At 44.9% G+C, this 144,179-nt stretch overlaps 4 protein-coding genes across 4 annotated transcripts; all 4 read left to right on the top strand.

Moving 5' to 3' along the window:
- Positions 1 to 33,344: 33,344 nt before the first annotated feature.
- On the top strand, positions 33,345 to 33,700 carry LOC123404720 (histone H4). The gene has a single exon (XM_045098667.1). It carries the CDS (start codon positions 33,389 to 33,391, stop codon positions 33,698 to 33,700), a length of 312 nt encoding a protein of 103 aa, XP_044954602.1. The 5' UTR covers positions 33,345 to 33,388.
- A 21,628-nt stretch (positions 33,701 to 55,328) lies between these two features.
- LOC123404394 (wall-associated receptor kinase 1-like) lies at positions 55,329 to 59,894 on the top strand. The gene is made up of 3 exons (XM_045098314.1): positions 55,329 to 56,396; positions 56,495 to 56,659; positions 58,833 to 59,894. Exons 1-3 carry the CDS (start codon positions 55,361 to 55,363, stop codon positions 59,813 to 59,815), a joined length of 2,184 nt encoding a protein of 727 aa, XP_044954249.1. The 5' UTR covers positions 55,329 to 55,360; the 3' UTR covers positions 59,816 to 59,894.
- Positions 59,895 to 72,757: 12,863 nt separating this feature from the next.
- Positions 72,758 to 93,190, top strand: LOC123403516 (wall-associated receptor kinase 4-like). Its single transcript, XM_045097448.1, has 3 exons — positions 72,758 to 73,827; positions 73,920 to 74,084; positions 92,034 to 93,190. The coding sequence occupies exons 1-3, from the start codon at positions 72,792 to 72,794 to the stop codon at positions 93,014 to 93,016; spliced, it is 2,184 nt and encodes a 727-aa protein (XP_044953383.1). The 5' UTR covers positions 72,758 to 72,791; the 3' UTR covers positions 93,017 to 93,190.
- A 36,814-nt stretch (positions 93,191 to 130,004) lies between these two features.
- Positions 130,005 to 134,480, top strand: LOC123402620 (ubiquitin thioesterase OTUB2-like). Its single transcript, XM_045096558.1, has 10 exons — positions 130,005 to 130,308; positions 130,409 to 130,453; positions 131,026 to 131,127; positions 131,913 to 131,963; positions 132,383 to 132,520; positions 132,603 to 132,722; positions 133,268 to 133,326; positions 133,417 to 133,484; positions 133,603 to 133,709; positions 133,817 to 134,480. Exons 1-10 carry the CDS (start codon positions 130,195 to 130,197, stop codon positions 134,129 to 134,131), a joined length of 1,119 nt encoding a protein of 372 aa, XP_044952493.1. The 5' UTR covers positions 130,005 to 130,194; the 3' UTR covers positions 134,132 to 134,480.
- Positions 134,481 to 144,179: the final 9,699 nt, after the last annotated feature.

Below are 144,179 nucleotides of genomic sequence, written 5' to 3'. Positions count from 1 at the left end.
CAATTCCTGGTAGATCCCGTGGATCTTAGGCTAGATGTGTTTGGTATGATGTCGTAGATTATTACCTTGTGATGAACTCGATGAGCTCCCTTCGGCGACCGTCGTGAGGTGGTGACCATGGTGGGGAAGGAGAGAGAGATGTGGTAGCGGCGGTGATGGACTTCCCATCGCTTCAGTGCATCCCTCTAGATCGGATTAGGGTTTGAGAGTGGGGAACCAGTGGCGGCAGCGAACCTCGTAACCCGTGCCATGGTCCTCACCTCCTCTATATATAGCACTGTGCGACAGGGGCCCACCATCCTTGCTTGGGCTGGACGCCCCCGATCAGGGCGTGAGTCAAGGTCCAATGGGCCATTGGGCCCATTGGGAAAGAGATCAATCTAACATTCTCCCCCTTGATCTCATCATATACTTTTAACTTTACCCGTTTCGTAACAGATCAATACATAGGGCATGTTTCATCGTCACGGCTCAATTGCCGATGGAATCAGACAGCCACAATGTACCTTTCTATTTTGAGACAGATTCTTTAACCTTGGGCCCTTTATTGTCCGGAAATATTAGACTATACCATAAAACCCATGTCGACTGTGTGTTCTCCGAACACACTGGGCGGTAAGCCTTTTATAAGCAGATCTGCAAACACTTGTTTGTTGCTTTTATATTTCAAGCATTTTTCCATAACTCCGGACTTTCTCCTCCACAACATGTAACTCTTTGTCAGTGTGTTTGGCATCAACACTTGACTCGTTGTGACAGGAGCGAAAGAACTTAAATGGTTATCGTTGTTGTCAACCATCATCAACTCCGGGTATAGGTAGCCTTAACCATTTTGCCTATCCCTCAGCATCACATCAAGCTATAACATATCATTGCAACACATTGATGACAATAGTTTCACTCATTTGGAGATTTTCCACACAAAAGTCCGAGTATGAAAGTTAGCGACAATTGTGGATTTCGCTATACATTTCACAAGTCCTCCTTTGTACTCACAATGTTTTGAGAGCACTTATTTCTTTCAGCATGAGGCCTATATCTTTGAATCCATTCCATTGAATTATCTATGGACTGGACATTGCCAATACAACTCGGATATATACATGAACTTTGTCCGGGTAATATCTTGAGCTTCCAACAACTGAAGCATATGGTACCATATTCGTTTACGATCTTTTCTTATTAACTTTTGAAACACCATAGTTTCCAATTCCATTACCCTTGACTATAAGAACAGGCGTAGGTTTTCTCGTATGCATACTTTAGAGATCTTTCTTAGCATGTCCATGCGACATTCCTAATACCCCCTTTTATTCTTTTGAACTCTGAGGACAAGAAATTCTTCTCTCCTCCTGCACTAGAATTGACATCACCACTAGCAAGTAGGACGTCAACCACATGCACAAGAATAGGGAAACGAATTTCCCATTCTATAACTTTGCATGAATGCAATTGTCCTCTTATTTTCTTTGCACAAAATCTTTCGATTTATTTCATGTTTTACACCTTTACATATGTCCTTTGGAGTCATATTTTCCTTGTAGACCCTTCATAAAGTCTATGTTAGTGAAATTCAAATGGTGGAATTTCACTAACATAGACTTTATAGTAATCACAAGTATCTGATTTTCACATTCCTAGAGACCGTCAAAATCTCTGGTACTTTCACTCCTTTCATATGGGGTTGTCGTTGCTCTATCATTGCCAAGAGGCAAATTAATTCTTTAGTCATCCATTTCCGAAAAGGCAATAGGTTTTACAGAGACCTGTATCACAAGATCCCTTGTAGAGCTAACAACAAGTGTTTTATAGGTCATACAACATGCTCCCCTAGATTACTCCATCTTCACTAAAGAAATGGCGTATCTTTAAACCTTCTTCTTTATGACACTTTAAGCACCATTGTTGTATTCCTTAGTCTGCTTTCGAAACTATAAAAGATCCGAAAATGCAACTGTTTCTTTTCTTTAGGGGTATCATAATGACGATATTCTAATGACTGTCGTACTCCCCTTGACAATCACATTCTTCATTAATGGATCACTTTAGATGCATAATGTGCATCACATCATCTAAAGTACAGAGAAGTAATGTGCATCACATCATCTAAAGTACAGAGGAGTCATGAAATACACTATAATGTATTTCATGTCTCTTTCTCCCCCTCGAAATGTGGCAAGAACTTTTCTGCCACAATTTCGAAACCCATTCATAGCTCTTGTGAAATGAGGAAACTTCGATTATCTAGCTCATTCATCTTATCACTTCATGTAAAACGAAGTTATAAGTTAACTAGTATGGGAGTACTTTTTCCTCATTTCATTTCAGAAACTCAACAGAGTTCTTTATAGTTGTCGCTTTTGCAAATCACACTTGCATATCATTCTTGTCCTTAGGTTCGTCTGTTACTTTTATCCTTTCTGGATTTAGTGATTGCATAATGACCGTTACACATAAGGTGTACGGTTGATACTAGGAAAGCTTAATAGCTACTCCATACTTTTCTCCCATAGTGGAACACATTAACCGCACATGAGTCATCATAACTTTCTCCTGTCATACAGGATAAGGCCTTTGCCAAAATTTCTCCCGCCATACACGGATTGTTGACATAATACAATGTCAACTTTACCCGGTTACGCAGGCATTCTTCCCAGACTTTTCCCGCCATGCTGGTAATTCCCTGTAAGGGACATAAACGCCGTAATTGGCTCTTTTGATTGCATCAAATTCAGAAATAAATCTAAATCATCTTTGAGACACATGTTTGATCCGACCGTTGTTCAAATTAAACATGCATGTTGCTTGTTTCATTTCAATCATATTGATTGAAAAAGGAGACTTCATCATAGAGAGTACATGAAAGACATTCGCCAACCAAGACTTTCAATGATCTATCTCTTTTCTTTTCTTGAATTAAGAGTTCTTTTCTTGTGAAGCCATTCTTTAGAGAGAATTTATTCCCTCAAGTTATGACCTTTCTTTTCCATCTTTCGGGTCACTAGTACCCAAAAACATTCGCTTTCATGAGTGAAAGCTTGAATAACTTTTAGTCTGAGAAAACTTAGCCAATAAACAACGGTAATGAGCATAAAAATAACCCTATGTTGGACTGATTAAAATCATGCACATTAAACCTTTTAAAACTTTCTGGAATATTCTAAATCACCGTGATGGCAGAATTAGAATAAAACATCATCCTTTTGCATTAATTCCATATCATCGTTGGGCAGAAATGGAAATAATGCATATAACTCATAAACAATGTGATGATAGTATTTCTATTGAACAACTTTGCTAAGAAATAATAATCATCATCATTAACCATATGCATTTCTTTATGTGTGCTCTGAAAATTGATCACTTTGATACAAAATTTATCAGAGATTTAAGCTTTGAACATAAGATGACTCATACAAATATAGTATTGTTATCATCAACGTTGGTCAAAAAACAACAATACCATATCTTAACTTTAAAAACAAACATCATTCTATTGTCATAGCGGAAACTGTTTGAATCTTATTTCACCCACGGGAAAAAATCATTGCTAAGAACAATTCTTCCAATTAAATTTTCCCGTTGGTTCCAATTTAATTGGAGGATTAAATCTTTTTTACTTTGCAGCGAAGAAACGTGAATATGAAAATTCATACACCTTTACAGAAAATTATTCTGTTAAAAGTAAAAATTCATGAACTTTATTTTCCTTTTATAAAATCCATGAACTTTTCTGTTTCTGAAAATATTTCTTTTATTTTCAGAACCTTTTATTTTTCTTTGCAGAAAAAACATGTTACTATTACAGAAAAATATTCTGTCATAATTAAAAAAAATCATGAACTTTATATATAACCTTTTTATAAAATTCATGAACTTTTCTTTTTCTGAAAATCTTCTTTTATTTTCAGAACCATTTATTTCTCTTTTCAGAAAAATCAACATTGCTTTTACCGAAACTTCGAACATTTTTTCTTTGCTATTTTCTAAACATATTTTCGTAGGAAAAATGCATAGAAAATCTATTTTAAATCTGTCTAAATAGGCAGAAATAAGAAACCTCCTTAAAATTAAGAAAGTTGCGAGGGCCTCTCTGCCTGGGCCGGCCTGAGTCGGCCTTCGGCCTCGGCCCATCTTGCTCGCGCCGGCCTGTGGCCTTGTCACAACCAAGGTCGGCCCTCTAGCGCGCTGCTGGCCTGGCAGGCCCAACCGCCAGCCACGGCCCGAGTGGCCCATTGCGGCGCTAGGGGTTCGCCCTGGGGCGATCCCAGCCGCCCATCGTGATCGAGCGGTACACCGCGCTCCTCGGTGAGCCGAAAAGGGTAGCCAGCCGAGTGGGGGAGGAAACCCTAATCATTCTCCCCCCAGCGCCGCAACTCTCCCTTCCCTCTCCTTTCTCGCGTGACAGCAGCCGTCGACGCTCTTCTAGCGCGGTGGCGTTCTGCCCCGTGTGAGAGCCCCGCGGCGGCGGCCTGTGGCGTGCCGCTCACCCTCTCCCTCTGCGGTGGCCTGGCCACTACGCCGGCCGCCAGCGACGGCCACGCAACCACGCGCCGCGCGAGCTGTCCTGTCCTTTCCCTCGAGCGCACCTCGTGTTTCCCGCAGCCCCTCGCGTGACAGGGCCGGACAGCAGCCGCCGGCAGTGGCGGCCGAGGGGCCCCGCGCCGTGCGCTGCCTGCCCTGCCGAGGAGGAGGCTACCCTCTTGTTTCTTCCTCTTGGCGCCGGCCGGATCTGGCCTTCGGCCTTCTTGCTTCCTGTGGCCGCTGGCCGTGGTGGCCTAAAGCCCCACGCCGCGTGCTGCCTTGCGGGTGGTCGTGCCCCTTTCCTTTCTCCAATCACAGCGGCGGCCCCCTTCACTCCTCTTGCCGGTGCGCGCCCTCTCCCGAGGAGAGTGCGCCGTCGTCAAGAGGTGTGTTGGGGTGCCAACTACCCTGCCGAAAAGGTGCTAACATGTCCGAGGCCCGAAAGCAGCTCCGTTGCCACCCCCCTCGCTGGTGGCGCGTCCGCCTTGTCGTGGGCGCGTCGCCGTCGAGGGATTTGGTGATGGAGTCCTTAGACCCTCGTGGGGTACTTTTGATTTTCTTTGCATGTTAGCCTCTTCTGTTTGCCTTTTCCGGATCCGATCCGTTTCCGTTCTTTACTTTTCTTTTGGATCTAATCAGATCCATATTTTGCCTCCGAGGAGGTAGGTTCTTCTTCCCCACACCTCGGCTTGCCGATGCGTGTGGGGATCAAGAAGAACAGGCGCGGCCTTGCGGCGGCGCTTCTTTACCGAAGATGACTCCGGTGAAACTTTTCTCTTCTTTGAACCTTGCCCTTCTCGGGTTCATATCGGGGATGGGGAAATCTTTTCTTGTACATGTTTCAACCGAAACTCATCTAAAGCCTCGTGGCTCTGATACCATTGATAGTGTCGTGGGTATAAGCCTGACAGTAGATGTGTAGGGTACGAAAAGGATGGGCAGAGTCCCAGCTACGACGAGGTTGTATGAGTTCAGGCCCCTCTACGGTGGAGGTAATAGCCCTACGTCTCAGTGCTCTAGGAGCTTAGTGGAATATGGAATACAATGATTTGCTAACCCCTGCACCAGCGGGGGAGGGTGGCTTATATAGAGTGTGCTGCCCTCCACAACGGTTCCGGTACAGGGGTGGAGTAGTGGCGATTGAATGCGTACGTTACAGGTAACGTACGTCCTAAATGCTAATAAATGCACCGGGAAACGTACGACCGTTTCCCTCCAGGGGGGTTACGATGTTCCGAGTGGCATCCAGTCGGTTAGTTGGATGTTCTCCGAATGCTAGTCTCCGACTAGATGGTCGAGGACCTGTTACCGAATGGACGATGGGGTCTCCTTAATTCAGTCGGAATTGACTAAGGGCCTTGTCCCTTATGAGGGGTAGTCCTTGGGTAGGACTTACAGGGCATGCCTATGACCCTACCCTAGGACTATAACCCCATCATTAGTCCCCGAATGGATTGGGGTTGGAACGACGAAGCGATGCTTGAAGTTTGGATCCGACTGGAACGGATGTGACTTTGGTGTTGCTTGCCTCGATCCATTTTATCTTCTCTGACCAACGATCCGAGTGGAAATCTTTGTGGAACTAAATGTCGGAAACCGAGTGCTTCCAGGGTATCTCTTGACGTGACTAGTCAACTGACAGCGGCGGATTTTCCGGGATCCTCAAATTTCGGTTTCCGCGCGCTCAGCGGGGATGACGCCAGCGCACTCGAGTAGCGTCTGACGCCTCGATTCTCGCGCCTTCAACTTCTCCACTGATATCACGGCGGTCGGTCGGGGGATAAGGTTTCGGGGCCACCTGCCAGCGACCCAGTCGGAACCTTACTTAAATCCCAGCGGCAAGGGTTTTTCATTACGCCCGCCGGATCTTTTGCATTTGCTTCGTCCTCCTCGCCGCCTCGAGCACACCTAACCTCTCCACTCCTCCTTCCCCTCCGCGGATTCGCAGCTTCCGCCATGACCAAGGGTCAGACTAGCAAGATGGAGGCGAGGAAGAAGAAGGGGAAGGCGGCAGCTCCTGCTCAGCGGCGGCAGCGGCCGTTGCCGGCGGGGTGGATCCAAGGCGACTTCCTCCCCTCCACGGTGACGGAGGGGGATCTGCTGCAGCTGGTGGAGGACGGGATGATCGTGCACAAGTCTTGGAGGCTGCCGGCGGAGAATGAGGTCGAGCTGGCGCCCCGGGAGGGGGAGCGCGTCCTACTGCTCAGCCATGTCTATCGAGGTTTCTCTCCGCCTCCGCATCCTTTCTTCAAGGGCATTATGAACCACTTCGGGGCACAGCTTCACCACTTTCCCCCGAATGCTATTGCCCATCTCTCTGCTTTCATAGTTATGTGCGAGTGCTTCATCGGCTGCCCTCCCCATTGGGGGTTGTTCAAACATATATTCTCTGCTAGATCTCAAACTATCAAACGACTCAGCCAGTCGGATGATAAAACGCATCTTCTCCAACTCTGCGGAGGCTTAGGTTTCCAGAAAAAGAGTCGGAGTAGTTATCCTGCTCTTCAGCTGAGTGAGTCGGTTAGGAACTGGCAGTCGACGTGGTTCTACTGCCAAGACGTTGCCTGCCCGAATGCCTCGACAGGGTTGCCTCCTTTTAGCTTAGATCGTCCCGCTCCACCTAAGCAGCTCGCGCTCACGAAGGCGGAGAAGATCGACATCCAGCCCCTGGTCGACGCACTCGTAGACGTCGTCAGAAGGGGAGTCACCGGCATGGATTTGCTGGAGACTTTCCTTGGTTGGCGCATACAACCACTGCAGGCTCGCGACCACGCCATGTGGCACTACGCGGGGCCCGAAGACTCCACTCGGACCAACGTCTTGAGCGTGACCGAGGAGAAGGTGGCGTCGTGGGTGCTCCAGATCACAGGCGCCTGTGAGAACCCCAGAGGGTCTCGGCGAGTGAGGGCTTTCAGCGCGGACAATCCTCCTCCGAACCAGGTGAGTACCATTTGTCGAGTGCACGTATCTGTTTTAGTTTTATTGCTTTCTTGAATCTCTGCCTGTCGTTTGATGTCGCCGACTGTATTTCACGCAGAAGTGGACCAACTGGTTTTCTCCTGTCTCGAACGGGAACCCGGACGAGGAGGAGGAAGAAGGCAGCCAGGAGGGCAGTGTGGAGAGCGGCGAGTATGTCTCCGACAGTGGGGAGACGGAGGAGGAGTCTGGTGAAGAAGAGGAGGATGACGAAGAGCAGGACTCGCCGCCTCCGCTGCCAGAGCACCGGACCAAGCGCCGACATGAACCTGCGGTTCCCTCGGCCCCTCCGGCATCCTCGAGTGCTCCGCCTGCTGCTCCCATGGTTCCGAGTGCTCGGAGCACCAAGAGGGCCAGGGACGTTGCTGTCGAGTCCATGGGTCAGCCTTCCAAGGTGGCCAAACCGAGTGGGTCTAAACCTCGGAAGGCTTTGCCGCGGATAAGGGTTGTCGTGCCCGTCACCTCGACGTAAGTGTACTGTTCCTCTAACTTCCTCTGATATCCGATTGGACTGCTGTTTTATTGGTCGAATGAATTTCACTCGAGATGGTTGCCACCTCTGCTACCTCTCCGGCGCGCCAGGAGAATGATCCCATGGACGCGGACAACGTCGTCTCGTCCCAGCCAGGTGCGTTGTAGCGATTCGGAGAGTTTTATATTATCGCATCGCGGATTCTGTCTTTGGTCTTGCCCCTTTCTTTTTCTGAGATCCCGCGCCGTTCGGTCTGGCAGGGGCGATTTATGTGGATGAGGGTGACCAGGGGAGACCTGAGCAAGCTGCGAAGCCTGTCCTTGAGGCTACCCCGCCAGTTACTTCTCTCGCCGCGGTCGTGCCGCCGACTGAGGCGATGCCGCCGACTAAGGAGGCGCTGATGGCTGCTGAACCGACTGGAACGGGCCTTGGGATGCCCAAGGAGCCTCCAACGATGCCAGGCTTGTCAAATGTCGAGTTCAACATCGAACACCTCCCGGAGGATCAGGTGGGAGCGGTCAAGGGAGCCATGGTGCAGGCAGAGCTGATGGCGGGAGAAGCCAAGAAGGCGTACGACTCCATCGCCTCTTTGTACCAGCGCAGCTTGGAGCTGCGGGACGATATCCGAGTAAGTAGTCTAGTAAGTATTTGCTTTTCTCTTGTTTCTCTTGTAACCCAGTGGGTGTGCTCGGATACCGTATGATGTTTGCAATGGGTTCACTCTGAGTGAACCCAGTGGGTGTAGTCTCCGAGACTTCTGTCGAGTGCTTGCACCGGCAGTTGTCTTTATGCATATTGTCTCTGACTTAGTCATATTCGTAAATAATATGGTCGACTGCTAACAGTTGGGGAACTCGGAGTGCACCTACTGTAAGAGTCTCCGAGAGTAACTTTACTCAGGTCGGGTGGTATTAGCCTTGTAGGCGTAAGTGTTTCATGAATCTCAATAGGGCAGACCTGTTTGAGTTGCATGCCAGTGAGGTCACTCTCAGTGAACCCACTGGGTGTAGTCCCCGAGGCCGCTGTCGACTGCTTGCGTCGGCAGGGGTCTGAAGAACTTAGACTTGGTGTTGTTGGATTTGTCTGATCGTCTCTTGGCGCTGACTGGCAGAAAACTTGCGAGATGGGGACAACATATGAGACCCTCAGGGCAGAAAAGGTGCAATTTGCTGGTGAGCTGGATGCGGCACTGATTGCAATGGCTGGAATGAAGGAAGTGCTGGCAGAACGAGAGAAGTCGTTGGAGCAGGCTTGTGAAGTGAACAAAGCGCTGACTGCTGAAGTTGAGAAGATGGGGAAGCAAAGGTCCACGCTGATGGGACAAATGGATGTGCTAAACAAACGGCGTATAGCACAGGAGAAATACGTCAGTGACTGGGCTCGGCAGATGATGACGCGTCTGGGTGGTAAGTCCTATTTTTCCGAGTGCTTGTGGTACGTGCGTTACACTCGACGCTGATTGTTTGCTTGCCCTGTGTTTGCAGATTTTTGCGTGGACGCTGAAGCTGAAGCAGCTGACGTGGAGCGGTCGATTCGTGAGAACATTTCACTCGGTGAGGACGCCAATCGAGACCTGCTCGCAGCGCACATTCGCGTGGGCAAAGTTGGTCCTTTAATCGGTCGACTGAGAGAAATCGTCGGCCGGATCGACAAGGAGCTTTGGCCGGAAGATGAATCGCGGCAGGAGATGGAAAACTTGATGAGTCGACTGGAGGAGGTCCCCAACTGAGTGCAGTCATGGAAGAAATTTGCGGCTCGCTGTGGTGCAGATGTTGCTCTGTCCTTGGTCCGAGTGCATTGCAAGGAGGTGCGCGAGGAGAAGCTGAAAGCGTTGAAGGTCGCCAACACGAAGAAACTTCGATTCGAAGACTTCATGGAAACCTTCCTTGAAAGTGCTACCCGCATCGCCGACGGAATCGACCTGGACACCTTCGTGGAGCCCTCCAGTCCTGGCGCTAATCCAGACGACGCGTAAGAAAACTTTATCCTCGGTATGCCGAGTGTTGATTTGTAAGAAACTTTGGCCACTGCTGTTGGCCGTCACATTCTTGTTTCGGTGTGGGTAAGCTTGATCCACACCGAGCCACTATCTTTGGTTGAACTTTGAATCGAATCTTTTGCTCTTCTGTTGCAATTTTGACTCGAGTTTTTGTTTGGCGTTTCTTGGTGAAGCCAAAGGCAAACATTCGGAACATGTCAGTTGTCTTGACATCTGCATGAGCCTCATTGAGGGTCTGTGGAATTTTCGATTGGATCTGTATTATCACCGAGTGGGTCGGTAGGATCGCCGAGTGGATCGGTAGGACGTACTCGGAGGTCAAAGAGTACTTGGGCGATCCGGGATCGCAGCTAGGTTGTCGAGTGCGACTATCAGGTCGCACTCGGGGCGAGTTGGTACTGATGTAGTTGTCAGTTGTTTTGACATCCACATGAACCTCAATGAGGGTCTGCAACTCATGTAGTTGTCAGTTGTTTTGACATCCACATGAGCCTCAATGAGGGTCTGCAACTCATGTAGTTGTCAGTTGTTTTGGCATCCACATGAGCCTCAATGAGGGTCTGCAACTCATGTAGTTGTCAGTTGTTTTGACATCCACATGAGCCTCAATGAGGGTCTGCAACTCATGTAGTTGTCAGTTGTTTTGACATCCACATGAGCCTCAATGAGGGTCTGTTGAGTTCCCGAGTGTACCTGTAGGATACAGTCGAAGGCATGTGGGTGTTTAGGCGATTCTGCATCGCAGCTAAGTCTCCGAGTGTGGCGTTAAGTGCACACTCGAAGAAGGTTGATACTTAGGCAATTCGTGATCGCATCTAAGTCCCCGAGTGTGACGTTAAGTGCACACTCGAAGAAAGTTGATACTTAGGCAATTCGTGATCGCAGCTAAGTCCCCGAGTGTGACGTTAAGTGCACACTCGGAGTAAGTTAATACTTAGGCGATTCTGGATCGCAGCTAAGCCCCCGAGTGTGACGTTAAGTGCACACTCAGAGAAAGTTAATACTTAGGCGATTCTGGATCGCAGCTAAGCCCCCGAGTGTGACGTTAAGTGCACACTCGGAGAAAGTTAATACTTAGGCGATTCTGGATCGCAGCTAAGCCCCCGAGTGTGACGTTAAGTGCACACTCGGAGAAAGTTAATACTTAGGCGATTCTGGATCGCAGCTAAGTCCCCGAGTGTGACGTTAAGTGCACACTCGGAGAAAGTTAATACTTAGGCGATTCTGGATCACAGCTAAGCCCCCGAGTGTGACGTTAAGTGCACACTCGGAGAAAGTTAATACTTAGGCGATTCTGGATCGCAGCTAAGCCCCCGAGTGTGATGTTAAGTGCACACTCGGAGAAAGTTAATACTTAGGCGATTCTGGATCGCAGCTAAGTCCCCGAGTGTGACGTTAAGTGCACACTCGGAGAAAGTTAATACTTAGGCGATTCTGGATCGCGGCTAAGTCCCCGAGTGTGACGTTAAGTGCACACTCGGAGAAAGTTAATACTTAGGCGATTCCGGATCGTAGCTAAGTCCCCGAGCGTGACGTTAAGTGCACACTCGGAGAAAGTTAATACTTAGGCGATTCTGGATCGCAGCTAAGTTTTTTTTTGAGACCGGAGTCTGCGACCGCGGAAGAACTTTGAACCTGAAAAAAACTCAGTCTGCTTTATATTATTTCACCAATACTTGTTCTTTTCATTGCTTCAGTCGATGGTCACGTGTAGAAGCGCTTCAGGAGATCTCCGTTCCATGCTCGCGGCTCGTCTGTCTCCCTGTCGACGTTGTAGAGTCTGTATGCTCCATTGTTCAGCACCTTGGAGATGATGAAGGGTCCTTCCCAGGCAGGAGCCAACTTGTGAGGTCTTTGCTGATCCACTCGGAGCACCAGGTCGCCTGCTTGAAACGTACGACTCCTGACGTGTCGCGCGTGAAAACGCCGCAGATCTTGTTGATAAATGGTTGAGCGAGTCAGTGCCATCTCGCGCTCCTCCTCTAGAAGGTCCACTCCGTCTTGCCTTGCTTGTTCTGCTTCGGCTTCAGAGAAGAGCTCGACTCGTGGAGCATTGTGAAGTAAGTCACTCGGAAGGACTGCTTCTGCTCCGTAGACGAGGAAGAACGGTGATCGCCCTGTAGATCTGTTCGGGGTTGTGCGAAGACCCCAAAGCACTGAAGGTAGCTCGGTGACCCATGCGCCAGCGGCATGTCCCACCTCTCGCAGGAGTCGGGGCTTCAAACCTTGCAGAATAAGTCCGTTCGCCCGCTCTGCTTGTCCATTGGACCGAGGATGCGCCACGGAAGCAAAATCCACTCGGATACCTTGGCTTGTACAGAAACCTTTGAATCTGTCCGAGTCAAAGTTTGTCCCGTTGTCCGTGATTATGCTGTGAGGTACACCGAATCTGGAGATGATGTCCCTGACAAACTTGACGGCTGTTGAGGCGTCGAGCTTCTTGATGGGCTTGGCTTCGATCCATTTCGTGAACTTGTCGACTGCCACCAACAGATGTGTGTATCCCCCTTGGCCTGTCCTAAATGGACCGACTGTATCTAATCCCCACACTACGAACGGCCAGACAAGAGGGATTGTCTTCAACGCAGATGTTGGCTTGTGGGACTTGTTGGAGTAGAACTGACAGCCCTCACATCGGTCGACCATATCTTTAGCCATCTCATTTGCCTGCAGCCAGAAGAAACCAGCCCTGAATGCCTTGGCGACGATTGCTCTCGAAGAGGCGTGATGACCGCAGGTTCCTGAGTGAATATCTTCCAGGATTAGCTGCCCCTCCTCTGGGGAGATGCATCGTTGAAGAACGCCTCAAACGCTTTCCTTGTACAATTGGCCATCAATGACAGTGAATGACTTCGACCTGCGGACTATCTGCCTGGCCTGGACTTCGTCTTCTGGTAGTTCCTGCCTCAGGATATATGCAATGATCGGCACAGTCCAGTCGGGGATGACACCAAGAATCTCCATGAACAGATCAACCACAGCAGGTACATCGACTTCAGTCGGATCTGTTGAACTCTTTGGTTGTACTGGTTCCTCTATAAAAGGATCTTCTTTGACTGAGGGAAGGTGAAGGTGCTCGAGGCAGACGTCACTCGGGACTGGTCTCCGAGTGGATCCGAGTTTTGCCAACTCATCAGCTGCTTGGTTCTTCAGTCTCGGAACATGGTGAAGTTCTAGACCTTCAAACTTCTTCTCAAGCTTCCTCACTGCATTGCAGTATGTGGTCATGGGGGGGTTCCTGACGTCCCACTCTTTCATCACTTGATTGACCACCAAATCCGAATCGCCGTAGACCATCAGGCGACGGACGCCGAGTGAGATGGCCATGCGCAATCCGTAGAGGAGAGCTTCATACCCTGCCTCGTTGTTGGAGGAATCGAAGTGTATCTGTAGCACGTACTTGAGTTTGTCGCCCTTTGGCGATATGATCACAACGCCGGCGCCGGAGCCATTCAACATCTTGGACCCATCGAAGAACATTGTCCAATGGGTCGAGTAGATGTGGGTCGGTTGCTGTTGTTCTACCAATTCTGCTATGAAGTCAGCCAGAGCTTGAGACTTAATAGCTTTCTTGGCCTCGAACTTGATACCGCAGTACATCATCTCCATCGCCCACTTCGCCACTCGGCCTGACGCGTCTAGATTGTGGAGAATTTCCGACAACGGAGCATCAGAAACGACAGACACCGAGTGGTCTTGGAAATAATGGGCCACCTTCTTCGCAGTCATGTAGATCCCGTAGATAAGTTTTTGATAGTGGGGATACCTCTGCTTGGAAGGAGTCAGGACTTCGGAGACGTAGTACACTGGCCGCTGAACTTTGTATGCTTTGCCTTCTTCTTCTCGCTCGACTGTAAGAACAGTACTGACGACTTGATTTGTAGCCGCGATATACAGAAGAAGGGGCTCTTTACTGAGCGGAGCAGTAAGAACCGGCTGGGTGGAAAGTAGGACTTTGAGGTCGTCGAATGCGACTTGGGCTTCGTCTGTCCACTCGAAAGTATCTGATTTCTTCATGAGTCGGTACAGAGGAAGTGCTTTCTCACCAAGTCGACTGATGAACCTGCTCAAAGCCGCTAGGCAACCTGTGAGTCGTTGAACATCGTGTATTCTGACCGGCCTCTCCATTCGGACGATGGTCCCGATCTTTTCGGGGTTGACATCGATCCCTCGTTCGGAAACGAAGAAACCGAGTAACTTTCCGCTGGGAACACCGAATGAACATTTGGCGGGGTTGAGCTTGATATCGTACCTACGAAGGTTGGCGAATGTTTCTACCAAGTCAGTCAGCAGGTCGGAACCTTTGCGTGACTTGACTACGATATCATCCATATACGCCTCCACATTCCGACCGATCTGGTCGAGGAGACATTTTTGGATCATGCGCATAAAGGTAGCTCCTGCATTCTTCAAACCGAATGGCATAGTGATGTAGCAGAAGCACCCGAATGGGGTGATGAAGGTTGTTTTTAATTCATCGGGGCCATACAGACGGATCTGATGATAGCCCGAATAGGCATCAAGAAATGACAGACGCTCGCAACCCGCAGTCGAATCGACAATTTGATCTATGCGGGGGAGCGGAAAATGGTCTTTCGGGCAGACCTTATTGAGATGCTTGAAGTCGATGCACATTCGGAGCGACTTGTCCTTCTTGGGCACCATGACAACATTGGCGAGCCACTCGGAGTGGTGAACCTCGCGAATGAAGTTGGCTGCCAGCAGCTTGGCCACCTCTTCCCCGATTGCCTTCCTCTTGTGCGCGGCGGACCGGCGCAGGCGCTCTCGGACGGGCCGAGCGGTGGAATCCACGTGCAGTCGGTGCTCAGCCAACTCCCTGGGTACACCTGGCATGTCAGAGGGTTTCCATGCGAAGATGTCCGAGTTCTCACGGAGGAATTGGGTGAGCTCGGCTTCCTATTTAGGATCGAGGGTGGTGGAGATGTTCGTCGGGGCAGCTGTGGCGTTCCTCGGGTGGATGCTGACCTTCTTCGTTTCTCCCGCCGACTGGAATGCAGACTCTGAAGCTGGCTTCTTCGAGCGCATCAGGTCGGCGGGGTCGACTGTTTTCTTGTACTCGTCAAGCTCGAGGACGGCCATCTGCTGGTCGGCGATTCTTGATCCCTGCTGCAGACACTCTTCGGCCCGCTGCCGATTGCGTGTGATGGTGATCACACCCTTCGGGCCTGGCATCTTCAGCTTCAGGTATACGTAACATGGACGGGCCATGAAACGTGCATACGGTGGACGACCCAGAATTGCGTGATAAGCGCTCTGGAAGTCGAGCACTTCGAACGTCAGCTTTTCCTTGCGGAAGTTCTTGTCGGAGCCGAAAACGACGTCCAACGCGATCTGGCCGAGTGACTTGGCCTTCCGTCCAGGGACGACTCCATGGAACTGCATGCTGCTCTCGCTGAGTTTGGACATCGGGATGCCCATCCCCTTGAGTGTGTCGGCGTACATGATGTTCAAGCCGCTGCCGCCATCCATGAGGACTTTGCGCAGTTGGACTCCTTCCACCACCGGGTCGACGACCAGAGCGTGTCTCCCCGGGGTGGGTACATGTGCCGGATGATCCGACTGGTCGAAGGTGATCGCAGTCTGAGACCATTTGAGGAACTTGGGGTTGGTAGGGGTGGCCATGTTCACCTCTCTGTTCACCAGCTTCAGTCGACTCTTGCTCTCAACGTCAGCAAAAATCATCACGGTTGCATGGACTTGGGGGAACGGATCCTCCTTATCCTCCTCATCCTGTTCATGGTCCTTCTCACTCGGTTGCCCTTCGCTGAACCCCTGGATCAGGAGGCGACACTGTCGAGTGGTATGCTTCGCATATATGGGGTTGCCCTCTTCATCCATCTTCGTATGAACCGTACATGGCTGGTCCAGGATGGGGTTATTGAACCGCTTCTTCTTGGGGGTGAACTGAGCCTTCCCTTTGCCCTTGAACTTGGCATCGGTTACGGCTGCAGCTTCTGCTTGCGGAGCGGTCGGAGCTTTCTACTTCTGCTTCCGAGTGTTGCCCCATCTCCATCAGCGACTGTTTTGTGCTTGCCGCTTCGGATGCGGTCCTCTTCTTCGCCATTTGCATAGCGTGTTGCTATCTCCATCATCTTGCTCATGGAGATGTCGCCTGTTCGGCCGAACTTCAGGTACAGATCCCTGTACCGCACGCCTGCCTTGAAGGCGCAGACTGCTTGATGCTCGGTGACGTTCTCCACCGTGTGGTAGAGAGTTGTCCAACGCTGAATGAAGTCACGCAGGGGCTCATTCTGCTTCTGGACGCAGTGCTGGAGCTCCACGAGGCCAGCAGGGCGCTTGCACGTCCCTTCGAAGGTCCTGATGAACACTCGGGCCAGATCTGCCCAGCTGTAGATGCTTGAGGGGGCCAACTGATTCAGCCATGCCCGCGCCGAGCCGTCGAGCATCAGAGGGAGGTGCTTCATGGCGACATGGTCGTCTCCTCCTCCGATCTGGACTGCTACTCGGTAATCGTCCAACCACGTTTCTGGCTTGGACTCCCATGTAAACTTGCTAATTCCCGTCGCCAATCGGAAGTTGGGAGGGATGTCAGCCGAACGGATGGCTCGACTGAAACACTCGGGACCAGAAACGATGGTCCTGCTTCCACTCGGATGGTCAATAATGTGACCATCGCGGTGGGCTCGGCCCTTGTCGACCCTCCGCTGGGTGATATGCCCTCTTGCGTCGGGCCTTGGGTCGTAAGTGCCGCCGACTGAACGCCGATCATCATGATGTCGGGGCCCGTAGGGCCCACCCCGCGGAGGGGTGCGTGAACGGCGACGATCTTCGGGATTTATGGAACGACTGCCTCCTCTGTGTCGCTGATGAGAACCAGGGCTATGAACTGACCGATGCGTTGAACAGAACTATTGTAGATCACGTTGTGCGACTGGGAGACCGCCGAATTTTGCTGCTGCGCTGTGTGCAACAGGGCGCGGATTTGTTCGATTCCCGTGCCAGCCTCTGAATCAGTCGGCTGAAGGGAATCGGCTATCTTGGCAACCGCGGCCAAGTTGAGGAGAGGTGTGCGGAACAGCTCCACGTTGCTCCGTCGAGTGTGCCGACTGGCAGAACGGCGAGGCGGACAACGCGCGCCGGACGTTTCGCCGATCTCGTGCTCGTTCCGGCCAGCTTGACGGGGATCTTCATGGGAATTGGCCATGTGTACTTCTGCTGCAGGCCCGCGACCCGCGTACTCGGAAGGAAACTCAGTCGGAACCGAGCCCGAGCGCTGGGACGGCGGGGCAACCACAACTGACTCTAGAACCGCCACTTGTGAAGACGCGTTCTAGCGCGCCTGGGCGTGTTGCAGCCAACGCTGGAGCCGCGGACGGTGGGACCGCTTGTTGCGGCGCGTGATGGCGGTGTAGGTCGACACCAGAGCCGACTGTTGGAGAAGAAGAATGCCGCGGGCGCCGGCACGGAAGTGCGTAGCCCCGCGATGGGGAAGCGCCTCGACGTCGAGAGGAGCATCCCGAAGCCACGCCGAATCATAGACGATGAAGGAGAGAGCGCCGAAGAAGATCTGATGACCCATGCTCGAATCTCCACCGGACGACATGACGAAAAGAAGTAGTCGCAAACTCGCCGGAAGTCGCTTAGACGCCTGCCCCACGGTGGGCGCCAACTGTCGTGGGTATAAGCCTGACAGTAGATGTGTAGGGTACGAAAAGGATGGGCAGAGTCCCAGCTACGGCGAGGTTATATGAGTTCAGGCCCCTCTACGGTGGAGGTAATAGCCCTACGTCTCAGTGCTCTGGGAGCTTGTTGTCGAGTGGAATATGGAATACAATGATTTGCTAACCCCTGCACCAGCGGGGGAGGGTGGATTATATAGAGTGTGCTGCCCTCCACAACGGTTCCGGTACAGGGGTGGAGTAGTGGCGATTGAATGCGTACGTTACAGGTAACGTACGTCCTAAATGCTAATAAATGCACCGGGAAACGTACGACCGTTTCCCTCCAGGGGGGTTACGATGTTCCGAGTGGCATCCAGTCGGTTAGTTGGATGTTCTCCGAATGCTAGTCTTCGACTGGATGGTCGAGGACCTGTTACCGACTGGACGATGGGGTCTCCTTAATTCAGTCGGAACTGACTAAGGGCCTTGTCCCTTATGAGGGGTAGTCCTTGGATAGGACTTACAACGCAGGCCTATGACCCTACCCTAGGACTATAACCCCATCAGATAGATCCCGTGGATCTTAGGCTAGATGCGTTTGGTATGATGTCGTAGATTATTACCTGGTGATGAACTCGATGAGCTCCCTCCGACGACCGTCGTGAGGTGATGACCACGGTGGGAAAGGAGAGAGAGATGCGGTAGCGACGGTGATGGACTTCTCATCGCTTCAGTGCATCCTTCTAGATTGGATTAGGGTTTGAGAGTGGGGAACCAGTGACGGCGACGAACCTCGTAACCCGTGCCATGGTCCCCACCTCCTCTATATATAGCACTGCGCGACAGGGGGCCACCAGCCTTGCTTGGGCTGGACGCCCCCGATCTGGGCGTGAGTCAAGGTCCAATGGACCGTTGGGCCCATTGAGAAAGAGATCAATCTAACAATTCCAACCTACAACAGAAGTTGTTTTCTGTTGACAAAGAAAGTGTGCAAGAGCGTCACGTCGTCAATGGCAAAGTACTGGTGGGGCAGCTCCATTGATAAACGATTTATGCACTGGTTATCTTGGAAGAAGTTGACTGAGCCAAAAATCAAGGGGGCATGGATTTCCGTGACCCTCACTTATTCAACCTCGCCGTGTTGGGGAAGCAAGGATGGCGCCTCCTGACGCATCCTCACACATTATGTGCTCGGGTTCTCAAGGGGAACTACTACCCTCATACAGACTTTGTTCACGCCACGGTGCCAGCGAGGGCATCGAGCACTTGGCGGCGATCATGGCTGGGAAGAAAGCTTTGGGTGTTGGCCTCATTCATATAATTGTAGATGGCACATCTACATCTTCAGAGAGTTGAAGGACACTGATGGGAGTTATAGATCCTTTCATCGCTGAGCTTCTGGCCCTACGGGAGGGGTGATCTTTGCGCAGCTTCAGGGATTTTCACATGTGATAATAGAGAGTGGTAGCGAGGAGCTAATCACTCAATGGAATTCGCGCGACAACACTCGATCTATTGCAGCGCCTATCTTCAAAGAGTTGAAGGACACTATACCTAGCTTTGTTTCCTTTTTGATTCGACATGCTAACAGGGAGCTGAATGTACCCGTCCATCTATGTGCGCAACGTGCTTGTGCGCTCGATGGGACCGAGAGTTGGCTGGTTAGTAGCCCTGATTTTCTTCATAATTACCTGCGAGCAGACTGTAACCGCTTGTTATTAAGTTGAATAAAGTCTCGAACTCTATGAAAAAACAGCTTGTCTATATATTTATATAGATAGTGGTCTAAAAAGATTCTTTCATATACACGTCGAGTTTTATAGCAGAACGTTTATATAGAGAACATATATTCTTTCTTCTATATTTTGATATTATTTTGATAGAAATTTAATATAACAATAACCTATTTGACACTGATACACCAAAGGATCAACAGCAAAAATTACACATTCACGCACACATATTTAATAGGGACGACAAGGGAGTAAAAATCTCCAATCCACAAAGTAGCAGCAGACACGGGAGTAAAAATCCCCAAGCACCGAGCGGGCAAAGGCATCCATTGAGCAGCGGCGGCGGCGATGGCTTGATCCAGTGCGGTAGGATCCTCTCCTCTCATACCTCTCTCTCCTCGGAGACGTACCTAGGCTCGGGATGCTGTGGTGTGGCGCGATGACATCCTCCTCGTCTCTAGAGCAAGCAAGTTGGCAGGAGAGAGAGCGACGGAGTTGGCGGGAGGGAGGAATCGTGGCTTCGTTTGCGCTTTGGACGCCGCCTTCATGTCGTCTAGGCCTAGACATCGTCGAGATTAATTGAAAGGATGTGTATGTTTACATGCCTGGTTAGACAAGCTGTCGGACAACAGTTTTTGGACCTGATCGTCTAAAATGTGTATACACATCCGTTTAGACGTGTTGTTGCAGATGCTCTAATGCGGGAGAAGAAACTATAACCATGGAAACAACTGAGAACATTATGCTCATGCCGTGATGACTGCAAGGTAGTATGATTGTCATAACTAATGTAATGATAACCTTTTATTTGATAGCTGAATAACATTTTTGATGTATTATATAATTAGTACTCTATGCGTAGGCGAAAAATGACATTCTACGAAAAAATAGCGCTTAATCAAGTTATATACAATCATAACAGTAGAATCAACACTTAAACTTAAGTTACAACACACCTAAGGACATTTCTACCATCTTAACATGTTATTGCACGTTACAAACACAACTACAGAACCACTGCATCTCACCTTCAACATTTCAGCTATCAGCTACAACTGTTCTTTTCAGTGGAAGTTGTTGCAGTTGCAGCCGTGAAATTTGCAGCCGAAACAAAAGGGGACCCTTGGTGGTTTACCCCTGGGCATGAGGTGAATATTTTGGGAGGACGGAGAAGATGTTTTCGTGTCCACCTTGTAATTTTTTTATCAAATACTAGTCAAGAGCGGGTCGATCGAGCAGCTCCCGAGGCAACTCATCATGTGCTCGCGTCAGTCGGCTAGCGGCTAGCAACGCCTACCAAACAGGTCCTCGACCGGTCGAACCGAAAGCTGGCCAAAGGGTCGACACACTCACCTTTAAACGTGTCGCGCAGCGCATGCTAGACGTGAGGCCCTTATATAGGCGGGTCATGTCGAGCCCACACACGTGCCTCGCCTCTAGTTCCACATACGTCATATGAGCTAAATAGGCCAATCTGACCGGGAGCTCCTAGTCGACGCATTAAGCGTCGGCTAGGAGAAATAGCGCCCACGTGTCCAGGAAACTGGGCCGGCCCAGTTTCATGATCGCTTTCGTATAGGAAGTGCCAAAAAGCAAAAAAATAAAAATTGAACACAAAAATGTCCATACAAATAAAAAATGGCTTGTAAATTTTGAAAAAAGGTCCACGCATTTCAAAAGTTCAATGTGATCTGAAAAAGGGTTCATATTTTTTTTTAGAAAATTCACGGATTTTGAAGAAATAGTTCATGAATCTGAAAAATTTCATCAAAAATTTTAAAAAGTTCATCCAATTTTTAAAAAGTTCATCGAATTCGAAAAAAGGTCATCGAATTTTTTAAAAGTTCATTGAATTTTGAAAAACGTTCATCAAATTTTAAAAGAGTTCATCACATGTCAGAAAAGTTCATCTAATTTTTTTATAAGGAAGATCATAAATTTTGAATAAAAATACGAGTTTTGAAAAAAATCATGCGTTAACATAAAAGATAAAATAAAAAATAAAACTCAAATAAATCAGCCCCGCAAATGATGAGCGAATCGGGTAAAACGGTTTGGGAAGGTTCTGGAAGCTTCCAAAAATTGAAGGATTCTCCCGAGGGGGCCAAATATAAAAACAAAAATAACATGATTGTAACACGTAGTCGTGAGTGGCGAAGTGGTGGGTGAAGTAACTAGTTACGAGATCAAACTCCTACTACGCCCCTTTTTCTAAACGCTTTAGCGAATAAGATGGGCCAGCCCATTCATACACGTGAAGGGATGCACTACACGCGTCCGTTTGTGATTTCAGGAAATCCCAGTCTGACCTAGGGCATGTGCCACCGACCCACATGGTTTTAAGCCATTCTGAGCTGTTTTTTGGTAAATATATATGACCAGCACAAGACCCCTGCGTTGCTACAGGAAAAAAATTAAGAAATACCTTCACACACCCAACAACGACCACTTGTGTCTCTCATCGAATGTAAAAAGTATATTTCGCTATTGGCGTCACCGGCAACCGAGGACACCATTCAAGATAAAGCTGAAGCACTCAACAAGATTGCTTGTCATGTTTTATATCTCATGCTTCCTTTGTCACATTTCACGGTGTATCGCTTGTTGTTGTCCAAATGAACAACTATGAAAGGTCTGTGGTGTTTGACAACATACTCACACAACCACATCTTGAATTCTAGCATGTGCCTGAACATCAAACCTTTCCTTAGGTAAGACATCGAAATCCCGTCGGTGTACTACTTGGGAATTGTCTAGCCTCAGTTGTCTTCCTCATGCCACTGTTAACTATAGCATTGTCTGCAAGGCTAACATCATAAAACAAGGGAATTTTGTGATCCCTACCGATGATTTTTGTGTACCACTCTGCTTCTTTCTCAGTGAAGCCATCCTCCTCCAACTCATTCACGAGCCTTCATCCTCCGAGTCATCCTCACAAGCATGTTGATAGATAATGTCAAGATCCATGTCCATATGCCTTACTTGAGCCTCTACGTCACCAACATTGTTGCGCTGCCTCTCATACTCTTCCACGGAGTCATGATCATCATCATTAACCAGTGCACTACCTCGAAACTCATATTAGGAATACTCATTGGCTTGCACTTCGACTTTATGCTCAACACCATCTGCCAAGATTTGGTTCAAGTCAAATTGAAAAGGAGGAGCCTTGACCACCTTACTTACAAACAATTTGAGTGAATTGATTGTCGACGATGCAACAACCTCCTTATATGCAACCCAATGCAAATTGGACCTGATAGGCTTTGTCTTCATCAGACACTTGTGTGCCGACCCAACATCCTATCTTCCTACTAATTCAACTTGGTCACTTTCACCAATCCACTTTCATCTTGTTCGTGTTTCTTCCACAACCTCATCATAAGTAGGACTCTCAAGAAATATAAACACTTCCTCATACTTGTCAACAATATCAACATTCATGAATGCCTCTTTGTCAATATAATAAATATTCACAATATTTTCATCTAGAAAAGACAAACATAAGGACAATAAATATACCACATTGCTAATAAAACAACCTTGTCCATCCAAATTAAGAATTACACAAACCCTAACCCTAACCCTAAATACTAACATTAGGGATAACCTGAACAATAAGGTTTGTTCACCAACATCACAAGGCAACACTACTGAAACAAAAATACTCAACCACATCATATTACAGAACCATGTTTAAAACTAGGGTTAGCAACCACATGAACAAGACAATCCAAATGGACAAATTCAACCAATAAAAAATTGTGAGATGAATGAGATTACCTCAAGGAACGGAAATGAGATCAGATCCACGGACCGATCTAATCAATTAGCAAGGATTTGACAGGGGCCAAGTGAGAGAAACAAAGGGGAAAGAGCTCGAGAATGGCCAATGGGGGAGAAGAGAATGAGTGGTGAGTGACTCGTGAGACCAGCGACCAATAAAAATATTTGCATCAGAAATGCCAACGCCCCTAGTGTTTCGAGAAACACATCATGGGTCGGCGTTTCTGGCCTGCCATGTCAGCGAGCAACGCGTGCTCGGCCTGGCAGTGGGCCAAGGAAAAAACATGAACTACCTCACCGTTTCCGTGTTGGTCTGAAATGCCATGACCTTTGGCATTTTCAGAAGGGTCAGATCGTGAAATACTTCGGTCTCGGGTTCAGTCTGTGAACATCTTGGCCCACAAGGTTAGAACAGTGATTTCGGTCATGCCTGCACCTTGCCTGTAGCTCGTCGAGTCCGCACGTGAACTACCTTCTCGCTCCCGAGCCCCCTGCCCGCGCTGCAGCTTGCAAGTCCCGCTGTTGCGCCCTTCTCCGGTGCGCTGCACGCCCGCGTCCTCCTCATTTCCTGTCGCCGCACCCGTGCTTGCTTGCTCCTCAGCCGCCCCGCCCTGCTGTTGTGCCCGCTTGCCACCGCTGCCCAGGCCCGTCGATGGCCTCCACATGTAGCAGCAGCAGCCTTCCAGCTCCCGCACCCCTGCAAGCTGCCACTACTCGCCTTGGGCGTGCGTCGATCTGGTTTGCAATAAGCTAAAGGAGCTCCGGCGTGGCCACAAGGTTGGGCGCGATGGAGACAGCGGTGCCTGCCGACCCTAATCGGAGAAAGGGCGGGAAGGGAGGTCATTGCAGATATTCATGGAGACCAAGCCTGTAGACACGGCCAGGGCGGTGGCGGCATCTAGAATGGCAGCGCAGTCGGGGAGGCCATTGCTAGCGGACGCAACTCGCCGGGCTGGGAACTCATGCGCGTGCGGACAAGGAGAGCCGCGCTACCTCACCAGCGAGTCGCGACTGCTCGGCAGTGGAGGGGAGCAAAGAGAGGACGCGACTTCGGAGCGTGGCGGCATCAAGGCGGGCAAAGGGGCAGGAGCTGGAGCGGGAAGAGCAGGCGAGAGTGGGGAGGGAGCGTCGGGTGGGAGGGGGAGGCCATGGGTGCACTGGAGGGTGGAGAAGAGAGAGAAAAAGGAAGAGAAAGAGGGGCAAGTGGGTGGGCAGGTGGGCCCCTCTTGTTTCATTGACACGCGGGCTAGGGGTCACATGCATCAGACACGGCCGGACGAGGACGACGTAGAAATTGTCCGCTTGTGTCCATTTCGGACGCAAAGCCAAATCAATTTTGCGCCCAAGATGAAGGGAGGCGGATGAGAAAGAGACACTTTTTGCGGATGAGGTTGCGAGTTGGGCCGTCTGGTCACTCCGTTTACCCCCAAAGGATAGTCACGAACATGATGGGGTCTAGTGTTGGCCTTGCCCTCACTCCTCTCCCCATGTCGTCCGAATCACACCCAAAACCCACCCAAACCCACGAGTTAGCGCGCCATGGCGCCATTACCGATGAACCTAATCGACGACGACGTCGTGACGAAGATCCTCTTCGGCCTCCAAATTCATGATTCTTTTAAAATAACTCAAAATCCTAAATAGCGCGACCACACTTGTTCTTATCCTATTTACGCCATTATCAGTCATAAGCGCCAAATGGTTCTTAGGGATGGCAATGGGTACCCAATGCCCACGTATCCTGCTAGTAAAAACCTATTATGATAAGGGTATGGGACAAAAATTACCCATGAGTATATAAATAGAAATTCTGAAACACATCGGGTAGAGCGGGTACGGGTATGAGATCATATAACCCATACCCACATACCAATGTACCCATATAAAGTCTATGTAAGTTCAAAATTATCTCTGCAATCTACACTATGTAAAGGATTTTTGAACTGAAAGTGTATGCCTATGTGTTATTGTTTATGACTATATGATGTTGTTTATAAGTATACGTTGTTGTTATAATCTATTTTTGTAAACTATATTATTTGATGCAATTTATGACTATAAGTTGTTTAAATTGATGTTTCGTAAACATGATTGTTTTATCCGCGGGGACCCATCTATCCTATTGGGTAACAGGCATGGATAAATATTGTATACATTGACGCGTATGAATAAGAGCAATGGGTAAGCTTAGGCAGGACCGGTATGTGAAGGCTTTCTCCGTACACATATCCTATTAGTGGTTAACTAAGCTTGAACAAACATATGAGATGCGAGTTTGAATCATGGAGGAGCCATTTTTTTGTCCTTTTCCAACGTTATTTGTGTCGATTTCCTTCATCGATCGGCGTGCTACAGTGGACGCGAACAACATGTTGACGCGTTTAAGGCGCCGAAGAAGGCGACCTCCTATCTGCCCTCGTTGCGACGAACTACCGAGCGGATGCAAGGGGGTCGCCCCGACTAGGACCCAGTTTTTTTTGTCATAAGAAAATCTGATATTTTCCTTTTTTCTTTCTTTTTGTGCTCCTTTTTTCCTTTTTTGTTTATTTCCTTTCCTTTTTTCTTTTCTTTTCGAATTTGAAGCAAAAACATTTTTCAAATTTCAAGAATATTTTTTGAATATCCAGAATATTTTTTGAATTTATAAAAATGTTTGAAAATGAATTTTTTTGAAATTTGGAACATTTTTTAGAAATTTAAGAACAATTTTCGAACACATACTTAGTTTAAAAATGAACAAATTTATTGATATTTCGGTTTTTCTTTTGAAAATAACGAACATTTTTTGGAAATCTTGGACAATTTTTGAAGTTATGAATGCTTTTTAAAAACGGCAAATATTTAGAATTTAGAACATTTTTCGAAAAAGCAAAGACATTTTTCAAATTTGAAGATCATTTTTTGAAAATCCATTCTTTTTTGAATTTATGAGCAAAGTTTGGGAAGGATATTATTTTGAAATTTGGTACATTTTGTAGAAGTAAGAACATTTAACGAAATTTAAGAACAATTTTCGAACACAAACTTACTTTAAAATTTGAACAAATTTTTGATATTTCGAACATTTTTTGAAAATACCAAAAATTTCAAAAAATACCAAACATTTTCTTAAAAAACAAACAGTTTTTGAAATTTCAATTTTTTTTGAAGTTATGATTTTTTTTTAAACGACAACTATTTGAAATTTAGAACATTTTTTAAAAAACAAAAACATTTTAGAGTCATGTCAAAATCCTTATTTTGTAATTTGTTTGGTAACTAATGTTATGTCTTGTGTTTTATGGAAGCTATAGTCCTCTTAAATAAATCTATAGTATTGTGTTTTATGGAGTACTACTAGTTAATCTACATTGGAAATGTGGCATTCAATTCCTTTTCACTTCTTTAATTTTCACATGTGGTGAATAAAACGGAAGAATTTGTTGCAAGAATCAGAGTAGTACCAATGATGTCTCGCCTCGAACTCGCAAAATTCAAATATTTTTGAGCTGTCGCCCGGCTTCTCTTTGGATATGAAATTTTGGAGCCATGTCGCCTATCCGCGCCCTTTCTCTCCCGGATCGTCATCTTGACCATCCACTTGTGAATGAACCTGACGACAGGCTGCACTGTAACGACTAAGATGCGGTCCATTCCGATCTGGGGATCGAGGCCCCGAATTGGAAAGCAGCGTATCTAAGCGTCTCGCAAACAAGGTATCATAGCACATACATAATAACAACAGATTGACAATCCGGGATTCAATTGCCATCTCATTAATATATAAGAGTACATCACATATACAATCAAAGTAGTTCCGCTAAGGACTACAAAACAAGGGAAATGGCCATGCTACCCTGCCTGCTGGCCCACGATCACGACCACGCCTCAATCTTCTGGATAGTTCACGTACAGGCGGTTGGTCTCCTCATCGTACTGCCACGCCAGCTGCGTGCCGTCGGGATCACGTGTCTCTGGGGTACCTGAACCTGCTGTTGTTGTGAAGGAATCTATGAGCCACGGGGACTCAGCAATCTATGACCTCGGTGCCAGAACTAGTCAAGTTATTTGGTTGTAAGGTGGAGTATTTAGGTTGCAGCATCCTAAGCTTGATATGGTGGCTAACTTACGTAGAACTTGTATGAAGGTGGTCTATACTAGCGGTCGATAATACTTTATCACTAAGTGAGCCTGAACACCTACCTACGTCATTCATAACCCCACCGTGTTCCCGATCGAAGAGAGATCTTCGAGGGGATAGTCACGGTTACGCACACAGTTGGCAATTTTATTAGCTTATGTTTAAGTTATCTATTACCGGATGTTAACAAAATATTCCAAGTTGCCACATCACAGCGGGCACGGCTTTCTGAAAGATTAAACCCTGCAGGGATGCTCCAACTAGTCCATCACAAACGTACACGGGCCGCAAAGTAATCCTCTATCACGAATCTCGTGATCTCGTCAGATTCCTTAGAGGAAAACCTCAACTCTGGGGAGAACCAAAGCTTCACCGGGATTCCTATACGCGAGATATATTGCTAAGGTAAGACAAGACTAGCAGGACCTCCCGACGTGTCGACGACCCTGATAAGAGCCGCGTATCTCAGTCTCAGGACACGCCGGATGGAACTAGCTACGGGTGCCAAACCTCAAGTTTCCTTGTGGTGGCCCCGCAGGCAGACCATTTTGGACCAACACTCATGAGGAGCACTGACCCGGGTTGTTGATTAAAGATCCTCGGGGTGATCATTCCCTATGCAGATTATTATTAAGTGATTAGCAAATTAACACCAATGTTGAGTCCTGCCGGATAAGTCTTAACACTACGCGATTTATCGAGGGGGTTCCCATAACAACCCCGAACGTGCTAGGAGCGATCAATATGGAATCAAACACCGGTAGCCGGTAACTATGGCGGCAATAACGGAACAAAGCACCCGGCAAAACGCTAGGCCTTCCGTTATTTACCAAGTATATAGGTGCATTAATTAAATAACAGAATTTAAGATAATGATATCAAGCTCATGTTGTCACATGAGACAAAGCATCTGCATCTAGCAACGCTAACATTAGTAGCCGAGCAAAGCCTACTTAGCCATTCAAGTTTGCTAGGAAGGGATAAGTGTTTGGTTTCATGGCATACCAGGAGGCATTTTAATTTCAGTGGTAGGCAGCGAGCATATGACAAGGAAACGTAATCTAGCATAACAAGTCTAGAGATGGAATCAAGGTCATATCATCTTGCCTATGATATCCTCAGCTTGGAACGGTTCTTGATCGTCCTGCACGTACTCTCCTGAATCCACGAACTCGTTCTCCGATCCCGGTGCTATCCAACATAAGAATAACATCCAATGAACAACAACACCTCAAGATGCAACAAGCACATGATGCATGAGATGAATATGAGCATGCATCACTATTTCTATCTCTAGCACAAGCATGAGAAGCAAATACATGTTCCTGTACAGAACTGCATCCTAAGCTATTTGGACATGCATGATAATGACATGATCAGATGCTTCTCGAGAAAACGATGTAAAAGCATATAAAGAACATTACAATCGGAGCTACGGATCAACGGGAATCAACGAAACAAGATATGAAGCCCTACATGTTAAAATCATCACCACACACTCAAATGGCACAACTCTGGTATTTCCAGGTTTCCAAGACATAAAACAAACCATCATGAATGTGGTGGAGCAAGTAAGAACACCACATCATCAACTAAGCACTCACAAACATCAAAATGACAAAACTACACAATCTGTCATAAACTGCACCATAGCACTTTGTGAGCTACAAGCAAAGCACCTACAGCCACCCAAATATGACAAATAATATATGTGGCTGTAGCTATCCAAGAATACTAAAAGCACAAGCAAGAATCACACAAAAAGGAATTAAACACAGAAAGATACAAGGCTGCAAACTTGCCCAAAAATATCAGTTTTCAGGGACTTAGTGAAAATTCCAGATTCTCACTTTCTGCCTATGCTCTGAAGCATTTTGACAGCAGCCAAAACAATATCTACAGGACTCCAAATGAAATGAAATTTTACAGGGAGCTAGACAAACATATCAGCTTCAACTTTCTAGTTGCAAGCTAAGGCTATATCACAACACATTGACCTGAACAACCTCATCAACAGGATAAGAAAATATAAACAGATTCTCAGACTTGGTGAAAATCTCAGATTTTCACTAATCTGGATTTTACAGCCACATGCCCACTTTGTCTAGGCACAACTTGCACACAAGATACACTAAGAGAGAAATGATACCAACATGATATAGAGATGAACACCTACTACTACCACACAAGAAATCATGCCCTTGGGCTCATCCTATACCATGGAAACAAGGAGCAAACTTGGAACAAATCTGAATATGTCATCTCCAGAAAGTGTCCCAATGGAAAAACTAGCTTCACCACTGGATTCCTTGGGAGATTCTACCCCAAAATCATATATAATATGTAGGAACTTACTTGGAACAAGTGACCACGAACTAGAGAAGAAAAACTCCATAGAATCTTAAGTAGTGAATAGTGCAACATCACATGTGCAAAATCACTAGAACACTATCTACACTAGCACTTGCATGACCACAACACCAATACTGACATGAGGGTTTTGACCCCATGTGCGTGTGCCATGGCCATCACCATTCCCAATCATACCTACATGCACCACTCACGTATGGACATATGAAGGTGCACCTTGTTCTAGTAGGTGGGGATTCCACACACACAAGCACATGCTCACAATCCATGGTGCACATGAAATATGTTCATGTGTGTGTGCTTCACACACACCACTCCACATCCACATGCACACAAGTATATGCACACTAAGTCACATAAGCACAATTTATGCCTATCCACACACACACACACATTCCAAGGGCACATGAGCCCTAGACCATGTGTTTGAGATGCACACCACACATGCACCACAATCACCTCATGTAGGTGTGCCAACACACACACCATGTACACATGCACACATTCAACCACTACACCTAGTGCAAACACCCACATAATCCTTACACACACATCTACATATAACCTACACTTGCAGCAACAAGGACACAACAAAACAAAAAGGAAAATCTAGCATAACAACTCTTGAATCACATGCACTGCAATAACTGTTGCTAGCAGCAAAATTACACAGCAAGGAACAAAAAAATAACACAGGGAAAGAAAAAAATAACAAGCCGGGGGGGGGGGGTCGAACCCAGGCCCTCTCTGCAACCTAACTCTGTTGTTGCCACCCTGCTACTGACTTTGCTTCGACAGAGAAGAAGCAAATAGCAAGAATACCTCAACTCTGCTAGCTACTGTCGACCAGGAAAGGGAAAGCAGGGGAAAAAGGGGGTGCACCAAGGGGAGTCAAACCCTGCACCTGCTGGTTGCAATCAAGGAGACACACCACTACACTATGTTGCGGGAACTTGACAGCGAACGGGAGCTAGCTCTGAAGAGCAACCCTTCTGCTACAAAGCATTACGCCGGCGACCGAACCAGAGGAGGACGACGTCGGCTACCACGGCTACCACCAGCCATACCACGCTGTAGGGGGGGTGAAGTAGGATCCGCACGGGATCCATTCCTGCCTCGAAACCATCCTATTGCCGCAGCTATCAACGAGCACAAGCTATTGTCTACTGTTGCGTTGCACTCTGCTTCTGCAACCGAACAGAGCACCATCGACGAGGGGCTCGAGTCTAACGCGCTAGAGAGGGAAGAGAGGGGTCTAGCGCTGCTCACCGAGGGGGGAACGAGAGAGGAGGGCGACGACGAAGTGGAAGCAGAGGCGGCGTCGATCTGCTGCAGGAAGGGTTGCCGGAGTCGAGGAAGAAGACGCACGTCATGGACGTCGAGGAAGAAGTCCCGGCTCCGGCTCCGGCAAAAATGGAACCCCACCTGGGTCCTCTTGCTTGCGCAGCTACGGGGAGGTGACGAGGTCGAAGCTACGCCGGCGTCGAGCTCGACCCGGAGCTGCTCATGGCGTTGGGGACGACGAGGGACTCTCTGTCGGCGCTGGAGGGAGAAGAGGAGGGAGAGGAAGAACCCTAGCTGCAGGGGGGAGGCGAGGAGCAGCTTATATCGCCCTAGGGGGGCGAGCTGGAGCCGCAAGATCGAGGGAGGAGAGATCGGGAGGCTGAGGCTCGATCGTACAGGGTGACGTCGTCGTGAGGAAGAAGAGGGACGGTGCTGGGCTGCTGTGCTGCGAAGGGGTATGGGCCTGGGAGGAGTTGGGCTGCTGTAGCGCTAGGAGAGAAGGAGGGAAAAACTTGGCCCTTTCTAATATAAAAACAACATCACAACAACTAATATTCCTAGGGAAAACTAAGGGCATAAAAAATAGAGACAAGACATCCCTTGGCATAAGGGAATTATGCCCCAAATAAATAAAATACCAAAATGACTATTTGGGCAACTAAAAATAATTTTCAATCAGATTTAATTAAATCTGAAATAAAGGAAAACCCCAAACAAAATAGGTTTTAAAAACCCCTCTCCTACATGCCCACACTCCAACTAAAATGCACTAAAGGCGTAACATTTTTAAAACAGCATAGGGGCAAGTATGAATTGAACTTGGGAATAAAAGAGAGAAAAGGTTTGAAACTAACAAGGGGGTTTGAAAAATAATGCCAAGCACCACACTTCACTACTTCACACCACATCATCACATGTGCACCAACACATGAATTCACAAAATCACACCTAGCAAGATCACATGCAATCACAACAAGAACACATGGCATGAAACATTATGGTATGCATGCATGCAAGGGAGAAGAAAATAAGAGACACATGAAATCATACATGCAAAGGGACTCTCTCATATCAATGTCAAGGTGGTCCCACATGGAAGGTTACAAAAAGGGAAAGCTTTACACTTGGGGCACTACATGCACCCTCCATCCTTGTTAAATCCCCTTCCATTCCTTCGCATTCTCACCACCACCAGCCGCCGCAACTACCTCTCCTCGTCCATTTCCATCTCACTCAGCTCCAAGGGAGGAAGCCCGTCAACCATGTCCGGTCGCGGCAAGGGCAGGAAGGGGCTCGGCAAGGGCGGCGCCAAGCGCCACAGGAAGGTGCTACGCGACAACACCCAAGGCATCACCAAGCCGTCCATCCGCCGTCGGGCTTGCTGGGGCGGCGTGAAGCGCATCTCGGGGCTCATCTACAAGGAGACCCGCGGCGTGCTCAAGATCTTCCTCGAGAACGTCATCCACAATGCCGTCACCCACATCGAGCACACCCGCCGCAAGACCGTCACCGCCATGGATGTCGTCTACGCGCTCAAGCGATAGGGACGCACCCTCTACGGATTGGCAACCCCAACAGGAGTACCCATTTCGTCGGCCTGCGTCCGCATAGGTCGGCGTGGATAGAAGTGATGGCCCAACACGGAGATTCATTTCCATTTTGTGTCCGCTTTTTGTCCCCGCGGACCCATTTTTGGCGCTAATTTGGGTCACATTTGGCTCGCGAGCGGACACAAAGTGAACGTTTTTTGTGTCTGCACCGGCCGCATGTGTCCGGCCTGATCCAATTGTCACACAACCATACACCCATCTTTGCCTACTTATTTAATTTGCTGACCCACCACATCCACCTTTCTTCTATTATTTTACTGTCAAAATACCGATTGAGAGGCCGACACACGATCCACCAGTTGGATGCGTGTGCTAACACATTTAAAAAAGCGGACCGGACAGGCCGGCGTACGACTGAAACAGACAAAAAACAAACTTCTTTTGAGTCGGCGCGTTGGAGTTGCCATAAGGGCCCCAAATCTTATTTCGCTCCTGGCCCCATGCTTGACATGAAGATTCTTAGTATTTTTGTGTGTTTTAGTAAGTGAAAATTACTTCTTTTACCTTTCATAAGTGAAAATTTCAAGCCTATGATTTGGTTGATAATCCATGTTTTGTCTGATGGACGTATCAGTTTAGTGTCTTAGTGTATCCATAGCCACAGGGTGGGTTGGAACCGGCAAACTCCAAATGTTTTGGCCTGCAGCCCGCCTCACCAAAGATGAGATTTAAGTGCCACGTCACCGATCCGCACCCTCTCTCTCCCGGATCACCATCTTAGCCGTCCAATCCCGTACAGATCCAACGGCAGGCTGCACCCGCCCCCCTTGTTAAATCCCCCTTCCATTCCTCCCGACTCTCACCACCACCAGCCGCCGGCACCACCGCTCCTCCTCCATTTTCTTCCAGTTCCATCAGCTCCAAGAAAACCATGTCCGGCCGCGGCAAGGGAGGGAAGGGCCTCGGCAAGGGCGGCGCCAAGCGTCACCGGAAGGTGCTCCGCGACAACATCCAGGGCATCACCAAGCCGGCCATCCGGCGTCTTGCACGGCGTGGCGGCGTGAAGCGCATCTCGGGGCTCATCTACGAGGAGACCCGCGGCGTGCTCAAGATCTTCCTCGAGAACGTCATCCGCGACGCCGTCACCTACACCGAGCACGCCCGCCGCAAGACCGTCACTGCCATGGACGTCGTCTACGCGCTCAAACGACAGGGACGCACCCTCTACGGATTCGGCGGCTAGGCCTCCTGCTCCATCCAGTCGAACCCACCTCGCGCCCCCAGATTCGTAGCTAGCCATGCTTGTTGTTCAGTGTTCATTTTGTTCAGTGTAATGGCCGCATCTCGCTGCTGTTCATTGCTCTGTGTTTGGATGTACTAGGATGGAATGGAAATCGCAGTGTTTTACCCCTGAGCTCGTCAGTAATCTATGGCTCTGTCGATGTTTGTTCGTGGGTGTGGTCAGAGATTACCAGTGCGTTCTTGAATCCACCATTGTCTCGCTTTGTAAATTTCTGCCCCCAAATCCTGTTTGTGTTTGGCTTCAGTGCTTAGTGGTTTCTGAAAACCAAATCTTAATTTGCTAGCTTCAGTGTTTTGGTGGGTTCAGGCTGAAGAAGGTCAGGTGGCAGGAGTACTTTTGTTCCTCCATTGTGATGTCCAACTTCTAGTGATTGAGTTATTTCCAAAGCTGCAATGTGTTTGAGCTATTATCTGTGATGTCAAACTTGTGCACTGTGTGCCCGTGTTGGTCCGTTGGGGTAGTACATTTGATGTCGAACTATTTGTTTTGTTGTGACTTGCCTATGATATCAAGTTATTAGTGTTATTACTCATGACTGGTGAGGTGTTAAACATGTGTTTGGTGCTGATTGGTGAAATGTTACCGCTTTTCATCTTTTTATTGCCAGTGTACAGTATAAATACATGTAAAACGTAATTGCTGTTGGTGTGTGGTGAATTTTAATTAAGTCTGTTTGCTTTTCCCCCCTTAAGTCTGTTTGCTTTTTCCCCCTTAAGTCTGTTTGCTGATTGATACAACAGAAGCAGGTATGACTGCCGGTAAATTTTACATGCGGAGGTGGGCCTGGCAGAATTTTCTGCCTGGAATGGCAAAATTTTGACCTCATAGATACGATTTCTACCTGTGCCCCATGATGCCCCACGGACTAAGATCCAATGACTTGCCGACAGCGAGTCACCGGTAAACAATAACGGTGACTTGCCCTCTTTCCACACCGTCCGATCCATATTTGATGAACATATTCGTGGAAAAATATCATATCTACAATGTTTGACCTATAGGAATTCGTCCACATTGTTCAGTCTACAATGTAACTCCTATAATGTTGTCTACGGTACTTTTGCTACGTTACTTGATCTGGGCTGTCCATCGTTCATCCAATGGCTGGTGAGCCGCCAGTTACGTTGTGAGTGGCCAGTCACTGGATCTCAGTCCACGCCCCACTGTCCGCGGTAAAAATATATATAACATAACACTTCTGCGTAGCAATTTTAGATTTATGAACGCATTGAGCATTTGTACAAATACACTAGTTGATCAAGCATCTTCAAGATCCAAGACCACCACAAGAATTCTGAAGGCATGTCAAAGAAGAATTTCAAAACACTACAATATCAGCTAGACAAGGTACTACATGACCAAGTCGATCGATTGCGAAAACAAAGTGTGTGAAGAATCCAATTTCAAGGCATTCAAAAATCTCCTGAACATTTCTAAGAGAGTAAGCAAAACTACTACCTATTCAAGCTATCATCTACATCACCATCCAATATAGTGTATGAGAGTAGATAGCAAAAAACTGCCGCATTCGAAGCCAGGGCTACGAAAAACTACACTTTGCTTAATTTTCTAAAATGCTTCGCTGTTCTGAAAAACTACCATGTCACGTTGATGACTATGTTGATTAACTTTAAATGTTATTATGATAGCTCGGGTCCACTCGTCAGGTTGACCATTAACAGGTTATGACAGGTGGGCCCAACTATTTTCTGAAATACAATTGGGTGTGTGAAAAAATATAAAAAGCAATCGAGTTCGTGGAAAATAAAAAAAGCAATCAGGTCCTCGTCCGCGAGCTTGTCGCCAGCGTCGAAGAAGGGATCTTTGATGGTCGGTCGACGTTGCTCTGGCCGTGGCTACGATAACCATGGCCGACAGGAAGTATTACATCTCCAACGTATCTATATTTTTTGATTGTTCCATGCTATTATATTATCTGTTTTGGATGTTTTATATGCATTAATATGCTATTTTATATTATTTTTGGGACTAACCTATTAATCTAGAGCCTAGTGCCAGCCTCTGTTTTTTTCCATGTTTTTGAGTATTGCAGATAAAGAATATTAAATGGAGTCCAAACGAAATAAAATCTCTGGAATGATTTTTCTTGGACCAAAAGTCATCTGCCAGACTTGGAGAAGGGGCAGGAGACCTGCCGGGAGGTGACAAGACTGCAGGGCGCGTCCTAGGGGGGGGGGGAGGATGGCTTGTGCCCCCTGCAACTCTCCTAACCCTAATCCTTGGCCTACAAATTTCCAAATATTCCCCAATACCAAAACGAGACCAAAAAATACTTTTCCACCGCCGGGAGCCTCTGTTCCCGTGAGATCCAATCTGGGAGCCTTTTCCGGTAATATGTCGGAGGGGGAATCGATCACGGAGGGCATCTACATCAACTCCATTGCCCCTCCGATGATGCGTGAGTAGTTCACCACAGACCTACAGGTCCATAGCTAGTAGCTAGATGGCTTCTTCTCTCTCTTTGTTCTTCAATACCATGTTCTTCATGATCTTCATGGAGATCTATCCGATGTAATACTCTTTTGGCGGTGTGTTTGTCGAGATCCGACGAATTATGGGTTTATGTTCAGATTATCTACGAATATTATTTGAATCTTCTCTGAATTCTTATATGCATGTTTTCATATCTATAAATTATGTTAATGTCAACTATGTTAATGATATGCAAAACTACAAGCTTGGGGATGATAATTTTGTCATGTCCATTACTCATTGTAATGATCATTACTGGGGTGATGCTTCCTATGATCTTGAAAATTTATTTAATCCTCATGATGAATATGTTATTGATAATAAGGTTTGCAATAGTATCGAAAGTGGGTTTGGAAGAGTGTCAACTTTAGGTAAAAAGAATACCACATATTTGGAGAGTGTTCAATCTTACAATTTTTTTGATAAAAGTCGGTTTGGAGAGGTCATGACTTTAGTAAATGTTAATCCCACTACCTTGGAAGATTGTAAGAATTTTATGCACGTGGATCATGAAAATAATGCTTTCTGTGATAGTTATATTGTTGAATTTATTCATGATGCTACTGAACATTACTATGAGAGAGGAACATATGCTTTTACATATTGCAATAATACCAAGTTTCTTCTCTATGTGTTGGAAAATTTGAAATTATACTTCTTTTGCCTTCCTATGCTAATTGATTCTTGTTCCCATAATTTGTTTGCTAAAAAAATCCATATGCATAGGAAGTGGGTTAGACTTAAATATGCTTTCCATATGAGTCATGATGCTCTCTTTGTGTCTCAATTCTTTACCTTTATGCGAGCATCATTGAAATCATTATGCCTAGCTAGGGGCGTTAAACAATAGCGCTTGTTGGGAGGAAACCCAATTTAATTTTTATGCTTTTGTTTTATGCTTTTGTTTTTGAGTTCTGCATACATTATTACCTCTGTAATAATTGTGTTTTCTTGTTTTAATTAGCTTTTGAGCCAAGTAATACCTTTGGGATGGTCTACGGTGTTTGCAAGTTGATTTAGCTGAAAAACAGAAACTTTTGCTCTAAGTCCAAGACTTTTGTAAATTCACTGGAACGTGGTTTTGATCTGAAATTTTTACACAGTATCTATATACATTTGTCCCTGATTTTACTATTTTTTCAGAATTTTTAGAGTTACATAAGTATTCGAAGTTGGAATACAGTAAATATTACACCAATACAAATAAAGAATGAGTTCACAATAGTACCTAAAGTGGTGATTTATTTTTCTTATAGTAACGGATCTCAGAGTTTTCTGTTGAGTTTTGTGTTGTGATGTTTTCAAGTTTTGGGTAAAGATTTGATGGACTATGGAATAAGGAGTGGGAAGAGCCTAAGCTTGGGGATGCCCAAGGCACCCCAAGCCATATTCAAGGATACCAAAGAGCCTAAGCTTGGGGATGCCCCGGAAGGCATCCCCTCTTTCGTCTTCAATCCATTGGTAAATTTACTTGAGGCTATATTTTTATTCACCACATGATATGTGTTTTGTTTGGAGGGTCTTGTATGATATGAGTCTTTACCTTTTAGTTTGACACAATCATACTTGCTGCACACATATTTTGAGAGATACACGCTGAATCGTGAGTTTATTAGAATACTCTATGTGCTTCCCTTATATCTTTTGAGCTAGGCAATGTTGCTCTAGTGCTTCACTTATATCTTTTAGAGCACGGCGGTGTTTTATTTTATTAAAATTATTAAACTCTCTTACCTCACTTATATTATTTTGGGAGTCTTTAAACAACATGGTAATTGGTTTAGGTTATGAATTTAGTCCTAATATAATGGGCATCCAAGAGCGATATAATAAAAACTTTCATATTAAGTGCATTGAATAGGATGAAAAGTTTGATTCCTTGCATATAGTTTTGAGATATGAAGATGGTAATACGGGAGTCATGCTAGTAAGTAACTGTGAATTGGAAGAAATACTTGTGCCTGGAATAATTGTAAGTCATGCTAGTAGATACAGGAGTCATCCAGAATTTTCTGCCTGGAATGGCAAAATTTTGACCTCATAGATACGATTTCTACCTGTGCCCCATGATGCCCCACGGACTAAGATCCAATGACTTGCTGACAGCGAGTCACCGGTAAACAATAACGGTGACTTGCCCTCTTTCCACACCGTCTGATCCATATTTGACGAACAGATTGGTGGAAAAATATGGATCAGACGGTGTGGAAAGAGGGCAAGTCACATGATCCATATTTGACGAACATATTCGTGGAAAATTTTGACCCTAGAATGTTCAGTCTACAATGTAGCTACCATATTTGACCTACATGAACTCGTCTACAATGTTCTGTCTACAGTGTAACTCCTACAATGTTGTCTACGGTAGTTCTCCTACGTTACTTGATCTGGGCTGTCCATCGTTCATCCAATGGCTGGCTAGCCGCTAGTTATGGATCTCAGTCCATGCCCCACTGTCCGCGGTAAAAATATATAGTATAACATAACACTTCTGCGTAGCAATTTTATATTTATGAAGGAATCGGGCATTTATACAGATACACTAGTCGATCAAGCATCTTCAAGACCCAAGACCACCACAAGAATTCTGAAAGGCATGTCAAAGAGGAATTTCAAAACACTACAATATCAGATAGACAAGGTACTACATGACCAGGTCGATTGTGATAACAAACTCTGTGAAGAATCCAATTTCAAGGCATTCAAAAATCTCCTAAACATTTCTAAGAGAGTAAGCGAACTACTACTTATTCATGCTATCATCTACATCACCATCCAACATAGTGTATCAGACACTAGTAGAAAACAGGGCTTTGGTTCGGGCTCGAAAAACACATTAGTCCCGGTTCCTTTACGAATCGGGACTAATGTTAGTATTAGTCCCGGTTCGAGCGGCAAAGGCGCCGGTCGGGCATTAGTCCCGGTTCAAATGGGATCTTTAGTCCCGGTTTGTGTCTCGAACCGGGACTAAAGGGTTTGGAGGATTTAGTCCCGGTTCGTGTCTTGGACCTTTAGTCCCGGTTCGTGTCTCGAACCGGGACTAAAGGGTTTGGAGGATTTAGTCCCGGTTGGTGTCTTGATCCGGGACTAAAGGGTAGACCTTTAGTCCCGGTTCGTGTCACGAACCGGGACTAAAGGTGTTCAGATTTTTTTTCTGTTTTTAAATTCTTGTTTGTAGTTTCTGTTTTAAATTGCTTATATCTTTTAGGATATTTGATGTTCTTGATTGATTCTTTTTGCATTAGATTCAAAATTTTGTCTAGTTTCTGTTTGTGCCATTAGTTTTCAAATTTGAATGGTTTAAATTTGAATTTGTTTAAATTTGCTTCAAACCCAGTTTTTGAATAACTTGAGTTTACAAATAGTTTTTAATTTAATTCTTTTTGCTCCCACTCATGTGTTAGATTGTTGTCACAGTAATATTTATTTGGTTATTTTTAGAATAATTTAAATTAGTGTTTTAATTAAAGAAATATTTTTTTGCTTATATAGTTGTTTTAGTCATTTAATTGTTGTTTTTTTTATTATTTTTAGTTAGTTCTTTCTGTAGATTTTAACATGTTGTAGTATGGTGCATATTTAATGCACAAAAAAATCTACAGTTCAATTAATTTTAAAAAAATGCCTTTGTAGTAGATGGGTTTTCGTCTGAAACCTTGATACTTTGAGTTTTGTAGAAAATAAACAAAAATGATAAAATCTTCAAAAAAATAAACAAAAATGATAAAATCTTCAAAAAATAAAATCCTTTGAGATGTTGTTAGGTTTAGTGTCTAGTCGGTATAGAAATTTTGAGATATGAATTTTGACCGTTTTTGCAAAAAAAGGAAAAAAAATAAACGGCCATAACTTTTGCATACGACGTCCAAAAAAAATTAATATATAAAAAAAAACTAGAAAAAATTGGTACTCGATTTCACCCGGGCTTGCCCGGTGAAGTTTTCTCATATGCTCAAAATTCCAAATGGAAAAGAAGTTATTTCAAAAAGAAGTTTTTTCCAAAAAAAAAGAAAAATAATTTTATTTAAAAATATTAGGTTGTTTTCATTGAAATTCACTATTATTGTCACTTATTAAGTTTATTTTAATAATTGTTTGTAATTCGAAAAATTAAATCATGTGACATGACATCAAGACCCATGTTATTTAGGATTGATAGCTTACTATTGTCAGGAAAAACAACAAGTGCACACTTGGCAACTAGGGGCGATAGAAACAGAAAGTTAAGCGTGCTCGGGCTGAAGCAGTGAAAGGATGGGTGATCGGCCGGGAAGTTAGACGATTTGAAATGAGTGATCCACGCTAGAGCAGTGAGGATGGGTGATTAGAGATTAAATTATCAAATAATTCAGAGATTAGAAAATTGGAATAAAACATAAAAAATAGTCAAAAATAAAATTTGAAAAAAATTAAAAAAATCTACCTTTTCGGGTAAAAAAAAAACAGACTGATCCTTTAGTCCCGGTTCGTAAGTAGAACCGGGACTAAAGGTACTCCCTCCGAGGCGGCCACATGGAGCACCTTTGGTCCCGGCTTGGAACAGGGCCGGGACTAAAGGTCGTGAACCGGGACTAAAGCCTTTTACGGGCAGGGAAGGCCCTGTCCCCACTAGTGAGAGTATATAGCAAAACCACATTACAGGCTAGGGCTATGGAAAACTACCACTTTTCTTAGTTTTCCAAAATGCTTCGTTGTTCCAAAAAACTACCATGTCACATTCATGACTATTTTTATTATGGCAGCTCGGGTCCACTCGTGAGGTTGACCGTTAACAGGTTATGACAGGTGGGCCCAACTATTTTTTGAAATACAATTGGGTTTGTGAAAAAAAAATATAAAAAGCAATCGGGTCCTTGGAAAATGAAAAAACAATCAGGTCCTCGCCCGCGAGCTTGTCGCCGGAGCTGAAGAAGGGACCTTTGCCGATCGGTCGACGTTGCTCTGGCCGTGGCTACGAAAGCCATGGCGGACGGGAAGCAGCGGTGACGGCGGGCTGCTCTCGCCCATGCTCGATCTCGTGGCTAAGCCGGGTGTGGTCGATGGTTGGAGCGGCTGGCGGCATTGTCCTAATGGCGTCCGGCCCGGGTGTCAATGAACGTGAAGGAGTTGGAGTTCCAAGTGCCGCATAGCCCCGTTTTGGAGCTGCTCCTGGAGGGACGCCGCAGCCACGACGGGCGACGCCATGCCTGACTAGCTCCTTCCAGCTGTTGCGTGCCGCTGCTGCTCCTTCATGCTGCATGCCACTACTGCTGCTCTCCCATGACATGGTGGTGGCCGGACCTGGCGGCGGTGCTCCCATGGCCTGGTTGTGGCTGACCCTGGTGGCGGCGCTCCCCATTGCTTGGTGGTGGTCGGCCCTAGCGGCAGCGCTCCCCATGGCCTGGTGGTGGTCGGCCCTAGCCGCGGTGCTCCCCATGGCCTAGTGGTGGTCGGCCCTAGCGGCGGTGCTCCCCATGGCGTGGTTGTGGCCAACCCTGGTGGCGGTAGCCATGGCTGTGCCGGGCGCTGGGTGTGGTGATAGCTCGGGAGAGGAGCGATACGAGGGAAGAAGAGAGGGATAACAATGATAAGAGAGGGAGGGAGGGAGAGAGAGAGCACTTACACGCGGGACCCACATGTAAGTTAATGGTCAAACAAACGGTCAACAAACAATTTTTTCAGGAGCGGGCACGACCTGTCGTAAACTAGATTAATTCTAAATCACATCGTCATTTTGGTATTTTGGAACAACGAACCAATTTTATGGTAGCATTTAGGAAAATTAAGAAAAGTGGTAGTTTTCCATAGCCTTAGCCCGTGATGTGGTAGTTTTTTGCTATATACTCTAGTATATCATGTTGGATGTGTTTGGTAAACTACACTAGACCCAATGAGCTGTCCCGTTTGATTGTCCGAGTTACTCGAAATCTTGGCCCAGACAAACCTTAAAGTACCTTTGGGTCTAGTTTCGGAGAACACTTGAATCAACTGTGGAGGCGGTTGCACGTGCAAGGACGGCCGGCGGGGGGGGGGGGGGGGGGTTGGTTGGTCGTGGGGTAGATGACACATAGTTTTCCGAAGTGATGCCATAAATCCCATCACGATGACACATAGTTTTCTGAAGTGATGCCATAGATCCCATCACCATTCTCTTGCTGCACACTCTCCCTTTCCCCACTCTCTCACCGACGGCACAATTAGAAGATCTAGACGGCGAGCAACAGTGTTGAGCATCAGACCCAAGATCTCAACGACGAGCACTAGCATCATTAACCCCGTGCATGCGTTCGTCAATAGCAGTAAGCCCTTTGTCCGAATGGTCGATTTACGCATCAATTACCATGATCACATTTTATTTACTCATTGGTTATACCATTCACGCACTCGACTTAGGTATCGGAACTACTTCTAGGCTTTGATTTGGACTAAACAAGTCATACACAATCAAGGATTTGATCGGTTTCAATTAGATTTTCACTAGAGGTGTGTGTGTGGAGGGGGGGGGGGGGGGTAGTGTAACGCCCTGGACACATCCGCCGGTGGTTGTTACTCAAGGCGGGATCTAGACTGGCCCATAAATGAACACTAGTATTTTCCGCGCACTTTGTCGTCACTCGTGCGCATCCGGGAACAACTTCCTGGTTGGTCACCCATACTAGAACTACTACAAGCGAAGCACGATTAACTTCGAGTTCTGTTTGAATGGGCTCCCGGTAAAGAAGGTATACCTTATTAATATGAGTACTCTATCATTCCTATTAGGCAAGGCTATCACATATACCCCACTCAGACGAACCGACGTCCTCGTCGTGTCACATGAACATTCCCTCTTGGCACATACGTCTGTGCCTACAGTCCGATATATGGGTCATGCCGTGTAGCACGACGGGTCACAAACGTCATGAACAACGTGATCGCGCACCTGTCGGCAAACATCAATGTAACCGTGAGGGTCGGCTCTCATACCAACTTGTACGCCCCGGACACACCCGTTGGTGGCCATTGCTCCTGACGGGATCTAAACTAGCCCCACAAATCAACACTAGTCTTTTCTACGCACTTTGTCCTCACTCGTGCACACCTGAAAACAACTTCCTGGGGTCACCCATCCTAGAACTACTTCAATCCAAGCAGACTTAACTCGGGAGTTCTGTTTGAATGGGCTCCTGAAAAAAAGAAATTTCTTATTGATACGAGTACACTATCATACCTATTAAGCCAGGCTATCACAATTAAATTAAAGACAATGACTGACATCTACTAATTCATTTTGCGAGGTTTATCCTAGTGTCATCCTTATGTCAATTTTTAACTATGTGATAATTTCTAATCGGCTTTGACCACCTCAAGGATAATGTTGATGGTCACATGGTTCAGTTTTCCGCACCGACCATGAATCATAACAATGTTGGGATGCCTATTGGGCAAAACTAAGGATTTTGGTTGGTGCATTTATGCCATTTTATTGTAATACACACCACTAACATATTCATAACGGTCCAAAATTATGTTAATGAATTATGATCACAATTCCTTTAGCAAATTAAATTTGGTTTAGAGAATTGTTCTAAGACTATCCATAGCGGAGAGTAACTTAGACTAGTAACATGCATATGTTATTGGTCTATCTTACTACCTCCATAGTGGGGAGTAAGCCGTGGCATGGACAGCCCGACCCGAAAAAACCGGGCTTTGGGCTTGGCATTCGGGCCGGGCTCGGGCTTCATTTTCCACCCTGAAAGATAGTTCGGGCCGGGCCGGGGCTTCTCTTTTTAAGGATTTAGGGCCCGACTTTCGGGCTTCGGGCTAGGCTTACACGTGCAAACAATAAAAACAACATTTTGGCCAGGCTTTTGGGCTTCGGTCTGGGCTCGAGCTTGATAAAAGAGTGTATTTCGAACTTCGGGCTGGGCTCGGGCTTGAGAAAAAAACGTCAGGATTTTACAAGCCTAGCTCGAAACCCGGCCCAACCCGACGTATGACTGGGTTTAGTGGGTAGTAACATATGTGTGATGTCATGCAACACTTTATTTATTAGGTTATAGACTCATTTTGTCTTGATATGTGTGATGTTACTCATATAGCACTACTGTAGGATGGTCCAAAAACAACACATCAATCGGAGAACCTTCGACGAAATTGTGTGCGATGCATGAATTACAAACGGTATAGTTCATGCTCCGTTGCTAATAACGCAAACTTGGTGCGATGGCGGATCCATCAAATACAATTCAGAAAATAATTGCGTGTGCGATGCGTGACATACAATTGTTCAAGACAAACTGCTTGCGATGAGCCAGAATTATGCAAACGCTTAATGAGATAAAGGTGTGTGTGATGTACGCCATACATTTCATCCGGATGAACTGTTTACGATGAGGCAAAATAACACAACCGATTCACTGTTTGAAGTTGTGTGTGATACCCGACGAACATGTCGCTCGGACGAACTATTTGCGATGATCAAAAGTAACACAAATGATTCGACGTAACAAGATGTGTGTGATACCCGACAAACATGTCAGTAATCAGAATTGTGTGGGAAGGCCGATAAAAAGACAAACGATTCTTGATAATAAGCTATGTGTGCTATGGCAAACACTCGCTCACACCCAATTGTGTGTGATTGTTGAAATCATCACACATGTGTTCCTTTCTTTAATCGTAAGCGATGTGATTTGCTTTGCATACCATCTATGCTCTGTCTACAGAAAAACAACATGATTGCATAACCTAAATAAACATCTAATTACATTACTGACTATAGATAACATTTTCACACCTCAATTAACAAGTATATTCATACTAAACTAGTAGTAATAATCATCAAATCATCCATACTTCTTGTGATGAGAGGTGCTGGTCAGCGCAAGACGGAGGCACTTCTCATGTCAATGATCCGCCTGCACATCTCGTAGCTTACGTACGCGTTCTTCACCGCGTATTTGACGTGATCTTCATCCAGTCTTCGGACCAAGGCGCGGTGCCACACAACCTTCTTCTTCTTGCACACATCCTTCACGTACATCTCTTTAGTAGGGGTCGATGATGGCCATGGTGAGTGACACATCACCAACGTATTTATAATTTTTGATTGTTCCATGCTGTTATATTATCATTCTTGGATGTTTTATGATCATTTTATAGCAATTTTATATCATTTTTTCGGACTAACCTATTGGCATATTGCCTAGTGCCAGTTGCTATTTTCTGCTGTTTTTTTCCTTCGCAGAAAATCCATATCAAGTGAAGTCCAAATGCAACGAAACTTTACGAAGATTTTTTTGGACCACAAGGAAACTTGGGAGGTAAGAATGAGCAGCAGACGAGGCCCGATGAGCCCACTAGACACCAGGGCGCGCCCACGGCCCTTGGCGCGACCTGGTATCTAGATCTAGTGGGGCCCTCGGGAACCTCCTCCACCGCCTTTGAGCTCTATAAATACTCTAATATTCAGAAAACCCTAGAGGAGTTGATGAAAAATTGTTTCAGCCACCGCAAGTTCCAAAAGCCACGAAATCCAATCTAGAGCCCGTTCCGAAGAGGAACACGATCACGGAGGGGTTCACCATCCTCATTGGTGCTCCTCCAATGATGCGTGAGTAGTTCATATCAGACCTACGGGTCCGTATGCAGTAGCTAGATGACTTTTTCTCTCGTTTTGTTTCTCAATACAATGGTCTCTTGGAGATTTATATGATGTAACTATTTCTTTTGCGGTGTGTTTGTTGGGATCCGATGAATTGTGAGTTTATGATCAGCTCTATGAAAACATATTCATGCTTGATTATTATAGCCTTGTATTTCTTCTTCGATATTTGGTTTTTGTCTGGCCAAGTTGTTCTTTGATCTTGCAATGGGAAGTGGTGCTTTGTGATGGATTCGATCTTGCGGTGCTCAATCTCAGTGACAGAAAGAGACATGACACGCATGTATCGTTGCTATCAAGGATAAAATGATGGGGTCTATTCCTACATGAATAGATCTTGTCTACATCATGCCATTGTTCTTAAGGCATTACTCCGTTTCTCCATGAACTCAATACACTAGATGCATGCTGGATAGTGGTCGATGTGTGGAGTAACAGAAGTAGATGCAGGCAGAAGTCGGTCTACTTGTCTTGGACGTGATGCATATATACATGATCATTGTCTTGAATATCATCATAATTATTTGCTCTTCTATCAATTGCCCAACAATAATTTTTCTACCCACCGTTTGCTATTTTCTCGAGAGAAGCCACTAGTGAAACCTACGGTCCCCGGGTCTACTTCACATCATCTATTTGCAATCTCTACTTTCCTATTTGCGTTTCTATTTTATTTGCTTTTATTTTTCAGATCTATATTATCAAATACCCAAAAATACATTGGTGCGTTCTATTTGGTATCACTATTATTTGCATCTATCAATCTCTCCTTACTTTACACAAGAGGGTTTGACAACCCCTCCACGCGTTGGGTTGCGAGGATTTGCTATTTGTGTGCAGGTGCTGCTTACATAGTCTTGTTGATCTTCCTACTAGATTGATACCTTGGTTTCATAACTGAGGGAAATACTTGCCATCACTGTGCTACATCAACTTTAAGCTTGGAGGGAAACCAACACATTCAACGAGGAGTCAATATTTCTGGCGTCGTTGCCGGGGAAGATCAAGTCAAGATCTATCAGGTTCCTACACACAACTCTCATCTCCTTGCAATTACATTATTTGCTATTTGCCTCTCGTTTTCCTCTCCCCCACTTCACACGATTTGCCTTTTTATTTGCCTTCTTTCCATTTTCCTTTTTTCTTGCTTGCTTGCTTCTATTGCCTTCATGCCAACACTCGAAAACAGAAAACTAAACATGAAAAGTAAAGACATATGGATCCTCATCCACTTGCCAATTTTTTCAAAATATATAATTATCTTGAACCAATTGCTAGTGATTTGAGTGCTCTTGATTGTTTTTGTGAAGTTTTGCTTGAAAATTGTGAGTTTGAATATTGTGATGAAGTGCTAAAAGAAGAAATTTACAAGGTGATTCATTATATCTCGTTGAATGAAAAGCATGATTGCTATGATGTTATTATAAATTCTATTAATTTCAATTGTGCTAATAATATGCAAACCTACAAGCTTGGGGATGGCAATTTTGTCATGTTCACTCCTCATTGTAATGATCATGATTGGGGTGATGCTTCTTATGATCTTGAAAATTTATTTAATACTCGTAATGAATATTATATTGATAATAATTTTTGCAATAGTATTGAAAGTGGGTTTGGAAGAATGTCAACTTCGGGCAATAATGATCCCACCATTTTGGAGTATTATCTATCTTGTGATTTTTTGATAAAAGTGGGTTTGGAAAGGTCGTGATTTTATTTAATGTTAATCCCACTATCTTGGAAGATTATATGACTTTTATTCATGTGGATCATGAAGATTATATAACTTTATTGTTGAATTTGAATATGATCCTATATGTAATTATTATGAGAGAGGAAAATATGGTTATAGAAATATTCATGTTACTAAATTATCTCTCTTTATGTTAAGATTGCTATTGTTTGTTTCTTCTTCCATGCATGTGTTAGATATTTCTTGCCTTAATAATTTATGTTCTTATGAGATGCCTATGCATAGGAAGTATGTTAGACTTAAATATGTTTGTATTATGCTACATGATGCTCTCTTTGTGTTTCAACTACTATCTTTCATGTGAGCATCAACAAAATCTCAAGCCTATCTTAATGGGTATAAAGAAAGAGCTTGTTGGGAGGAAACCCAATGAATAAAATTTATTTTTCACTTTTGATTTTTGTTATTGAGTATTTGCACAATTATGCTAATGTTATGATTTTTTTTTATGTTGTATTTAGTTTTTGTGCCAAGTAAAGCCTTTGGGATCATGTGGGGTGTTAGTTGCTTTAATCCTATTGAAAAACACAAACTTTTGCGTTCAGTAGAAAAAATATAAAAACCACATAAACGTCAACTATGTGTGATGTTTTTACACAATATTTATATACAAATTTCTTACGCTTTACTAATTTTGTAGAATTTTTGGAGTTACACAAGTATGAGTAAAATTCAAATCTTTACAGAATGTTCTGTTTTTAACAAATTCTGTTTTCTTTGCGTTATGTGCTTGTTTTGATGATTCCATGATTTGTACCGGGGGGGGGGGGGTATAAGCCATGGTAAATTTAGAATAAAGTAGGTATAATGCAAAAACAAAATTGGAATAGTTTTTCAACAGTACCTAAACTAAAGTTCGGTTTTCTTATACTAACGGATCTCATGAAAATTTTGTTGAATTTTCTGTGATTGATTTTTTCAAGTTTTGAGTGAGATCACGATGGACGAAGGAATAAGGAGCGATAAAATACTAAGCTTGGGGATGTCCCATGGCACCCAAGGTAATATCTAAGGAGTACCAAGCAAATAAGCTTGGGGATGCCCCAGAAGGCATCCCCTCTTTCTTCTAACAACCATCCGTAATTTTAATTGGAGATTTTTATTCGTCACATATCATGAGTTCTGCTTGGAGCGCCTTGTATCATTTGTGTATTTTCTTTATTTGTTGGTTAGTTCGTCATAGTAAACCTTGCTGGACACACCCATTTGAGAGAGCCAAATTATGCTATGATTTGTTAGAATCGCTCTTTATGCGTCACTTCAAATTTTTTGAGCCATGGAATTGCTCAAGTACTTCACTTATATATTTTTGCGCACGGTGGTGCTGTTGTTTTTAAGAATTTTTCTCTCATGCTTCACTTAGATTATTTTCATAGTAGCAGAAATTTTGAAGAAATCCTCTCCTGCTTCACTTATATTATTTTGAGAGTTGAAAATTTTAAAGAAACTTGTGCTCTCGTTCTTCACTTATATTTTTTTGAGAGCTTGTTATTTGCAATGGCAATTTGTTTTAAATTAAACCAGTCCCAAAGTGATAAATATCCAGGAAAGATATAATAAAAACTTTCATGAAGATCACTGGATATTTAACTTTATTCTTTGCAATAGTTTTGCCATATGAAGATAGTGATATGTGAGTTATGTGGATGAGTAATTATGCTTTAGTAAAAATATTGGTGTTAAGGTTTGTGATTCCCTATGCATGCACATAAAGTAAATAATTATGCTATGAAATCACATCCTACTTGTGTTTCATTATTCGGTGTTAGTTATGTTTAATGTTCACTTATGATGATTTTTGTTCCTTGGTTGGACGCTTTTGAATCTATTTGCTAGCCTTCACTTGTACTAAGCGGGAATACTGCTTGTGCATCCAAATCATAAACCCAAAGTTGTGCCAAATGAGTCCAGCATACCTACCTATATGCGGTATTTCAACGTTGTTTCAAGTAAATTTGCAAGTGCCAACTCTAATGTTCAAAATAAATTTCTGTTTTGTGTGCCCGTACCGCTCATGAAGCAGCGAGGGGTGGCCGGTATCTTCCATGTTAAATAGGTTATTCTCAAGGTGAGTGTTTATTCACTTATCATTGCACGAGAGTATGACGGTAATAGGGATGCCCAGTCCCAAAATGCAAAAAAGAAAAATATATATTTTATGTTGTAAAATAATAAATTCCTTGGGAAGTGTTGGTATGGACAGTACCCGTGGATACGACTAGGCGTGAAATGTGAAAGAATGGTGGAGAAAGGAATAAACTTTATTTCCAGTTTGGGAGCCGCCTATAATTTGTGTAGCATGGAGGATATTGGAAACTCTTAGTCATTTTCGTTGACAGGAAAAGCATACCACCCTAATTGTTTTCTCTAAGTTTTTCACTTTGAGCTCTGGCACGTCTACAAATCCCTGCTTCCCTCTGCGAAGGGCCTATCTATTTACGTTATGCATTTTTTATTTTTGAATTTGAGTCTCCATGTTCTCTTATAAAGCACCAACTAAGGAACACCATTATCATACTTGGGCATTGGATGTAGTTAATATTTAAGTGTGTTGCATGAATGGAGAAATGATAGAGCATGATGGGCTAGTGATAGCGTTCTTTCGCGTCGATATTTTGAAAGACTTGTTTGCTTACTGATATCCTTGAGTATTGAAATTTTCATGTCAAACTATAGACTATTGCTTTGCATCATCTATAAGTCCATATGCCCATGCTGAAAGAAAAAGAATGTGATGAACACGTGAGGCACCATTCCACATAAAAAATTCTGTTTTTATCATTTACCTACTCGAGGACAAGCATGAATTGAGCTTGGGTATGCTGATACTTCCCCAATGTATCTATAATTTTTGAGTGTTCCATGCTGTTCTATTATCAGTATTGGATGTTTTATGATCATTTTATAGCAACTTTATGTCATTTTTTTGGGACTAACCTATTAACATAGTGCCTAGTGCTAGTTCTATTTTTTGGTGTTTTTTTCCTTTACAAAAAACCCATATCAGATGAAGTCCAAATGCCACAACCTTTACGGAGATTTTTTTGGACCAGAAGGAAACTTGGGAGCCAAGAATGAGCAGCAAAGGAGGCCCAGGGGGCCCACTAGACACCATGGCGCGCCCAAGGCCCCTCGCACAACCTGGTATCTAGTGGGGCCCTCGGGCACCTCCTCCACCGCCCTCAGATCTATAAATACCCCAATATTCAAAACACCCTAGAGGAGTCGACGAAAAATTGTTTCAGCCGCCGCAATTTCCAAAAGCCACGAAATCCAATCCAGATCCCGTTCCGGAGAGGAACATGATCACGGAGGGATTTACCATCCTCATTGGCGCTCCTCCGATGATGCGTGAGTAGTGCATATCAGACCTACGAGTCCGTAGGCAGTAGCTAGATGGCTTTCTCTCTTGTTTTGTCTCTCAATACAATGGTCTCTTGGAGATCCATATGATGTAACTCTTTATTTTGCGGTGTATTTGTTGGGACCCGTTGAATTGTTAGTTTATTATCAGATCTATGAAAATATATTCATGCTTGATTATTATAGCCTCATATTTCTTCCCTGATATTTGGTTTTTGTCTGGCCAAGTTGATTTTTTTATCTTGCAATGGGAAGAGGTGCTTTGTGATGGGTTCGATCTTGCAGTGCTCAATCTCAGTGATAGAAAGAGAAATGACACACATGTATCGTTGCTATCAAGGATAAAATGATGGGTTCTATTCCTACATGAATAGATCTTGTCTACATCATGTCATCGTTCTTAAGGCATTACTCTGTTTCTCCATGAACTCAATACACTAGATGCATGCTGGATAGTGGTTGATGTGTGGAGTAATAGAAGTAGATGCAGGCAGAAGTCGGTCTACTTGTCTTGGACGTGATGCCTATATACATGATCATTGTCTTGAATATCATCATAATTATTTGTTCTTCTATCAATTGCCCAACAATGATTTTTCTACCCACCGTTTGCTATTTTCTCGAGAGAAGCCACTAGTGAAACCTACGCCCCTGGGTCTACTTCACATCATCTATTTGCAATCTCTACTTTGCTATTTGCGTTTCTATTTTATTTTCTCTTTTATTTTCAGATCTATATCATAAAAAAACCCCAAAATACCTTGTTGCGTTATATTTTCTGTCACTCTTGTTTACATCTATCAATCTATCCTTACTTTACCCATGAGGGATTGACAACCCCTCCACGCGTTGGGTTGCGAGGATTTGATATTTGTGTGCAGGTGTTGCTTACACAGTCTTGTGGATCTTCCTACTGGATTGATACCTTGGTTTCATAACTGAAGGAAACACTTTCCATCACTGTGCTACATCACCCTTTAAGCTTGGAGGGAAACTAACGCAATCAACAAGGAGTCAGTAAGGTCAACCATGGAGTCCTTATGCTTCTCCTTGCCGCCTAAGATCTTGTACTCGCATTGGATGTCCACAAGATTCCGGCAGGCCAAGCCCGTGGTCTTGAGCACCTTTTCATCGTTGGTGGTGTCCACCGTACCGAATATGCAGTCGGGGCTATTGAAAAACCTGGCGAATTGCTCGCAAGGCCTTGTGGCCAGGCAATAGTGGTAGACGAGGATGTAATGGCCCATGCACAGCTGGGCGATGGCAACCTTTTGATCATGTCCGACACAATCGCCGCTATACTCGTGGTTGAAGCCGACCACTTTGTACTTGTCATAGGCAAGTAACTGCTCCATGGTGTGGATGTAGTTCTCCATCAAGACCGGATCATTGGTGTACATCGCTGAGAGGTTCTTGAACCTTACATGGGTGTCCCCGTAGGCATGAATGGTGAACTGCCACTCATTTTCGACATCCGCTAGGCCATGTTTGATCCAACTGGACCACTAGAAATTCATTATCAAGCTTTGCAATATATGCAAGGCAATGGTTATTACATGCTCGTTTATAATGCATTTTATAACCTCATAATTATGGGTTAGTCAGACATTGCTTTGGTGAGGTATGCAATACTAATTCCACGCCATGTTACATGCATAGCCTCAAACAAGGAGGTTTATCATGGAAAAACTCCTAAAGAATAACTATGGCATCATCAATGATGCAAACTATTTGTGGCATGTTAAGAGGCTACCGAGTAGGTTTAACATCGAAAGAATATTATTCCCGAAGCTAAGAGTGGTAGACAACATCTTTGAACCACTCACTGCGATTATGATCACACAGTTCTCTATCCAAGTAACAACAAGTAAATTGGTGCTGCGAAAGCCCATGACATTATGTCTCCACTATGAAAGATAGAGCCCAAGATTAAATGTAAGATATTTTATCTATAATTTCTGCAGTTCCTTTCACTAAAGGCTTACCACCCATTATTTTCTAATGGTGTTACCGACATGGGTTTAGGACCCTTTTGATCATGGAAATGAAGACCGTTAAATAGACCTACTCCCATAAAGTAATATCCATTTCAAATAGAAGGATGTACTATAAAATACATTGGCACTCAAGGTTGACAAGATTTTTTGAGCCCACAACTTCACTGAGCTAAAGAAGATCACTATGGCTTCTCTAGTGCTTGAGGACTACGCCCACATTTAGTGGGAAAAAAGTTCAAGATCAACACGAAGATCATGAAGAGCCACCCATAGCTACATGGGAAGATATGAAAGAAGACATGCACTCAATATTTGTCCCCAAGATTTACACTAGGGACTTGTACAAGAAGCTTCAAGAACTACAACAAGGGATTCAAATCGTGAAAAAAGTACTAAAAGGAGATGGAGTCTGCAGGGCCGGTCCTGAGTTTTCGGGGGCCCGGGCTGAGTTAGAAAACGGGGCCCTTATTATGCTGAGAATGGTAGAAGTACAAATATATCAATTAAATGTACGTCCAACCGATGAAAAAACAATGGCATGAGAAGGTTTTCAAGAATTTCGTTATAGAGCATTTCCAAATAATATCCGCGAGGCTATAGATCCCAGGTCGTTACAAGATAACATAGATACAACCGAATCAAGCATTTGGGCTAACACATGAGTATCACAAAGGAAATTATAAGGCAAAACATTGCTCATAATTGAAATTCATATAAAGAAGAACTGCGTGTCCCTAAAAAAAATGGGATACTATCTAGTGACTTCCATTATTTTCTCATTCAAATCAGACATATAGTATTTCTACAAGCACAACTCAACTCATCGATGCTAGAGCAATTCAACCAAAATAGTAGGAGTTAATCAGGGAACCAGACCAGGGTTAGCCCTTCGACACAAAGTTCACCCGGCTAGAATGAGCAGTTAGGACCAAAGCCTACACCCAATAAGCAGAGAGAAGGACGCCCTAGATCACTGATCAAGCAGATAAACATGACGCACACGTTACCTGGTTGTCTCATAATCGAAGTTTGCTCAGCCCCTCCGCCCCCGCCGCCGCTGATTAGACCCTCCGCCTCACCATTAGGCAGCGCAGTGCAACGGGTAGATGATTCCGAAGATTAAGCGCGCAGTTGGTAGGGGCGATCCCTTCTTTCCTTCTTTTTGGATTTGGAAAGAGCTAGAGATCTTGACGTGTTTCCTTCTATTAGAAGATCTCAGCGTAGGTGAGAAAATGGGTCTGATCTCATGAACTAGTAAACGCACTTGCCCAGCCCAGTACATAGCAGTACCCAAATTGGGGGCCCCTTTGCGTTCGGGGCCCGGGGCGGCCCCCCCTCCCGCCCCCCCCCCTCAGGACCGGGCCTGGGAGTTTGTGATGATAAGAGCCAACATGGAATAAGGCTGGTTGTAATGGGTAGTATCATGCATATGATGCTAGTGTATGATACCACATCCGTAATGCATAGTATCATATGTTAGTATCATAGGATATGTTATTTATTGACATGCAAGACACATAGTAGCACATCATTTAATATGATACAGTATCATAATATGATACTCAACCCTCTCTTTTCTCATTTAATTCTATGACACCTCATCAAAATTGCTTAGTTGACATGGATGATACTACCTATGATACTTTCATTACGGGCAGCCTAATCGAGTGAGCAAACCATGGTAGCACATGGAAGAATAATAAGAGGAGCAAACCATGGCTCGCTTCCTCAGCGGCTTGAACCATCCTATCAAGCATTGGCGACTTCCAACCGTATATGACTCTGATGGAATTGGTGCCCCAAGCAACAAGGTATCAACATCCTTCCTATTGTTGTTACTGTTCTCACTGCTTCCGCGTTTTGCCAGCCATGTGCCGACGAAATTTCCCAATTTGATGTCTGAATTTCTTGTCTCAAGTTGCACCTAGGGCCATGTGTGTTCTGGTTTAGAGATTGCTGCAGGGTTTTCTTTTTTTTTTGGTTCGTCTACACGATGCATACAACAAACAGATGGGGAGTTCGGGGACCAAACAACAAGCAGTTACATAAAATTAGTATGCAAAAAAGGATATCGATCCCTTGGAATGGACGTAACGTACCCATTGTTCAAGCTTGCATTAGACTTCTCTCAACCTCAACAAATTTGTTTTATAGGTTTGAGGCATTGAGCTGTAACGTGGAGTCACTTCGGCATCACTCAGACCAGTTTACTTTGTGTAACAGTCTGTCAGGCGACGACTTGACCATGACACGATTGCATGAAGTCTACCCGATCGATCAGCTGATCCTTGATTATATACAGAGCATGCAGTGCTGTGCGAGCTTAGCTTTGGCAGAACAGAACCCACCACCACTGCACCACCATGCCCACGCCCTCTCGATCCCGGCTGCTGCCATTGCGAGTCCTCCTACTCATCCTTGCAGGGGTAGCAGCCATTGTTGGTGAGCAAGATGAGCAGCAGCGGATCACGCATCCGGGCTGCCCTGACAAGTGCGGCAACATGAGCATCCCGTTCCCGTTCGGCCTGATGCCGGGCTGCTTCCGCGAGGGCTTCCAGGTCACCTGCGACCACTCCTTCGACCCGCCTCGAGCCTTCCTCGCCGGCAGCGACACCGAGACGACGACGAACCTCATCACGCTCACCGAGCGCGACGAATCGGCGGTCTCCGACGACCCCGATCTGGCCTACTCGTACTCCAACACCTCGAGCTGGGCAGTCGAGCTCATGGACGTGTCGATCGACAGGAGCGAGGCACGGGCGTACGGCCCCGTCACGTCCCGCTGCAGCACCAACATCGCCCACTCCAAGCTCAAGGAGCAGGCCATGGCACTGGATGAGCGGTTCGCCGCCTCCGAGACGCTCAACGTCGTCGTCGGCGTCGGCTGGAAGATCGGCGTCACAGACGGCTCAAGCTCCAGCTCCTACACGACGACGTTCGCCTGCCGATCGGAGCTCGCGGGCGGCCACCTCGAGCACGCGAGGAACGGGTCGTGCACGGGGCGGGGCTGCTGCGAGGCCGCCCTGAGCACGCAGCCCGGCTACGAGATCGTGCCGGGGGTCAGTGCCGAGAACAACACCCTGTGGCGGACCAGCCCGTGCTCCTACGCCATGGTGATCGAGAAGTCACGCTACACCTTCTCGACGCCGGACCTGTACGGCGACAAGGTGCTGCCGAAGAGGTTCCCCAGGGGCGTCCCCATGGTGCTCGACTTCGCCATTGTCGGCGACGCCGCTTGCCCGGGGAAAGGCCAGCGGCCGCCGCCGGACTACGCGTGCGTCAGCAACAACAGCTATTGTGTCAACGCGACGGTTGGCCACACAACCTACACACTCAGCTATGTGTGCAAGTGCTCGGAGCACTACGAGGGCAATCCTTACATCGCTAATGGCTGCAGAGGTTTGTCCAAATATTTTGATCTCCAGAAATCAATAAAAAAACCAGACGAATTATTAACTCAGGTTTTGTATGTTGATCCTTAATTTCAACTTTTGAAGACATCAACGAGTGCAAGTCCCCTGATCTGTATTATTGCTCGAGCAATGGCATATGTATGAACAGACTGAATGGCTATGATTGTCCATGCAAGTCCGGAATGAAAGGCGATGGGAAATTAGGACATTGTGCAGAAAAATTCCCCCTAGTAGCCAAGGCGGTTGTGGGTAAGTATTTGGCATGTATATTTATGTACTCATGTTTAGTTTATGTTTTGTTTTGAATTTTGAGCTTCTGTCTCTAGAATATGTTGTGTTACACACTCTCCTACATATCATTTTTTAGGGGCTCCTACATCCTGTATCATTTTAGAATGCCTAGATGAATTTTTGTAACTTTAATTGATAATACATATATATGTAAATATTTGTGGTTTCTACTATGCATCCTCATTTTATTTCCCGATTCATCCTATGAAATAGTTTTATTTCGTTATTGCCATTTATATATACTAACATATAAACATCAAACTTTTTTTTGCGAAATAAACATAAAACTTAGTGTTGAATGTCTATATTGGATACCTTTTCTTTAAACTTGTTAAGGAATAAGTTAATACATGTGAAACAGAAAATTAAACATATTAAAATAGTATAAGTCAAAATGGGAAACATGAGCAACTAGTTTAAAATTTTGGTCACCTTGTAGTATAGAATACAGGGATGCACATTTTCTCTTTGATCAAATGTGGCTACCTAGTGTGATCTTGCACGATCGTCTTCTTTTCTTAGGTTCCTATACTCCCTCATTTACAATTTATGCTCACCTAAAAAGTCTGAAATTCTCTATTTACGCATAAGGTTCATTGCTTTTGCGAATAACCAAAGAGTAGTTATGATCGCATTAATTTATATCTAGTTTTGTTTCTCGATGAGAAGCCAACCAAAGCACGAAGGACTGGTGTGGCATGCATGCTACATTATTATATACTCCCTCCATTCCAAAATAAATAACTCAACTTTGGACTAACTACGATAGGTCTCCCTTGATTATACTGATTCTTGAGATGGTCCTAATAAACCAAAGGGGGGGGGGGGGGGGGTCGTTCTTTGTACATTCAACTTCTTGATGAATTTATATCTTATCTCGAGCTTTGTTTTGCTTGTATGAAGAACAAAAGTAACTCCAGCAAATGTTAATTGACTGACCACAACGGAGAGACAAGGAAGGAACACTATAACCCTCATACACCAAACAAACAATGTATTTGTATATTATGCCCTCCAACCTTGGTAAATGTATCCTTGTATAACAATCATCAGTAAATAGATGGTGTTGTGTTTCGAATTTATCATACCTTTGTTGTTTTTCCCTATATGCATTTGTTAGTAAAACTTATGAGAAATAGTACCACGACAATACTAATGAAAAATCAGAATAGTTATATTTTTCAACCTACCAATCTAAAAATGGTACCACCAATCAGACTATTTTCTTTTAAAAAGGACGAGATATAAAGCTTTCTTATAAGTTTGTAATGCTACGTGATTACTGGGTTAGTGGGTATGACAAGGCTTGAGCTGTTGATTTCCAACGGACCGGGCAACAAAATTAGTTTAGGATGCATGAAATTGCAAAACATTCATATTGCATCCATCACTATATTTTCTCCCACAATGCACTTCTCAATTTATGACCCACCATGCAATTAACTCATCGAGGCAAATATCTCCCCATGGTACCTAGGCCCAAATCTGTGAGCTACGATACATAATATAACTCGGTAATGTTCCTTTGTAGCTCGCCCTACATGGAGCCCTTTATCCTCACCCTCCAACCTTGCATTGAGATCTATGCTCTCCATCTAACTTACAAAAAGAAAATTTCTTTCTTTTGTTTCTCTCAAACGAAACAACATATGGACTCCAAACATTGCAGATGAAACAAACTTTCTAACAAGAATGTGTGGAAAAACTTTCATATTTTTTGGTTTGACGTAAATATACAAACGGGAGATGTTTTTGATTAAAAAATTACTTTAAGCATTTAAAATGCATGAAAAAGTTCAAAAGTTTTTTCCCACATTCTTGTTAGAAAGTTTTGTTGTCCTGCAAAATTTGAAGTTTATATTTTTTTTGTTTGAGTGAAACAAAAAAGACAAATGTGCCTGCACGAATCTTGATGCTGAAATGAATGGCTTAGATAAGGGGTACCATGGAGGTCGAGCTACAGAAAACACACTCATATAACTCTTCCACCCCCTCTCGCTAGTATTGATAATATCCTACTTCTAGTCTTGAATCATCTTCTACAAAAATAATGAAGCTGCTATTTTATTATATTATATTTTCTACTAGATCATTTATTGGAAACTTGTGAGTATTTTTTTTGTCCATGTAGGTACAACCATCAGCATTTTTATCATTGCAGTTATGTCATTTCTACTTCTTCTTCACAAAGAGAAAAAGAAGACAAAAGAGTTCTATGAAAAGAATGGTGGACTTACACTAGAGAAAGCAAAAATTATAAAACTATTCAAAAAGGATGAGCTCAAACCTTATTTAAAGAAGAGCAACTTTATTGGAAATGGTGGTTTTGGTGCAGTTTACAAGGGCAACCTTGGTAATGAACTAGTTGCAATCAAGAGGACGATTAGTGGTAGTCTGCTAGAGAATGAACAATTTGCAAATGAGGTCATCATCCAATCGCAAGTCATCCACAAGAACATTGTTAGGCTCATAGGTTGTTGCCTGGAAGTTGATACACCATTGCTAGTATATGAGTTTCTTTCCAATGGTAGCCTCCATGACATCCTTCATAACAACGACAAGAAGCCTCTGAACTTGGATAGACGTTTAAGTATTGCTGCAGAATCCGCAGATGGTCTAGCTTACATGCATTCAAAAGCAAACACCAAAATCCTACATGGGGATGTTAAACCAGCAAATATACTTTTGGACGATAGGTTTGTCGCCAAGATTGCAGACTTTGGCATATCAAGGTTGATTGTGAGAGACAAGCAACACACCGGGAAAGTCATTGGTGACATGAGTTATATGGATCCCGTATATCTACAGTCAGGCTTACTAACTGAAAAGAGTGATGTATATAGTTTTGGAGTTGTGCTCTTGGAACTTATTAGTAGGAAGAAGGCCACACACTCTGACAACAATAGCTTAGTGAGCAGTTTCCTTGAAGCTCATAAAAGGGAGAAATCACCCGATTTGTTTGATAATGAAATTGCAATAGGAGAAGATTTGGAGATTCTTCAAAGTCTAGCAGGGATGGCAGTCGAATGTCTCAGCCTTGATGTGGATAAAAGACCAGACATGACAGATATAGCACATCACCTTCTCTTACTGAATAAATCCCGTAAATTGTAAGCCGTTTCAAGTAAGTTATTTGATATTTAGTTATGTATATTTATGTCATGATATCCAACAAGGACAATTCACATCAATACTTTTTATTGTATTATTTTGAGCAAAAGATTTTCAATAGATGTAGAGGATGCGTCCATTAATTTCCTGACATTTCTTATTTCACCGTTACTCACTCATTGTGTAACCATATTTTTAAGTTACCAAATGTATGTGTTGCACTGATTCACCGTATACCGAAATGTACATAGCATGCTACACTGAACATGGGTAATCGATAGTCAAATGAAGAAAATATGTAGCCGGATACATCATGGACAGGTATATGTCTTGTTACGGGGAAGAAGTAGATAAGTGATACACTGATGACAGTGGTGGGTCGGAATATTATTTGGGTACATACAATCGTGTTTGGTGGAAACTTGATCGGGTCTTATTTTTCTTTTACTTTTTTAAGGGATACAACTTTGCAAGCTTTTGTTTGGGAGAGAGCAAAAAGTGGATGTATTTACGAATTATAACCTAATGATTGGGCCTAGAAAATGAATCACTTGTATCGTGGCAGGGAAAAATCTAGTCCGTACTTTCACATTGGAAGGGGTAGGCAAGGCTTTCAAAATTATGAAACGTACACATGATTCATTGAAAGGAGTAGGTAAGCTTTAAAAATTATGAAATGTACACATTATTTGATATTTTGAAAGGTAAGGTCATTGCAACAAAATTTAATAACGAATTTTAAAAACACATACACACACGCACGCGCGCGGCCGCGCACATAGACAATATCTGTGTGGGGGCATAGGCCATCACATCATGACAAAAGATGTAGATTTGAGTACTCGGGGTGTTTATACGAATAATCGCACTGGCATGTCAAGAAAGAAGATCGAGCGGAAGCAAATCATAGAACAAGAATATGTGAAGACAATTTTCATCATATAATACAACGCAAGTATTGTGTGATCAACAAGCATCTTAGGAAGATGAGAGCACGTAAACAATTTATTATTTCTTCTACCACCACTTCATGATGTTGCTTACAAGAGCTTTGTTTGTTCTATAACTTGCACAAACGAGCGGATGGTGTCATACTCAGCTGGATCATATAGTGCAAGACTATATATCCAAGGAGCGGGCCAATGGATGTCTTCATGCCTCGCTCGTAGTTACCTCCAACGCTGCTGATGAAGTAGCGTACATATCACCAATGACAATGAGCATGATGGTGTTATTGCCGGTGGTGGAGTATATGGAGTGGTTCGGATCATGTTTGCATGAGCTGTACATGAACGCTAGCTGCATTCATTCATCCATCATCGCCATGTTATGTGTCTCTGGGTCATACATGAACGCTAGCTGCATTCATTCATTCTATTAGATGTAGAAAAACATTCCATCGTATGCTATGCTAGTCATAGCTAATCACTTGATCTACTCACCTAGCACACCGTTACATCTTGCCCTTCTCCCAGTCAGACACACCAAAGCTCAAGCCCTTGGCGGTCCGCAACTTCCCTCCATGGCTATGCATGAGCTTCGGTTGTGCGTGCAACAAATACCCGACTAGCAGGAGCCCGAGAGCAAACGTGCCGATGCTTGCAATGTGCCATGGATGCTCATTGTGTTCCTAACACTTCTGAGGCACGCATTAATACTTCTCTTCTATTCTGGTTGTGGTCGTTTGGTGGAGAGATTGATATTTGTGAACTGCGTTGGGATTTCTTCCGAAAAAGAGGGGATGATGCAAGACAGTAAATGTAAGTATGTCCCTAAATGAGAAGCAATGTTATCGAATTAATAGGAGGACTACATAATTTTTCGTCTTCAACGCCTATACAAAAGAGCACACGCTTGCACCTAACTCGGGCAAAAGGATTGTCAATCCCTTTGAACTCGTTACTTGCAAGTAATAAAAATAGGTAATAAAATAATTAATTACTAAATTAATTGTTAATTAATTAGGTAATCAATTATTAAATTAAATCGTCAATTTAATTAGCCACTATTTAATTTGCTCAATAATTTTAGAGTAATTAATTAGGTTACCTAACTTACGTTTAGCTAAATTTGTTAATAAATAAGAAGGGTATGACATGTGGACCCCACCTACTAATTAATCTGATATTAGAATTAATTAACCTGGTTTAACACTTTGACTATGACATAGGGGCCCACTAGTAAGTTGACCAGTCAAACCTGCGTGTTGACTCCTCATGTCAGCATGACATCATACTGATGTCATTATTAATTTTTTTGAGTTTAGTTAATTATATTTAATTTTAGAGTAATAATAAAACTTTAAAATTTAATCTAAAATAATCTGTAATTTGGTTGAAAATAATTTGTAATTTGAATGAAAATAATTTGTAGATGAAAGTTGATAAGAAAAACGAGACGAACCCGGATACGATGTCCGTTCGTGTGTCATGCGTCCCTAGCATAGCGAATATGAATCTTTTCCATCGTTTTCGCATGTCCGGTAGTAGCAAGAGACCCGAAAATATCGTAAGATATTTTTCCGATCTGTCTATAACGTGTAGTACTGCGATAGATCATGCTTAACGGTGCATATTGCCATGCCATGCATCATGATGCACCTGTTTGCTATTATTAATTGTTTCTTCCCCCTCTTCTCTTCGGTAGACTTCGACACCGACGCTGCTGCCAGGTACGACTACACCACTTATGACCAGCCGTTTGTCGCAGAGCAACAAGGCAAGCAGACCCACCTTGATCATTCATCTGTCGTCTATTCTTATTTCCCTCATACTTGCATTAGATTTTGCTGTTGTTGTAGATATCTCCTATTCCGATGCATAGCCTGTTTTTGATGAACTGCTACTTTACTCTATCGCACTTTAAACTGTTTAGTATAGGTGGATGAGTGATCCCCTTTGACCCCCTCCCCCTTAGTCCAGTTGCCCCTGCTTTTTATCAAGTCTCGATCATCTGATCGACGAGCCAAGACCCATCACATCACTCACACCCCCTTGTTGTACGACGCTGCAAAACTACTATCGAGTACTGAGGGTGACACCTCAATACATACTCATGATGTTAGCTCTGTAGTGTAGTTAACCGGTGGTGGTTTATGGAGGGTGATTCCTCCTTTACCACCTCCGATAACGACTCTGTCGTGCAACCCCTCAAGCGTGATCCAGCGAGGGTGAGTCCTCCCTGGGAACCTTGATGGTTGCATCGTTCGCAATCCATCGAGGGTGAGACCTCAGATTCCTCTGATGTGTTATATGTTGGGGAACGTCGCATGGGAAACAAAAAATTTCCTACGCGCACGAAGACCTATCATGGTGATGTCCATCTACGAGAGGGGATGAGTGATCTACGTACCCTTGTAGACCGTACAACAGAAGCGTTAGTGAACGCGGTTGATGTAGTGGAACGTCCTCACGTCCCTCGATCCGCCCCGCGAACAATCCCGCGAACAGTCCCACGATCTAGTGCCGAACGGACGGCACCTCCGCGTTCAGCACACGTACAACTCGACGATGATCTCGGCCTTCTTGATCCAGCAAGAGAGACGGAGAGGTAGAAGAGTTCTCCGGCAGCGTGACGGCACTCCGGAGGTTGGTGATGACCTTGTCTCAGCAGGGCTCCGCCCGAGCTCCGCAGAATCGCGATCTAGAGGAAAAACCGTGGAGGTATGTGGTCGGGCTGCCGTGGAAAAGTCGTCTCAAATCAGCCCTAATACCTCAGTATATATAGGAGGGAGGGGGAGGGAAGAGGCAGCCTCAAACCCTCAAGGTTTGGCCGAAATTGGAGATGGAGGAGTCCTACTCCAATCCTACTTGGAGTAGGATTCCACCTTCCCACTTGGAAACTCTTTCCACCTTGTGTTTTTTTCCTTCTCAAACCTTATGGGCCTTAGTGGGAACTTATTCCAGCCCACTAGGGGCTGGTTTATCTCTTCCCATAGCCCATGAGACGCCTTGGGGCGTGACACCCCTCCCGATGGTCCCCGGCACCCCTCCCGACACTCCCAGTACACTACCGATGAGCCCGAAACTTTTCCGGTAATGCCCGAAAACTTTCCGGTAACCAAATGAGGTCATCCTATATATCAATCTTCGTTTCCGGACCATTCCGGAAACCCTCGTGACGTCAGTGATCCAATCCGGGACTCCGAACGACATTCAGTAACCAACCATATAACTCAAATACACATAAAACATCGTCGAACCTTAAGTGTGCAGACCCTGCGGGTTCGAGAACTATGTAGACATGACCCGAGAGACTCCTCGGTCAATATCCAATAGCGGGACCTGGATGCCCATATTGGATCCTACATATTCTACGAAGATCTTATCGTTTGAACCTCAGTGCCAAGGATTCATATAATTCCGTATGTCATTCCCTTTGTCCTTCGGTATGTTACTTGCCCGAGATTCGATCGTCAGTATCCGCATACCTATTTCAATCTCGTTTACCGGCAAGTCTCTTTACTCGTTCCGTAATACAAGATCCCGCAACTTACACTAAGTCACATTGCTTGCAAGGCTTGTGTGTGATGTTGTATTACCGAGTGGGCCCCGAGATATCTCTCCGTCACACGGAGTGACAAATCCCAGTCTTGATCCATACTAACTCAACTAACACCTTCGGAGATACCTGTAGAGCATCTTTATAGTCACCCAGTTACGTTGCGACGTTTGATACACACAAGGCATTCCTCCGGTGTCAGTGAGTTATATGATCTCATGGTCATAGGAATAAATACTTGACACGCAGAAAACAGTAGCAACAAAATGACACGATCAACATGCTACGTCTATTTGTTTGGGTCTAGTCCATCACATGATTCTCCTAATGATGTGATCCCGTTATCAAGTGACAACACTTGCCTATGGCCAGGAAACCTTGACCATCTTTGATCAACGAGCTAGTCAACTAGAGGCTTACTAGGGACAGTGTTTTGTCTATGTATCCACACAAGTATTGTGTTTCCAATCAATACAATTATAGCATGGATAATAAACGATTATCATGAACTAAGAAATATAATAATAACTAATTTATTATTGCCTCTAGGGCATATTTCCAACAGTCTCCCACTTGCACTAGAGTCAATAATCTAGTTCACATCACCATGTGATTCCAACGAATCCAACACCCATATAGTTATGGGGTCTGATCACGTCTTGCTCGTGAGAGAGGTTTTAGTCAACGGTTCTGAAACTTTCAGATCCGTGCGTTCTTTACAAATCTTTATGTCATCTTATAGATGCTACTACTACGTGCTATTCGGAAATGCTCCAAATATCTACTCTACTATACGAATCCGTTTCACTACTCATAGTTATTCGGATTAGTGTCAAAGCTTGCATTGACGTAACCCTTTACGACAAACTCTTTAACCACCTCCATAATCGAGAAAAATTCCTTAGTCCATTAGTTACTAAGGATAAATTTCGACCGCTGCTAGTGATTCAATCATGGATCACTCTCTGTACCTCTCAACATACTTTGAGTCAAGGCACACATCAGGTGCGGTACACAGCATGGCATACTTTAGATTCTACGGCTAAGGCATAGAAGACGACCTTCGTCTATTCTCTTTATTCTACCGTGGTCGGGTTTTGAGTCTTACTCAAATTCACACCTCACAACGCAACCAAGAACTCCTTCTTTGCTGATCTATTTTGAACTCTTTCAAAAACTTGTCAAGGCATGCATCTTGTTGAAACTTCTATTAAGCGCTTTCGATCTATCTCCATAGATCTTTGATGCTCAACGTTCAAGTAGCGTAATCCAGGTACTCCTTTGAAAACTTATTTCAAAGAACCTTGTATGCTTTACAGAAATTCTACATTACTTCTGATCCACAATATGTCAACCACATATACCTATCAGAAATTCTATAGTGCTCCCGCTCACTTCTTTGGAAATACAAGTTTCTCATAAACCTTGTACAAACCCAAAATCTTTGATCATCTCATCAAAGTGTATATTCCAACTCCGAGATGCTTACACCAGTCCATTGAAGGATCACTGGAGCTTGCATACTTGCTAGTATCTTTAGGATCGACAAAACCTTCTGGTTGTATCACATACAATGTTTGCTCAAGGAAACCGTCGAGAAAACAATGTTTTGACATCCTACGTGCAATATTTCATAAATAATGCATCAACAACTAACATAATTCTAACAGACCTTTAGCATCGCTACGAGTGAGAAAGTCTCGTCATAGTCAACTGTTTGATCTTGCCGAAAACATCTTTGCGACAAGTCGAGCTTTTTTAATAGTGACTTATCACCATCATCGTCTGTCTTCTTTTAAAGATCCATTTTTACTCAATAGTCCTACCAAAGTCTACACTTTGTTTTCACACATGGATCCTCTCTCGGATTTCATGGCTTCCAGCCATTTGTCGGAATCTGGGCCCACCATCGCTTTCTCCATAACTCGTAGGTTCACTGTTGCTCAACAACATGACCTCCAAGACAGGGTTATCGTACTACTCTGCAGCAGTACGCGGCCTTGTCGACCTACGAGGTTTGTAGTAACTTGATTTGAAGCTCAATGATCATCATCATCAGCTTCCACTTCAATTGGTGTAGGCGCCACATGAACAACTTCCTGCGCCCTGCTACACACTGGTTGAAGTGATGGTTCAATAACCTCATCAAGTTCTACTACCCTCCCACTCAATTCTTTCGAGAGAAACCTTTCCTCGAGAAAGGATCCGTTTCTAGAAACAAACACTTGGCTTTCGGATCTGAGATAGGAGATGTACCCAACTATTTTGGATATCCTATGAAGATGCATTTATCCGCTTTGGGTTCGAGCTTATCAGACTGAAACTTTTTCACATAAGTGTCGAAACCCCAAACTTTCAAGAAACGACAGTTTAGATTTCTCTAAACCTCAGACTATACTGTGTCATCTCAACGGAAATACGTGGTGCCCTATTTAAAGTGAATGCGGTTGTCTCTAATGCATAACCCATAAACGATAGTGGTAATTCGATAAGAGACATCTTAGTGTGCACCGTACCAAATAGTGCGTGGCTATGATGTTCAGACACATCATCACACTATGATGTTCCAGGTGGCATGAACTGCGAAACAATTTCCACATTGTCTTAACTGCGTACGAAAACTCGTAACTCAGATATTCATTTCCATGATCATATCGTAGACAGTTTATCCTCTTGTTACGACGAACTTCACTCTGAAACGGAATTGAACTTTTCAACATTTCAGACTGGTCCTTGACACAAATCCTCGACACAAATCCTTGACACAAATAGGAAAAATAGCTTTAGTCCCGCACAAATCCTCGACACAAATCCTTGACACAAATCCTTGACACAAATCCTCGAGAATAATTAAAATGCTAACGGGATTTGGATATTTAATCTGAGTTGGTCGGGAGACCTTTCCGCACTAACCTTCACGTGGGAGGAGTTATGGGTTCTCGACGTCGTGGTATCAGCCGAAGCTCTTCAAACGTCAATAATGGAGCAGCATGCGTCCGAGTGGCCCGGATAAGCATCGTTCTTGTATAAGAGGTGCCGCCAAGACTAACCTCGGCTGCCCTTGGATCGTGCAGGAGCGCAAAGGGTGATGGGCCCATGACCCCTACGCGCTTAGGATTTAGACTAGCGGACTAGCCTCTCTGTTTAATTGAAAACTAAAATTGAAACATCCTAAAAAGTAAAAAAGGTTTAAAACTGAAAATAGGAAAAATAGCTTTAGTCCCGGTTGGTGGCTACTAGCGGGACTAAAGGCCCACCTTTAGTCCCGGTCCGAGCCACAAGCCGGGACTAAAGGCCTAGGTTTCGCACCCTTCGGGCTCCTGAAATTTAGCTTTAGTCCCGGTTGGTGTCTACAACCAGGACTAAAGGTAGGCCTTTAGTCCCGGTTGGAGCCACAACCGGGGACTAAAGCTCTATGTATATAAGCAGGACTTGCAAATTTTTCCAAACACCTTCTCCAGTTTCGATCTCTCCCCCGACGGCGCCGAACACCACCACGCCGCCGCCAGGATGCCGGAGCTCACTGTCGCCTCCAAGCCGTCCCCGAGCCCATTGACCATCGCCGGACCTCCTCGCCCTCCTCCCCGAGCCCGCACCTCGTCGCCGCCCTCGATACCGTGCCTGAGCCCTGCCCCGATGCCTTCACCGATCCCGCTCCTCGTCCCCGCCCCCGACGTCGTCCCCGAGACCTGCCCCGTCGCCGTAGCCGAGCCCGCTCCTCGTCGCCGCCCCCGACGCTATCCCCGAGCCCTCCCCGACGCCGTCGTCGAGCCCTACCCCCCGAGCCCTGCTCGGACGCCGTCCCCGAGCCCTGCCCCGACACTGTCGCCGATGCCTCCTTGTTGTGAGCACCGCCCCGATCCCCTCCTCGTTCTATCCCCCTGTTGGGCGTCGACGTCGACGCCGCCGATCCCAACGCCAACCGGCCGCGCTGCTAGCCGACTCGGCATCGACGCCGACGCCGACCCTGACGCCTCCCGAGCCGTCACTCTGTTGCCCGGCGTTGGCGTGTTTTTTTATCAAAGTTGTTCATGATCAAAGTCATTTTTAGAGAAATTTGCATAGAGATTTTTTTAGAGAAATGGTGGGGTTCACAACAACAAAGTGAGAACATAATTGATAGTTTCAAATTTGCAAAAATATCCCCGCAAAAAAGTTGTGCAAAAATTATTAGATATTTATGCAAATAATATTGGCATGACCAAATAAATGGAATCTATAAAATGTTTGACTGAATGAGAATGTGTAGATATGATAAATTTGTAATATCATGGATTGTATGACAATATAAATCATTTTTGAAGTCATTTTTATGCATTATTCATGTTCTCAAAGTCATTGTTATTATTCATGTGTAATATTTATGCAAATGTTTTATGGTGTTGTGCTCTTTCTTCCATCCACGTTTAAAAATAAAGGAGGACTCGAGAGTAAGGGTGATCGAAGGAATTAACAAATCGTTCCGATCTATTGCTTACAGACCTAACATTAGATATTTAGCACATTTCGTAAAAAAATATACTAGCAAACTTTCTTGTGCGTTGCATCGAGAGAAAAAAAAAGTAGCACATGCCCACTACTTGTGTCATCGATTATTCTTCTTCCTAACCTCCTGACGGTGGTCGTGATGTCCATCTAATCACAACATGTCCGAACATGGTCAATTCCCAGGCAATAAGCTCTGCCATCGCATGGCACACGAGTCATTCTACCCCAGCGTAAGGGAATGTTTAAAACTTTAAAAACTAATCACGTTGAGTTCGATGTTAGGCCGATGAACAGTCCTCACCTTTTCGTTCCGGTAGAACCGTAACTCTGATCGCTCTCTTTCCTTTCCCTTCTCCTGTTAAACTCTGGGATCTGATGTATTTCAGTTGTTCAAGTAATGGAAAAGGGTTACCCTGGTTCAAAAAAAAAAAAAGCAGATGAGGAGTTCTGGAACCGAACAACAAGTAGTTACATAAAATTAGTATGCAAAAAAAGATATCGATCCCTTGGAATGGACGTAACGCGCGTACCCATTGTTCAAGCTTGCATTAGACTTCTCTCAACCTCAACAAATTTGTTTTATAGGTTTGAGGCATTGAGCTGTAATGTGGACTCACTTCGCCATCAATGAGACCAGTTTACTTTGTGCAACAGTGTGTCAGGCGACGACTTGACCTTGGCGATTGCATGAAGTCTAGCCGATCGATCAGTTGACCCTTGATTATATACAGAGCATGCAGTGGTGTGCGAGCTAACTTTGACAGAACAGAACCCACCACCACCGCACCACCATGCCCACGGCCTCTAGATCCTGGCTGGTGCTCCTCCTCGTTCTGCAGCAGCCGTTGCTGGTGAGCGAGATGAGCAACAGCTGATCACGCATCCGGGCTGCCCGGACAAGTGCGGCAACATGAGCATCCCCTTTCCCTTTGAAATAGTTTACGAGTGGATTCACGAGATGATCCGTGAGAGGAGCATATCTTTTCAATAACTTGAAGTATGTAATCAATATTCATATTTTTATTATATATATATATACATATATATATATATATATATATATATATATATATATATATATACACACACACACACACACACACTAATTTATCATTTTTATTATGTTCATATACTACCACCCAGGGATAGTTATCCCACATGTTCCATATACTACCACGCGGGAGTATATATACTAATTTATCATTTTTATTATGTTCATATACTACCACCCAGGGATAGTTATCCCACATGTTCCATATAGTACCACGCGGGAGTATATATACTAATTTATCATTTTTATTATGTTCATATACTATATATAAGATTTTTTAACGTGAGTTACATGAAAAATTTACAAGTTGACCCATAGTTTTTATAATATTTGTGAAATACGTATATATTTTTATGTAAAAAAGAGCATACACAAAATATGATACATACTACGAAAAAATAGTATATATACTACCTAAACATGATTATATACTACATACTACACATACATACTCTCCGATTTGATAGATACTACATACAACATACAAAACGCAAGTGGTGGTAACTACCACCGGTGGTAGATAAAATTTGTCCTATATATATGACCCCTTCTTTAAATTAGATTGAACGGCAGCGGGAAGAACTCCTATCAACTGATCGCATACGAGCAATTCAAGAGAAATTTACGAGATTATTTGTTGAGCATGTCATATCTACAGAGCGGAGAATACCATCTGGATTTCAGCAGCGATGCTGGTAATATATATATATCATAAGACCAGAAAAATCGCATTTTATGTATAATTTACACTATGTTTTTATGTTTGTAATTGTACGTGACATAAAATATTTTTTACGGTGACTATGCTTTTTTTTACGTTCTCTTTTTACGTATGAGATAAGATTAAGATTTAAAAAACATAAAATTACGGTGTATTAATGTGAAAATAGAGGAGGTGAAGAATAACTATTCCTCATCCAGGGTGAAAAGAAGTGAACTCCCTTTCTCCGTGCTTGATCGAACAACAAGTTTCCATATATCTATTCGGCACTAATGTATATAGTACACGTTCATGCATATATATATTAGCTAGGTTAGGGATCGCAAGAGATAATTGTATATATATGCATGAACGTGTACAATATACATCAGTGCCGAATAGATATATGGAAACTTGTTGTTCGACCAAGCACGGAGAAAGGGAGTTCACTTCATTTTATATTAATGACGATGTTGTGTAACGATTTCTTCATTGCTATATGTACATGCTAACTAGCGTCTAGTTGGTACCGGCCGAGAACACCAATGGGCATAAGAAATCAAAGATGACGAACAAAAAAGAAAAGGGAGAAACACAATATGAAACCCCTAAACCCTTCAAAACCCCTAAACCATTTCTTAAAAAAAATAAACCCAGCGCCTGGCTGCTGCTGACGCATGACCGCCGTTTAGTCCCGGTCGGTGTTACCGCAAGCGAGACTAAAGGTCCTCCTGCCCTCACACCACAGCGGCCATGTGAAACACCTTTAGACCCGGTTCGTAACACAACCGGAACTAATAGTTTGGGCCATTAGTTCGTATTATTTAGTCCTGGTTGCAGAACCGGGACTAATGACCCGTTTTCCACTAATGTGATGAAGGGAAGCTATACACTCAATATTTGTCCCCAAACATTACACCAATGGACTTGTACAAGAAGCTTCAAGAGTTACAACAAGGGACTAGAACAGTAGAATACTAAAAAGAGATGGAGTCCCCGACGATAAGAACTAGCATGAAATAATCTGGTGACCAAACCATGGTAGCACATGGAAGAATAAGAGGAGCAAACCATGGCTCGCTTCCTCAGCGGCTTGAACCATCCTACCTCCAACCGTATTTGACTTTGGTGGAATTGGTGCACCAAGCAACAAGGCATCAACATCCTTCCTACTGTCGTTACTGTTCTCACTGCTTTCGCGTTTTCCTCACCATATGCCGTATAGTTCGACGAAATTTCCGAATTTGACTTGTTTCAAGTTGCACCTAGGGCCATGTGTTCTGGTTTATATATTGCTACATGGCTTATTTTTTGGTTCGTCTACACGATGTATTTACAATAGGATGGGGAGTTGGGGGACCAAACAAAAAGTTGTTAAATAAAATTATTCACTCCGTTCCTAAATATAAATCTTTTTAAAGATTCTATTCTATTATGAACTACATACAGATGTATATAAATATATTTTGGAGTGTAGATTCACTCATTTTGCTTCGTAGGTAGTTTGTAGTGACATCTTTAAAAAGACTTACGATTTAAAAATGGTGGGAATATAATGGAAAAAAAGATACACATCCCTTGAAATGGACGTAACGTACCCATTGTACCTCAACTAATGGAGAAGAACTTTTGGAACCTGGGTGTATATACATCCTATATGCAAAAGGAATTTAGCAATTCAACAAAAAGTCCAAAAACTCTGAAAATATTTTTGAAATAAACTTGACCTTCCATTATACTTATAAAAAAATCCACAAAAGGAAAATTACACTTTGACTTCTTTTCAAAAAGACAAATATTCAGTCAAAATAGTGTGGATAGTGATCTACGATAGCAAATATATTTTTTCTTTTTTTTCCATAAGTCAATATTGACTTTTTTTTTCTTGAAAATGTATATACTAGTACAAAAAAAGTTAAGTTTTTATCTAAAAATACTTTGAAACTTTTTTGACTTTCTAATTAGCTATTACAAAAAAATTCTCATATAAGATGCTTATACAACCAGGAACCAAATTGTACTTTCCCTCAACTAATTTGTTTTATACTAGGTTTGAGGCTTTGAGCTATAATGTGGACTCACTTCGCCATCAATGATACCAGTTTACTTTGTGTAACAGTGTGTCAGGCGACGACTTGACCATGGAGATTGCATGAAGTCTAGTCGATCCATCAGTTGACCCTTGATTATATAGAGTATGCAGTGGTTTGCGAGCTAGCTTTGGCAGATCCCGAGCCACCATGGCCACACCCTTGAGATCCCGATTGCTGCCATTGCCAGTCCTCCTACTCGTTCTTGCAGGTGCAGCAGCCATTGTTGGTGAGCAAGATGAGCAGCAGCCGATCACGCATCCGGGCTGCCCTGACAAGTGCGGCAACATGAGCATCCCCTTTCCCTTCGGCCTGATGCCGGGCTGCTTCCGCGAGGGCTTCCAGGTCACCTGCGACCACTCCTTCGACCCGCCTCGAGCCTTCCTCGCCGGCAGCAGCATCACACTCAACGAGGCCGACAGCTGGGCGGCGGCGCTCCTCGGTGCCTCCTATTTGGAGTACTCGTACCCCAAAACCTCGTGGTGGTTGGTGGAGGTCATGGACTTATCGGTCGACAGGAGCGAGGCACGGGCACACGGCCCCATCACGTCCCGCTGCAGCACCAACGTCACTCACTTCAAGCTCAAAGAAAAGACAATGACGCTGGAGGGACCGCTGGCCGTCTCGGAGGCGCTCAACGCCGTCGTCGGTGTCGGCTGGAGTGTCAGCGTCATGGACAGCTCGCGCTCCACCTACCCTTCGACGTTCGCCTGCCGCTCGGAGCTCGCCGCCGGCCACCTCGAGCACGCAAGAAACGGGTCGTGCGCGGGACAGGGCTGCTGCGAGGCCGCCCTGAGCTCGAAGACCGTCTACAGCACCGTCAATGGGGCCGCGCCAGAGGTCAATGCCGAAAACAACACTCTGTGGAGGACCAGCCCGTGCTCCTATGCCATGGTGGTTGAGAAGTCACGCTACAGCTTCTCTACGGCGGACCTGTACGGCTACGAGGTGCTGCTGGGGAGGTTCCCCAGGGGCGTCCCCGTCGTGCTCGACTTCGCCATCGTCGGGGACGCCGCTTGCCCGGGGAAAGACCAGCGGCCGCCGCCGGACTACGCGTGCGTCAGCAACAACAGCTATTGTGCCAATGCCACAGTTGGCCAGTCAAGCTATGCACCCAGACTCAGCTACGTGTGCAAATGCTCGGAGCACTACAAGGGCAATCCTTATATCGCTGATGGCTGCAGAGGTTTGTCCAAATGTCCTGATCTCCAGAAATTAATAATTTCCATCCTTTCACAGACGATTAATTATTAACTCAGGTTTCTTAAACCTTTGAAGACATCGATGAGTGCCAGTTCCCTGACCTATATAATTGCTCGAGCAAGGGCATATGTATAAACAGACTGAATGGCTACGATTGCCCATGCAAGCCCGGAATGAAAGGCGATGGGAAATTAGGACATTGTGCAGAAAAATTCCCCCTAGTAGCCAAGGCGATTGTCGGTAAGTAAATGGCATGTATATTTATGTTTTTATGTACAGAAAAATGTTGAATTTTGAGCTTTACATTCTAGAATGTCCCTGTTCTCCGCCATATCATTTTAGAATGGCCAGTGCTAGGCGCCTGCGCACTAGCCTAATTTTTCGGCCATCAACCCGGAGCCATTCTATCTACACGCACCAGCCGTCAGATCTTTTCCCATCCTCCCTCTTCATCGTCAACCGGCCTCTCGCATGGGAGGAAGAGAGAGGAAGGAGAGCGTCACTACCACACGCGCCGACCGCCTCGCCTCGTCTCCTCGTCTTCTCTCACCGTTGATCGACACCGGTCGCTGCCCTAGACGCCAGTCGCCGCCCTCGTCGCCGGTTGCCACTATGAAAACAGATGCGATAACGCTTGCCTCGTAGCAGGGGCGTCTTCGTGTTAATATAGGCACATAGCCGGCTAGGGTTACACAAGATTACAGGGTGGTTAGGTGTTGGATTGATATACAAGTTATATCTCAACAACCTACTAGAACTACAACTTAAACCGATTTATCTCTACACCGGATATACATTACAATATTTAACACTTCCCCTCAATTACAACTATCTAAGTTGAGATTGTTTCTAAATGCCTCTAACTGTCGAACGGTAAGTGGTTCAGTAAAACCATTTGCAACTTGATCACCAGTTGGTACAAATCTAATATCCATTAGCTTGTCTACCACTCGTTCTCGAACAGAATGGTAATCAATCTCAATGTGCTTTGTCCTGGCATGAAAAATAGGATTAGCAGACAAATATGTTGCACCAAGGTTATCACACCACAATGCGGCTGCCCTTGGATGTCGAACACCCAATTCTGTCAACAAATTCTGAACCCAAATGATCTCAGCAGTTGCATTGGCTAAGACATTATACTCAGCTTCAGTACTTGACCTGGACACTGTAGGTTGCTTACGAGCACTCCATGAGACTAGATTACCTCCAAGAAAAACAGCAAAACCTTCAGTGGATTTCCTATCATCAGGACACCCTGCCCAATCTGCATCTGAGAAAGCACTTACAAGCATAGAATCTGTTTTGCTTATTTTAAGTCCATGACTCTTTGTTCCCTGAAGATATCTCAGTATCCTCTTTACTGCTGTCCAATGTACACTAGTAGAAGCATGTAAAAACTGGCACACTTTATTTACTGAGTATGAAATATCAGGTCTAGTCAGTGTCAAGTATTGTAATGCACCTACAATACACATGTATTGGGTGGAGTCATGTGCTCCCAATATTTCTCCATCATGAAGAGACAGTTTTTCAGAAGTAGACAAGGGAGTGGTAGAAGGTTTACATCCCTTCATCCCTATTCACTGGAGTATTTCTGTACATACTTTTCTTGTGACAAAAGAATTCCAGTGCGTACACGTTTTACCTCAATGCCAAGGAAGAAGTGCAAATCCCCAAGATCCTTAAGTGCAAAATCCTTGCCTAGATCCTTAAGAAGAGCCTCCACCGCTTGAGGGGAGGAACTTGTGACCACAATATCATCAACATAAATGAGCATAAAAATAGTGATTCCATGCTTATGATAGAAGAAAAGTGAGGTATCTCCCTTGGATGGAACAAAACCTAGAGATTGTAGTTTTGAAGACAACCGAGAGTACCAAGCCCTAGGTGTCTGTTTCAACCCATATAATGCCTTCTCAAGCTTCCACACATGGTGAGGTGAATTAGGATTTTCATACCCAGGAGGTTGCCTCATGAACACTTCCTCTTTCAGAACGCCATGCAAGAACGCATTCTTCACATCTAGTTGTCTCATGCACCAATTTCGAGACACTACAACAGAAAGGATCAACCTAGTCGTAGCAGCTTTAACTACAGGACTAAACGTGTCCTCATAGTCAATGCCATACCTCTGTTTAAACCCCTTGGCAACCAGGCGTGCTTTATACCTGTCAACACTGCCATAAGATTTCCTTTTTACCTTATAAACCCATTTGCAATCAATGATATTTCTGCCCTTGGCCGGAGGAACTAAACCCCAAGTCTTGTTTTTCATGAGAGAAGAAAACTACTCATCCATTGCCTCCCTCCATCGAGGCTTACCAAGCACTTCTTTTAAAGTCTGTGATTCACCTGTGGCACAAAATGAGCCCCAACGGATACAGCCATCACGATATACCTTTGGTTTGATAACACCACCCTGAGATGTGGTGTGTGCACGTTCAGGTGGAGGCAGGGCTGGGCGTGAAAGCTGTTGCTGAAGGCGGTTTGACGAAGAAGAAAGAGCAGATCTGGAGTTCTCTGAAGATCCGGAGGTAGACTCCTGTAGCAACTCCTGTAGAGATTCGGTTGGGGACGCGTCGTCTGCATGCAGGCCTGCATGCGAGTCCGCGCCACGCGCTGGCGACCCACCTGCCGCCGCGCTTGATCCTGACGCGGGCGATCCACCTGGCGTCGCGCCCGAGGACCCAGCCGCCAACCCACCTTGCCCTGTACTGGCCATCGGAGACGGGGCAGCGGCACGTGCCGGGGACTCACCTGTCCCCGTGCCTGGGAGGCCAACCAGCGCCCCGCCCGTCGCAACACCCGAGGGCCCGACCAGCGGCCACTACCACACGCGCCGACCGCCTCGCCTCGTCTCCTCGTCTTCTCTCACCGTCGATCGACACCGGTCGCTGCCCTAGACGCCAGTCGCCGCCCTCGTCGCCGGTTTCCACCTAAGTTTCTCATCGGCTCCAAGCATATAACCACAAGCACCCCCGCAGTGGCATCTCCCGGTGGTGACAGCGGCAGCTCGCCGATGAGCTCCATGGTTGCAGTACCGTGATGCGCCGTCGCCTCCCACCTCACCGTTGAAGCGCCATTTTATGGATGTAGCAGAAAAGAACGCCGGACGTAACAAAAAAAATGACGGTTGCAGTAATTTTGTCATCGCCATCGTCGCGGGTCATGACTTCGCCATGATGCATGCAGCAAATTCCTTCGTCGGTAGTAGCAAATCCAATGACAGTTGCAGCAAATTCATCTCATCGGGTCGCAGCTCCGCCATGACGAATGTAGCAAAATGCCTCGCGGGTAGTAGAAAAATTCAACGATGGTGGCAACAAAAAAAGCCACCGCCGTAGTAGGCCGCAACTCCCTGGTGATGGGTGTAGCAAATCTGACGCCGGCAATAGGAAAAAATGGCGACTGTTGCAAGAAAAAATATTGGCCGTTTCCAGCAAAATTCTGGTCGGTGATTGCCTCATTTATTTTGCTCCTTCATCGCCATTGACTTTGGGGTTGCATGGTTCCAACACCAACCAAACGGTGGGTTGCAACTTTTCTACGCTGCTCACCGGCCGATAGAGCAGAGTTGCAACATCTCGCCAGTCGGCGGTACCAGTTTGCCGCCAGTGAGAGATCTTGTGAAACAGAACCGCCACAACTGGAGATTGAAGAAAGAGGAAAGGAGAAGAGGAGTTTCACATGCCACCATGAACACCCGTCTCACGTGGAACGGTTGTTCGTGGGCACGTGAGCCACGGCCGGCCTGCCGGCTCCAAAATTTTCCATTTAGAATGCATATGTTTTTGAAAGAAATGGCAATCGCCGTATTTTCATATATTAGGCAGGGAGAAGATGACAAAAGCGTTCATGATCAATTGATCATGGTGGGTTACAAGAGATTGGTGAGTAGTCACCAGTAAAATACAATCCTGTCAAGCTAGCTGGGGTCTCCGAGTGGTGTCTATAGGCATTTAGCTCCGGCAATTTTCCAGCAATCCGTGTCGCATCTGATCGCCGTGATGTTTCCCTTGATACGGTTGTTCCTCTCTGACATGATATGCCAAGTAAATAGGAAGAACATTGCTTTTAGTTTCGCCTTGAGGTTTGTTCTTGACTGCTGTAGCATGTTGCGCACCCGTTGAGCAGAGGGGGTGGTGTTGTCATCAGTTTTAGACATGATAGATAGTTTTCCACAGCCCTGCCAGGATGAAATTCGGGGCCAATTTTCCTTAGAAACTGGGCACTCCCAGAAAAAGAGAGTAGAGGTCTCCAAGTTCCTCATGCACATAGGGCCGAAGTGTCCGGTTTCCCAGCCTCGCCGCTGGAGTCTGTTGTTGCACCATAGCCTATCTTGCAGTATCAACCCGAAGAAGAATTTGATCTTGCCAGAGTCCCAGGTTTTCCAGATTAGCATTTTGTTGTCTGTCCTTGGCATATAGTCAAACCGAAGATTGTATGCAGAGCTTTCCGTGTATGTCCCAGAGCCGTGCAAGCGCCAAGTGATTTGGTCTTCTACCTGAGGTTGCAGAAACACGTTTGCATCCTGGAGTGCTCTGCATAGATTGAGGAAGTTTTGCACCGGATCATTGTTAGCTTGCTGCCGTAGGTCCTTTACCCAGATATGATTATCCAGAGCATCATCCACACACTTTTTTTTTTCCCTGGAACGCTTGTACATGTATGGGAACAATGCCGCGAGACATGGAGAAGTGAACCAGGAGGAGTGCCAGAAAGATGCGAGCTTGCTGTTTCCGATGATGGTCCTGGTTGCACTGTCAAAAGAGCCCTGTCCTTGGAAGCACACGACACTTCAGAGTGTTATAAATAAACTGATAAAACCTGATGACCACCTCTACCGCATGCATCCCTTATCCATGCAAGGCTTGGTCTCGGTCATGCCTACAAGTTAGGATCCCTAACTGAATCAGTTAGAGCTAGTGCGTGCGTGTGTGCCTTCTCTCTCGCATCCTCTGTACCTCTTAAGGATCAATAACACACGCTGGTTCTATCTTATTCATGCATACGAAATACATTCAACATGGTATCAGTTTAGGTCCTCCGGCCTCCATGCCTCCCACCACAGCTGCCGCCGAGGCGGCCGCCACTGCATCCCTCTCCTCATCCTCCTCTTCCTCCTCTGAGTTGGCTAGTCTCTCCTCCTCCGGACCTAACCCCTACGCCCTCGGTCTCTTCGGCATCCGCGCCGTCATCGACTACAAGCTGGATCTCCACATCGGCCCCTACTCCACCTGGCACGATGACATGGAGCTGCAGGTCGCCAAGTTCGGCCTCCTCGACCACCTTGCCCCCCGCGCCACCGCTCCGCCCGGCGACACCACCTGGCGTCTCCTCGATCTCGACATCAAGTCGTGGATCTTGGCCACGATCTCCGACGAGCTCAAGGCCATGGTCAAGGGCAACTCTTCCGCCCGTGACGTGTGGGTCGCTCTCGCCGCGATCTTCACCGGCAACTGGCGCGCTCGTCAAATGCAACTCCCCACCTAGCTTCTGCACCAGGTACAAGGGACACAGCCCGTCGCCTCCTACTGCGGCCGCATCAAGGCCATCGGCGACACGCTCGCCGACGTCGCGCTGCCCCAGACGGACGACGCGCTGATCGTCGCTCTCATCCACGGCCTCCACGCCCGTCACAAGATGACCGCCAAGATCATCCAGCGGGAGTCGGCCACGATCTCCTTCGCCGAGGCGCAGAACATGCTCGTCCAGGACGAGACGATGGAGCAGTCTTCAGATCGGCTCGCCACCAACACCGCCCTTCTCGCGGCTCATCGCCCGGCGCCCTCCGGCAGCCACGGCGGTCAGCGGTCTTACGGCCCTTCCGGCGTCTCCTCCAACCCCAACACCGGCGGCTCCGGCGGCACTGGCCTCCCATCAGGCTCTCCGTCGCCAAACCAGGGCAAACCGAAGCGGAAACGCTTCAGCAACCACGGCGGCTACGGCTCCGGCTCTGGTTGGTCTCCTCCCAACGGCGTTCGTCCCTGGACTGGCGTCGTTCAGGCCTGGCCGCAGCAACTCACTCCTCCCTTTCATGGGTAATCTTCATTCTGGCAGTGGATCCACAACTATCATAGCGGCAAGGCCCTGGAGAACTTCTCTAGATGAAGGATCCCCAGACCTCCCAGTCAGTTGGCCTGCACACTGTTTTCCATCCTACTTTACATTTATCACCAGATAGTTCTTCATCTTGTGTCCATAAGAAACGATGCCTCACTTTATCGATTTCTCTCAGAAGTTTCTTGGGCGGTCATAGAATAGACAACGCGAAGGTAGGGCGGCCGACAGAACACATCGCACAACTTGGGAGAAGATGTTGACAGAAAATAGCAACTTATGAAGGGAGAAACCTGAACAGCAGCTCCGTCAATGATTCGACACCACGATTCATTGGTCAATGGTGAACAAATCTGAACTTTGCGGATCTGCGGGAGGTTGAAGCGGGGATGGGGGAGCCTGCATGGTTAGTGTTCTCCTGCGATGCGGCTGCGTCTGAAGGAGTGGGTGGATTCAAATTTTGAATCCAATAGCATGCCGGGGTGTGTGGGTCACGGGGTATGGTCTTCCCTCCTGTATGCGAGTACGAGCCAGGGTCGTGCACAGGTACGAGCTAGGCTTTGTTCGTCAGATACGATTTGACTGTATAGAATCCGTATTGCGCAGAAAAAATGAGAACCACATATTCTGGTGGGCCGTGTGGGCCAGGCTCGCCCTGATCCACATGCAGCAGCGACGGCAACGATTGAAGTTGCGCGCACAATGAGTTAGTAATGGCCATATTCGCATATGTTCAGTTCATCTTGGATTGTGTACGAGCTCGGTTGGCTGGGTGAAAGGGACGGATGATGTCCATTGCTAACAGGCCGAGCTCTTCCAATAGTCACAGGCAGCCCCAGATATTTGATAGGGAAAGCCGTGACTTTTCCACCAAAATTTTGCAGGGCATCCTAAACGTTTAGGGAAGCCGTCGCGCGCGGCCTGCGCGGTGGCTGTGTCAGATGGAAGCGTTCCTACTCCCTCGAGAGGGAGCCGCATGTGTTTATATTGATTGGGGCAAAACTCTTGCCTTGGCTTACAAGAAAGATGAAACCGATCTTGGTAGGATTCGGTTGTTATAGAGAATAGGATAGCTACGAGAGAGATAGAGATAGAAGTAGGTTGAGATTACAAACGATATATCTCAATATATCTCTAAGTCTAACATCCTCCCTTAATCTCAACTATCCTACATTAAGATTCCTCTTGAATTCCTCAAATGGCTTGACAGGTAAAGCTTTAGTGAATCCATCTCTGGAAGGAACGAAACGTATGTCTAACTTCTTCTCTGCAACCATTTCTCTGACAAAATGACAGTCAATTTCTATATGCTTTGTCCTGCCATGAAATACTGGATTCGCAGAGAGATATGTGGCTCCTAGATTGTCACACCACAAACATGACACACGATGTTGTTTAACTCCCAGTTCATTTAGCAATGATTCAAGCCAAATGATTTCAACATTTGCATTAGCCAATGATTTATATTCAGCTTCAGTACTTGATCTGGATACAATGGCTTGTTTTCTAGCACTCCAAGAGATGAGGTTAGAACCGAAGAATACTGCCAATCCTCCAGTGACCTTCTATCATCACTGCATCCTGTCCAGTCAGCATCAGAGAAAGCACTAACAAGGGTGGAATTAGAATGTTTAACTTGAAGACCGAAGCTCACAGAATGCTTTATGTACCGTACAATTCTTTTAACAGCAGTCCAATGTATACTGGTAGGTGCATGAAGATACTGACAAACCTTGCTAACAGCAAAGAAAATATCGGGTCTTGTCAGTGTCAAGTACTGTAGAGCTCCCATTGCACTCCTGTATTTTGTGATCTCTTCTTCCTTCAGTGGCTCACCTTCAAATGCTGAGAGTTTCTCTGAAGATGATAATGGTGTAGATGAAGGCTTACAATCCTTCATTCCCATACGAACTAGAAGTTCAGTGGCATATTTTTCTTGATTTAATACTATGCCATCTTGAATCTTCTTCACCTCAATGCCCAAGAAGAAGTGTAGATCACCAAGATCCTTTAATGCAAATTCTGAGCTCAAATCATGTAAGAGGGCATTAGTGGCACTTTGTGAAGAGCTTGCAACTATGATGTCATCAACATATACTAATACAAATATAGTTGTATTTGCCTTGTTATAAATGAATAAAGAGGTGTCAGCTTTGGATGCAACAAAGCCTAGACGTTTCAACTATGAACTTAACCTTGAGTACCATGCCCTTGGTGCTTGTTTTAAACCATAGAGTGCTTTGTCAAGCTTGCATACATAATGAGGTACCTTCTTGTCAACATAGCCAGGTGGTTGTCTTATGTAAACCTCCTCTTCCATAACACCACGTAAAAACGCATTCTGAACATCTAGCTGTCTCAAACTCCATCCCCTGGATACATATATAGCTAACACAAGTCTAATAGTTGCAGCTTTAACAACAAGACTGAAGGTGTCCTCATAGTTCAAGCCATACCGTTGCTTAAAGCCTTCTGCAACTAAACGAGCTTTATACATGTCAATGGAGCCATCTGCTTTTCTTTTCATTCTGTAAACCCACTTACAGTCAATGATATTTTTACCTCTCTTTTCTGGCATAAGATGCCAAGTCTTGTTTCTCATGAGCGCTGAATATTCTTCATCCATTGCATTTTCCCACTTTGGATCTCCTAGTGCATCCTCCAATTTTGCTGGTTCTCCTGCTACACATAACATGCCATATGGAAGAGTGCCATCAGTTCGAACCTTTCGATTTTTTATACCTTTCTGTGACCGAGTCGTGACACGAGAAGTTGTGGCTGGTTGAAGTTGGTTTCGTCGTATTCGCACTGGTTGTGCCACACGAGGTGACGCAGTAGGTTCAGGTGCAAAAGAACTTGGGAACCTCTCAGATTCGCTTTCCGCAGCAGATCCCGAGATCACCTGTGTGGCCTGCAGTGTGTTTGATGTATCAGAGGAACTTGTCGCAGAAGATTCATCGCTGCAGATCGTGTGCGCGCGTGCACATGACAGAGATCCTGACGCGGGCCCCGCAGAATCTGTTGTCGCTGTCGGCTGACGCGTGCAGGTCAGGGATCCCGACGCGGTCGATCCTGACGCGGGCCCCGCCGAACCTGCTGTTGCTGTCGGCCCGCGCGTGGGATGCGGTGCAGAACGCGGATTCCCGCCTCACGTGGCGGCAGCTGATTGGTGGGGAGCGAGGGCGGCGCTGACTGGCGTACGGATCTGCGTGCGCACAGGAGTCTCAGGTGACGCAGGATCTTCCTCGTGCTCCGCGCGAGCTTCGTCCTCTTCTGCCGCATGAAATATAGGCTGCAATTCTCCAAAATTTGGATCATTTTCTTCACCATTTTCTGCGCCATTTGCTGCTGTAGGATCCTGCACACATGGAGGCACATCCCTGCTAGTAGGATTATCAGTTGGATTAGTAAGATTGTCGCCCCCATGATCGGAAGTTTGGAGATGTGGTGGAAGTAGAAGAATGGCTTGTTTGAGAAGTGCTTCGGCATTGGGATGGAGAGTTTCAAAGGGAAATAATGACTCATCAAAGACTACATCACGAGAAATATAAACTCTGCCAGTGGAAACATCTAGGCATTTGACTCCTTTATGAATAGGACTATATCCAAGAAAAACACATTTTTTGAACGAAACGCAAGCTTGCGTGTGTTGTATGGCCGAAGGTTGGGCCAACAGGCACAACCAAATACACGGAGTGACTTGTAGTCAGGAGAAATGCCAAAGAGGCGAGTGATAGGGGTTTCAAAGTTGATGACTTTGCTGGGTAGCAAATTGATGAGATAGGTGGCGGTTAAGAAAGCTTCATCCCAAAATTTTAGTGGCACAGATGAATTTTCTAGTAGGGCTAGCCCTACTTCAACAACATGGCGATGTTTTCTTTTAGTTGAGACATTCTGTTGATGTGCATGAGGACATGCAACATGATGTGAAATACCAAGTTCTTGAAAGAAGAGATTGAGTTTTCCGTATTCACCTCACCAATCTGTTTGCATGGCAATGATTTTGGTGTTTAGTTTGCTCAACAAGATTCTGGAAGTTCTTAAAGACTTGAAAAACTTCGGATCGTTTCTTGAGGAGATAGATCCATGTAAATTTTCTAAAGTCGTCAATGAAGCTCACATAATATGAATGTCTGCCAATAGAGGTGGGGGCTGGCCCCAACACATCTGAAAACATAAGTTGCAAAAGTGCAGTGGAAATACTGGTAGATATGGGGTATGGCAACTGATGACTTTTAGCTTGTTGACATGAATCACAAACAGACTCAATACTAGACTCATGAGAATATGGAAGTTTATTCTTGCTAAGAACAAATTTAACAATAATTGACGAAGGATGACCTAGTCTACTATGCCACTTTGATGAGGAAGGCTTGACAGCAACAAAAGCTTGTTTATTGGATGGTGTTGATGAAGATATGAGCGGGTAGAGACCTCCCACGCATTTTCCCCTAAGGAGTATTTTCCTCGTGTCCAAGTCCTTTACCAAAAAGAAATATGGATAGAACTCAATGAGAACACAATTATCAAGGGTAAATCTATGAACAGAAAGGAGATTCTTTGATGTTGTGGGCACATATAGAACTTTTTTAAGGTGTAGATGTTTCATGGGGATTTTAACAATTGAACTACCAACATGAGTAATTTCCATACCAGAGCCGCTTGCAGTGTGCACTTGATCATGGACACGGTATTTATCTGTGACCGTCAACTTGCCAAGCTCCCTTGTGATATGATTGGTGGCATCGGAGTTGGCATACCAATTTGTGTCAATGCCGTAGGAGTCGGAGGCGACACTTGCCTCCTTTTCTTCATACTCATCTTCCTCATAGCGATCCCAACATTCACGGGCACCCCCGCGATGATGTTTGAGACATATCTGGCACTCGGGGTAATCCCGGTGCGGTGAGCGTTGCTGCTGATGTTGTTGGGGACGGCCACCTCTCCTGTTGCCGCCGTTTGGAGAAGGGGAGAAGGGTGAGCGTCTCCCTCGACCACGGCCTCTGCTGGCACGCCCGCATCCTCTGCCGCGGGACTGGCCACACCCCCTGTACGCCATATTTGCAGAGGTGTTGTAGCCAGTTTCTGTTCCATCACCTAGCATCTCCACCCGCTGACCAAAGGCAGAGATCTGAGCAAAAAGCTTGTCGACGGTGATGGAGACTTTGACAGCGCCAATCGCTGCCACAACCGGGTCGTAGTCCCGATCAAGACCAGCAAGGACATAGTCAACCATCTCTGGATCAGAGACGGGCCGGCCTGCAGCAGCAAGTTCATCTCCCAAATTTTTCATCCGGCCGATAGGAGGTGCTCGACATGGAGCCCTTCTTGGTGGTGGTGATGGCAATTCTCAAATTTGCGATTCGAGATTGGGACTGCGAGGCAAACATAGTGATGATAGCAGTCCATAGATCAATGGTGTTTTCTTTACTCACAACTTGGGCGAGGATTTCCTTTGACAGAGAGTTGAGGAGATGGCTGAGGACTTGTTGATCTTTGGACAGCCATGGAGCATAAAGAGGGTTAGGCACTATGATCGTCGTCTTGTCCGCCTGCTGCTGCTCCACTGTCTTCGTGGGTGCTGCATCGGTTCCATCCAGGAGGCCGGTGACCTGCGCTCCTCGCAGGCCCGGCATCACTTGGGCTTTCCATAGGAGAAAGTTCCCCTTGATGAGCTTCTCGGCGGGCGGCGCTCCAAGGTTGAGGGCGACGGTAGCCGAAGAAGACATGGCGATCGGTTTTGGCAATCGGTGGAGTTTTTGTTTTGGCTAGATAGATGGAAAGAGGATGGCTCTGTATACCATGTCAGATGGAAGCGTTCCTACTCCCTCGAGAAGGAGCCACATGTGTTTATATTGATTGGGGCAAAACCCTTGCCTTGGCTTACAAGAAAGAGGAAACTGATCCTGGTAGGATTCGGTTGTTATAGAGAATAGGATAGCTACGAGAGAGATAGAGATAGAAGTAGGTTAAGATTACAAACGATATATCTCAATATATCTCTAAGTCTAGCAGTCCACACATGCAACATTTTTTAGTCCAAATTTGCTACAATTGTGGTTAATTTTGCTACAAGTCTTTTCCATTTGTTACAATTTGTTCATTAAAATAGTTGCATCCACGTTTGGTTGCAAGTCGAGTTCGTTGGTTTTTTTTTTGGCTACAATCGGTGTTTTGATTTTTGCTACAACTGTGTTAATTTTTGCTACAACCGATATCATTTTTTGCTGCAACCATTCATTAAAAAAGTTGCATACACGTTCCTCAGAGTTGCAACCCGAGTTCACCGGATTGTTTTTGCTACAACCCACATTTTGTTTTGCTACCACGCATCATCAGCGTCATTTTTTTGCTACGACCATGTTGATATTTTTTTGCTACAACCATATTTTTGTTACAACCGTGGATGAAAATTGATGCATCGTGGTCGAAATTTGCTGCATCGAATTTATTTGATGCATGAATAGATCTAACGGTGCGGCCCGCGGATCTGACGGCCGTGCTGCGACCGACGCGAGCGTTCGGACCGATGCGCCGGCGCACAGTAGTGCCCAAACATTTATGTCAAGTAACGGTGGACTTGTACGCATTCAAGTGCAACCCTGATGCACCATCAAAAGGTCTGATGATGTGCATTAACTTGTCAACCACCTCCCTGTCTGGGTTAGCAAAGATAAACGCGTCGTCTGCATAGAGGCTAGTCACAGCTTGAGGTCTCGTCCAGGCAGTGGGGCAATGTTGCCCATCTGAGCAGCTCTGGCGATCAGATGGTGCAACACATCAATAGCAATGATCAAGAGCAGGGGCATACCGGCTCTCCATGACGAAGACCACGGCGGTGCTTGACTGATCTCCCAGGGGTGCCATTTAACAAGAAGGATGAGGAGGTCAAAGCAAGGAGCATGGTGATCCAATATCACCATCGTGCACTAAAACCCAAATGTTGGAGTAACTCAAGAATGAATTCCCAGGAAACTGAGTCGAAGGCTCTTGCAACGTCAATCTTGATCAGGAGCGCCGCCTTTTTCCTCTGGTGTAGTGAGCGGACCGATTTCCTGAGATAGAAGAAGTTGTCTTGCAGGCATCTTGACTTCAGGAAAGCACTCTGTGTCAGCGAGATGATCGATCCAATCTTCTTCGTTAGCCGGATGGATAAAACTTTGGTGATTAGCTTTGCCATTGAATTGATCAAAATGATGGGCCTGCACTGCCCTGTAGTCCCCCACAGATTCAGCCCCATCCCTTTTCGGAAGCAGATCAACAAACACTGAACTTATCTTGGCCAAATTGTCAACTGATAGGCCGTGGAATTGGTGGTACACAACCACCACTTCGTCTTTGATCAGGTCCCTATTGCAGAACATGGCAGCTCCGCCTCTAGTTCCTATCGCCGACAGCACGACGAAGTCTTTCATTCATCCTCCACCTATGTCTTTCACTATTTTCTATGTCCAGGAATCAATTTTTGTTTCCTGAACACATAGAATGGCAAGTTTGTGTGTTGCTGCCACCTCTGTGATTGCTTCACTTTTCGCTGCCAAGTTCAGTCCACGGAGGTTCCAGGACATGATTGTGCAGTTTGTGTTCCTCATGGGGCACCAGGAATTCCTCCATAGGCAACATGTAACTAATGGAGAAGGTGAACACAACCGCTACAACCTTGACATGCCGACAGCCACCAATAGGCAACAACTTCCACTAGCATGGGAGCTTGCAAACTAACCTAACACTGGAACTAATCATGATCCCTAACTCAAGGTAGCCGCATGCAGACTGCCTTAGGAGACTAATTCTAAAACAATACTCCCTCTGTCCCAAAATAAGTGTCTCAACTTTATACTAGCTCTAGTATAAAATTATACTAAGCTTAAGACACTTATTTTGGGACGGAGGAAGTACAACATAACTAAACATCATCCCCCTCGGGGGTACCAACCGGGCCAGCAAGCCCAGCAGCAATGCGAAGAGCTAGGGGATCCTGGTTGGTGAGCATGGCCAGGCCGTCAATGTGTTCAGTAGTGAGGCTGGTCGTAATGATAGTATCATAGGTAGTATCATGCATGCTAACTAGGCAATTTTAATGAGGTGGTATAAAATTAAATAAAAAAAGAGAGGGTTGAGTATCATATTATGATACCGTATCGTATTAAATGTTATGCTGCTATGTGTCATGCATGGCAATAAATAATACATTTTATGATACTAACATATGATACTATGCATTAGGAGTGTAGTATCATACATTAGTATCATATGCATGATATTACTATATGATACTCCTCATTACAACCAGCCTGAGAGGCTCGTCGAACTTCTTGATCAACGCCTTCGCGGCCTTTGAGGTCATCTTGTCTTTGGGGCCGAGCAGCCAAGGTCGCACACAAGCCTGAGGCCAACTCCATCGCGCGACCCCAAACGGACGTCCGGTTTGACCGGATTTTGTCCGTTTGGGACGGCAATGGATTCGTCCATGTCCACTTCTGTCCGTTGGGTCACACGTGCGCCCACCGCGCGGGCGCACCCCAGATCATGTCCATGTTGGACGTGATTAAAAAAATAAAAAACTTAAATAAAAAGTAAATAAACGCAGTTAAAAAAAACTTAAAACATAACATTAAGGGTCACGGCCACAAAACGGCCCAGTTTCACCGTCGTCGACATAATTAACATAAAAAACGCCCGTCGATGTCGTGTCCGTCGCCGTCTTCAGTGGCCGCCGGTGTCGTCGTCGTCGGTGACGAGGTCGACGTAGGCCGGCGGCGTCCAGAGATGGGCCGACAGTCCGTGGTGCGCGGGGGCGGGCTGGATGCCTCCCGTGGCGAGGCGTCCCGCTCAGATGACCACGGCGGCGTGGGGCACCAGTTCACGCCCCCCACTGCGTGCGCCATGCACGACCAGCTCCACTGCTGGCCCACCAGATCCGGAGGGAACGCGGCCACCGGGGCGTCCTCCATCACCTCCTCCTTCTCCATCAGCTCGGGGATGGCGACGTCGCCGGCCGCAGAGAGGGCCATTGCGTCCTGTAGGCCCGGCCATTGGCGTTCATCATGCGTGATCATGGAGTCCTCCATGACACGTTGCATGAGCCGGGCCTCCTCCTACGTTGTCATGCGACGAGGTGGAGGTAGTGACGGAGACGGGGAAGGCGATGGCGTGTGCGTGAGGCCGCGCACCTCCCGTGTCGGCGAAGTACGAGGCACGCCGCACGTCGTGCTCGTCCCTGAGCCACGTGTCCCAGAGCACGGAATCAACGGCGTATCTGTCGTCGTAATACAGGTCATCGGGGAGGAGGCGGTGGCGGCGCTCGATCTCGTCGCGGCGCGCGCGGCCGCTCGTAGGCACCGATGGGATCGGGACCCGTTTGGCGGAGAGGTGCCAGTTGTTGGGTAGGTGGACGTCGCTCCACGAGACCGGCGTCCTCGTCTTTCAGTAGCGCCGGCATACCACAGCGCTGAGGTACTGCTGGTCGCGCTGGCCGGCAGGCCTAGGGCCGATGGTGAAGGGAGCAGGCGCGGAGGCCCGGCGCGGTGGCGATGCGGCCTCCTCCTTCACGGAGCCGGGGCGGCGTCCCGACGAGGAGCCAGCCTCGCGGTCGTGCTTCCCCTTGCGGCCATAGTTCCAGAGCCCCATGGCTGCCAGGCGGCCGACCGGCGAGTTCGAGGCTAGGGTTTGGGTGTCGGGTTTCGAGGAGGCCGCGGGGTGTAGTGGGAAGTGTGGACGACGACCGGTCCACGTCTTTCCCATTTAAGAAGAACCGCGACAGTCCATGGGCGGATGACAGGCAGGCCCAGCCGCTCGTGCGCATTGATGTGGGCGTGGGTGGGAGGTAGGTGGCCGTCTGCCACGTGGCCCCGACGCGGACTAGCGCGCGTCCGTTTGGTGTCTCCCGCGATCCAAACCCCGCGCAAGTTTACGCTCGAAATGGATCGCCCCAGACACAAAACGGACAAGATGGGTCTGGACCGTCTCGCGCTGGGCCGACCGGTTTGTACCTTTTACCCCAAACGGACGGGACCGGACAGGATGAAGTCGCGCGGTGGAGTTGGCCTAAGGGTTGCCCGGTGCGCCATCGGAAACGTAGAACGGTTGCTGGCCTGTCGAGCACTCTGTCGTGCAGGGGCTGAAGCAGTCCTTGTCTTCAAGGGTGTAGAAGAGCATGGCGGGGGAAGCAGATGAGGAGCAGGGACGTCAGCAAACAGGCTGTGAGTGGTTGCTGCATCGTCTTGATCTTGGATGGCCATTTGTTGGACCCTCTGGGTGACCACACCCAGCTGCAGGCCATCACAGGAGGCTGGAGCAGGAGTGCAGCTCGCCTGGGAAGACAGTACAACTTCGATTGGAGTGTTGGGAAAGCAAAGGGGCTCAACAACCGCAACCGCAACATCTTTGTCGATGTCGGATGCCACAGCAGAGTGCGCCATCGGCGGGGGGAGCAGTCTCTCCCTTGAAGAAGGAAGCCATCGGGTCCAGGGAAGCTCGGCCTTGCGCAGCACGCAGAATGCGTACTCCACGGCCCGACACGACCTGCTTGCCCCTCAAATGTGTCACGCGGTGCTGACGTTCTTGATGGCTTGTGGGCGTGCAGCAGTGTTGCCGCTGCTGCGGCTGCATGGACGCCCGTTTGTTGTAGGTAATGCGCCCGCGCCGAGTCCTTGCATGAGCGGTGCCCTCCAACATCGTCTCCGTCGAGGGCATGCCTAGGCCCACCAAAAGGCATGGCATGGCAGCCAGTGGACACCACGGCAGGTCCCGCGCATTTGTCTTGCTCGTAGTCTTATGGGGCTTGGCCGTCCTCCACCTTCATCAGCCAGGTGGCGGGGAAGGCCGCCGGGAACAACCTGTTGTCGCCGTCGGACTTAGAGGAGGGAATGCCGCTCTGCGGCGACGAGGACGAGTGCGGGGACAATGACGTACGGGCTTCAACGCGGTTGACGTGGATGAGCATGTCACGACCAGGAACGCACCCACGAAGGCGGTGCCATGTCCCGACTAGGAGGGGAGAAGCCGTACATTTCCTTAGTTCTTCCAGCGCCACGCTTCACGAACCAGAGCATGTGCTTGGTCGGAATGTGGGCGACATACCACACCCAGACCCACACACACCAAACGTCTTCGTGTGGCCTTGCTCGTAGGTCCTGCTGTTGAGGCGGTCTGCCCTGCACCGGTCACCCAGGGCCTCCTTGACACCCTCGATCGAGCCACGAGAGTTGCAACGGTAGGTCTTCGATGGCAGCACGCACATGCAGCTTGAAGTTGTTGTGGGTCATGTGGTCGTCCTCATGCCACGCCTTCATCATGTAGGCGAGAAGTGAAGCACGAGAGTGTTTGCTAGTAGAATACATACATAAATGAGTTCATATAACTCTAATTGCGAATGCTTACGTATGTACTTGTTTCTTTCTACTACGTGTCCTCATTTTATACCAGATTTTTGGAAAGAACGGGGTCTAAGTCTTCCTTCTACGCTATTATTGGGTCAGTGGGCGCCGCCGGCTTGATCGATGTTGATTTGCAACGGACAATGCTACTTCCTCCGTCACGGTTTAGAAGGCGTGTTTGAAAATTCTCTGAAACCAAGGTGGTTATTGATTGGCTGTGAGATGGGGTTGAAAATAGCATTCACACTACGCATGCATATAGAAGTAGTACAACGGAGAATTAATTAGCTATTAGGAGTAGATGCAATTCATCCTAAACCTTGTCTATTGTGAAAATACACATAAATTTAACCATGCATTCTAAACTTTGACGAAGGTAGTACAAAGTTAGTTGAGCATGCATGGAATTGCACACCATTCATTGCATCCAACACTATATTTTCTCCCAAAATTCAGTTTTTTCAGTTTTTGACCACCATGCAATAAACTCATCATAGCAGAAACCTCCCCATCTTAGGGAGGTCCAAATATCTGAGCTACGATACATATTGCTTGTCTTATTAGGGTTGAGGATTCGAGGTGCACACACAATAGAAATCTTTCCTCCTCTTGCTAGTAATGAAGATATTGATACTTCTAGTCTTAAATCAAACTCTAAAATTTTGTTGATGGTGTTATTTCGTTCATATTATATTTTCTACTATAACATTTATTAGAACTTTTGAGTAAGTTTTTACTGTCCATGTAGGTACAATCGGCTGTGTTTTTGTCATTGTAGTTATGTCATTTCTACTCCTTCTTCGCAAAGAGAAAAACAAGACAAAAGAGTTCTATAAAAAGAATGGTGGGCCTACACTAGAGAAAGCAAAAAATATAAAAGTTTTCAAAGAGGATGAGCTCAAGCCTTATTTAAAAGATAGCAATTTTATTGGAAAAGGTGGTTTCGGTGCAGTTTACAAGGGCAACCTTGGTAATGAACCAGTTGCAATCAAGAAGACTATTAGTGGTAGTCTGCTAGAGAATGAACAATTTGCAAATGAGGTCATCATACAATCCCAAGTCATCCACAAGAACATTGTTAGGCTCATAGGTTGTTGCCTGGAAGTTGATACCCCATTGCTAGTATACGAGTTTCTTTCCAAGGGTAGCCTCCATGACATCCTTCACGGCAACGACAAGAAGCCTCTGAGCTTGGATACACGTTTAAGTATTGCTGCAGAATCTGCAGATGGTCTAGCTTACATGCATTCAAAAGCAAACACCAAAATCCTACATGGGGATGTTAAACCAGCAAATATACTTTTGGACGATAGGTTTGTTGCCAAGATTGCAGACTTTGGCATATCGAGGTTGATTGTGAGAGACAAGCAACACACCGGGAAAGTCATCGGTGACATGAGTTATATGGATCCCGTATATCTACAGTCAGGCTTACTAACTGAAAAGAGTGATGTATACAGTTTTAGAGTTGTGCTCTTGGAACTTATTAGTAGGAAGAAGGCCACACACTGTGACAACAATAGCTTAGTGAGCAGTTTCCTTGAAGCTGATAAAAGGGAGAAAGTATCCGATTTTTTTGATAATGAAATTGCAATAGGAGAAGATTTGGAGATCCTTCAAAGTCTACCAGGGATGGCAATCGAATGTCTCAGCCTTGATGTGGATAAAAGACCAGACATGACAGATATAGCACATCACCTTCTCTTACTGAATAAATCCCGTAAATTGTAAGCCGTTTCAAGTAAGTTATTTGATATTTAGTTAGTATATATTTATGTCATGATTTCGAATAAGGACAATTCATATCAATACTTTTTATTGTATTATTTTGAGCAAAACATTTTCAATAGATGTAGAGGATGCACCCATTAATTTCCTGAAATTTCTTATTTCGCCGTTACTCACTCATCGTGTAACCATATTTTGAAGTTACCAAATGTATGTATTGCACTGATTCACCGAATTCCTAAATGTGTGTAGCATGCTACACTGAACATGGGTAGCCAATAGTCAAATGAAGAAAATATGTAGCCGGATACATCATGGACTGCTATATGTCGTGTTTCGGAGAAGAAGTAGACAAGTGATACAGCGATGGCAGTGGTGGGTTGGAATATTATCTGGGTACATACAATAATGTTTGGCAGGGACTTGATTGGGTCTTCTTTTTCTTTTTCTTTTTCTTTTTTGAGGGATACGACTTTGCAAGCTTTGTTTGGGAGAGAGCAAAAAGGGGATGTACTTCATAAATTAAAACCTAATGACTGGGTCTAGAAAATGAATCATTTGTATCGTGGTAGTGAAAATTTTAGTTCGGACTTTCACATTGGAAGGGGTAGGCAAGGCTTTGAAAATTATGAAACGTACACATGGTTCATTGAAAGGGGCAGGCAAGCTTTGAAAAATATGAAATGTACACAAAATTTTAGTATTTTGAAAAGTAAGGTCATTGCAACAAAATTTAGTTACGGATTTTAAGAAAACACGCACACGCACACGCACATAGACACACGCGCACACACACACACAATATCTGTGTGTGGGGGGCATAGGCCATCACATCATGACAAAAGATGTAGACTTGAGCAGTCGGGGTGTTTATACAAATCATCTCACTGGCATGTCAAGAAAGAAGATCGAACGGAAGCAAATCATAGAACTAGAATATGTGAAGACAATTTTCTTGATATAATACAACACAATTATTGTGTGATCAACAAGCATCTTAGGAAGATGAGAGCACGTAAACAATTTATTATTTCTTCTATCACCACTTCATGATGTTGCTTACAAGCTTTGTTTGTTCTATAACTTGCACAACGAGCGGATGGTGTCATACTCAGCTGGATCATATAGTGCAAGACTATATATCCAAGGAGCGGGCCAATGGATGTCTTCATGCCTCGCTCGTAGTTACCGCCAACGCTGCTGATGAAGTAGCACATATCACCAATGACAATGAGCATGATGGTGTTGTCGCCGGTACTGGAGTATATGGAGTGGTTCGGATCATGTTTGCATGAGTTGTGCCCGCCTTCGTCCACCATCGCCATGTTGTGTATCTCTGGGTCATACATGAACGCTGCATTCATTCATTGAATTAGACGTAGAAAAACGTTCCATAGTATGCTATGTTAGTCATACTTAACCATTTAATCTACTCACCTAAAAAAAATGAACCGGGCTTCTCCCCTTTCCATTAAATGCATAATGGAAATACATTAATTTGTTCCGAGACCAGAGAGAAGAAGGGAAAGAGAGAGAAGCGAGCTCAGAGCAATGCTAGGAAACCCACCGCCTTGCGCATGTCATCAGGAACACAAGGCTATGGGGCGAAAATCTAGCATCACCCAAAACCCCGCCATGACTCTAAGGAGGATAGAGCAACATCCAGTACCGCGATCAGTTCGACCAAAACATGAACCAGAAAGACGCTAGAACTACGACATGCCACGCAGGGCCGAATTAGGGGTAAACACCACATCGCCAGAATTTCACACCCCGAGTGCATCACCATTCGTCCCAGTTGTCGTCCCCCTCATCCTGCTTGTTGGTATCTGGCATTGGAGGCCCACAGAGCAGCAACATCTGCGAAGCATTTGCTTTCATCTCCGGTTTCTGCAGCCCTGTCTAGTATAATATAAAAACACAAGCTGTGAACACGATTTCAAACGGATTATTAATCCATTTCTTTTCAAATGTAGCACGATTGCGTGCAAGCAATATTGCCCAGCATATAGCAGCCAGTCCAATAGTATATACATCAGGACAAGAAGGTAAGAAAGAGTTGATCCAAGCATAATATTGCCACATAGAATTAGGGACATATTCAGTACCCAGCATCGAACCCACTGTCCTCCAGACAACTCTAGCAACAGGACAAAGAAACATAATATGTTGAGCAGATTCCTTCTGATCACAGAAAGAACATGTAGGATCCCCTTGCCAGTTTCTCTTTTTGAGATTGTCTCTCGTTAGGATAGCATCTTGGCACATCTGCCACATAAAGATTTGAATTTTCAAGGGCATCCTAGATTTCCAAATCCATTTATGATTAGACCCAGCCAAGTTTCTTTCTAACCAACGATACATAGATTTGGTAGTATATTCATGAGTACTATCTAATTTCCAGAATATTTCATCACTTTTCTCCCTGTCCAACTTACTTACAACATAATTTTTGAGCTCATCCCACCTCATTTGGATATCACTATTAAACCTTCTACGAAAGGAATTGCAAGGATTCATCGATTCAATTTTATCCACAGTATTATTTTGCTCAATGCAAATCTCAAAAAGATCAGGGAACTTATCTTTCATACTAAAATTATCACCCAGATCATCAGACCAAAGACTGGCAACATCACCCTTATTAACCCTGATTCCCCTCCCAGCTATATTGTTTTCTCTAACTTTCAAAAGAGCTTTCCAACAGGGGGAATCATTTGCTTTCTCTTTAACCATCATAGCAGGTGATTTTTTGAGATATTTAGCTCTCACTATGTCTTGCCATAGCCCCTCTTTTTTCTCTAATTTCCACCACCACTTAGTCAACAAACTAATATTTTGTTTTCTCAGATCTTTAACACCAAGACCTCCTTTATTTTTTTATCTACAGATTTGATCTACTCACCTAGCATACCGTTGACATGGAACATCTTGCCCTTCTCCTAGCCAGACACACCCAAGCTCAAGCCCTTGACGGTCCACAACTTCCCTCCATGGCTATGCATGAGCTTCGGTTGTGCGTGCAACAAATACCCGACTAGCAGCAGCCCGAGAGCAAACGTGCCGATGCTTGCAATGTGCCATGGATGCTCATTGTGTTCCTAACACTTCTCACGCACGCATTAATACTTCTCCTCTATTCTGGTTGTGGTCGTTTGGTGGAGAGATTGATACTTGTGAGCTGCGCTGGGATTTCTCCCGAAAAAGAGGGGATGATGCAACACAGTAAATGTAAGTGTGTTTCTAAATGAGAAGCAATGTTATCAAATCAATAGGAGGACCACATAATTTTCCGTCTTCAACACCTATACAAAAGAGCACAACGCTTACACCTAACTCGAGCAAAAGGGTTGTCAATCCCTTTAAACTCGTTACTTGCAAGCGATAAGCAGTGATAGATATATATAACATAAATATATTAAATATAAAAATTAAATGAAAATAATAAAAGGCATCGATGTATTTAGTATTTTTTAAATATATTTGTGAAGAGATCCGGGGGCCATTGTTTTTGCTAGAGGCTTCTCTCTCGAAGAAAGCATACGGTGGGTAGACAAATTATTGTTAGGCAACTGATAGAAAAATGGATAGTCATACAATATTTATTCATGATAATGATTATATATATAGACAACACGTATGACATCCTCGAATTATGCTACAGCAATCCCTGTTGTTATGCTACAGTGACCGCGCCCTAATGTGCCATGTCATCAAATTAACTAAGCTAAATTTCCACGTGATAAAATTAAAGTCAATTTCAAATTTGAAACTAAAGTAAAATAAATAATTTCTTCAAACTGTGAAAGAAAAATCTTGGTTAGGTTGCAAATATTCTTGAAATATTTGTCAAATTGAAAACAACATTTTTGTGAGTATCTAAGTGTGGCTCATAAAAATTAAAACCGCGACCAAAACCATATTTTAAATGATTTTTAAATTATATGAATTTTCAAACCACTTCAATTAAATCAAAAACATTCGTGGCTTTGTCTATTAATGCATTATAATTATTGATGCAAGTTATATATTTTACAAAACTAAAATACTCTTATTTAAGAAAACACAAAAGAAAAGAGACGAAAGAAATTATTAAAAAGAAGTCTAACCTAACCCCTCCTCCCTCTTGGGCCGAGGCCCAGCCTGGCCTCCCAAACCGGCCAGCCTACCAGGCCGGCCCATCTCACTCCTCCCACAACCGGCCCACCAACCCCACCAGCGGCCCATCCCACTCCCTCTCCACACCTCACCCTCACCTCGACGCCCCCATCGAGCCCTTCGGCGCCCCCGCGGGCATAGGCCACCGCCGGGCTCTCCAGCACCCGCTGGAACCGGTCGTCGCCGACGCCCTACCCCGCTGCTGCGAGACCCCGCGTGGCCGCGGCGCTCCGTCGGCCCCGCCGACCACCACCGGCATCGCCGTACCTCCTCGGCCAACTCCTCACCACCGACACCTCCTCGCCCCTCCTCGAGCATGCTGTCATCCTCCACCGTGCTGTTGTGAGCTCCCTCCTCTCCTCTTCTTCCCGTGGTCCAGTGCCCCCTTCCCTCACTCCGACGAGCTCCGGCACCACTCCGACGACCCCTCCCCCTCGTCGCACCTACCCCCCCCTCCGATGGCCCGCCCTATGCCCGCGCCTCACTCTCGCCCCCTTGCGCACCGCGCGCACCGGCCACGCCTACCCCCAACACGGACGTCGCCCCGTGCGCTGCCCCCACCTCCCGTCGGTCGCGCCGTCCTTGGCCGCGACCGCCCTGGCCTCGCCAGTTGCCCCCTCCATTCGTGGTCATGGCCTCGGCCTCAGGTGGTTCGATCGACCGGCCAATTGGTTAACCACCCCCCACTAGCACCCCTATGTCCCAATGGGAGATAGGCCCGCCCCATAAACGTTTTAAGTAATAAAAATAGGTAATAAAATAATTAATTAATAAATTAATTGTTAATTAATTAGGTAATCAATTATTAAGTTAAATAGTCAATTTAATTAGCCACTATTTAATTTGCTCAATTAATTAGAGTAATTAATTAGGTTAAGCAAACTTACGTTTAGCTAAATCTGTTAATAAATAAGCAGTGTATGACATGGGGACCCCACCTGCTAATTAATCTAATATTAGAATTAATTAACCTAGTTTAACACTTTGACTGTGACATTGGGCCCACTAGTAAGGTTACCAGTCAAACCTGCGTGTTGGCTCCTCATGTCAGCATGACATCATGCTGCTGTCATTATTAATTTTCTGAATTTAGTTAATTATATTTAATTTTAGAGTAATAATAAAACTTTAAAATTTAATCTAAAATACTTTGTAATCCGGATGAAAATAATTTGTAATTCGGATGAAAATAATTTGTACATGAAAGTTGATCAGAAAAACGAGACGAACCCGGATACGATGTATGTTCGTGTGTCATGCGTCCCTAGCATAGCGAACATGGAACTTTTCCATCGTTTTCGCATGTCCGGTAGTTGCGAGATACCCGGGAAATATCGTAAGATATTTTTCCGATCTGTCTATAACATGTAGTACTGCGATAGATCATGCCTAACGGTGCATATTGCCATGCCATGCATCATGATGCACATGTTTGCTATTATTAATTGTTTCTTCCCCCTCTTCTCTCCAGTAGACTTCGAGACCGACGCTGCTGCCAGGTACGACTACACCACTGACGACCAGCCATTTGTCGCAGAGCAACAAGGCAAGCAAACCCCCCTTGATCATTCCTATGTCGTCTATTCTTTTTTCCCTCATACTTGCATTAGATTTTGCTGCTGTTGTAGATAGCTCCTATTCCGATGCATACCTTGTTTTTGATGAACTGCTACTTTACACTATCGCACTTTAAACTATTTAGTATAGGTGGAGGAGTGATCCCCTTTGACCCCCTCCCCCTTAGTCCAGTTACCCCTGCTTTTTATCAAGTCTCGATCATCTGATCGACGAGCCAAGACCCATCACATCACCCACACACCCCTTGTTGTATGACGCTGCAAAGCTACTATCGAGTACCAAGGGTGACACCTCAATACATACTCCTGATGTTAGCTCTATAGTGTAGTTAACCGGTGGTGGTTTATGGAGGGTGATTCCTCCTTCACCACCTCCGATAACGACTCTGTCGTGCAACCCCTCAAGCGTGATCCAGCAAGGGTGAGTCCTCCCTGGGCACCTTAACGGTTGCATCGTTCGCAATCCATCGAGGGTGAGACCTCGGATTCCTCTGATGTTATAGCCACACAGTTACTTGACCTTGTTACTAGGAAGTTGATGAATGGTGTGTTGCGGGTGGATTTCCGCGTGAATGTGACGAGGCATGGCCGAACATTCTGGTCCTTGCCACAAATCCTCGAGATTAATTAAAATGCTAACGGGATTTGGGTATTTAATCTGAGTTGGTCAGGAGACCTTTCCACACTAACCTTCACGAGGGAGGAGTTATGGGTTCTCGACGTTGTGGTATCAGCCGAAGCTCTTCAAACGTCAACAATGGAGCAGTGCGCGCCCGAGTGGCCCGGATAAGCATCGTTCTTGTATAAGAGGTGCCAAGACTAACCTCGGCTGCACTTGGATCGTGCAGGAGCGCAAAGGGTGATGGGCCCATGACCCCTACGCGCTTAGGATTTAGACTAGCGGACTAGCCTCTCTGTTTAAATGAAAACTAAAATTGAAATATCCTAAAAAGTAAAAAAGGTTTAAAACTAAAAATTGGAAAAATAGCTTTAGTCCCGGTTGGTGGCTACTACCGGGACTAAAGGCCTAGGTTTCGCACCCTTCGGGCTCCTGAAATTTAGCTTTAGTCCCGGTTGGTGTCTACAACCGGGACTAAAGGCCTTTAGTCCCGGTTGGAGGCACAACCAGGGACTAAAGCTCTATGTATATAAGCAGGACTTAGCAAATTTTTCCAAACACCTTCTCCAGTTACGATCTCTCCCCCGACGGCGCCGAACACCACCACGCCGCTGCCAGGATGCCGGAGCTTGATGACCCACAAGTATAGTTGATCAATCGTAGTCCTTTCGATAAGTAAGAGTGTCGAACCCAACGAGGAGGAGAAGGTTGTGATAAACGGTTTTCAGCAAGGTAATAACTGCAAGCACTGAAAGTAGCGGTATCAAGTGATGGTGTAGTGAGGTGAAACGTAGCAAGCGAAAAGTAACAAGTAACAAGTACTAGCAACAGTGCAGCAAGTGGTCCAATCCCTTTTGTAGCAAGGGACAAGCCTGAACAAAGTCTTATAAGAGGAAAAACGCTCCCGAGGACACACGGGAATTTCTGTCATGCTAGTTTCATCATGTTCATGTGATTCGCGTTCGTTACTTTGATAGTTTGATATGTGGGTGGACCGGCGCTTGGGTACTGTCATTACTTGGACAAGCATCCCACTTATGATTAACCCCTCTCGCAAGCATCCGCAACTACGAAAGAAGAATCAAGACAACGTCTAACCATAGCATTAAACTAGTGGATCCAAATCAGCCCCTTACGAAGCAACGCATAGACTGGAGTTTAATCTTCTGTCACTCCAGCAACCCATCATCTACTTACTACTTCCCAATGCCTTCCTCTAGGCCAAATATGGTGAAGTGTTATGTAGTCGACGTTCACATAACACCACTAGAGGAAAAACAACATACATCATATCAAAATACCGGACGAATACCAAATTCACATGACTATTATTAGCATGACTTATCCCATGTCATCAGGAACAAAAGTAACTACTCACAAAGCATAATCATAATCATGATCATAGGTGTAATGAATAGCATCAAGGATCTGAACATAAACTCTTCCACCAAGTAATCCAACTAGCATCAACTACAAAGAGTAATCAACACTACTAGCAACCTTACAAGTACCAATCGGAGTCGCGAGACGGAGATTGGTTACAAGAGATGAACTAGGGTTTGGAGAGGAGATGGTGCTGATGAAGATGTTGATGGAGATTCCTCCCCTCCGACGAGAGGAGTGTTGGTGATGACGATGGCGACGATTTCCCCCTCCGGAAGGGAAGTTTCCCCGGCAGGGTCGTCCTGCCGGAGCTCTAGATTGGATCTGCTCAAGTTCGGCCTCGTGGCGGTGGAGAATCCACGAAAAAGCTCCACCCTGATTTTTTTCCGGACGAAACCCTTCATATAGCAAAAGAGGGGGACAGTGGGCCGCCAGGGTGCCCACAAGCCCTGTTGCCGCGGCCAGGGGGTAGGCCGCGGCAACCAGGCTTGTGGGCCCCTGGTTGCTCCCCTCTGACACTTCTTTCGCCCAGTATTTTTATAAAATCCAAAAAAATCCACGTTGATTTTCAGGGCATTTGGAGTTGCGCAGAATAGAGCACTCAGACTTGCTCCTTTTCCAGTCCAGAATTTCAGCTGCCGGTATTCTCCCTCTTCAAATAAACCTTGCAAAATAAGAGAGAAAAGGTATAAGTAAGGTTCCACAAAGTATAATAACAGTCCATAAAGCGATAAATATCAACATGAAAGCATGATGCAAAATGGACATATCAGAGCTCACCGTCGCCTCCAAGCCGTCCCCGAGCCCACTGGCCATCGGCGGACCACCTCGCCCTCTCCCCGAGCCCACTCCTCGTCGCTGCTACTGCAACAAAAGACCTTCCAACGGCGCCAGAAACACGTGCTAACGGGGACTATTCTTGTCTTGATACTCCTCATTAACGGCAGCAGGAATCCTTCTGCTACGGCTACGCCTTTAGGGACTTCCTAGGCAAATATGCAAAGGATTTCCCCCGTGGCCTTGGAGCCTTGCGTTGGTGTTCCCTCGAAGCGGAAAGGATGATGTAGCACAGCGGCGGTAAGTATTTCCCTCAGTTTTGAGAACCAAGGTATCGATCCAGTGAAGGAGTATCACAAGTACCTGCACAAACACAAAAAGATTGCTCCCAACGCTATGAAGGGGTTGTCAATCCCTTATAGATTGTTTGCCAAGTAAGAACTGAAAGCAACAAAGTAACAAAGCCAAGTAAAAGCGAAAGTGGAAACGATAGGTGTGAATAGACCCGGGGGCCGTAGTGTTCACTAGTGGCCTCTCTCATGAAAGCAAGTAGATGGTGGATAAACAAATTACTGTCGAGCAATTAATAGAACCGCGCAAAGTCGTGACATCATCTATGGCAATGATTATATCTATAGGCATCACGTCCAAAACAAGTAGACCGATACTTTCTGCATCTACTACTATTACTCCACACGTCGACCGTTATCCATCATGCATCTAGTGTATTAAGTCCAAAAGAACAGAGTAACGCCTTAAGCAAGATGACATGATGTAGATGGACAATCTCATATCTACGACAAAGCCCATCTTGTTACCCTTGATGGAAACAACACGATGCGTGCCTTGCTGCCCCTTCTGTCATTGGGAAAGGTCACCCCACGGTATGAACCCAAAACCAAGCACTTCTCCCATTGCAAGAATCATAGATCTAGTTGGCCAAACAAAACCCAAGACTCGGAGAGACTTACAAGGATATCAAATCATGCATATAAGAAATCAACAAAGACTCAAATATATAGCATAGATAATCTGATCACAAATCCACAATTCATCGGATCTCGACAAACACACCGCCAAAAAGGATTACATCGGATAGATCTCCATGAAGATCATGGAGAACTTTGTATTGAAGATCCAAGAGAGAGAAGAAGCCATCTAGCTACTAACCACAGACTTGTAGGTCTGAAGTGAACTACTCACGAGTCATTGGAGGGGAGATGATGTTGATGTAGAAGCCCTCCAACTCCAAAGTCCCCTCCGGCAGGGCACCGGGAAGAATCTCCAGATGAGATCTCGCGGAAACGGAAGCTTGCGGCGGCGGAAAAGTGTTTTCGTGGATTCCCCTATTTTTTCTGTATTTTAGGGAATATATAGGCGAAGGAGCTAGGTTAGGGGGCGCCAGGGAGGCCACAAGCCTGCTAGCCGCCGCCCCCTGGTGGCGGCTACATGGCTTGTGGGCCCCCTGTAGCTCTCCTGCCTTGGCCCTCAAGCCCCCTGATCTTCTTCCATTCGGGAAAAAAATTATTTCGGGGATTTTATTCCGTTTGGACTCCGTTCCAAAATCAGATCTGAAAAGAACCAAAAACACAGAAAAAACAGGAACTCACACTTGGCACTGAATTAATAAGTTAGTCCCAAAAAAGATATAAAAGGTACATAAAACATCCAAAGATGACAAGATAACAACATGAAACCATCAAAAATTATAGATACGTTTGACACGTATCAGTCTCCGCCCCCCGATACCGTCCCTGAGCCGTGCCCCGATGCCGTCACCGAGCCCGCTCCTCGTCCCCGCCCCCGACGTCATCCCCGAGCCCTGCCCCGTCGCCGTAGCCGAGCCCGCTCCTTGTCGCCGCCCCCGACGCTATCCCCGAGCCCTCCCTCGACGCCGTCATCGAGCCCTACCCCCGAGCCCTGCTCGGACGCCGTCCCCGAGCCCTACCCCGACACTGTCGCCGATGCCTCCTCGTTGTGAGCACCGCCTCGATCCCCTCCTCGTCCTTTGTGATAGCGCGAGACCGACGTTCCAGAAGATTCCCCTTTATTCCATTTCCGTCATGTGACTTATTTTATTTGTTGCATCATCATCGCATCATTCGCATCATCTGCATTGCATCGTCATCTTCGTTGCCGCCACTTTTCAAAGTTGCATCCGTTATTAGTTGCCGGTTCTCGCCATGTTCTTCGTTGCCCGTTCTGAGCCCGACCACACTCGCACGCGCCCGCGGCTTCGTTTAAAACTTGTTTTTAAAAGTGTGTATAAATTTTTCTCTGTTTGATTTGAAACTTTGTGTGCTGTCTTAATATATAAATATAGGCCGCCTGTCAAATTTCGTCGCAATCGGAGTCCGTCTCGTACCCGAACGGTCGACCGTAGCGGCACTGTATTCCGTCTATCGTCGGACGTTTTTCGGTGTTTAAAAAATCGTGTTGCCGCCCCGCGCTATTTTCTTCTCACCTCCGCATAGCCCATCTACACACCCATCAAACCCATCTAGCCACTTCCTTCATTCGTGGTCGTCGGATCACGATCGGACGGACGAGGTCCACCCCTCCATAGCCCAACCCTATATAATACCACCCCATGGAGAGACCTCCCTCACTTCACTAGGGTTTCCCCCTAGTCATTTTTGCAGCCACCCCCCTCAAAAACACCACCTGCTAGCCCCATCTCCTCTCTCCCCCGAAATCCCATCCCAGGTCAGATCTGGACCATTGGATTTCCATCCAGAGGCCCAGATTCGTCCAAAACCCCACCTACCGGACATGTCCGTGGCCAACTCGGACATGTCCGGGTGACCGCAGAGCAACCGAGCCCCTTGCACCGGATCCGCCCCGCTGCCGCCTCCTGCCGGCCGCCGCAGCCACCCCGCGCCGGAGCCGCCGTCCCTGCGCCGTGCGGAAAGCGTGCCGGAGCTCCCTCCAGCGGTAGGTCTCGCCGCGTCGAGGGCCTGCCAGCCGCCGTTCTTCGCCTTGCCTCGGATCCGGTGAGATCTAGGCCGGATCCATCCGTTCCGGCCATCTCCTCGTGCACCGCGCCCTGTCCCTGCCGCCGCAGGACCTCGCCGGCCCTGCCCTGCCGGATCGCGCCGCCTCTGGTCCGGCCTCGCCCTGTCGGGAGGGAGACGAGGGAGTCGCTCACCCCCGCGTCGAGCCGCCACCTGGGCCGCTCCGCTCGCCAGGGTGCGTGGGCCACGCGAAGCCCAGCAGCAGCACCCCCCCGCCAGGCCTCCTCCTCTTCCCCGTGGGCCACCTCCAGGCCTCCCCTCCGGCCAGCTGCCCGCCGACCGCCTCCTCTCCAGACCGACCCAAGAGGCCACCAGGTGAGCTGCCGTATCCCTCGCCCAGGGCGCGGTTTTATTATCCTGCGCCCATGTCATGTTAGGCCAACAGTAGCAGTTTCGGCCCATTAGTGTTTTTTTAGCACGTGTGATTTTATTTAATTTCAGAAAAAAACACATGATTTCAAACGCCCGTAGTATTTAAACCGTGCGTCGGATTGCAACGAGTTGTATATGAAACTTTATTAGTTTTCCACGTAGATTATTATTTTGCAACTTGCATGCATGTTTGAATTAGTTTGACCTGCCGAATGCCTAGTTTTGCGTGCTGTCCCAATAGGGGATTGTTCCTTATTTATTTTTCGCGCGTGTCCGGATTGCTCAAACTCCGTAGATAAAATGCTCATGTTTTTAGGAACCTTTTTCCATTTATTTTAGAGTAGTTGCTGGTATTTTTGCATGTAGGATTCCGTAGCTAGTTTGTTATACCGCATTTAGGACATCTTCTCGCATATTCGTGTGGCGTTACATTTGTTTTGAAACCCAAATGTTATATATGTTTTTGGGGTAGAAAAATCCATAGAATTTAACTGTGCATTTAGTTTTAGCTTTTGAGCATGTTAGTGCGCGTGATATTTTGCCATGTTGCCCTTTTTGTTTATTTTGTGGGATTTAATCCGTGCATGATATGAATTAGTTTTGAACTAGAGATATGCCCTTGGATGTGTAGGCTAGCCTCTGGTAATTTTGGTTGCAATAAAAATCTATGTTTAGGTGTGGTTTGCTTGTACTCAACTTGCTAGAAAATAGTGCTGATTTGGAGATGTTGAAATATTTCTAAGTCTGAAATCTGTTATATTTTGTTGTTGTCTTCCCATGAGTTTATCTGGTGATCTGTAGCTCTTTTGAGGTTGGTACAATGGAGTTAGTTGTAGACTTTAGGATTCTCTAGCATGCTGTGAATTTTAATACCATTTCGAGTCATGTAGCTTATAGTTTTGCTGCTGTCAATATGCCTTCAGATCGAAAACTGCACTGTCATAAACTGTGTTTTTCTCTAAGTCTGAAACAGTGTGTGAGAGGCCATTTTGTGACTTCTTTTTCTATTGATTCATGCTTCCATTCTAGATGTTATTAGTTGCATGTTGTAGTGCTTCTTGCCCTCTATTTCCTCATGCCTTGTTTGAGTATTTTGGATTTGTCTAGCTAGTTGTTCGAGGGCGTAGAAAATGCTATGTGGCTGATTTTGGCAGATTGTAGTGATTTCTTGTTTAGCTCGTAGTTGTTGAACCGTTGCTCCGTTTTGGTCGTGTCCTATATGAAACTTGCTTAGAATCTCGTGTAGTTTCATATTATCTTGTTGGTTGTGTGTTTTGGAATGATTGTGACTGTCGTTGCACACATATTACATTCATGTCGTCATATCTTGCGGTGCTTGTATCTTTTGATCCGTAGCTCCGTTGGAGATGTTCTCTATGTGCAAATTGATTGGAACGACGCATAGAATCACATGAACCTATTTTTTTTATTGTTTAACAAACATTTAAACATGTTAGTTCAGATATGAACAGAATTGTAAATTAACATGTGAGGTCGTTTCGGAGGTGCTATATGTCATTTCCGACCTCATTTAAAATGCCTAGATATGTAGCTTAATTACGCTTCACCTCTTGCCATGTTTAAATACATTTAATATTGCCGTGTACCTAATCGATATAGAACTAAATAATTCGTATGTGGAGTTTCGTCAATATGCAACTCGTTGCGTATTGAACTTCACTTAATGTGTAGTGTTTGATTGTTGTGAATTGTCATGCCATGTCTTGCATCTATTCAACCGTTCATGCATCATATGTGTTGTGCATCGTGTGGTGAATATATGTGTTGATGCTTGTTTCCGGTTTGCTCCGTCTCGATAGAGTTCCACAAGCGTGTCGGAAAGTGAGCACCCGTTCGACTACATCGGTTCGTCTGCTTCATGGAGTCGTTCTTCTTCTCAGCGGGATCTCAGGCAAGATGACCATTTCCCCAGATACCATTACTATCACTGTCATGCTAGTTTTACCGTTTCAATCGTTATGTCTCGCTGCCTACCACCTGTTAAATATCAGCCTCTCAACAATGCCATGAAAACCTTCAACCTGTTCACGACCTAGCAAACCAATGATTGGCTATGTTACTGCTTGCTTAACCATGTGTTAGCGTTGCTAGTTGCAGGTGCAGTTGCTTCCATGTGATAACATGGGTTCCTTGTTATATCACCATATTAATGCTATTTAATTTAATGCACCTATATACTTGGTAAAAGGTGGAAGGCTCGGCCTTTCTAGCCAGGTGTTTTGTTCCACCTTTGCCCCCTTAGTTTTGGCTACCGGTGTTATGTTCCATATTTGAACGCTCCTAACACGATCGGGGTTGTTATGGGGACTCCCTTGATAATTTGTTTTAGATTAAAGCTGGTCTGGCAAGGCCCAACTTTGGTTCTACATTTGCCTAATAACCTAATAAATTGCATAGGGACTTTCCGGACCCCGAGGATAATTAATCAACCCCCGGGCCAGTGCTCCGCATGAGTGTTGGTCCCACCTGAGCGATGTTCGGCTCCCCCTGGTCACCCAGGGTTTAGTGATCCCGACGTCTAGCTCATCCGTCGTGTCCTGAGAACGAGATACACGGCTCCTATCGGGATCGTCGACACGTCGGGCGGCCTTGCTGGATTAGTTTTACCTTTTACGAGATATCTTGTACATTGGGATTCCAGTGATGTTTTGGGTAATCTCAGAGTTGAGGTTTTCCACTAAGGAATCCAACGAGATCGCGAGCTTCGTGATCGAGAATTTCTATGCGGCTTGTGGTAATTTGTGATGGACTAGTTGGAGCACCCCTGCAGGGTTAAATCTTTCGGAAAGCCGTGCCCGCGGTTATGTGGCAACGTGGAAACTTTAATTATTTAACACTGGTTCTAGATAACTTGAAGTTAACTTAATTAAAACTTGGCAACTGAGTGCGTAACCATGACTGTCTCTTTCGTGAGTTCCTTCTCCGATCGAGGACATGGTGGGGTTATGTTTGACGTAAGTAGGTGTTCAGGATCATTCATTTGATCATCAGTAGTTCATGTCCGCTGTGCGTAGATCATCCCCCTCTTAATTCTTGTACTCGTAAGTTAGCCACCTCATATAATGCTTAGTCGCTGCTGCAGCCTCACCACTTAACCACACCTCACCTATTAAGCTTTGCTAGTCTTTATACCTTTGGAAATGAGATTGCTGAGTCCCCTGTGGCTCAGAAATTACTACAACAGCAGTTGCAGGTACAGGTAAAGGTTACTTGACGCGAGCGCGTTGATTGTTCATTTGGAGTTGCTTCTTCTTCTTCTTCATCGATTTAGGATGGGTTCCAGGCCGGCAGCCTGGGATAGCAAGGATGGACGTCGTTTTCTTTTCTCATTTGTTTTCGTCCGTAGTCGGACCCTGCTCTTCTTCATGATGTTTATGTATTGTACTGATGTGACTCTGATGTATCTTGTGGCGAGTGTAAGCCAATTCCATATATCTCATCTTTTCAGTACATGTACTTGTAACGATATCCATTCTTGCGAAACGACGAGATGCGCTTCTACCCCTGACGAGGCCATCATGTCAAATTGAGGATAAGATGGCATCTTGGGCGTTACATCATATCCCCCTGCTCGGCGTCGACGTCGACGCCACCGATCCTGACGCCAGCCGCCCGCGCTGCTGGCCGACTCGGCATCGACGCCGCCGCCGACCCTGACGCTGCCCGAGCCGTCACTCTGCTGGCCCACGTTGGCGTGTTTTTATCAAAGTTGTTCATGATCAAAGTCATTTTTAGAGAAATTTGCATAGACATTTTTTTAGGGAAATGGTGGCGTTCACAACAAGAAAATGAGAACATAATCCATAGTTTCAAATTTGCAAAAATATCCCCGCAAAAAAGTTGTGCAAAAAATATTAGATATTTATGCAAATAATATTGGCATGACCAAATAAATGGAATCTATAAAATGTTTGATTGAATGAGAATGTTTAGATATGATAAATTTGTAATATCATGGATTGTATGACAATAGAAATCATTTTTGAGGTCATATTTACAGAATTATTCATGTTCTCAAAGTCATTGTTATTATTCATGTGTAATATTTATGCAAATGTTTTATAGTGTTGTGCTCTTTCTTCCATCCACGTTTAAAAATAAAGGAGGACTCGAGAGTAAGGGTGATAGAAGGAATTAACAAATCGTTCTGATCTATTGCTTACAGACCTAACATTAGATATTTAGCACATTTCTTAAAAAATAGACTAGCAAACTTGCTCGTGCGTTGCATCGAGAGAAAAAAAAAATAGCACATGCCCACTACTTGTGTCATCGATTATTCTTCTTCCTAACCTCCTGACGATGGTCGTGGTGTCCATCTAATCACAACATGTCTGAACATGGTCAATTCCCAGGCAATAAGCTCGGCCACCGCATGGCACACGAGTCATTCTACGCCAGCGTAAGGGAATGTTTAAAACTTTAAAAACTAATCAAGTTGAGTTCGATGTTAGGTCGGTGAATAGTCCTCACCTTTTCGTTCCGGTAGAACCGTAACTCTCATCGAGACGTTTTTATATGCATTTGTTTCAAATTCTCTTGTAGATTATGTTTTGCCACCATCATACATATTAAAATATATAAACTTGTTGTTATGTCTAGAATACTAAAACTATATAACATGCATATGAAATAACTTGCAAGTGATTGCAGAAACTATGGATCTGGAACACGCCAAAGATGAAGAACAAGAAAACATGTTGGAGCAAATAATCCGCGACGGAGATGATGATATCACCTCACAATTTCTGAACGACTCCGGTGAGGCAGTTGACGTCTTCGATGAGAGAATGGAGTGAGAAGATGATGCCTCTAGTGTTGGAATCGTCATTGCTACAAAGAATGACGAGGTATGTTAATTAAGCCTCTACTAACTAGATGAAGTAATTGATTTGTATATAAATATATTAACGGTTCTTTCTTATTTTAGCCCTCTAGATAGAGAAAATCTTTGATACAGAAACGAGGCTCAAAAAAGGTTGGGCGATAATGAAAGGTTCAACATCGAAGAAGTCGATGAACATGGCAAACCGAGTGCTCCCAAGCGGAGCACATATGCATTTCGAAGTCAGTGCGGAGTTGTTGTTTGGGAGAGCATCCCGATCTCCATTCAAGAATGGAATAAGCCAAATGCGGACGATGTTACTTATGTTAATGATAGATCCAAAGAAATGCTTTGGAATATCCTCATGAAAAAATTCACCCAACACCTAGAGGTGGATCCAAATAACGCAGTTATAGAGTGAAAAGTCAATTCTGCAACTGGAAGAAACAATTGAACCAAGACTATGTCCAGAAAGACAAGTCTCCAACATTCACCGGAGCACTTGAGAAGTTAAAATATCACTCAGACGTATTTATGAACTTCAAAAAATCAGATGAAGCTAAGAAAAGGTCACAAAGAAATAAAATAAATGCTGCGAAGAAAGACTATCGCCATGTTACGGGACATGTGGCTTCAAGGTTGCCAGGCCTAAGTGGGAGAAAATGGAGGACGAGCCGATTGCTAAAGGGGTCGAACCAAAGACATTGTACTGGATCGAACGGGCAAGGGCTTGGTTCTACAAGCATGGGGGAAAGTTGAACCCACAAACAGGGAAGTGTATTTATACAAAACAACAACTTGCAACACCCCTGAAAGCCCTTCGAGATGCAATAAAGGACATGCATGACGGGAAGTTCATTCCCTACAAGGAGAACGACGAGCTGACATGCACCCTCGGGAATCCTGAACACAATGGACGAACACGAGGCACACCAGGCTCCGTTTCCGTGGAATGTTGGATTTCTTGACAGCAGTGACAACTATGGAAGCTGAGCGAGAAAGAAGAAACAAGAAGCACACCGGAAGAAACAGGAAGCAGACCGACTGCAGAAGGTAGAAGAAAAATTCGAGTTCCAGCAGCAGATAATAGATAGGATTACCAGCGAGCGAGTTACCATTGAGCCATCTGATTCTGCATTCGATACTGCTCCCGGCCCAACACCTGAGAGAAAAAGTGGCGTGGCTTCCACGGAGCTCGTTCGACCCACAGATGATATCACGGCTCCTCGCTACCCTGTGGATGATATATTGATATCACGGAGTGGGAAAACTGTGAGCTACATGCGAAATGCATGCACATATCTGTGAAGGTGGCGGTCGGCTTTGTCTTACCTCCTGGAGCTGATGCAACTTACCACTGCTCTCTGGTTCCAGATGGCTATGATGTTGTCGGGGTGGATGAAGTTATCCAGGGATTTGAGTAGGTGGAGCTTGACTTCCCTACAGGTGAAGGGGAGACTGCACTGGGAAATGACTTGAGAACTACCATTCTATGGAAAAAAGGAACACATCATGCTTCCACATTGGACGCCGTGTTAGCATATCACTCCGCCGGAGGAGGCTCCTCACAGTAGCAATCCAGCTCAGTGTCAGCAAGCTGCGCCACCTCAGTTGTCTCCGCCGCCTCAGCTGACTCCACCGCGGAAGCAGACTACGCCTCCTACGTCGCCTCAGCCCCATGCACGGAAGAGAACCGTCGCCCCGACGGCTAGTAGTACAACTGTGAATAAATCCAGAGCAGGTACACGCATCAAGGAGGCTCCTCACAAGTCAGCATACAAAATGAGTGATGAGGAACTCAAGAAGGTTGTGCAGGACATTGTGAGATGCTAGCTTGTACCAACATAGCGCAAGGAACTGGAGAAAATAGATATGAAAAAGTGAAGCATTGTCTGGAAAACCTTAAGCGACCACCGTCGCGTCCGCTACTATCAGACTATGACCGCTCGATTGTTAAGTTACATAGAGAACATGTGAGGTTGGGAAGTAGTAGTGCAAGTGGGTAAACAATTCCCGAGATCGGCAAACAAACAAACCAATCGTGCCCCCCGCTCAACGTGATTACCGATAATGATTATGATGCGGAGGCAGCGGGCCATGATGTTGGTTTCACTCTTGATCAATGCTTAGGCGAGCAGGAAGAGTTCCACATGGCTGAGATATTATACAAATACTAGTATGGGAAGTCTCTCGTCAAGCCCAAGGAGCTCTCGCTTCTACCAACCAAAATACGAAGATTGCATCACTGGTACATGCAATCCTAAAATGATAAATGGATGAACTATCTCATTGCAGGAGTTAAAGATGAGCTTTACTTCAATGGAGACGAGGCTATTTACATTGAATTTGATGAATTATTTCAGTTATTCAATCAAGACGCCATGGTAAAAACTATCTTTAGTTGCTATTGTCTGTAAGTATCATTTCTGTAATTAAGTCTCGAGCTCAGCTCGTTCATTGCATGTATAATTATCCTCACTATATATATTATGCACAATGAAGATCCTCCAATTCAGAAGAGGACAAATCTATGACATTGGGTTCATTAACCCAAATACTGTTCATGAAGTGACGGTACAAAAGAACGCCGAGGATATAGAAAAGATCTTGCTAAGGGCATTAATTGAACAACAAACCAAAAGGGAAATACTTTTTCCTTACAACTTCAAGTGAGTGTTATACTGTTTTGCAAACATTCTGTTTTCGCTAATTACTCGATGTTAAGTGTAATTGATGAGTTATTCATGTGGATGTTCCACTTTATTGTGCGAGTCATTCAGTTGGACGCGTGAAGTGTCCTTGTCATGGACTCGAAACACAAAGACATGGTGATATGGGCGGGCCTGCATCAAATGCTCCAGAGGTAATTTTAATCATTATCACACTATATCGATAACTTTCGTTCATTTCCTCATATCAAGTAATTAATAACTCATTTATATATTCATTTTATTTACTGGGCGGGGTTTGAAAAGATTTCACCAAGAAGGCTAGGGGTGAATGGAAAGAGGAGCTGCGATTTCAACAAGTTAGTGTAAGTACTACTAGCTAGGTCTGCACATCTCTTTGATTCTAGTATCAATACCATTACCATGCTTGATTATCATTTTAATTGAACTCTATTATCGTATAGAGCCGAAGGCAGGGAAAGGGAATAACTTATGTGGATACTACGTTTGCGAGTTCATTCGCCAGACGACCTACGAGACATGCAGAAATGTTGAAGAACTTGACGTAAGTAAACAATATTCACAATTTTGTTTTATTACCATCAATTGTATTGAGTTTCATATTGACCCCCTTCTTTAAATTAGATCCAATGAAAGAGGAAAGAACTCCTACCAAAGGACCGCATACGAGCAATTCAAGAGGAATTGGCGGGATTCTTCCTTGATGAGGTCATATCACCAACCGGAGAATACCATCAGCAATTGATAGCGGATTTTGGTAATTAGATATTAGAGATCATGAGAGATATATATTTTATATGTGCATGAATGTGTACTATATGTAGTAGCGTAATATATATACGAAAACTTGTTTTCGACCAAGCACAGAGAAAGAGGTCACTTCTCATATTCATGACGATATTGTGTAACGGTTCCTTCATTTCTATTAGTAGCTAGCGTCGAGTTGAATGAAAAACATAAGACTATGCACTATGCACTCTGCTCCACCGTGGCCACATCCACTGAGTCAGCTACCGCCATTGAGGAGCGATAAAGAGGGGCTGGGAGGAAGTAGTCGAGGTAGCAGAAGGGTAGAGACACGCGAGGGGTGCCACGGGGTAGCCTCACGGGCGAGGCAGAGAGGTGGCCGATGCACATACACTATTCGAAAACACGACTTTGGTTCCAACGCAAAAAAAGAAAAGGAAACACAAAATAAAACCCCTAAACCCCTCCGAAACCCTAAACCCTTCCAAACCCCTCCAAAAAATGCGTGGAGCTCTTTAGTCCCATTTGGTGTGGGCAATCGGGATTAAAGGTCCTCCTGCCCGAGCGCTGTGCAGCGGCCACGTGGACCCCATTTATTCCCAGTTTGCAACACGACCGCGGCTAAAATGTGGGGCCTTTAGTCCCGAAGGCTTAGTCCCAATTGCACATCCAGGACTAAAAGCCCTCTAGAACCGGGACTAATGTCTCGTTTTCTACTAGTATCCATATGCTAGTGGGATTTTTTCATTATAGAACTAGGCTTCTATATTCTGATGACGGACCTCCTTAAATGCCCGAGATCTTTATGAGCAATCAAGTTGGATTCACACCCACTTAGCTTCAATAGAGATCTCATACACTTATAGCTCTAGTGCATCCGTTGCATGGCAATCCCTACTACTAGCATTGATATCTATTGATGGGCATCTCCATAGCCTGTTGATATGCCTAGTTGATGCGAGACTTTCTTCTCCACTTTCACCCCTTTGAAATCTACCACCATATTATATTATACCTTTATGCTATATCCATGATTCACGCTCATATATTGCGTGAGTAATAAAAAACTGAAGCGCGTTAAAAAGTACGATCCAATTGTTTGACTTGACACTGTGGTTCTTAACATTTGTATTTATGTGGTGAATACGAAGCCAAGCCATGTTAATATGATAAAATGAATATGGGGTGGACATTCTTTAAGGATCGTATATTTCGAAACTTGATGATTATGTTGCTTATGTACATGAATATTACTATGTTGATTTTTATGGATTCATCATTTCTCAATGACCGCACCTGCAATAGATTACATGTTGGCTAGCACGTCGCATAATTTTTTTTGTTTTTATCATTTACCTACTCGAGGACGAGCATTAATTAAGCTTGGGGATGTTGATACGTCTCCAACATATATATCTACAATTTTGATTGTCCCATGATATAACATTACCATTCTAGGATACTTTTTAGGTATTTACTTATCGACTAATATTATTTTTGAGCACTAACCTATTAACCCAGTGTCGAGTGCCACTTGTTGTTTTCTGCATATTTTTGGCTTTTCAGGTTTACAATACCAAAAGAAGTCCAGTTCCTCTGAAACATTTTGATGATTTTTTAGGACCAAAAGAAGACCTCAAAGCTTCGAGAGGAGACCGGAGGCCACACGAGGGAGCCACCACATATCAGGGCGCCCTTAAGGGGGGGTGGCCACGCCCTGATGTGTGGTGCCCCTTGGGGCCTTGTGACATCCCTCTCCGTCCTATAAATTTCAATAAATTGCAAAGACCCTTGGGAGCCTCTCGAAACACTTTTTTCGCTGTCGCAAGTCTCTGTTCCGCCGTGTGCCCATATGGAGCCATTTTCTGGTGCCCTGCCGGAGAGGGGGTCGACCACATAGGGCCTCTACATCATCTTTGCTTCTCCCATGGTGATGTGTATGTAGTTCACCACCGACCTACGGGTCCGTAGTTAGTACCTAGATGGATATCTCTCTCTCTCTCTTGATCTTCAATACAATGATCATCACATATTTTCTTTGATCTATGCAATGTAATTGTTTTCTATGATGCGTTTGTTGGGATCTGGTGAATTGTGAGTTTATGTTCAGATTATTCATGATAAAAGATTTGAGTCTTCTTTGAATTCCATATTTGATTCTTATTTTCATGATTATTATAGCTTCATAAATCTCTCCGATCTATTGATTTAGTTTGGCCAACTAGATTAATGTTTCTCCAATGGGAGGTGTGCACTTTAGTGGTTTCAACCTGTCGGTGCTCTATATTCCATTGACATAGTAGGGGACAAGACATGTCTTTGTATTGTTACCACTAGGATAAAAATGGGGTTAATTCATATTGGTTGAGTTCTCTTTGTCTACATCATGTCATTGTTCTTCAAGCATTAGTCTGTTTTACTTAATACTCTATATGCATGGTGGATAGCTGTCGATGGGAGGAGTAATAGTAATAGGTGCAGGCATGATTCAGCTTATTTGCTTATGGACATGATGCCTATCTACACATGATCATTGTCGTGAATATCACATAACTATGTGCTTTTCTATCAATTTCCCAACATTAATTTGTTTACCCAATGTATGCTTACTTTATGAGAGATGCCACTAGGGAAAATTATGGCCCCGGGGTCTATTCACTAATATATTTACAAACGCTACAATTACCTCGCTTCCTTCATTTTTTATTTATCTATTTTCAATTATCAACTATAATCTGCACACTTTACTTGCTTGCAAATAACGAGTCCAAGGGGATTGACAACCCTCTTGCCTGGGTTTGATGCATGTGTTTGTTTCTTTGTGTGCAGTCGCTAAAGGCGGTGGTTGCGTGTTACTCCTATTGGTTCGATGACCTTGGTTCTCATGAGGGAAATACTTATCTATATTATGCTACATCCCGTTCCTCTTCACAAAAAACCCAAAGCAGATCACAAGTATGAGTAAGGTATCCCCATCCTCTCACATGGAAAGACCAAAATGACCCTAGGTCATAACCCTAATGAGTAGTGGGATTTTGCACCTCTTTGGGATGCCTAAAAGGCTTCAAATGGTTATCTCCTCACAACCCACATGAGGAGGATATCCCAACAAATCTCCCCCTCTGACTCATGAGAGGGGCACCGCCATGCCCACTGCAACATGGTTGTAGCTTCTCATTTGACAATATCTTGGTCATCATATCCGAACCATTGTCGTTGGTATCGATCTTCTCAAGTTTCAGCAACTTGGATCTCACAACATCTCAAGAATGATACCTCACATCAATGTGCTTGGTTTGAGAGTGATAGCTTGAATTCTTGGAATGATGAATAGCACTTTGACCATCGCAAAACAGAACATACTTATATTGCTTCATGCAGAGCTCTTGCAAAATGTTCTTCATCCAGAAAACTTCCTTGCCAACATCAACCGCAGCTATGTACTCAGCTTCTGTAGTTGATATATAAACACATTTTTGCAATCTTGATTGCCATGAATCTACCCCCTACATAAGTCACCAGGTATACAAATTTGGACTTCATATGATCCTTGTCACCTGCATAATCTGCATTTGTATATCCCTGCAATACCGGGTCACCACTTCCAAAGCATAAACAAGATGTAGAAGTTCCCTTGAGATACCTGAGAATCCACTTCACTATTTCCCAGTGAGTGTTACGTGGATTTATCATGAACCGACTCACAACTCCAACTTCATAGGCCATATCAGGCCTAGTGCATACCATAGTATACATGAAACTGCCCATGACAGATTGGTAAGGTACTTTCCTCATTTCTTCTTTCCCCTTCTTGCTTGTAGGACACTGTTTTGAATTTAGTTTATGATGGCCTGCAAGCGGAGAGATAAGAAAAATTGCATCTTTCATATTGAACCTTTCAAGTACCTTCTGAATGTATGTTTCTTGTGAGAGCCAAATCAGCTTCTTTAATCTATCACATGAGATCTTCATGCTGATTATTTGCTGAGCTTGTCCTACTTCATGGCAAATGATTTACTCAATGCCTTCTTGAGGATATCAATCCTATATGTGCCATTTCCAACAATCAACATATCATCAACATACAACAAGAGAATAATGAAGTCACCCTCGACATATCTCTTCATAAAGACACAATGATCATGTTGTGCTTTATGGTAACCAAGCCCGATCATAAAATACTTCAAATTCTTATACCACTGTCAAGGTTCTTGCTTCAAGCCATACACACTCTTCTTCAATTTTCAAACAAAGTGCTTCTTGCCTGCAACCATGAATCCCTCTGGTTGCTCCATGTATATCTCCTCCTCTACGTCACCATGCAAGAATGCAATCTTCATGTCAAGTTGTTCAGTTTCCAAGTCAATGGTGGTAGCCATGCCAAGCGATCGAGAGAATATCTCATCATAATTGATGCCCTTTTTCTGACTGAATCCTTTCGCACCCAATCTGGCCTTGTACCTTGGTTGTGAGCTGTTTTCTCGAGTCTTCACTTTGTACACCCACTTGTTCTTGAATGATTTCTTGCCCTTTGGTAGATTCACAAACTCAAAAGTATCATTCTCATACAGGGATTTCATCTCATCCTTCATGGGTTCTGACCACTCTTCCTTGTTCACATCACACATTGCCTCCTCATAGCATGATGACTCACCTGCATCAGTCATCAACACATATTGTTTTGGTGGGTACTTAGAAGAAGGAATGTGACCTGTGTCACTTATTCTTTGTTGCTGCACTGGTGGTGAATCAGATGGATTTTCGTTGGTGTCACCATTACCAACATCATCATCATCATCATCATCATCACTTAATGGTTGCTCGTCACTTTGACTTGTACGGCCTTGGTCAGTTGCATATCCACTGTCTTCAGTGTCATCATATCCCCCATGATTTTCATGCATGAGAGGAGGAAAGATTGGGTCCATATGAACCTAATTGTGTTGGTCATTAGCTTCCCTGGTTTTCCAATATCTTATATTGTCTCCTCTTCAATGAACACCACATGCTGACTTCTCACAATCTTCCTATTGGATGGATCCCACACAATGGCGGTTCAAGAGCTACAATCTTGTGTATTCAATCTGAAATTTTGTAGTCAAATACAAGTATTTGTATTGGTTTATGATTGGATTTGTACATATATATATGTTGATTTGACCAAAATTCTGGGTAGTCAATTGACTACCCAACTTGTACGTGGCCTCGCCACTGATCCCACAACCTGTAGCCAAACTCTTCACTTGGTTGGCTGAGGTAGATGCACTACTTTGTCTTGATATCAAGCTAGCATCTCTCGTCTCTTGGAACATGTACAAATGCCCTGCAACCAAAGACCTTCACGTACTTGTATGATACCTCCTTCCTTGACCAAACTCTCTAAGGAATATCACATGCAAGAAAAACTATGGGAGATAGGTTAACCACCTACATAACTTTCATAAATGCTTTAGAACAAAATCAATTAGGTAAATGAACATGGGAGAGCATAGCCGTGACCCTCTCTATGAGTGTCCTGTTCATTCTCTCTATAAGACCATTGAGCTAAGCTGTTTTTGGTGGACTCTTCTCAAGCGTGATGCTGAACTTTTTGCAATACAATTCAAAAGGACCTCGATATTCACCACCATTATCTGATCTCACGCACTTCAATTCCCTGCCAGTTTCTCTCTCAACTTTTGCATGGAACTCCTTGAAGGCTTCAAGCGGTTGGTATTTGTGTTCCAACATATACACAAAAAACTTTCTAGAATGGTCATCAATGAAAGTCACAAAGTATAATGCTCCACACTGGGATTTTCTAGTCATGGAGCATACATCAGTGTGCATAATATCAAGAAAATTTTCTGCATGATGTGGAGGGAGTGTACGAAATGCAACCCTATGTTGTTTTCTAGCAAAACAATGCGCACAGGGTTTCAGGGATATACCTGTCAACTTAGGGAGGTACTCCATGCAAGCAAGATCATGCATGTCCTTCTCACTCATATGCCCAAGTCTCTTGTGCCATAATTCCATCGAAGTGTCTTTTTCAGCAGTGTTCAACACCTCATTGCACAACTTTGTTTTAGTCACATAGAGATTACCTTGCCTACTTCCTCGAGGCACAATCAAAGAGCCTTTGGTGAGCTTCCACTTTCCTTCACCGAAATAACTAGGATGTTTGATATCATCAAGCTTGCCCACTGACAATAAATCAGGCCTTATGTTAGGAACATGCCTCACATCATCGAGCACCAACCTGCAACATGTGTTTGTTTCAATGCATAGAGAGCCCTTGCCAACAACTATTGGTAAGCTACTATTTCCCCTCCTCACTTGGCCAGTAACACCACTAGTGTAAGATGTGAAATACTTCTTGTGTGATGTAATATGGAAGGACGCACGTAATTCTGCAACCCAACTCATGGCATCATCACGAACAACACTATATCATTCATCATTTTCAATGACTAGATAGTCATCATCTATTGTAGTCATGGCCAAACTGCTCTCAGCCTTTTGCTCGGTTTTCTTTGCAAGTTTGCCTTCTGCAAGATCTCTTTTGTACCTCCTGCATGCGCTCTTTATGTGTCCCAGATTGCCATAATGAAAGCAAGTAATATCTTTTCTCTATTTTGACTTTGCTCTTCCCCTAGATTTCCTTCTACCTTGCTGAAATCCGGTGTAACCGCGTCCATGGTTCTCATTCTTCCCATGGGTTTCAGCCACATACACATCAAAAGAAGAGTCATCACCCTTTTCCTTCTTTTTGTCCTTTTAATTCAACATGCCGTTCTTCAGCATCTCCAAAGTCAACTTCCCATCCGGAGTTGAATTGCTAAGTGACACAACAAGCTTGTTCAAACTATCAGGCATGGAACTTAGTAGCAACATTTGCTACATGACACTCATGGAAATCCCACTGGACCTTGTAAGTAAAGATTAGGGCGCTCAAATTGGAGCAGATCTGACAGCATCGACGGTCGTAGGCGGCGGGACTAAACCTAGCAGAGGTGTTGGAAATATGCCCTAGAGGCAATAATAAATTAGTTATTATTATATTTCTTAGTTCATGATAATCGTTTATTATCCATGCTATAATTGTATTGATTGGAAACACAATACTTGTGTGGATACGTAGACAAAACACTGTCCCTAGTAAGCCTCTAGTTGACTAGCTCGTTGATCAAAGATGGTCAAGGTTTCCTGGCCATAGGCAAGTGTTGTTACTTGATAACAGGATCACATCATTAGGAGAATCATGTGATGGACTAGACCCAAAACTAATAGACGTAGCATGTTGATTGTGTCATTTTGTTGCTACTGTTTTCTGCGTGTCAAGTATTTGTTCCTATGACCATGAGATCATATAACTCACTGACACCGGAGGAATGCTTTGTGTGTATCAAACGTCGCAACGTAACTGGGTGACTATAAAGATGCTCTACAGGTATCTCCGAAGGTGTTCGTTGAGTTAGTATGGATCGAGACTGGGATTTGTCACTCCGTGTGACGGAGAGGTATCTCGGGGCCCACTCGGTAATACAACATCACACACAAGCCTTGCAAGCAATGTGACTTAGTGTAAGTTGCGGGATCTTGTATTACGGAACGAGTAAAGAGACTTGCCGGTAAACAAGATTGAAATAGGTATGCGGATACCGACGATCAAATCTCGGGCAAGTATCATACCGAAGGACAAAGGGAATGACATACGGGATTATATGAATCCTTGGCACTGAGGTTCAACCGATAAAGATCTTCGGAATATGTAGGATCCAATATGGGCATCCAGGTCCCGCTATTGGATATTGACCGAGGAGTCCCTCGGGTCATGTCTACATAGTTCTCGAACCCGCCGGGTTTGCACACTTAAGGTTCGACGATGTTTTATGCGTATTTGAGTTATATGGTTGGTTAACGAATGTTGTTCGGAGTCCCGGATGGGATCACAGACGTCACGAGGGTTTCCGGAATGGTCCGGAGACGAAGATTGATATATAGGATGATCTCATTTGGTTACCGGAAAGTTTTCGGGCATTACCGGAAAAGTTTCGGGCTCATCGGTAGTGTACCGGGAGTGCCGGGAGGGGTGACGGGGACCATCGAGAGGGGTGTCACGCCCCAAGGGGTCTCATGGGCTATGGGAAGAGATAAACCAGCCCCTAGTGGGCTGGAATAAGTTCCCACTAAGGCCCATAAGGTTTGAGAAGGGAAAAACACAAGGTGGAAAGAGTTTCCAAGTGGGAAGGTGGAATCCTACTCCAAGTAGGATTGGAGTAGGACTCCTCCACCTCAAATTTTGGCCAAACCTTGAGGGTTTGAGGCTGCCTCCTCCCCTTCCTCCCTCCTATATATACTGAGGTATTAGGGCTGATTTGAGGCAACTTTTGCCACGGCAGCCCGACCACATACCTCCACGGTTTTTCCTCTAGATCGCGTTTCTGCGGAGCTCGAGCGGAGCCCTGCTGAGATTAGATCACCACCAACCTCCGGAGCGCCGTCACACTGCCGGAGAACTCATCTACCTCTCCGTCTCTCTTGCTGGATCAAGAAGGCCGAGATCATCGTCGAGCTGTACGTGTGCTGAACGCGGAGGTGCCGTCCGTTCGGCACTAGATCGGAGCGGATCGTGGGACGGATCGCGGGACGGTTCGCGGGGCGGATCGAGGGACGTGAGGACGTTCCACTACATCAACCGCATTCACTAACGCTTCTGCTGTGCGATCTACAAGGGTACGTAGATCGGAAATCCCCTCTCGTAGATGGACATCACCATGATAGGTCTTCGTGCGCGTAGGAAATTTTTTGTTTCCCATGCGACATTCCCCAACAGTTGCATCATGAGCTAGGTTCATGCGTAGATGTAATCTCGAGTAGAACACAAAAGTTTTTGTGGACGGTGATGTGCGTTTTGCTGCCCTCCTTAGTCTTTTCTTGATTCCGCGGTATTGTTGGATCGAAGCGGCTCGGACCGACATTACTCGTATGCTTACGAGAGACTGGTTTCATCGCTACGAGTAACTCTGTTGCTCAAAGATGACCGGCGAGTGTTGGTTTCTCCAACTTTAGTTGAATCGAATTTGACCGAGGAGGTCCTTGGATGAGGTTAAATAGAAATTCATATATCTCCGTTGTGGTGTTTGTGTAAGTAAGATGCGATCTTACTAGATACCCATGGTCACCACGTAAAACATGCAACAACAATTAGAGCACGTCTAACTTTCTTTTGCAGGGTATGCTTGTGATGTGATATGGCAAACGATGTGATGTGATATATTGGATGTATGAGATGATCATGTTGTAATAGTTAATATTGACTTGCACGTCGATGGTACGGCAATCGGCAGGAGCCATAGGGTTGTCTTTAAACTAACGTTTGTGCTTGCAGATGCGTTTACTATATTGCTAGGACGTAGCTTTAGTAGTAATAGCATGAGTAGCACGACAACCCCCGATGGTGACACGTTGATGGAGATCATGATGATGGAGATCATGGTGTGACGCCGGTGACAAGAAGATCGTGCCGGTGCTTTGGCGATGGAGATGAAGAAGCACATGATGATGGCCATATCATGTCACTTATGAATTGCATGTGATGTTAATCCTTTATGCACCTTATCTTGCATAGAACGACAGTAGCATTATGAGGTGATCTCTCACTAAAATTTCAAGACGAAATTGTGTTCTCCCCGACTATGCACCGTTGCGATAGTTCTTCGTTTCGAGACACCACGTGATGATCGGGTGTGATAGACTCAACGTTCACATACAACGGGTGCAAAACAGTTGCACACGCGGAACACTCGGGTTAAGCTTGAGGAGCCTAGCATGTGTAGACATGGCCTCGGAACACATGAGACCGAAAGGTCTAGCATGAATCATATAGTTGATATGATTAGCATAGAGATGCTTACCACTGAAACTATTCTCGACTCACGTGATGATCGGACTTGAGATAGTGGATTTGGATCATGTACCACTCAAATGACTAGAGAGATGTACTTTTTGAGTGGGCGTTCTTAAGTAATATGATTAATTGAACTAATTTTCATGAACATAGTCTAATGGTCTTTGCGAATTACGATGTACCTTGCGCTATAGCTCTACTATTTTTATATGCTCCTAGAGAAAATTTAGTTGAAAGTTGATAGTAGCAAACTTTGCAGAGGATTGTCCTCGTTGCTGCGCAGACGGCTTATGTCCTTAATGCACCACTCGGTGTGCTGCACCTCGAGCGTCGTCTGTGGATGCTGTGAACATCCGACATACACGTTTCTGATGACTACACGATAGTTCTGTACAAAATACTTAATGGCTTAGAAGCAAGGCGCCGAAGACGTTTTGAAACGTCACGGAACATAAGAGATGTTCTAAAGAGATGAAATTGTGATTTCATGCTTGTGCCCTTGTTAAGAGGTACGAGACCTCTAACAAGATTCTTTGTCCACAAAGTAAGGGAGAAAAGCTCAATCGTTGAGCGTGTGCTCAGATTATCTGAGTACGACAATCGCTTGAATCAAATGGGAGTTAATCTTCCAGATGAGATAGTGATGGTTCTCCAAAGTCACTGCCACCAAGCTGTGAGAGCTTCGTGATGAACTATAACATATCAAGGATAGATACAATGATCCTTGAGCAATTCGCGATGTTTGACACTGTGAAAGTAGAAATCAAGAAGGAGCATCAATAGTTGATGGTTAGTAAAACCACTAAGTTTCAAGAAAGGCAAGGGCTAGAAGGGATACTTCGTGAAACGGCAAAACAATTGCTGCACTAATGAAGAGACCCAAGATTAAACCCAAACCCGAGACTAAGTGCTTCTGTAATGAGGGGAATAGTCACTGAGGCGGAGCAACTCTAGATACTTGGTAGATAAGAAGGCTGGCAAAAGTCGAAAGGAGTATATTTGATATACATGATGTTGATGTGTACTTTACTAGTTCTCCTAGTAGCACGAGGGTATTGGATACCGGTTCAGTTGCTAAGTGATTAGTAACACGAAATGAAAGCTACGACATAAACGGAGACTAGCTAAAGGCGAGGTGACGATACGTGTTGGAAGTGTTTTCAAGGTTGATATGATCAAACGTCGCACGCTCCCTCTACCATCGGGATTGGTGTTAAACCTAAATAATTGTTATTTGGTGCTTGCGTTAAGCATGAACATGATTGGATCGTGTTTATTGCAATACGATTATTCATTTAAAGAGAATAATGGTTACTCTATTTGCTTGAATAATCACCTTCAATGGTTTATTGAATCTCGATTGTAGTGTTACACATGTTCATGATATTGGTGCCAAAAGATACGAGGTAATGATGATAGTACCACTTACTTGTGGCACTGCCGCTTGAGTCATGTTGGTATAAATTGCATGAAGAGGCTCCATGCTGATGGATCTTTATACTCACTTGATTTTGAATCACTAGTGACATGCAAATCACACCACATGAGCAAGGCCTTGTTTTCATTGAGATGAAACAAGATAGTAACTTGTTGGAAGTGATACATTTTGATGTATGCAGTCCAATGGGTGCTGAGGCACGCAGTGGATGTCATTATGTTCTTACTTCAATGACGATTTGAGTAGATACAAGAGTATTTACTTAATGAATCACAAGTCTGAAATATTGAAAAGTTCAATTTTGTTTCGGAGTGAAGTTCATCGTAACAAGAGGATAAACTGTCTACGATATGATCATAGAAATGAATATCTGAGTTACGAGTTTTGGTACACAGTTAAGACAATGTGGAAATTGTTTCGCAGTTCATGCCACCTGGAACATCATAGTGTGATGATGTGTTTGAACGTCATAGCCACGCACTATTTGGTATGGTGCATGCTATGATGTCTTTTATCGAATTAACACTATCATTTATGGGTTATGCATTAGAGACAACCGCATTCACTTTAAATAGGGCACCGCGTATTTCCGTTGAGATGACACAGTATAGACTGAGGTTTAGAGAAATCTAAACTGTCGTTTCTTGAAAGTTTGGGGCTTCGACACTTATGTGAAAAAGTTTCAGTCTGATAAGCTCGAACCCAAAGCGGAGAAATGCATCTTCATAGGATATCCAAAATAGTTGGGTACATCTCCTATCTCAGATCCGAAAGCAAAGTGTTTGTTTCTAGAAACGGATCCTTTCTCGAGGAAAGGTTTCTCTCGAAAGAATTGAGTGGGAGGGTGGTAGAACTTGATAAGGTTATTGAACCATCACTTCAACCAGTGTGTAGCAGGGCGCAGGAAGTTGTTCGTGTGGCGCCTACAACAATTGAAGTGAAAGCTGATGATGGTGATCATCGAGCATCGAATCAAATTACTACAAATCTCGTAGGTTGACAAGGTCGCGTACTACTGCAGAGTGGTACGGTAACCCTGTGTTGGAGGTCATGTTGTTGAGCAACAATGAACCTACGAGTTATGGAGAAAGCAATGGTGGGCCCGGATTCCGACAAATGGCTGGAGGCCATGAAATCCGAGAGAGGATCCATGTATGAAAACAAAGTGTAGACTTTGGAAGAACTACTTGATGGTCATAGGACTACTGAGTAAAGATGGATATTTAAAAGGAAGACATACGATGATGGTGATAAGTCACTATTAAGAAAAGTTCGACTTGTCGCAAAGATGTTTCCGACAAGATCAAACAGTTGACTATGATGAGACTTTCTTACTCGTAGAGATGCTAAAAGTCTGTTAGAATTATGTTAGTAGTCGCTGCATTATTTATGAAATATTGCACATAGGATGTCAAAACATTGTTTCCTCGACGGTTTCCTTGAGCAAACATTGTATGTGATACAACCAGGAGGTTTTGTCGATCTTAAAGATACTAGCAAGTATGCAAGCTCCAGCAATCCTTCAATGGACTGGTGCAAGCATCTCGGAGTTGGAATATACACTTTGATGAGATGATCAAAGATTTTGGGTTTGTACAAGGTTTATGAGAAATTTGTATTTCCAAAGAAGTGAGTGGGAGCACTATAGAATTTCTGGTAAGTATATGTGGTTGACATATTGTGGATCAGAAGTAGTGTAGAATTTCTGTAAAGCATACAAGGTTGTTTGAAAGGAGTTTTCAAAGGAATACCTGGATTGCGCTACTTGAACGTTGAGCATCAAAGATCTATGAAGATAGATCGAAAGTGCTTAATACAAGTTTCAACAAGATGCATGCCTTGACAAGTTTTTGAAGGAGTTCAAAATAGATCAACAAAGAAGGAGTTCTTGGTTGCGTTGTGAGGTGTGAATTTGAGTAAGACTCAAAACCCGACCCCGACAGAATAAAGAGAATAGACGAAGGTCGTCTTCTATGCCTTGGCCATAGAATCTGAAGTATGCCATGCTGGGTACCGCACTTGATGAGTGCCTTGACTCAAAGTCTATTGAGAGGTACAAAGAGTGATCCATGATTGAATCACTAGAAGCGGTCAAAATTTATCCTTAGTAACTGATGGACTAAGGAATTTTTCTCGATTATGGAGGTGGTTAAAGAGTTCGTCGTAAAGGGTTACGTCGATGCAAGCTTTGACACTAATCCGAATAACTATGAGTAGTGAAACGGATTCGTATAGTAGAGTAGATATTTGGAGTATTTCCGAATAGCACATAGTAGCAGCATCTATAAGATGACATAAAGATTTGTGAAGAACACACGGATCTGAAAGTTTCAGAACCGTTGACTAAAACCTCTCTCACGAGCAAAACGTGATCAGACCCGATAACTATATGGGTGTTGGATTCGTTGGAATCACATGGTGATGTGAACTAGATTATTGACTCTAGTGCAAGTGGGAGACTGTTGGAAATATGCCCTAGAGGCAATAATAAATTAGTTATTATTATATTTCTTAGTTCATGATAATCGTTTATTATCCATGCTATAATTGTATTGATTGGAAACACAATACTTGTGTGGATACGTAGACAAAACACTGTCCCTAGTAAGCCTCTAGTTGACTAGCTCGTTGATCAAAGATGGTCAAGGTTTCCTGGCCATAGGCAAGTGTTGTTACTTGATAACAGGATCACATCATTAGGAGAATCATGTGATGGACTAGACCCAAAACTAATAGACGTAGCATGTTGATTGTGTCATTTTGTTGCTACTGTTTTCTGCGTGTCAAGTATTTTTTCCTATGACCATGAGATCATATAACTCACTGACACCGGAGGAATGCTTTGTGTGTATCAAACGTCGCAACGTAACTGGGTGACTATAAAGATGCTCTACAGGTATCTCCGAAGGTGTTCGTTGAGTTAGTATGGATCGAGACTGGGATTTGTCACTCCGTGTGACGGAGAGGTATCTCGGGGCCCACTCGGTAATACAACATCACACACAAGCCTTGCAAGCAATGTGACTTAGTGTAAGTTGCGGGATCTTGTATTACGGAACGAGTAAAGAGACTTGCCGGTAAACGAGATTGAAATAGGTATGCGGATACCGACGACCGAATCTCGGGCAAGTAACATACCGAAAGACAAAGGGAATGACATACGGGATTATATGAATCCTTGGCACTGAGGTTCAACCGATAAAGATCTTCGGAATATGTAGGATCCAATATGGGCATCCAGGTCCCGCTATTGGATATTGACCGAGGAGTCCCTCGGGTCATGTCTACATAGTTCTCGAACCCGCCGGTCTGCACACTTAAGGTTCGACGATGTTTTATGCGTATTTGAGTTATATGGTTGGTTACCGAATGTTGTTCGGAGTCACGGATGGGATCATAGAAGTCACGAGGGTTTTCGGAATGGTCCGGAGACGAAGATTGATATATAGGATGACCTCATTTGGTTACCGGAAAGTTTTTGGGCATTACCGGAAAAGTTTCGGGCTCATCGGTAGTGTACCTGGAGTGCCGGGAGGGGTGACGGGGACCATCAAGAGGGGTGTCACGCCCCAAGGGGTCTCATGGGCTATGGGAAGAGATAAACCAGCCCCTAGTGGGCTGGAATAAGTTCCCATAAGGCCCATAAGGTTTGAGAAGGGAAAAACACAAGGTGGAAAGAGTTTCCAAGTGGGAAGGTGGAATCCTACTCCAAGTAGGATTGGAGTAGGACTCCTCCACCTCAAATTTCGGCCAAACCTTGAGGGTTTGAGGCTGCCTCCTCCCCTCCCTCCCTCCTATATATACTGAGGTATTAGGGCTGATTTGAGACAACTTTTGCCACGGCAGCCCGACCACATACCTCCACGGTTTTTCCTCTAGATCGCGTTTCTGCGGAGCTCGGGCGGAGCCCTGCTGAGATTAGATCACCACCAACCTCCGGAGCGCCGTCACGCTGTCGGAGAACTCATCTACCTCTCCGTCTCTCTTGCTGGATCAAGAAGGCCGAGATCATCGTCGAGCTGTACGTGTGCTGAACGCGGAGGTGCCGTCCGTTCGGCACTAGATCGGAGCGGATCGTGGGACGGATCGCGGGACGGTTCGCGGGGCGGATTGAGGGACGTGAGGACGTTCCACTACATCAACCGCGTTCACTAACGCTTCTGCTGTGCGATCTACAAGGGTACGTAGATCGGAAATCCCCTCTCGTAGATGGACATCACCATGATAGGTCTTCGTGCGCGTAGGAAAATTTTTGTTTCCCATGCGACGTTCCCCAACAAGAGGATGTGTGCAACATTGGAGCAGGCGGAGGATGCGTGGCTCCTTGAGGAGGAGCCTTTCCGGTCGTGAGGATGTGGAGGAAGGCGACGGAGATTGAGAGAGGCGAGGACGCCGGGAGGTGCAATCGACAGGGAATGAGAGGGGCATCCGGACCCGCGAGTGGTGGTGAGGAACGACGGCCGGGTCGGGCGCTTGATGAGGCAGAGGCGCGGGGTACAACTGCGCAGGGAGGTTGCCGGTAGGCTTGATTTGGAAATTGAGGAGAGGATTGGGTGGATGGATTTTTGGATCGAGGGGATCCCGATGGGAGAAGGGTACACGATGGCGGCGCTCGGCGGTGGGGGGTGGCCGGCGGCACGCAGTGAGGCGGGCGGGGCTGGAGGTGGCGGCGCGCTGCATGTAGAGATGGGATTGGAGGCAGGGTCGTGCTGGTGGCTGAGCTATTTTTTTCTTTTCTCTTGCCCGTGCCGGTTCGGGTTGACTTATTACTTATGACGAGGACTACATGTTGAATACCTAAAATGAGAGGGATTTTTCTTGCAAATAATGATGACGACGTACAACCAGAAGTGATCGTCGTTTTATTATTAGGTAATGATATAGATATAGATATACGCTCTCCGTTCCTAAATATAAGTCTTTTTTATAGGTTTCACTACGGACTACATGCAAAGCAAAATAAACGAATCTATAATTTAAAATACGTCTGTATATATCCGTATATAGTCTAAAAAAAATCTGTAAAAAGACTTATATTTACTAGAAATGAAGAGACTAATGTGTGGTTCAACGTGGAGTTGTTTGCAGAAAAGAAAACTCCCAAGGACCAAACCGCTCTCAGGGTTTCTGCAAATAAATAGCCGTCACGCGTTTTCCATCCGGCACCCTCCACACGTTTCTTCTCCATCCGGCCCTCGGGAGTTAGCGGAATTGCCAGGCGAGTCCTCCCGCGATGGAGCCAACCGCCGGTTCCGGTTCAGGAGCAGCAGGACCGGTCGAAGACGACCGCATCCAAGAACCGGACTCCAATGCCTCCACGACCGCTGCTGCGCCGCCACCTCTCCGTGCGAGCGCGACGCCCCTCCACCTCGAGCAGGCCGGAGGCGGCGCCGATGGGTCGAGCCCCGCCACGGTGGTCGAGTCCCTCCACGGTGATGGACCGCCGCCCAGGGACATTCCTTGTCCTCCGAGCTCCTCCACCCGCACCGACGACTACGCCGCGGCATTCGGAGACGGGGTCGCGGACTCGAGCGACGCCGTGGGCGGCAGCAAGGCGCGGGTGAGGTGGAGCTACCCCGTGGTGGCGGAGACGAGGGAGGTGCCCAACGCGGCGGCGCATCCGTTGGACCCCAAGCAGGTGGCCAGGCAGCGCTTTATCGAGCGGCTGATGAAAGCGCGGGCGGCCGTCGACAAGGAGCTGGTGCTCGACCAGACGGTGATCGAGCGGCTGATTCAAGAGCAGTCGGCCGACGAGGAGGCCAACCGGCGATGGGAGCAGCAGGTGAGGGCCTCTGCGACGCGCTCTTGTTGTTTCTTGGAGTTCTTGGCGTCTCTGTCTCTGGAGTGCGTTCTTGAGCATTTCTTGGTTTCCTCTTGAGCAGTTCAACTCGTTGCGTGCGCAAGAGGCAATGTATAAGAAGGAACAGGTATGTCATGAATCTGGTCTTGGGAATTGCTTGCTGTAATCTGTTAAAATCTTGGGGTTGGGGATGATTCAGCAGTAGAAACGGAATCTCGGGCAAATGTTGGGGACAGTTTGACGATTAGGTATTTCCTGATTATTACTCGAGCTATTCTTGCGGTGCGTTATCAAATTTAGAGGTAGGCAAGGATCTTGTTGTGATAATTCGCAGCTGTGCTAATTGATTCTTCTATTTGGTATGGTAGCATGTTTTGCACTTCTGCTGCAAGTGAAAAATGTGGGGAGATATGAGGATCATGTCTTGGCAGTGGTTGCTGACTTGCTGTCATATTTTGGCAGCAAATGGTGATGCCAAAATGTATCAGTTTCCAGTGTAGATGAATGGTGTTAATCTGAATGTTTGCTCGGGATCCTTGGCTGAAAGGATGAAACTGGCTCCGAAGCCTCAAAACTCAATTCATATGAATAATTGGCAAGAGCAGAAAGGATTTGGATGACTTGACATTTCAAACTTGTTAGCCCTTTCACCTTTGCTAATCCGAAATGTGTGATCTTGATGCTACTTCTGTGGAGCAGGAGAAATTATCACAGGCACATGTTGGGGTAAAGGTGAGACCCAAGCAGGATAAACTACCACAAGTAAAGGGGAAATCGTTCTGGAGTCTGTTCAAGAACAAGGTATGGCCTGAATCTTGTCCATATGAGCATCCTTGCACTTACCTAATTTTTTGCATAGAAAGAAGAACCAGGATTTTTTCGTTTTCTTGGTTTCTGTTTGTTCATGTTAAGTTCTTGGACCTGTTACTGTAATCAAGGCATGAAATCTTGGTTCGAGTAGTAATCTTGGGCAATGTTGGCAGAAGTACACACGTCCTTGTTTCTCGTGGATCATTCCACAATCTGGCAATGTATTTTGAAGCAAATGGCTATCTTGTTGAAACTGTTGTCTATAAAATGTGGGGAAATCCTGAGGTAGTGTCCTGATCACTGCAATATTTTGGTAACAGAGCCTGAAGTCGAATGTATGATCCTCCTTTGTAAACAGCTGCTGTTATCAGAAACTCTAATCTAGGCAACATTAGTTCAAGGCTGCATATCTGAACATAATTCCTGTAAACCATTTGCCATTTACATGAAAATCGGCGGCCACTTTAGGATTTGGCGAGAAGTTTCGCCATTTGGTCAATACTTGGTTCAGAAGCCTCAAAATATAATTTCATGTAAATAGTTGCCAAAAATAAATAAGCTTTTGACGCACAAGTTTTGTGGCCTTGCTATACATTATTGCTTTTTTCTTCTGACCGGGAAAAGGAAAAAAATGATTGGTTGTTTGTTAATTCCATTCACTTATTTCTTGTTTTGAAATACTCAAACTCAATCTTCTTGTTGATTCTGTACAATTGTAAGACTGGCAGGATGATGTATGGTCTTTAACTTCATTTTCTTCATTTCCTGTCAAATAGATTTTTTGTAGAAAAGGAAGGGAAATATATCCGGAACATGTGAAGCACCAGGTTTGTCTTCATTTGTCTAATGTAATGTTCAAAATGGAAGTGCATGAAAAATCAGGATCAAAGGCCTATATCACAATATACTGCGATGAGTGGTTCCTGTACAATCAACTGTTCAGAAGGATTATGTTCTCTTCTATAAATACTAAATTGTATGTTAACTCTTCGTTGTGATAGTCTGATGGGACCTGAATCGTAGTTGTACTGTTATTGAGTTTGTCATGTGTTAATAGATATCTTCCTTGTTTTCTTACTGAACAACAACCGATCAGTATCGGTGATGGGATTATATATTAGCGGTTTCAAACATTTCCAGAGAACATGTAAACCTGAAAACAAAATTTCCATCAAATTTTTAGATATGTTGTCTCCATGTTCAGCTCAGCATAATTTGAATTCTCATATCTGTGTGTTCATTGCAGACACATCCTATCACTGAAGTCAGAAGGTATCATAAGCTTGCTTCTGACAAGGCGAACCATCTTGATGCCTATTCGGAATTTAGACGGGTGATTGGAGACGGAGAGTGTTTCTACAGGAGCTTCATATTTTCCTACCTAGTAATTGCCCTCCTCTCTTTTCCTTAGCATATGATGTAGGTTTAGTAATTTAACTTTCTCTATTTATATGAATGTACAACAGGAGCAAGTTATTGATAGGCTGGACACAGATGAGGAACACCGTCTCCTTGATGTTCTTGAAACAGCGTCTGCACGACATGCAGATCTCGGATGGAACTCTGAGTTTCCCAGGAGCAGCAGAGTAAGTTCTCGCCTTCTCCATATTTGTTCATTCTTGGATAAACATGCTTGCAATTGCAAAGGGATGATGATTCTCTTCAGGTTACAAAGTACACTTCAAGCAGCATCTGGCATCTCACTATCTTTGTTTGTCATTTGCAGGAGATGCACAATTGCTTAACAGTAGTGACATGCCGTCAAAGTTTTACACAATGTTGGCACAAACTTAAATTTCAAGCTTATTGTGAAGTTAACAACCCGATTATAACAACGACCTTAAGAGAAATTTACTTGCAAAGGAACAACGGCAAATATAACGAGGAAATAACATAATTTTATGTTGAGCACTGCAACAATGCACACCTGCTGGTTATTATTGTACAGTCACCTCACCATTCTCGTTCTGTTACTATGCTATAGTATATGCTTATTGACTGAAGCTTCTCAGAGAGTTGTCTTAGCTGTGGTCTTTTATATCCTACCTTTGATCAATGTTATGTATGCATTAATATCCTATGGTATGTAATGATTATCAACTGTGAATAATTGAGTTGCTGATTTTTTCAGGCATTTAAGGAGCTGATTGAGAAAGTAATGAAATGGAAGAGCACACAATCAACTAGCAGGTCTTTTGATTCTCTTGTTTTCTGAAATTCCATCAAAGTATTGTAGCTGAATGCATTCCATCTCACTGACATGACATGTGCCATTTTTAGTCATTGTAAAGGGAACCTTCTCAAGAACCTTCTCAAGTTCTTCAGCACGTATGAAAAGACGAAAGACAGTGAGAAAAAACACCCTTGACCTTACATTTCCTTCTGTTCATCGTAATTCATGTTTCTGACACATTTTATTGGTTAGTTTTATTGACACATTTTATTGACTTACATTTTATTGGTTAGTTTTTGTTTTCCTCAGATTACTAGTAGCTATCGAGATATGCTCGCACAGGGTGGTGTATGAGCCGATTATACCAGAGGTCGTCCGAGGAAATTGCAGTTTGGAAGTTGTCAGTATCAGCGTCCCCTCCCTTACATTACCTCGTGCTGAATTTCTTGTGCAACCATTGTTGGATACACGACACTCATTTTACCTGACTTGTTGTTGCACAAACAGTGGTGCTTGGAGCACGTCATTCCAGCTCGTGTGGACGCGGACCATGTTATGATGGTGGCTTTGGCCAGCGCGCTTGAGGTCCCGCTCAGAGTGGAATCGTTCCAACGAGGATATGCTCCAGATATCTACACTCGTCCTGGAGTTCCCCGTCCGAGTGTGACCCTGCTGTACACGGGTCATCACTACGACATTATCTACCCACGTGCTCCTTCTGCTGAGAGTTCGAGTCATCAGGCTTCCCAGAGAGAAGATCCTACTGATCAGAGTTCAAGTCATCAGGCTTCCCAGAGAGAAGATCCTGCTGATCAGAGTTGAAGTGCACAGGCTTCCTAGAGAGAACATCCTGCTGATCAGAGTTGAAGTGAACAGGCTTCCTAGAGAGAACATCCTGCTGATCAGAGTTCAAGTCAACAGTTTCCTGCTGCCTATGAATGAGAATGTTGCTGAGCTTAGTGGTAGAGAGTTGGAGTACAACAGGTTCCCCATGAAGTTAGGGTAGGCATAGCATAGCATATACTTGTGCATTCTTCTTGTATTGTGGCACAAACTGCTGGTACCGATGAATGGACTTCTCGGTTGCTGATCCCTTGTCTGAAGAGTGAAAAGGAAGAAAAACTTGGGTTGTTGTTTAAATTGTTGGATAGTATACAGTGAACCTTCTTAACTTTTGGCTGTCATCCTTTCTATCTCTGCTGTTTACCATACTTGTGTATGTTTTGTACTTTTCCAGGAGTGGCTTGGGAACCTGTTTGAACTACAGTATTCCAGTAGTAGTCCATGGAATTGTACTCACTCTGTTCCTAAATACAAGTCTTTTTAGAGATTCAACTACGGACTACATACGGAGAAAAATGAGTGAATCTACACTCTAAAGTATGTATATACATCTGTATGTAAGTGAATCTACACTCTAAAGTACTCCCTCCGTCCCAAAATTCTTGTCTTAGGTTTGTTTAGAAATGAACGTATCTAAATACTAAAAGTTGACTAGATACATTCATATCTAGACAAATTTAAGACAAGAATTTTAGGACGGAGGGAGTATGTAAGTAAATCTACACTCTAAAGTATGTATATACATGTGTATGTAGTGCCTAATGACTTCTCTAAAAAGACGTATATTTAGGAACGGATGGGGTACATGTTATGCATCTTCGGACTGTTCTAATTCATCTGAAGAAGATGAACATATTTGATTAGAATGGATGCAGCCCTAATTCAGACTGTATTAGTATTTAGATACATCCATTTGTAGATAAATCAAAGACTAAAATTTTGGGACGGAAGGAGTATATACTTCATCTTCAGATTGGATTGGATCCAAGAGAAAGGATTTGAGATGTCATTCACAGAGGGGGACAGCTCCGTGAAGAGCATACGCATCAAGAAATCATTGCACATCTTCCTAGTCATTTACGGATGTTCTGATTCCCGTTGGAAGAAACTTTCTGAGCAAGGTGACGCACAGTCTTCAGTTATTGTTCAAGGCCGAAGCGTTACAATCTAATCCTATGCGTCCATCGCCCATCCAACAGAGGAGATTAAATTACTGTCCTGTGCTTTTTCTTCCTATTTACAGTCTAATAACTATAGTTTTCCAATGGTAGCCCGTAAAATTGTACTACATGTAACACATCTTTGAACTGTTCCAGGTCATCTGGAGAAGTTGGTCGCCAGAAGTGGGTTGGGTGGCCCACTACCCACCAGGCCGTGCCAGGGTGTTGTCGCGCACTAGTGCCTAGTGGTCACCTGGCAGCTCCCCTCTGGTGCTTCTTTAGTCTAATATTTCTTATTTATTTCATAAAAAATTCTCGTAAAGTTTCAGCCCATTTAGAGATGTGCAAAATAGGTATCGTTGCCGTAGCTTTTTCAGGTCCAGAATTGCATCTGCCAACATTCTCCCTCTTGGTGTAAACCTTGCATATTATGAGAGAAAAGGCATTAGAATTACTCCATAAAATGGTATGATGCATAAAAAGACTATAAATAACAATAGTAAAACATAATGCAAATTGGACGTATCAACGCCCCCTCCCTCGCCCCCAGACCGCATCCTGTTGGCTTGTGGGCCCCTCGTGAGGCCTCCAACCTTCTTCCGATGCCCGTTGGTCTTCTTTTGGTCCAAAAAAATCATCAAAAAGTTTCAGGACAATTGGACTTCGTTTGGTATGGAAAACCCGAAAAGTGAAAAACACGCAAAAAACAGTAACTGACACTGGGCACTGGGTCAATAGATTAGTGGTAAAAATAATATAAATTGATAAATAAATACCCCAAAAGTAATCTAGAATGATAATATATTAGCATGGAACAATAAAAAATTATAGATACTGTAAGTGCATCTAGTGCCCTTAGTGATTTTAGTGGTTTGAAGACTTATAGGTTAAGTAACTAATGTGTTTATAAGTGTACACAGGCTCTATAAGTCGCTGAGGAGTTTGAGTTATACGATGAATATCGACCCCTAAAAATGTATGTCTTCGGCTGAAGAAATTGGTCTAAGCCTGAAGACTTTGACCGCGAAGAAATTGCGATGAAATTGATATTCCTCATGAAGATATTGAAGATGAGGAATTCGGTGTGTCCTGAAGAAAAACTGCCCGAAGACTTCGACGCATGAAGACTTACTCTTTCTGTTTCGTTTTCTTTACTCTTGAGTCTTAGGAACACCGTACTGTTAAAGGGGGGGGGGTCGAAGTAATACTACGGAATGAATTTCCTCATGATGCTCAACCCAAGTCGAAACCTACCAAAGCCTCAAAGTGAGGAATATGAGAGACATGAGAACTTTCACAGTTGAAAGTTTCGACCGTTGCCGTGGCACGCGCCACCCCACTGATCTTATCCACCCAACGGTCACAATAGTTAAGGGCATTTATGTCAAATCATGTCGGGATGCTCCCAGGCTATAAATAGCCGCCCCCACAACCACTAGTTGGTTGGCTGCTCCGAGAGAAACTGACACTTGTCATTTAGAGCAACCCAAATTCCTCACAGTCTTCGAGAGTAAATCATCAAGTGAGGAAATACCCCAAACACCAAACCACAAACCAAAAACCAAGTGATTGAGCATCACTGAAGAATTTGTTCCTGTGTGAAACTGGAGCCTTTTACCTTTGAGGACTGTGCATCCTCCAGACGGTTAGGCGTCATGGTCTAGAGCATCCAGCAGTCAATTATGGATCGCCGGGTGACCGAGTTTGTGAGGGTTTGGAAGTCTTCCCTAAAGACTTACCACGAGTGTTGGGTGAGGACTGTGTGTCCTTAGCTCAAGGAGAATATGGTAGGGACTGTGTGCCCTTTGGTTTCAATACCAAGCGCTCCAAACCAGACGTACGACTGTCACATCAGCTGGAACTGGGCCATCAACAATTGTCTTCATCGTGATATGGGTTCTATTTCTTCAACTCTTTCAATTCGTCAATATTGTATGTTGAAGACTTTCATTGTCACTGTTTGAAGAATTTGCTGAAGAATTTCACTGAATTTCCTCAACCTCAAATTCTTCATACCAGTTAATCTTTGAAAGTGCGTTATATCGACTAGAGGGGGGTGAATAGGAGATTTTTATAATTTCATCACTGAGGAAATTCCTTTTGAGGAAATTCCTCACTGATGACTAACTTGCAGCGGAAACAGCAAAGGATCATGAGTGCAAAGTATTACTACATCAGTTTTTCAAGGTAAAGAATATGAAAATCAGTTTGCATAGTATGCAGGCACAGAGACAGCGGGTGAAGAATAACTCATGTGAAGAATTTAGGGTTGAGGAATTTCAGAGAAAGTCTTCAGCAAATTCTTCAAATAATGGCAATGAAATTCTTCAACATACAATGTGAGGAATTGAAAGAGTTGAAGAAATAGAACCCGTTTCACAGTGAAGACAGTGATTGATGACCCAGTTCCAACTACTGTGACAGTTGTACATCTGGTTTGGAGCGGCTTGATATTGAAACCAAAAGACACACAGTCCCGGGACACGCAGTCCCTACCGTATTCTCCTTGAGCTAAGAACACACAGTCCTCGCCCAACACTCGTGGTAAGTCTTCAGGGCAGACTTCCAAACCCTCACAAACTTGGTCACTTGGCGATCCACAATTGACTGCTGGATTGCTCTAGACCATGACGCCTAACCGTCTAGAGGATGCACAGTCCTCAAAGGTAAAAAGCTTCAGTCCCACACAGGAACAACTTCTTCAGTGATGCTCAATCACTTGGTTTTCGGTTTGTGGTTTGGTGTTTGGGGTATTTCCTCACTGATGAATTACTCTCGAAGACTCTGAGGAATTTGGGTTGCTCTTATGACAAGTGTCAGTTTCCAACGGAGCAGCCAACCAACTAATGGTTGTGGGGGCGGCTATTTATAGCCGGGAGCATCCCGACATGATTTGACATTAATGCCCTTAAATAATATGATCGTTGGTGTGGATAAGATCAGTGATGTGGCGCGACTTGCGGTAACGGTCGGGACCCTTAACTGTGAGAGTCCTCATGTATCTCATATTCCTCACTTGACGCCTTGGTAGGATTAGGCTTGGGTTGAGCATTGATAACCCACAAGTATAGGGGATAGCAACAATTTTTGAGGGTAAAGTATTCAACCCAAATTTGTTGATTCGACACAAGGGAAGGCCAAAGAACATTCTCAAGTATTAGCAGTTGAGTTGTCAATTTAACCACACCTGAAAGACTTAGTATCTGCAGCAAAGTATCAGTAGCAAAGTCGTGTGATGGCAACAGTAGCAACGGTAACCAGTAGCAACAAAGTGACAGCAGTAGCAACAGAGTAACAGTAGCAGCAGCGATAGCAGTAGCGGCAAAGTAACGTAGCAAGGACAGTAGGAAAATACTCGTAGGCATTGGGTCGGTGATGGATGATTATGCCGGATGCTATTCATCATGCAACAATTATAACACGGAGAGATATGTAACTAGCTCCACTTCGTCAATGTAATGTAGGCATGTATTTCGTATGTAGTCATACGTGCTTAGGGAAAAGAACTTGCATGACATCTATTGTCCATCCCTCCCGTGGCAGCGGGGTCCTAATGGAAACTACGGGATATTAAGGTTCTCCTTTTAATAAAGAACCGGACCAACGCATTAACACTTGGTGAATACATGAACTCCTCATACTATGGTCATCTCCGGGAGTGGTTCCGGCTATTGTCACTCCAGGGTTGCCGGGTCATAACACATAGTAGGTGACTACAACTTGCAAGATAGGATCAAGAACACACATATATTGGCGACAACATAATAGGTTCAGATCTGAAATCATGGCACTCAGGCCCTAGTGACAAGCATTAAGCATGGCAAAGTAGTAGCAACATCAATCTTAGAACATAGTGGGTACTAGGGATCAATCCCCGTCAAAACTAACTCGACTACATGATAGATCTCATCCAACCCATCACCGTCCAGCAAGCCTACGATGAGATTACTCACGAACGGTGAAGAGCATCATGGAATTGGCGATGAAGGAAGGTTGGTGATGATGATGGCGACGATCTCCCCTCTCCGGAGCCTAGAACGGACTCCAGATCCGCCCTCCATAGGAAGAACAGGTGGTGGCGGCGCCTCTGTATCGTAAAACGCGATGAACTCTTCTCCTTGATTTTTTTTCTGGACGAAAGGGACTAAATAGAGCTGAGATTGGAGGCGGTGGAGCAATGTCGGCCCCACAAGCCTGCCATGCGCGGCTAGGGAGGGCCCGCGCCTGGTGGGCTTGTGGGCTCTCAGCTCCACCCCTCCGGTTGATTCTTGCGCCAATATTTTTATATATTCCACAAAAAATCCCCGTAAATTTCCAGGTCATTTCGAGAAATCTTATTTCTGCGCAAAAACAACACCATGGCAATTCTGCTGAAAACAGCGTTAGTCCGGGTTAGTTCCATTCAAATCATGCAAATTAGAGTCCAAAACAAGGGCACAAGAGTTTGGAAAAGTAGATACGACGGAGACGTATCAACTCCCCCAAGCTTAAAACCTTGCTTGTCCTCAAGCAATTCAGTTGACAAACTGAAAGAAACAAAAGAAAAACTTTTACGAACTCTGTTTGATCTTGTTGTTGCAACTATGTCTAACTCATATTCAGATTTTCAGCAAGATCACAAGCTAACCACATAAGCAAATGACATCTAGGTCTCACGGTAAACTCATATCAATGGCATAATCAACTAGCGAGCAATAATAATAAGTCTCAAACGTCAACACTTCAATCAAAACAAGCATGAAACAGTGTGAACAGATGGTGTCTCGCTAGCTCTTTCTGAGACCGCAAAATATAAATGCAGAGCACCTTCAAAGACCAAGGGCTGACTAAACATTGTAATTCATGGCAAAGAAGATCCAGTCATAGTCATACTCAATCACGGTTAAAAGCAAAGCATAAAAATGACAGAGGTGCTCTCTAATTGGTGCTTTTATAAGAAGAGGATGACTCAACAAGAACATAAATAGATAGGCCCTTCGTAGAGGGAAGCATTGATTTGCAGAGGTGCCAGATCTCAAGCTTTTAAAACAGAGATAATAATTTTGGGTGGCATGCTTTCATTGTCAACGCAATGACTAAGAGTTTTCATCATCTTCCATGCTACACATGCTATAGGCGGTTCCCAAACAGAAAAGTAAAGTTTTGACTCCCCCACCACCAATCAATCACACTCCACGACTAGCCAAATACTCGGGTGCCGTCCATACCAACATCAATCCAGGGGGAGTTTTGTTTGCAATTATCTTTTCGATTTGAGCATGGAACTGGGCATTCCAATTACCGGCCCCTTTCTCGTGAATGATAGTGAATAAACACATATCGAGGATAACACGCCTAGCATGGAAGATACTGCTAGCCCCCTGTCACCACATGAGCGGTTCGGGAATGCAAAACAGATTATTTCTTGAAGGTTTAGAGAGTGGCACATGCAAATTTACTTGGAACGACAGGTAGATACCGCATATAGGTAGCTATGGTGGACTCATATGGAACAACTTTGGGTTTATGGAAGTGGATGCACAAACAGTATTCCCGCTTAGTACAAGTGAAGGCTAGCAAAAGACTGGGAAGCGACCAACTAGAGAGCGACAACAGTCATCAAAATGCATTGAGATTAACCAACATTGAGTGCAAGCATGAGTAGGACATAAATCACCATGAACATGAATATCATAGAGGCTATGTTGATTTTTTTTCAACTACATGCGTGAACATGCGCCAAGTCAAGCCACTTGAATCATTCAACGGAGGATACCATCCTATCATACTACATCATAGTCATCTCAAAATTCATGTTGGCATCCAAGACAAACCATTATAAGCTCCTAGCTAATTAAGCATGGCATCAGAAACTTTGATCTCTAAGTTTTCATTGCAAACATGTTTCTCTCACAACAAAGCTAAATCTGGAATGATGAGCTAGTCATATTTACAAAAACAAAATAAATCGAGTTCATACCAGCTTTTCCAGGCTCAGTCACTTCATCATATATCATCATTATTGTCTTTCACTTGCACGACCGAATGATGTGAACAATAATAAGAGTGCTCGTGCATTGGACTAAGCTGGAATCTGCAAGCAAACACAAAGGAGAAGACAAAGTAATATGGCTCTTTGACAGATAAACAGATATGCATGCGAGAGCCACTAAACATTGTAACCATGGTCTTCTACCTTCACCCAAATAAAAAAAACTATTTACACGGGAAAACTCCCAACAAGCAAAAGAAGAACAAGAGATCTTTTTGGGTTTTTCTCAAACTAGACAAACACACGAAAAGAAAACGAGAAAAAGAAATAAACTAGCATGGATGATACAGTGGCAAAGTGTGAACACCGACTAACAAAGTGAAAGTGTAAGCATGAATATAAAGTCGATGAGAAACACGTACTCCCCCAAGCTTAGCCTAAGTTGGTCTACTCCCATCGATGGTTCGGGCGATACCCAAAATCATAATGGGGGTTGTACGGGAGCGCTGCAGCCACTGCCTGAATAGCTGCCTCACGGAGGCGAGCGGCCTTTGACTCCCTCTCATACTCCTCTGCCTCTCCTCTGGTTATGTAATATCTCCGTTTTACCTAAAAGTCAAAGAAGGCAGGAGCAGGAAGGGTAATATGGAAAACACACTGCCGGTTAAATATTAAATGGTATAGGAGGGATTCATCATCCCTCTCAAGGAACTGATAGCGTGTCAAAGCAGCGCGATCAAGGAAGGCTGTAAGGAGCGGGGGATCTCCTTCGCGGATGGGTACTCCAAGAAAATTTGCTATGCGAGTGATACGTATCAAACGTATCTATAATTTTTTATGGTTTCATGCTGTTATCTTGTCAACAACTTTGGATGTTTTATATACCTTTTATATATTTTTTGGGACTAACTTATTAATTCAGTGCCAAGTGCCAGTTCCTGTTTTTCTGTGTTTTTGACTCTTTTCAGATCTGATTTTGGAACGGAGTCCAAACGGAATAAAATCCCCGAAATAAATTTTTCCAGAACATAAGAAGATCGGGGGACTTGAGGGCCAAGGCAGGAGAGTCACAGGGGGCCCACAAGCCCTGTAGCCGCCACCAGGGGGGCGGCGGCTACCAGGCTTGTGGCCCCCCTGGAGCTCCTCTGCCCTAGCTCTTTCGCCTATATATTCCCTAAAATCCCAGAAAAAATCAGGGCATCCACGAAAACACTTTTCCGCCGCCGCAAGCTTCCGTTTCCGCGAGATCTCATCTGGAGACCCTTCCCGGTGCCCTGCCGGAGGGGACTTTGGAGTTGGAGGGCTTCTACATCAACATCATCGCCTCTCCAATGACTCGTGAGTAGTTCACTTCAGACCTACGGGTCGGTAGTTAGTAGCTAGATGGCTTCCTCTCTCTCTTGGATCTTCAATACAAAGTTCTCCATGATCTTCATGGAGATCTATCCGATGTAATCCTCTTTGGCGGTGTGTTTGTCGAGATCTGATGAATTGTGGATTTGTGATCAGATTATCTATGATTTATATTTGAGTCTTTGCTGATTTCTTATATGCATGATTTGATATCCTTGTAAGTCTCTCCGAGTCTTGGGTTTTGTTTGGCCAACTAGATCTATGATTCTTGCAATGGGAGAAGTGCTTGGTTTTTGGTTCATACCGTGTGGTGACCTTTCCCAGTGACAGAAGGGGCAGCAAGGCACGCATCATGTTGTTGCCATCAAGGGTAACAAGATGGGCTTTTATCGTAGATATGAGATTGTCCATCTACATCATGTCATCTTGCTTAAGCCGTTACTCTGTTCTCATGAACTTAATACACTAGATGCATGTTGGATAGCGGTCGACGTGTGGAGTAATAGTAGTAGATGCAGAAAGTATCGGTCTACTTGTTTTGGACGTGATGCCTATAGATATAATCATTGCCTTAGATAACGTCACGACTTTGCGCGGTTCTATCAATTGCTCGACAGTAATTCGTTCACCCACCGTCTACTTGCTTTCATGAGAGAAGCCACTAGTGAACACTACGGCCCCCGGGTCTATTCACCACTATCGTCTCCACTTTCACTTTTACTTTGCTTTGTTTCCTTTTTGCTTTCAGATCTCACTTTGCAAACAATCTATAAGGGATTGACAACCCCTTCATAGCGTTGGGTGCAAGCTCTTTGTGTTTGTGCATGTACTAGTGACTTGATGCAATCCTTCACTGGATCGATACCTTGGTTCTCAAAACTAAGGGAAATACTTGCTGTCGCTGTGCTACATCACCCTTTCCGCTTTGAGGGAACACCAACACAAGGCTCCAAGGCCACGGGGGAATCCTTTGCATATTTGCCAAGGAAGTCCCTAAAGGCGTAGCCGTAGCAGAAAGATTCCTGGTGCCGTTGCTGAGGAGTATCAAGACAAGAATAGTCTCCCGTCAACATGCTTGTTTCTGCCGCCGTTGGAAGGTCTTTTGTTGCAGTAGGAGAAGTATTTCTGGCGCCGTTGCCGGGGAAGGAAAGATCTATGCAAGTAGGTGTCACAAACTCATCTCTTGCATTTACCTTTTTTGCCAGTTGCCTCTCGTTTTCCTCTCCCCCACTTCACATATGCCGTTTTCATTTGCCTTCTTAGCTTTCTCCTTTGCCGTTTTCTTTTGCCTTTGCCGGTTTTCTTGCTTGCTTGGGTGCTTGTTTGTCTGTTGAAGTCATCATGGCTGAAAACACCAAACTTTGCGACTTCTCGAGTACCAATAATAATGATTTTATTAGTACTCCGATTGCTCCCGCCACTAGTGCGGAATCGTATGAAATCAACGCAGCCTTGCTGAATCTTGTTGTGAAAGAGCAATTCTCTGGCCTTCCTAGTGAAGATTCCGCTTCCCATCTCAATACCTTCATTGAACTTTGCGATA

This window comes from Hordeum vulgare, chromosome 6H, assembly GCF_904849725.1.
Source record: "Hordeum vulgare subsp. vulgare chromosome 6H, MorexV3_pseudomolecules_assembly, whole genome shotgun sequence".
NCBI classification, from domain to species: Eukaryota; Viridiplantae; Streptophyta; class Magnoliopsida; order Poales; family Poaceae; genus Hordeum; species Hordeum vulgare.
This window is presented reverse-complemented; position numbering and strand designations above follow the sequence as displayed.

Coding starts and splice junctions, on each gene's coding strand:
- LOC123404720 (XM_045098667.1), top strand. CDS start 33,389: ATGTCCGGCCGCGGCAAGGGAGGGAAGGGCCTCGGCAAGGGCGGCGCC.
- LOC123404394 (XM_045098314.1), top strand. CDS start 55,361: ATGCCCACGCCCTCTCGATCCCGGCTGCTGCCATTGCGAGTCCTCCTA. Junction 56,397..56,494: donor CATCGCTAATGGCTGCAGAG/GTTTGTCCAAAT, acceptor CAACTTTTGAAG/ACATCAACGAGTGCAAGTCC. Junction 56,660..58,832: donor AGTAGCCAAGGCGGTTGTGG/GTAAGTATTTGG, acceptor TTGTCCATGTAG/GTACAACCATCAGCATTTTT.
- LOC123403516 (XM_045097448.1), top strand. CDS start 72,792: ATGGCCACACCCTTGAGATCCCGATTGCTGCCATTGCCAGTCCTCCTA. Junction 73,828..73,919: donor TATCGCTGATGGCTGCAGAG/GTTTGTCCAAAT, acceptor AAACCTTTGAAG/ACATCGATGAGTGCCAGTTC. Junction 74,085..92,033: donor AGTAGCCAAGGCGATTGTCG/GTAAGTAAATGG, acceptor CTGTCCATGTAG/GTACAATCGGCTGTGTTTTT.
- LOC123402620 (XM_045096558.1), top strand. CDS start 130,195: ATGAAAGCGCGGGCGGCCGTCGACAAGGAGCTGGTGCTCGACCAGACG. Junction 130,309..130,408: donor ACCGGCGATGGGAGCAGCAG/GTGAGGGCCTCT, acceptor CCTCTTGAGCAG/TTCAACTCGTTGCGTGCGCA. Junction 132,521..132,602: donor GCTTCATATTTTCCTACCTA/GTAATTGCCCTC, acceptor AATGTACAACAG/GAGCAAGTTATTGATAGGCT.